Genomic DNA, 121,896 nt, shown 5'->3' with positions numbered 1-121,896 from the left:
ATGTGCACTGAGTCGATACCGAACTCAGCTCACCCAAGTCCAGAGGGAGCGTCTCCTGGGACAGGGTGGGGCACCAGGTTACTACTGGCCTCCTGCCTTTTGGGTTTACTTCCCCGCAGGGGACACCGTGGGCGGCTGTGCGGTCCGGCCACAGCCCCCCGCCCCTCGCGTCCGGCCGCGCCGTGGGTTGCGGTCGCCGTGGGGGTGGCAGCTCCTGTCCGGGAGGCTTGCGCCTGGCGGGGCACCCCGGAGCCGCGGGGAGCCCAGAGGCGAGGCCAAGGCGGGTGGGGCGCGTCCGGGCGGGGAGGGCAAACTCAGGCGGCGCAGGGGGCGCGGAGGGCAGCGGGCGGGCGGGCGGGCGGACTCGCGGCGGAGGAGCGAGCGGGACGAGGGCTGGCTAGCGCCGGGGGCCGCCCGCCCGAGGGGGAGGAGGCTGTGCTGCCCTCGCCGCAGGTTCGCTGTCGAGCACACAGGAGGCAGGGACATGGGTAGGGTGCGGTCTGCGCGGGGCCCGAGCCCGGATCTCTTCCATTTCCCCTCTCACTCGGCCCCGGGCTGCGCCGCAGACGGCAGCAGCTCCCGCTCCGCCCGAGCCGCCTGACCGCCGGGCCGGGGTGCTAACCGCGGGGCCCGCCAACCCGCCGGCCGGGCCAGCCCAGCCCAGCCCGGCGGCCCGCAGCCCCGCCGTCCGCCGCCCCCCGCCGCCGCCGCGTTGCCAAAACAAACGGGCCGGCCTATTTATTGGCGGCGGGCGAGCCGGGCAGCTCAGAGTCGAGGCGCCGAGGGGGACAGCTCGCCGCCACCAGCCAGGGCCCCGGGCCCCCGCCCCGCACCTGAGTCCTGCCGGCCCCGCGCCACGCCGCGCAGCCCATGGCGCCCCCACCTGGAGCCCCCCGGAGCCACCCCGACGCCTGAGCCCCCGCAGGGCCCGGGTCGACTCGCCCACCTATCAGCCCACCAGGCGCCCTCGCCCGCCGCGCTCCCGGGCTCCCGGCCATGTCTCCCGCCCGGCTCCGGCCCCGACTGCGGGTATGCCTGCTCCTGCTGCTGCTGCTGGTGCCGGCGGCGCGGGGCTGCGGGCCGGGCCGGGTGGTGGGCAGCCGGCGGCGGCCGCCGCGCAAGCTCGTGCCACTCGCCTATAAGCAATTCAGCCCCAACGTGCCCGAGAAGACCCTGGGCGCCAGCGGGCGCTATGAAGGCAAGATCGCGCGCAGCTCGGAGCGCTTCAAGGAGCTCACCCCCAATTACAATCCCGACATCATCTTCAAGGACGAGGAGAACACGGGCGCCGACCGCCTCATGACCCAGGTGAGCGCGACCCGCCCTCCCAGCTCCCAGGGCGCCGCCGCCGAAGCACCGCCACCTGCCCGGCCCTACCCGCCCCTCTGGCACCTTTTCTCGACTGGCTGGCACGCCCTCTGGCACCTGCCCCTCTCGCCAAGCCCAACCGCCTCATGCCCAAGATGGGACAGCCAGGGGTCCCGGCGGGAGTGTCGGCCTCCCAGAGCTCTCCGGCGGCTGCGAGAAGAGCCCCCTGCTGCTAAACGCCACGGCCCAACCAGCTGGCCGCGGCCCCGCGGCCCCACGGCCCCGGAGCGCTGGCAGCTCCGGTCAGACACGGCACCCGGAGGCACCTCGACCCGGCTGCCTCCTGTGCCTCTGGGACCCACATGGTCCTTCCAGGCCTAACCCACCGCACGACTGGGTCTCTTTCAATTAGAAGCCATTCGGCACCCCGAGATGAAGAGGTTCTGGGCACAGGGGCCCCCACGGCCTTTCCACGCGCGGTCTTGGTTTGATGCGCTGCCCCCTCCTGGAGCAGCGTCCGGGTGGGGTCTGGGGTTAAGGAACAGCGAGGAAGATGGAGGTGGGAAAGAACTTGCCAGGAGAGCGCACGTGTCTGTGTAGAGAGCCTAGCGGCGCAGCTGCCATTGAAGAGGAGGGGGTAGGGGCGTTCGGGCTCCGGGATCGAACTTGGGGGATCCCTGGGTTTGGTGGCAGTAACGGGTTGGATTGGAGAGGAGGGACCCGGGTGCCGGGTGCCGAAGAGGCAGGGAGCACAGCTAAAGCCAGTCTCTGCGTGCTCGGATCCGCGCTCAGAACCAGCGCTGGGGTTTAGGGGGTGGGGAGTGAGGGGCGGGGGTTTGGTGAGGAGGCGCAAACTTTCTTCCCTGCAACCGGGTCCTCAAGGGAAAAGACCTACGTCCCCTTCCTCAGCGGCGTCCCGGGAATTCCCCCACAGCCAGGCAGCCCACGTCCCGTGCTTTAGGAAAAGCAGCTAGACCACGGCCCTCAGCATGTGCCCTGGCGCCGGGGCTGGACGGCCAGAGTCGGGGCGAAGGTTGGCTGGTGGCCGGGCCGGGCTGGGCGCAGAGGAATGCAGATAAGGATCCGGGCCACGGGCTGGGCAATCATTGACAGCGCGCGCCCCGGCTCTGGACCCGAGGAGGGGGTGGCGGGGGAGAAAGGGGCGGGGAGCAGAGGCGCGCCAGGGAACATAGGTGGGGAGCTAGGATCCCGGAGGCAAGAGCACGCGGAGCTCCTTCCCGAGGCAGTCAGCGTCCCGGCTCGTCTGCTCGCCAGGTGGACGGCCGGGCCTTGGGTCATAATCGCGGTTGGCTCCTGGGAGACCGAGTCCAGGGGTCTGCAGGCCTGGGCTCTGCGGGTGGGGGTAGGCTGGAGTACGGGCTGCCCAAGCCTGGCGGGGCCTCAAACTTCAGAGTGGAAGGACTGTGGAAGGGCCCCCTCTCCTGTCGCCCCCACCCCCAGGCAACTGCCGGGTCCTCTGGGCTGCAGGCACGCGGGGAGTCAACACAGACCAGTGATCTCTACCGTCCTTACCGGGGGCGCGGTTCTACACCCATCCGTGTGAGGCGGAGCGTGGAGCCGGCTCCCTGGAATTAAAGGCTGGGTTCCTCAGGTCTCTTCCCAGATGGGGGCAGCGCAGAAGCTTCTAGGGCTCCGGGCTCAGGGGGCATTTCATATTTATAAACCCCAGGGAGTCTCTCCTAGCGGGAGACGCTCAGCGTCGCCTTCCCTCGGGCCAAGCCTGGCACTAGCCTTTCCACCAACTTCTGGTTCTAGGGCTGTGATATTTAGGACATGGGTGAGGGCAGGTTTTGGACATAAGAGAGTCCCAGAAGGAATGCTTTTTGGCGCCCCAGGGATCCAGGTAGTACCGGGATTCCCTCCAACACCGCCCCCCCCCCCCCCCGCCCCCAGGCTGCCGGGATTCCGCACCTGCTGTGCCTCCAGGGCTGTTGTCCCGGGGCCTCAGCCCTGAGGCTACGGTGACACCTACTGGGCGTCTCCGGCCTTGCACGCCTCGCAGGCCAGCCCCAGGCGGTCGGCCCAGCTCTCATCTCTCCGTCCCTGGTCTCCGGTGCATCGGTGAGACGGAGGGACTGGGCCCTGGAAAGGTATACTCGGGTCCGTGGAGGAATCGGTAAACCGAGGGGGGCAGAAAGTGTACAGAAGGGAAGGGCTACTTCTCAGATGAAGGAGCCCCACGGGTGTGCGGCTTGCCGCGACCTGCAGATTGGAGGCGTCCCAGTGCTGTCCAGGGCCTTGGGGCAGCCAGAAGTCACAGCGGAAGGCAGCGAGTTAGGGCTCTGCGTTCCTACGAGAGAGCTCCGGCGGGCGCTCTGGGAGAGCGGGGCAGAGCCTCCACCTGCGCGCGGACCAGCGCCTCCCCCAACTCGGTGCTTTCCTCTCGCAGCGCTGCAAGGACCGCCTGAACTCCCTGGCCATCTCGGTGATGAACCAGTGGCCCGGCGTGAAGCTGCGGGTGACGGAGGGCTGGGACGAGGACGGCCACCACTCGGAGGAGTCGCTGCACTACGAGGGCCGCGCAGTGGACATCACCACGTCGGACCGCGACCGCAATAAGTACGGACTGCTGGCGCGCTTGGCAGTGGAGGCCGGCTTCGACTGGGTGTATTACGAGTCGAAGGCCCACGTGCATTGCTCCGTCAAGTCCGGTGAGCCGCTGCCTGGGGACTGGGCCCGGGGCCGGGGCCGCAGGGCGTGGGCAGGCAGCGCAGGGCCGGCTGGCGCGGAGAAGGCGAAGAGACCCGCCCGGGGTTGGAGGCGGGAACCCCGGGAAAGAGGACGTCGGCGGCGCTCCCCATTTCTGCTTGTGACCGCCTGCTCCTCCCGTGCCCGGTAGTGTCAATGGCGAGAGCCTAGGGAGACAGGGTCCTGTCCTGGCGCTACTAGGTGCCAACCTTGAGGTCCACAGTACAGAGCCTGCTGCAGGAGGTTCAAGACAGAGCAAGCTGAACAGATGTGGAAGCCAGGCTGTGACAGACACAGCTCCCACCCCGCGTGGTGCAGAAGGGGCGGTCAGGGGCCAGGGAGGGCGAAGAGGTTCCAAACCCACCACCCGGCCTGCAGGCAGGCCCTTTAGGGCACCGTTTCCTCTCCTCCCAGGGGGCGCAGGCGTCCCCAACCTCTCCCTCAGGGGCCCTAAAGCTGGGCATTTTGGGGCAAAGTCAGCCATGAGGGGCAGAATAAACAGAACGGACTCAATAAAGTGGATTTTCCCAGATTTGCCGCCTTGTTGATCGGAATGGGCAGGCATTGTCAGATCTCGTCAGTGCCCCCGTCCCCCACACTGAACCCAGTCACTTGTGCTTCGATGGTTCCCGTGTGGGCTGCTGGCGCAGCCCTCCATGCTGGCACAGGCAGTAGCCGCACTCGCAGACCCTGCACACTGAAACCAGGCCCCGCTTTTTTACTATTCCGGATTCCCCCTGGGCCCACAGTGGGGGCCCCACCCCACCCACCCCCTCAGCACCTTCCTGCCAACAGTATCCACTTCAAGTCACACCCGCCCTTCACCTGCAAACACTGGCCCAGTGCCAGCTCCCAGAGTGGCCACTTCCATTCACTGTCCCTGACCCCCAAACACTGGTCTCCATCCCACCCACTGATGCCACTGTGTCCTCTTCCTGCACAAGGACCCAGCACACAAACTGAAGACAATGATTTTACCCTGGCCACTGAGCCAGGCTTCCCCGGAGCCTGTATTCACCCTGAGGCTGGTCCTCCTCTCACTTCCATACAGACCCCGGGGCCCAGCTCTGGCACAAAACTTGGGGTGTCAGTCTGAGAGGGCACTTTGGGGGAGTATCTGGCTAAGGGGTGAGAAGTAATGGCACATTCAGACCCCAGAGGAGAGGCTGCAGTTTTCTGGGTGTCACTTCACAGCGGACCGCCGCCTGGCTCAGCTGACCTCTGACCTCTCTTACCACGTCACCACACTGTCAGGATTGAGAACAAGTGGGTGGCTCCATCTGGGCTCCCAAATGGCTGTTTTCTTCTCACTCAGTGCAGCCACAATGTGCTCCTCTCATTGGCCAAGGCTTAGACTGGGGAGGAGGGCAGAGATCACACTGTGGGGTGGACTGGGCTCAAGTCTGCAAGAAAAGTGGGAAAAGGGGCCAAGTCATGGTGATGCAAGGGGAGCAAGGGGCGGTCTGCCTGGGCTCAGAAGGGGTGCTGTCCCCGGGAATCCGAGCTTCGCAGCAGTAACACCTTCATGTCCCTTCTTCCCACAGAACACTCAGCGGCAGCCAAGACAGGCGGCTGCTTCCCGGCTGGAGCCCAGGTGCGCCTGGAGAGTGGGGCGCGTGTGGCCTTGTCAGCCGTGAGGCCGGGAGACCGGGTGCTGGCCATGGGGGAGGATGGGAACCCCACCTTCAGCGAAGTGCTCATTTTCCTGGATCGGGAGCCAGATAGGCTGAGGGTCTTCCAGGTCATCGAGACCCAGGACCCTCCAAGACGCCTGGCACTCACACCCGCCCACCTGCTTTTCACCGCCAACAATCACACAGAACCAGCGGCCCACTTCCGGGCCACGTTTGCCAGTCAAGTGCAGCCTGGCCAGTACGTGCTGGTGGCTGGGGCGCCAGGCCTGCAGCCTGCCCGAGTGGCAGCTGTCTCCACACACATTGCCCTTGGGGCCTATGCCCCACTGACGAGGCACGGGACGCTGGTGGTAGAGGATGTGGTGGCCTCCTGCTTCGCAGCTGTGGCTGACCACCACCTGGCTCATTTGGCCTTCTGGCCCCTGAGACTGTTTCACAGCTTGACATGGGGCAGCTGGACCCCGGGGGAGGGTGTGCACTGGTATCCCCAACTTCTCTACCGCCTGGGACGGCTCTTGTTGGAAGAGAGCAGCTTTCACTCGCTGGGCGTGGCCGGGCCAGGCAGCTGAAAAGATCCCTCCACTGTCCTCCAGAAACTGCCCAACTGGATCCAAAGGCCTCCCCACCAGGAGGGCCCTGGCCCTAGAAGGGGCCTGAGCATGGGGTACTGGATCCCACCATCTCCTCCACCACAGAGATAGACCATTGAGACTTGACTGGGTGATGCCAGCGTCCCCCACCCCCTGCCCCGCGATCTTGATGTGGTGACAGAGACGCAAGCTGCGCTGGCAAGGAGAGTGGTCTGTCCTTCTAACCTACAGACCTCCAGGCTGGCATGATGGGTCCCAACCCAATCAGCTCTCACTACGATCTTTCATACCTGCCTCCCCCAATGGGGAGAACCCACTCCATCTATCTTAAGCCCCCCTTCGGTGGGCTTGCACCTCAGTTGATGCTGCTAGACTCCCCAGGAGCCAGCAGGGAGCTGGCCGGACTCAGCGCTACCCGGAAGGCCACAGAGTGGGGCAGCCGTCCTGGCCATTTCCAGACACGTCCTTCCTCGCAGGCCACACTCCTCGGGACACACCCAGAAACTGTCGCTGTCAGTGGGCAGAGTTCTGTGTTCCAGCCAATGTGATCATAACACCTGGGCCCAGGCGAGTGAGCTCCGTGTTCTTGCCACCCCTGCCCAGGCTCAGCCCCCTCCTCTGCTGAACCATGACCCCTACCCTCCTCTGGGCAGTCTCCCCCACCTTATTTATTGGCGCCAAGGGGGAAGCCCACGGGAGAATTTGGGGGATGTTTTGATCTTTTCTTCCTTTTGTAATAAAAATTATTTAAGTTGGTAGAGCCAGAGAGTCCAGGATGCTGAGTTGGTTCAGTACATGGGTGGTCTGGAGCCAGGGGTAGACCTGGCCTGGAGCATGCCCACCTTCCCCTCAGGGCGAACCCTCCATTGCTCCACCCTCTCTGCGGGGCAGGTGTCACCCAAAGCTCTGTAAGGTCCCAACGAAGAGCTGTACTCCATGCCAGGCCAGGCCTTACCATGCTGACCCTGAGGCTGGATCGGAGAGGGAGTGAGGTAACTAGTCCGCGGTCGTTTCATGCATCGGGAACCCCCAGCTGTGCTCTAGTCAAGGTGTTTTCCCTGTTTACTCTGGTCTTTCTTGGGGCCTGGGTTTCTGACTCTTCGCCGCCATAACGGGTCATGGCACGACATGATTCCAGAGAATGCACATGTGCCCTGCAGCCCCTTCTGACTTCTCCCATGACTCGGGGTTCCTTAACCCAGCAGCGCTCAGACTTCAGAATCACCTGGGCAGCTTGTTTAAAAATTATCCTTGGCCTGACTTCCAAGATGGTGCTTTAATAGATCCAGAGCGAGGCCCATGAAATTACTTTTCCAAATAACCCCAACATGGCAGGTGGTCCACAGACCACATTTTGAAAAACATTGCTTAGTCTAGAGAAGGCCCAGTTTATGGCCAAAATGGGATGGCCCCCTACTTCATTTTCTCTTGATCTCTTTGTCCCAAGGCAGGTTTTTCTGTGCTTACTCCAGGTTAGCTGATTCCCAGGCTCAGTGGTTCAGTTGTTAAATTTTCAGGAATTTCATGAGCCAGTTGATAGAGGTTGTGGTGGGACCATTTACACCATGGAAATTGGTATGCGCTGCAGAGCCGAACTCCCCACACTGTGGAGGGCCAGGTGTCAGAGCGCACCGGTGCCCGGGGCTGTCCTCCTACAGAGAGTACTGAGTTGGGGGAGGCGGCTCAGATTCCTACCTTACCCATCCTCCACCCCCGTGGAGGAAAAGTCCAGAGAAAACATCATTCCCTGGGGACTGTGTGTCATGGTGGGTGGGTGGGGGAATAAGCCCCCATGGGCTGTAATGAATAAAAACTCCTATCACTTCATAATGAAGATTCCTCATTGCCAGGCATTGTTCTAAGTGCTTCACATGCCGAACCCACTTCATTTCCATAATGACCCCTGTGATATATACTATAATTATACCGTTTTCCAAAGGAGAATGCAGAAGTACAGGAAGGTTGAGTAACTTGCCCAAGATTGTGCAACAAGTGACAGAAATAGGATTTGAACCTATCCATCCGGCTCCTGGACCCACTGTTTTGTTTGTGTTTTAACTGAGATAACGTTGGTTAGTAACATTATATAACTTTCATAGCATTATAATTCAACGTCTGTATACACTACAGTGTGCTCACCACCAGGTCTAGATTCCACCTGTCACCAGACATCGGACTCCCCATTACCCATCTCTCCCTCCTCCCACCACCGTAAGACCCACTTTTTATACCACAGGTTTTCCCTTGGTGAACTTGGGAGGTCTACGTCGCTCAGCAGGCCTGGCCATCTGCTTTGTTAGAAGATCCAGAATGGACTCATCCCTCTGTGGCAGACTCTCGTGGACCAGGCTCACAAGAACCAGATGTCCATGAATTTATTTATTTTTTAATATATATTTTATTGATTATACCATTACAGTTGTTCTATTCCCCCCTTCATTCCCCTCCACCCGCACACTCCCTCCCCCACCACTCTCCCCCCACTTAGTTTATAACCACGTGTCTCATGTTCTTTAGATTCTTTATTTCCCCCACTATTCTTGCCCTTCCCCCTGTCTATTTTCTGCCTATTGTCTATGCTATTTTCTGTACCTTCTCCCCCCTTCTCCTCCTCCCACTCCCCTGTTGCTAACCCTCCATGTGTTCTTCATTTCTATGGTTCCACTCCTGATCTAGCTGTCCTCTTGGTTTGCTTTTGTTTTAGGTGTGGTTGTTAATAACTGTGAGTTTGCTGTCCTTTCACTGTTAATATTTTTCATCTTCTTTTTCTTATATAAGTCCCTTTAGCATTTCATATAATAAGGGCTTGGTGATGATGAACTCCTTGAACTTGACCTTATCTGAGAAGCACTTTATCTGTCCTTCCATTCTAAATGAAAGCTTTGCTGGATAAAGCAATCTTGGCTGTAGGTCTTTGGATTTCATGACTTGGAATACTTCTTTCCAGCCCCTTCTTGCCTGTAAGGTCTCTTTTGAGAAATCCGCTGACAGTCTGATGGGTACTCCTTTGTAGGTGACTGTCCCCTTATCTCTTGCTGCTTCTAGGATTCTCTCCTTCATTTTAGTCTTGGCTAATGTAATTATGATGTGCCTTGGTGTGTTCCTTCTTGGGTCCAACTTCTTTGGGACTCTCTGAGCTTCCTGGATTTCCTGGAAGTCTATTTCCTTTGCCAGACTGGGGAAGTTCTCCTTTATTATTTGTTCAAATAAGTTTTCCACTCGTGGCTGTTTCTTTCCCCCTTCTGGTACCCTATAATCCGGATGTTGGAACGTTTAAAGATGTCCTGGAGGTTCCTAAGCTTCTCCTCATTTTTTTGAATTCTCATTTCTTCATTCCTTTCTGGTTGGATGTTTTGTTCTTCCTTCTGATCCATTCCATTGATTTGAATCCCAGTTTCCTTTCCATCACTATTGGTTTCCTGTGCATCTCCCTTCATTTCAATTAGTTTAGCCTTGACATGTTCCTCTAATTTGTGACTATAATCAACCAGTTCTGTGAGCATGATGATAAACAGTGTCTTAAACTGTGCATCTGAGAGGCTGGCAATCTTTTGGTCGCTTAGAGTTATGGGCCCTGGGCTTTGAGTTCTTCTTGCACTAACTTTTGGGCTGTTCATGCCTGTTACGTATCAGGATCAGAGCCCTAGGTGTTCACCAGAGCAGGGCAACTCAGTCGCTGGGTTGTGACGCTGTATGTGGGGGCGGGTCAAAGAGGAGCAATGGCGTCCCATCTCCTGCCTCTCGCCGCCGCCACAGGTGCGGCAGCTGCCACCATCATTGGGGTCCACGCGTTTCGTCCCACTGCACTCGAGTGTGCCACCGCCGTCAGCCCTCCACCACTGGGTTCACCGCTGGGGCCTATGTGGTCCATCTCATTGTGCGCAAATGTGCGACCACGGTCAGTCTGCCCCACACCCTGACTGGGTCTGGCCTGACCCAGCTCCGCTGCTGGCTCCGCTGCTGGCTCCGCCCCTGTTACCGTCCCGGTTGAACAGGTTCGTTGTTGTCGGACTTCCATATAATTCTATTTTCGGTTCTTTGGCTGTGTCTTTGTTCTCCAAACCTTTGTTGTAGTCAAACTTTGTGGGAGAAGGCACAGTGTTTCCACCTATGCCTCCATCTTGGTGGAAGTCCATGAATTTATTTACAGTAACAATGTAAAGGTCAAGATACTCTTGTTCACTCATTTGCACATTCTCTCCCCTGTAGGCATTTCTGAATGAGAGAGATTCTTTCCTACAGAGTTGGTTGGCAGGGGGATGATGGTGGTTACCCTTTCTTTTATTCTGCCCTGTAGACACAAAACCATTTGGTGTCTTCAGATCTTTCTGTTCTAGATGGGCCTCCACAGAGCAAAAAAAAAATCCATTCTCTGAGAGAGAAGATTGCAAAGGTTCAGAAAAATCTTCATCTGAATTCAGCCCCTCAAGAGACCAACCTCAGGATGAAGGTGGGATCCTGCAGCTTTTCTTCGAATCCAGGTCTCAGGTCTGAGAGACTGTGTGAACAAGGAGACAAGGGAAACACCCTGAAAAGTCATCCTTCACCTCTGCAGTGATGGCCCTAACCCCTCCCTCCAGAGCCCAGTTTGCCCCACCCTCTGCACAAGGCCAAGGCCCAGAGAATAGTCAACCACAGAGCCTAGGCCCAGGCAGCTGCTGACCCAATGCCTGGCTCTCCCCTCGGGCACGTGCTCAGCCCCCAAGACTGCTGCACTCACAGCCACAATCTCCATTCACTCATTCAGTCACTGTTTACTAAACACCCTGTGTCGGGCTCTGTGCCAGAGTGGGGGAAAGGGGCAGCTCTGCCCTCAGTGAACTGGATGGTAGGGAGCAGCATGGGGGAGATGGGTGTCCACACCATGTGGTGAGTGCTGTGCCTGACACCCGTGTGCCTGAGCGCCTGGGGAGAGTCTGGGGACTAGAAAAACCTCCTGGAGACCAGGACGATGCAGGGAGGGCAAGGAGGTGTTCAAATGGCAGATGTTCAAAGGGAGAATAAGGAGGGGTCCAGGCCAAGGATGCAGTAAATGCAAAGGCTCGGAGACTTGGGTGAGGCTGGGGCCTTGAAGGAACCACCACCAGGGCAGTACCACAAAGCTGTCCAGTGCATGTGGGTTTGGCCAAGCTGAGGTGGGGCAGTGGGCAGGAGTCTGACTACCCAGAGCCTTGTGTTCCATGCACTTGGACTTGATGCATGTAGCCCGAGGGCTTAGTGAATGATTGGAGGGTTCGAGGCGGGGGAAGCTTGCCACTGTATTGTTCCAGAAAGCTCACCTGGCTGCAGTGTGGAGGACAGACCAGAGAAGGCGGCTATGGAAGTGGGGAGTCCTTTTACTGGGTAAAGAAGTTCACCAACATCTGGACTGAAAGCTGCCTGTGGGGGGTCAGGAATAAGGTTGCAGACTGTAGACATTTTGGCAGGAAAATGACCAGGAATTGAGGTGTTTTGAATGAGCAGTGAGGGTGAGGAAAGATCCCAAGTCAACTTCAGGTTTTTAAGCCTGAGACCCAGCTCCCCAATGCCCAGCACCCTTGATCATGGCTATGAGGCCCCTGGAGCAGCCTGGGTGGACTGTCCTCAACACAAGGGCCATGGCACCCTGGACCCTGGCTTGTCTGTGCAGAGGCCTCTCTTCAGGTACCCAGGTTGTCCTCTGCAACCTCCTGTCTCATGTTTGGACAGACCCAACCACCCTGGGTGTGATTCTTCTGAAGCCACCTCGCCTGCACTTTCCCTTCTCCCCTCTCCCAGCCTGAAGGTGCTGCCTGCCTGCAGATGGCTTCTGACAGCGAGTGGCGCTGTGCCGGGAGGGCTGAGCCCAGTGCAACAGTCCTGTAGGCCACCAGGCCTGCTCTAGCACCAGCAGTCCCAGTAAAGAAACCAGAAATAGGTGCCTCTCCACATAAAAACAGCAAAACGCCCCCTGAGGAGGTCCGACTAGAAAAAGCTACCCTTCTGGCCTCTTCTGGAGAGACCCTGGTGCATGGGGCAGGCTGGGGTATGCAGCACCCCTGGATTTCCTGGCAAGGGTTGGGGGTGGCAACTCCCTGAACCCCATGCTCTCTGCCCCCTGGGTGGAACACCCTTCCCGGGGCTCTGCCCCACATCCTACACCCCAGCCTGGTTCTCAAAGCCTATTTGTTTTACCGGGACTAGCTCTGGTCAGCCCAGACCTGATAAGGCTGGGTCAGCTGACAGCAAACCCCACCCCCGTGCCCCAAACCACACCCAGGCTGCCTTGCAAGCACAGGGGATCCCCCTCAGGTGGGCATAGATATGGGGTGCTTCCCACCCAGGTTGGGGTCCAGAAGCCTTAACTTCTGGGCTGACCCTCCCTCAGTGCATTTAAAACCTCCTCTCAGCTGCATGTGGAAGCGGGATAAGGGAATTATCACATTCTAGAGACAAGTGAACCAGGTTTCCGAGAGAAAAAAGGACTTGCCCACATGTATTTATTCCAGTCAGGACCATCGATCGTGCTAGGTCTGCTATTTACAGTACGTTTTAAGATCCTAACAGCCTGATAAATGAGGGTGTTCCTGATTCCTACTTTGCAGAAAGGTGAAGTCCAAAGGCCCAGAGAGGTGAAGTCACTTTCCCATGGTCACACAGTAGCAGAGTCCAGATCAGAACCCAAGTGCCCTGAAGCAGCAGCTGAGGGAGGTGGGAACCGAGGAGTCACCATCCCAGAAGAATGGGAGGAAGTCACTCTGAGCATCAGCCTAAAAGATCTAATGGGGTTGGGGGCAGCCAAGAACCTGTCGGGGAAAGTGGTTTTGGAGGAACGATGCTCTAGATGCTGTGAGAGGATCCCATTTCGCTGGGAGTGGCAACGGTGAAACTACGCCCGTGATTACGACACTCCTCTCCCCAGGAATCTCACCTGAGGCTAAAAAGGGCCGTGCAGCTTCTTCCTGGTTCTACCCTGAGATTGCCATGCCAGAGCGACCGTCGTCCTGGGTTCTCATCCACAGCCCGGCGAGTGCCTACCTGAGAGCCAGCACACACTGTCATGCACGTGAGGGCGCCATCTGGGACATCCAGCCCAGCACAGCCCTCAGATAGCCGCGGCCCTGGCTGACTTCTGAAAGCACCTGAATGAGGCACAGCTGCCTGGCCAAGCCGTTTCTGAATTCCTGACCCACAAATACATAAGCAAAGTAAAATGATTGTTTGGAAACTCGAAGTTTGGAATAACTTCTTATACTGCAGTAAATAGAACAAAGGGCAAAGAGAATGGGAACTGATGAAGGCGCCTTCTGAGGCTTCCCAGGGGCCTTTAATATGCTTTACACAAAAGCTTTTTAAAATGGAGCCTGCATGTGCTTGGAGGTTGTGTGAGGCCTCTTCATCATTTAAAGGGGCAGCGTGAGAAGACACACTGACTTGGGATGAACTTGGGGCAGATAGACATGGGGACAAAGGGAAGGGCTGGATAAGCAAATCTCTTCACACTCAACTGACTGAAAAAAACATGTGTAAGTGCTCTGTTGGCAGGATCTCTGATGACAGCAAACTCTTGGAGGAATGAAGAGCTTTCTAGAAGGAAAGAAGCTTCCATGTCTGCACTAGTGGCCAGCGAGAAATTATGCACAGCCACGTGAAAGAAAATGCTATTAGAAAGCTTTAAAAATCCAATGTTTCATGTTGAAGAAAATAGCTGGACATTCCTGTGGACACTTGCTGGCCACATTTTCCCAGGCTGCCCATGCAAGAAGAAACTTGTAGGGCCTCGACCGAAGTCCACGAAAATGAACTGAAACTCCCCGTTGCCGTAATAAACTCCGGGTGTGTTTACATCTGGCTTCTGCACACACCTCCAAATGCTCAACTTAAGAAAACCAGAGGAAAGTGACCAGGCAGATTACAGGAAATGGGTGTGGCTCTGAGGAGTGGTTGGGAGTGCAGGGGTTGAATGGTTAGCTCAAGGACAGGTTTCTTGGTTTTGAACTCATAATCCTACAGAAGCACAAAAAGGGCGTGATCATTCCAATAAGGAGAAAACAGCATGTTTACAATGGAGAACCTTGGCAGACACACTTTAACCAAGAGATCACAGTCAACATCACCAGTAAAACGTACTGGTGCCCTGGTATGATGTGCTGAGAAGAGCAAATCGCCCCTCTGCTCTGCTTCTCGATAATGCACGCACTGCTCTATTCCGAGAAACAAACCCAGACTGAGGGAGAACTTACAAAGTAATTGACAGTACTCTTCAAAAGAGTCGAGATCATGAAAGACAAGGAAGTCTCAGGAAATACCCCAGGGGGGATCTTCGACTGAATACCGAGACATGAAAAGGACATGAGTGGACAAACCTGTCGAATCTAACTAAATTCTATGCTTTCATTACTATTATTTGCTGTACCAAGGTTAATTTCTTTGTTTTGATCAATCATCTGTGGTCATGTCAGATGTTCACCTTGGGGGAGAAAGCTGGGTGAAGCGTTTCTGAGACTTCCTGCACTATCTTTGTGACCTCTGTGTATCTAAAATTAACTCGAAATTTGAAAAGATCTGAAAGACAGGACCTCACGGACCAGTCGAAGGTGGTCTCCTTTACCATGCATGAAGTTCAAGCCAACTTCCGCACTCAAGGATCCAGCTGTACTGAACTGGGGGCCACATCCTGACTCCTTTACTTGAGAGAGGATCCCGGTCAGAAATGAACTGGGAAAGGACTTGAGGTATCAGACAGAATAGAAAGTCACAGAATAATGGTGCTCTGAATTTATGTAGAGCATATAATAAGCCAGGCACTGTGCCAAGTTTTTGAAATATTTTATCTCACTTAAACCTCACAACTTTTGAGCTGTTAAACTTTTCCCTGTTTACAGAAGGGGAGACTTTTTAATGCAGACAATTTTTAAATTGATTTTTAGAGAGAGAGGAAGGGGCAAAAGAGAAAAATTGATCTGTCGTTCCACCTATTTATGTATTCATTGGTTGTGTCTTGTATGTGCCCGGAGCAGGGATTGAATCTGCAACTTTGTGTATTGGGAAGATGTTCTAACCAACTGAGCTATCTGACCAGGGCTGAAGAGACTGGGTCTTATAAAAGTGAAGGAACAAGGCCCTGGCTGGTGTAGCTCAGTGGATTGAGCGCAGGCCTGCAAACCAAAGCATCGCTGGTTTGATTCCCAGTCCGGGCACATGCTTGGGTTGCAGACCATATCCCCAGTATGGGGTGTGCTAGAGGCAACCATACATTGATGTTTCACTTCCTCTCTTTCTCCTTTCCTTCCCCATCTCTCTAAAATAAATAAATGAAATCTTTTTTTTTTAAGTGAAGGAACAAGATCATACAGCTAAAAGCTGGTGTGGTTGGGATTCAAATCCAGGCTGCTTTACTCCAGAGCTTGTTCTTAATCACTCCTTTGTACTGTTTTCTCAGGGATGCCCCTCATTCAGTTTACACATCAGGGTTTCTGTCTGGGTGGGGAAAGAAGAGATAGAAGGCTGGAGAAGTGGATGGCCTAGGATGGGCTAGTCAGCAGGAGCTGTCCGTGGTGCTGGCAAGAGCCGCTTGGAGCTAGAGGGCCAGCAGGAGACAATTTAGGGAAGACAGCTGGGAGAGCTTACACAGAGGAGCACTGCTCAGAATAGAAGGAACGAGCCCTGAGACGTCGTAATAGGTTCTCCACCAATGTGGAGGAGACAGAGGGGGAAAGACTTCAAGTCTGGGCTTGAAATACATAACCGAGTCTACAGCAGCCAGTGAGGCAGGATTTGTCCTTAGGTCTGGCTTGCAACTAACACTATTCAGTATAGCTATACCGATTATTGGAACCTTGAGATGCCCTGATGCTAGTTGGTAAACAGTCACTGACTGAGTCCTCCACTGCTGTGGCTGCTCTCCCAGCCCCCTCCCTGCACTCCCAGGCTCCCCCATGACCCAACAACTAAAAGGTTAAGGCCTGGTACACCGTGGGCTTCCGGAACCCTGTTCTGATTCTAAGTCCCATTCTCATAGGTCATGACTATACCTTATCAGTTGTTAAGTATTTTGAATATTATCCCTGTCTGTTGCCATTTTACAGATGAGGAAAATGAGGTTCTGGCATGTTTAACAATTTGCTTGAAATTGCTCAGCTACTAAATGCTAGAATCAGGACCTGAACTCAAGTCTTCTGGGATCAAACCTTACATCTCTTCCCTTTTCTCTCCCTACTGTTGGCCTGTGTGCCTGCCTACCTTTTAGTGGGGACTGTGAACAGAGGGAGAAAGTTATCGGGGGGGGGGGGGGGTTGGCACAGTAGAGTCAGAAAACCCTGTAGGGGTCCCAGGCAGAATGCAACCCTTCTCTTTGAATGATCTTGCCATATGGCGGTCTACCTTCAAATCCCTGCTAGTTTTGTGCCATGGCAGCTGTTTCAGGCTGGAGGTGCCATCAATCTCTTAAAGCACCCCCCGTCCTCCCTGCTGCTCCAGGGGAACATGACACTGTAACGCAGAGAGGGCTCCATGCCTGCTCCTTGATCCAGCTCTGCACCACCCAGTGGCTCTCTTGGCTGCAGCCGCCTCTCACTCTCCACATCTCAGGCTGGGTTTGAAAAACTCGTTCCACTAATTTCAGAGATCAGGAGCTTCTGTGGGAGGGTGCCCCTCCTCGTCTCATTCCTATAAATTAGTTACACCTTGGGTGCAGACCTGTTTCCGAACCAGCACTCCAAATGGAGTCAGAGTAGCAGAGGAAGGGAGGTGGGAGCTGGATTGGCTTGCCATCTGGACTACAGGCTACTCTGGTGCCTCCTTCTGTCTTTCTGCACCCTGCAGCAGCAGGGCAGCCTCCTTCTTGGAGAAACAAGAGGAAGATGTAGAGAGGAGGGAAACTTCTCACCTCTCCAGTGTGCAGCAGAGAGGCTGGGAGGCAATAGGAAGGAAGGGTATGTAGGATGAATTGTTTATTTGTAGGGACCTCCCATTTAGTGAGTGACCTTTGTGAGAGTGTGTGTGTCTGACTTTGTTGTCTACAAGACGTCAAGTACTTTGCGCATGCCTGGTTACTTGGTTCCTACACCAGCCTTCCAATAACTATCCCCAGGTAAAAGGTGAGGACAGTGAGGTCCAGAGAGTGACTTGAACCTCAAGTGACTTGTCCAAGGTCACACAGCCAGTAAGAGGCTGAGTCAAGATTAATTTCAGGTCTGTCTGATTTCCCAGCCACAGTCTTCTCTATTCCATGGTGGTGGGAGGTGAGGGTGGGGGGTGGTAAGTGGTGTGGATGTGTGGAGGGAAAGCTTACACAAGATACTTCTGTGTGTGCTGAAGTGTGCTTTATCACTGAGTGTGCTTTATCTTTATTACTGCCCAGTTTCCAACCGCAAGGATTGGAGTCCATCTTCTCCCCATCTTCCTTCCTCCCTTTCTCCTGCATCCTGGTCCTCATCAAGTTCCTGCATCATCACTCGCCCTGTTCATAGCCTTGAGCCAAACAGCACCACTCCCCATTGTCTTTCTTGGGTCTATGAAGAATGTAGTCACTAGGACTCAGCACCCATATTCTCCCATGAGAATTCTCCCCCCCTTCTGAAAAGGGGGACTTCTGAAGCAAACCTGATTTCCTCCCCCTTCCTTGGGCTCAGCCCCTTGCCACACTCCTTTCCACATTCACCTCTTGGGGAAAAGTCCAGTTCAGGCCTCTTTTTGCATCTAAGATGTACCTTTGAAATATCAGAATAATCCTTTCCAGGCCCTGCAGGCACAACCTCCACACTAGAGCATAAGACTGCAGAGCCCCTTGTTGCAATCTTGTTCCCTACACGCCAACTCTATGTGCTGGGAATGCTAATTATTTACTATCCCGTACCCCCCACTGTAGAAGTATGTGACTGTCTGGTTTACTTCGTATCTGGTCCCAGAGATTCCCCTACTTTGCTTTCTCCCTCCCCTTTAATCTACACCTCCTCCTTTTAGTCAAATGTATAACATAAGCTGTAAAACTATGGTTCTCCAGAGCATTTTCTCAGTCCACCGACATTTTGCTTCCTGGAAGTTTGGCTCCGATAAACTCACAAAAATTCTTCACAGGTTGGGACTTTTCTCATGCTGACACTGCTAAGAAGTTCTCACTGTCCCAAGTCCACAGTCCCCCAAGGTTGGGCAGCTCTCTGGAGAGGCACAAGATCGTGTGACTTCTCACATGAACGCTTCCTCCTCCGTGTGATTTTGTCACTGGGATTCCTGAGGCCACCACCAAGCCTTGCCCCCAGAGTCACTGCTCCCTATTTCTTTCTGATCCAGAAATGGAGAAATGGGTCACATAGGTCCAGCCGAATCAGGCTGATCATTTAAAAAGAGCTGAGGGGAAAACAAAGAGGAAATCACTATAGAAACTACACACAGCATAGAAGTCACTATGTCTAAATGTCAGGCCTCAGCTTCTGAGAATAACATTAAAACCAGAGCAGAGCTCACTGAGTTCCACATTCGTTGATCCCAAGAAAACTCCATGCAGTCCCTCCAGTTCGGCCAGCCTCTGGCCCCATGACCTCCAGGGCAACGCAGGCCACTTTGTCATCAAAGTCTCTATTTCACTTTTCACAGGTAAACCCAATCTTTTCCAAAATGAGAATTTATTTTCTGGGTTTTACCCCTAGACTCGCTAAGTTTTCTCTCCTTAACATCCACCCATCACTGTCCACTGTAGTGAAATACTTTTATTCTCTGTAAATGAGCCTTGAGACTTTTGCTTTTACCCACCAAAGGAGTCTTCACCAAATGAGACCCTCCATCCAGATTAATAAGAAAAGGGCTTCCCAACACCCACTGTATGTATAGCAATGCCTTCTTTATGTATTAACCTACAGCTCCCTTCGAAATAGTTCGGTTTGTGCTGACCAGGAAATAAGGACACATTTTCTCCAATAACTAAAGGAAACCATTTGCAAAGCAATGTGCAAATAAGAAATACCAAGGGCTTTAAAGTTTAACTAACAATTGCAATCACAGAATGAAGGTCCGCTTGAGATTCTGGCCCTCTGTCATCAACCGGTGTCGGGAAAGAACAGGAAGGTTTCCCACTCAGGTGACAAGTCCATGGAACAGCCTCCTACGAATTTGGTCAACTAAAGTCACGATTGCGGGGACGTCACAACTAAGGGGCTACACATACCACATGCTGCAACTGGTAGAAGCCCAGTTACTATTAGGAAAAGTGAGAACATTTTTAAAATGTGGGGAGGGATTCAAGTTAGGCAGCTTTACCTCCTTCTTTGAACCATGACCCATTCGGGCTGCCGTCGTTGCCCCGGGATACCAGGAGACGCCGCGTCCTGTGCGTCCCGTATCTATGGAAACGACAATATGGCGGTGGTGTGAGTTTTGAGCGTTGATCCCAGGGACCCAGGCACCCAGGGACCAGGGAGCGGCGCCAGTGGCCAGGGAAGGTATCTGCCCCGGGGGACCACCTCCTCCGGGAAGTAGCCAGGGGTCCCTCCGTGTGCTTCAGAGAATCCCGTGGGGCTGAGACTCGGGTGAGATAAATCAGACTGGGGATCCCGAAGAGAAAGGAGGAACAGCTCTAAGGAAATCTTGTCCCTTCCTTTTACCTATTTCTGCCTCGCTCAACTCTACACGACGACCTGCCATTTTTCCCACTAGTTATGTCAGGCATTTTCAGATTGGAAATTAGAAAATTTGGAAGCTGTAATATATTTTTTAAAGTCCTGGAGATTAGAAATGTGGGTTTAAAAATACCCTCTCCTTGCCCAGTGTGTTCACAGTGATCGCACATGTGTCTTTTTGGAAGAGTAGTGCAGGCTAGTGTGGAGGTTACGGTTGTTAATTGTAGTAAGTTTAGCGATGGCTTTTTCAAATCCCTAATTTCATTTGAGCTTCACATCGACTTTGGAAGATAGCATAGCCCTCACTTTGCAGGTGAGCAGACTGAGGCTCAGGGATTTGGAGAAACTTGCCCACCTTAACTGGATCCGAGCAGATGCTGGAACCCAGTTCCTTTTGCTCCATGACCAGGGCTCGCTCTCCTAAGCCCTAAGCCCTGGCCTGGGCCAGCTTTCTACCCCATCCTCTCTCCTCTCTTGCTTGCACACACAGGGGTGTTTCACATGTGGTCTGGAGACTTTTTCAGAGCCCTGAGTCAGGGCTGTCTCTGAACCCCTGAAGTCACAGGCAGTAAAGATCAGGTCAGAACTATGAAGCTGTCCAGTAGCAGAGAAGTAATGGGACCCTCTTCTCTGTCTCCCCAGCTTGCATTTCTTGGATTCCATTTGAACGTTCACTTCCTAACTAAGGGTAGGGGCCTTGCTTGCCTCTTTCCCAGGCTCGTTCCTCACATCTGTTGCCAGGGCCAGGAAGAGGCACTCCTCTGTGAAAATGAGTCTCCTCCATCAGCCTCTCTTGTTCATGTCCGCCCTCTCTCTCCTCTGGCAGGAACTCCTTCCTGGCTTAGCCAGAGTGCTACCCATAGACTCCTGTTCTGGGCACCCCGTGGCTCATCCAGGCAGCCCCAAGTCCCTTTACCAGGACGACAGCAGGAACTAAGCCATGACTTCTGGGTCATGCCTGAGTGCTAGCACAATGGTTGTCCCCACCATGACTGGTAGCAGTTCGACCACAAGTGCCTACAACCGCAGCAGCACCAGTGCCCGCGTGAGTGCACGTCCAGGGCAAGTGGAACAGGGCACAGCAGGGCCAGGGCCAGGGGAGGAGCAGCAGTGCAGGATGGGGAGGAATATGACAGGGCTTGACTCTCCTGTTTGAACCCCAGCACTGGATTCTGCACAGATGGGCACCAAGCTGGCTGGAGTGGTGGTAGCAGTGAGTGACTGGGGTGGGGGGCTGGTAGAGTGGCCAGGAGTTCTCTTTGCCCTCAGAAGGCTCTTCTTGTCACGACCCCTAGGACTCTGGGTTTGACCAACACACGGATACCAATTACCATTTTGCAGCTCTTAGGGTTCTCTCCATGTGATGGCATGGGGGTGGGGTGGGGGGCAACAGTCCAGGGGTGTGCCTCTGGGGTATGGCTTTGTATATGGTGCAGTGCATGTCTCTCTGTAGATTCTTGCGTCTCCTTAAATGTGATGGTGGTTGCACTTGCCTCCTCATGGAGCAAGGGTCATCTCACCCCTCCTTCTGTGCCATTCCAGGCCCGCTTGCCCTCAGGTTCACTCACTGCCCTTCTCTGCCCTGCCCTGCGCTGCGCTGGCAGGAGATGGAGGGTGGAAGGAGGGGAGAAGCCAGGGTATTTCCCTTCCTCTCTGCTTTTGACAGTGTCTCCAGTAGGAGTTGCTTCTTCCCGTGACTCCATTCCCCACCAGAGAGGCCTCTGGGCTTGGAGAACCCCACCCCCTCCTTTAACGTAGTTGTGGTTGCAGCTTCTGGATGTTGCTAACTTCAGGGTTCCCATATCTTTTGGACCATAAGACGTACCTAAGTTTTAGAGGAAAATAGGGGGGAAATTTTAAAGCAAAGAATGTGGTAAAATATTTAATGTCATAAGTAACATAATATTTCACCAATGTAAATGTAAACAGAACTCAACAGCAGCATTAACAATCATTATTCCTCCCAAATTTGGTGTGCGGGGGTGGGGGGGTGCGTCTTATAGTCTGAAAAATACAGTACTTCACCATCCCCTGGTTGTACATTAAATTCCTTGTTTTAAACATCCAGAGTGGCCTCTATTTTCCTGGTTGGACTTGACCGATGCACCAGCTGGTATTTATAATAAATTACCCATGTCACCTTTTCTCCATGAGCGAAGTGGGGAAGAAAATGCTGTACCTGCCATCCGACACTCTGTAAATATTGATGCTGAGAGCGTAACCTCAGGAGAGGAGGGATTTGCCCGTCTTGCTCACTATTGTAGTCCTGGCACCTCACTCTGTGTCTGGCTCATAATAGGTAGTCAACAAATATTTGTTGAACAGATGAATATATTCTTATGCTATGTAACAATATAAAAGTAATCTTTGGTCAAAGATAAAATAAAATAGCAATGGGTTGAGCCTTCATACCAGTGACCGCGGCAGGAAGAGGCACCTGGTCCGTCCTCCTTCCACCTCACATCCCTGGGGGTTTTCCATTCCCTTCCCTCCTCAAATAGGTAGAAGTTAGGGATCACCGCATGAAAGGGTTTTCCATCACAGACGGGAAGTGTTGGCACATGGCTCCTGTAGCATTATCGGGAGTGTCCCCAAAGTCAGGGCATGGGGTGGGGGTTGACTGAAGGTAAATTGACTCCTTCCCTTGCTCCGCCAGCCACATAAAGGAGGAGAGGGAATGGTGGAGTATTCTTGTGGTCTGGAAAAGTGCCGGGGATAGACCGCTCCAGCTCGGAGGGGCTTCTGCAGGGAAGGGTAGGATGGGGAGGAAGAGGAGAAGGCAGCATCTGAGAGGGGCCGTATCTAAGGGGGCACCAAGACACAGACTAGGCCAGCGAAGACTGCTACGTGTGCCAGACTGAACGGCCAGACGGGGTAGCCCAAGGAAGGCTTTAGGGGTAGAGTCACCAGGAATCTAGTTGAAAAACCATTTCAGTGGCCTCAGAGGAGGCAATATCTGACTCCAGGGCCTGCCCACCCCTCACCTACTCTCACCAGACCATCCCCCAGGGCTGAGGTGTAATGCATTACTCTCGGGGGGTGGAGAGAGCTTTGCCTGTACTCTGGGTCCTAGAATACTACCCCAGTCATGCGTCCTTCTTTCTGTCAACTGAACAGCCAACCAGCTCCATGGACCCTCAGATGTGCTCCTCAAAGAAGCAGGACAGAATAAAGAAGAGGGTCATCTGGGGCATTGAGGTGGCTGAGGAGCTGCTATGGAAAGGCTGGGAGCTGGGGAAGGAGGTCACCAAGAACCTGGCTCTGAAAAATCTATCCTTCAAAATCCAGAAGATGAAGTACAGGTATGAGTATGAGGGCTCAGAGACCCAGCCCTGAGCTCTTAAGCAGACACTGAAAAAGCCTTTAAAAATGTCATAAATTCAGAAGAGTGCATAGAACATGTGCGGTTTGAAGAATTACCAAAAGTGGAACCCATGTGGCCAGATTAAATAATGGAATAACAGTGTCCAAACCTCACTGTCTCCCGTTACATGCCTCTCCCCTATTGAAACACCTTCCTACCCATAAAGGTACCCATTATCCTGCTTTTCATGATAATGATTTCTTTACTTTTCTCAAATGGATTTACCACCTATGTTTATATCCCTAAGTGATAGTTTAATTTTACCTTTTTATGAACTTGATACAAATGGAATGACATGGTATACTTTTTTAAAAAAGATTTTATTTATTTATTTTTACAAAGGGGAAGAGAGGGAGAGAAACATCAATGTGGTTGCCTCTCCAGTGCCCCCTACTGGGAACTTGGGCAGCAAGCCAGGCATGTACCCTGACTGGGGAATCTAAACAGCAACCCTTTGGTTTGCAGGCTGGCACTCAGTCCATTGAGCCACACCAGTCATGGCTAACATGGTATACTTTTTTAACACTTTTGTTTTGCTCAGTTATGTTTGTAAGACTCATCCATGTATAGCTATAATTCATCCTTTCTGGAGCAGCATAATATTCCAATGCATGCTTGTACAGTATTACAATGTATTCATCCATTCTTCTGTTGAGGGACATTTGGATTTCCGGTTTGAGACTGTTATCATCATTCATGTATACAATTCTGGTTGCACAAGTACAGAGTTTCTCTAGGGTAGGTACATAAGAATTGATATGACTTAGGACATGTGCATTTGCTTTTTGTACACAGAACCAAAGTATTTTCCAAAGTACTTGTATCATTTATATTCCCACCAGCCACTTACGAGAGTTCTCATTCCTATACATTTTTATCAACAATTGCTACTGTCAGGAAAACATTTTTTTTGGCTAATAATAATAATTTGTTGCAGTTTTAAACATGCATTTTCCTGATTCCTAATACAGTTGAGTGTCTTTTCATATGTTATTGACTATTCCATTGGTGAAATTCCCAGTTAAGACTGTGCCCATTTTTCTGGTAGATCATTTTTTTTCAAAGAGTAGTTTCATGGGTAATAACCCTTTGTCATTTACATATTGTGAATATCTTCTCCCACCTTGTGACTGGTCCTTTCCTCTCTTTGTCATGTCTTTTGAAGAATAGAAGTTCTTAATTTCAAACAAATCAGATGTATCAATCTTTTTTTTGGTTAATGCTTTGGATGCTTTTTTTGTGTTTTCTTTTTTTTTATTTTTATTTTTTATATTTTATTTATTTATCTTTAGAGGGGAAGGGAAAGAGAGAGGAAGGAAACATCAATGTATGGTTGCATCTTGTGCATTCCCTGCAGGGAACTGGCCTGCAACCCAAGCATGTGCCCTGACTGGGATTCTTAATTTCAAACAAATCAGATGTATCAATCTTTTTTTTTGGTTAATGCTTTGGATGCTTTTTTGTGTTTTCTTTAAGAAACCCTTCTGTGCCCCGTGTGGGTCAGGAAGGTGTTCCCTATAGTCACCCTCTAAGGGCCTTCTGGGTTTTCCTTTTAGAGTTGTAGGGTTGATTCCTCTAATGATTTGAAGTTGGGATCCATTTGTTCAAAGGTTCAAACATTCCCTCACGACCCTCCCCTCCACTGATGCATGTCAAGTGTCCACACATGAAGAATTGGTCCATTTCTGAGCTGTCTGTTTTGTTCCCTTGGTCTGCTTGTCTCTCCCTGGGCCAGTACCATCCTGAGGTGGTTATGTCTTGATATCTGGTAGTGCTGGCCCTGTGGCTTCACTCTCATTCCGGGTGGTCTTGGCTGTTCGTGGGTTTTTAAACTTTCACAGACATTTTCTTCTTTTTTTTAAATCTTATTTATTTATCTTAGGGAGGAAGGGAAGGGGGGAGAGAGAGAGAGAGAAACATCAATGTATGGCTGCCTCTCGTGCGTACCCTGCCAGGAACTGGGAACTGGCCTACAACCCAGGCATGCGCCCCGACTGGGAACCAAACTGCGATCCTGTGGTTCGCAGGCCTGCACTCAATCCACTGAGCCACACCAGCCAGGGCTCACAGACATTTTCAAATCAGCTTATCATAGCTACCCAGACAAAACTTTGTGAGATTCTGATTGGGACTTAATTGGACCCATAGGTCAGTTCGGGGAGAAGTAGCGTTTCATGCAGAGCCTTTCGATCATGAGCGTGGTGTATCTTTACGTTCATTGAGGTCTTCTTTCATGTCTTTCAAAAAAGCGTGACATTTTCTCCATAGACGTCTCACACATCTTTAGCTAGCTTTATTCCTATGTCTTTCATAGTTTTAATGATGTTGTATATGACATCTTTGGAAGTTGTTTCATTTTCTGCTCATTCCCACTACTTCAGAAAGTCATTTTAAAAAATAGGGATGTTTCATGCATAACCTTGTTGTGTCTAGCAACTTTGGTGTCCTCGTGTTCATTCTAATACTTTATTTGTTAATTCTTTTTTTCCATGGTCACATTCATATTTTATATGGAAGTGACACTTCTTTCCTTCCCTTCCAGTCCTTATATGTATTTTGTCTTTGTTGTTCCTCGCTGCACTGTCGGGCAGGGAAGCGTGGAAATGAAGTGGCCAGAGAAGGCGGCGTGTTCATGACCCTAAAGTGAAAGATCCCATGGTTTTATGTCGATTTGGGTGTCTCCACAGTCTTTTTCCCAATCAACTTGATGGGGTTAAGGAAGTTCCCTTCTATTCCTAGGTTGCTGAGGATTTTCCTTGTAATCATATGTGGATTTATTTATTTATTTATAATTTAGATAATTATTTGATTTTTGTCTATTAATTTGTTAATATGGTGGATTACATTGATTTTCTATGTTAAACCAGTTGTGTATTCCTAGAATAAGCCCAGTGTGGTCAGGATTGTGTATTCTATACATTGCTAAGGTCTAATATTTTGTTGCTAACATTTTGTTCATGGGTGATATTTTTCTGTAACTTTTCATTCTTCTTTTGCCTTGGTCAGGTTATGATAGGTTCATAGAATATGTTAGGGAGTGTTTTCTTGTCTTATATTATCAGGAAGATAGGGCTGGAATTATTTTTTTACCAAATGCTGAGTATGACATGCTGTGAAGCCATCCAGCCTAGTATTTTCTTTTAAAAAAAGAAAAGATTTTATTTGTTTTTAGAGAAAGGGAAAAGGAGGGAGAGAAACAAGGAGATGTGAGAGATATAAGGATCAGTTTCCTCTCATGCGCCCCCTACTGGGGACCTGGCCTGCAGTCCAGGCATGTGCCCTGACTGGGAATCGAACTGGCCACCCTTTGGTTCGTAGGCCGGCACTCAATCCACTGAGCCACACCAGCCAGGGCCAGTATTTTCTTTATGGGAAGATTTTGACTACTTATACAACTTCTTTGATGATTTTAGTGAGGGTGGCCAAAAAATTCATTGTATAATTCCTGAGTCAGCTTTGTTAAGTTACGCTTGCCTACAAATGTGAACACATTCTAAACTTTAACAGTTGTTGGTGTAGAGTTGTTGCCAGTATCATCTTATTAATATTCTTATCAACTGCGGTATCTACAGCTGGGACCCCGCCCCCTGGAACTCTATAGCTCTGTCAAGGCCTCTGTTCAGAAAGGCATTCCCAGTACCACTGTTCCTGCCTCTGTTTCCCCTAAGGATTTGGTTAAGTCAGGGCGGCCCTCCCATCCCTGTCCCCATGACCACCATGGGCATCAGAGATACAAGTGCCGCCCCCTTGCTCCTGTCTCTTTTTGGTTGGTTTCCCCCTTTATGGTCTCAAGGACTGGAGCCCGCTCAGCTTACCAGGGTCTTGCCTGTGCTCTCTGTCCCGTCTAGTTTCTGAGCCCTGACCCTGAAGTGCTCGTCTTCTGGTTCTTTCCTGCAGGCCCCCTAAGACCAAGTTCTTCTTCACGGTCATCCCTCAGCCCATCCTCCTGAGCCCAGGCATAACACTCACGCTCCCCATTGTCTTCCGGCCTCTGGAGGAGGTATGGCCACCGTGATGAGCAGAGGGCAGTGAGGGACACATGCACAGTGACCTTGGGACTGACAGAGCAACAAGGAGCCCCGCCCCCACCATGCACACATCCCACCAACTGTAGCCAGACCCAGTTTGGCGAGCCCCAGAGAGGCTCAGGCCCTGCACCCATTAGACAGACGGGGTTTGTAGTTGGATGTTAGCTGTGCCACTCACTGGTCACCAGAAAGCCCCAGGTTCCTTGGCCTCTTCCTGCTCTCAAAACATTCCCCCTACATACCTTGTTCTCCACAGAAGAGAACCCCTGTTTCTGAGACCAAGGCAGTGGTAGAGCACAGATTACCAGCCCCCTCCTTGGAGACTGAGATAGAGGGCCACAGCCAGGCCCTCCCCTCAGTGGTCAAGTTGGGGGAGTGGCCAAGGGCTGGGGCGGGAGGCACGGTCCCTGAGTACCACCCAGGGACCACTGTTCAGGGACAGCCTGTGCCGCTCGCCCACCCCACACTGCAGAAGGAGTACGTGGACCAGCTGTGGTTTGAGAAAGCGGAGGGAATGTTCTCTGTGGACCTGAGGGCTACCCTGCCTCGTCACCATCTGATCTGCCCACCGTCCCTACAGTTGCCCATGTGTGCCGTGGGGGACATGGCCGAGGCCTGGTTCTGCCTGGACAACGTAGGGTGAGGGGAGCGGCTGGGACACAGAGATGGGGAGAGCAAGAACTGTGATGGGGGTGCCTGGGAGAAGAGAGACTGCGAGTCTGGCAGGGAAAGGGGAGGGGGAGTAGAGAGCACTGCCCTGCCCAGGCGCAGCGTCTCCACCTTTCTAAAGCAGCGCAGCAATCACCAGGAGCCTGGTGGCTCTGACTTTCTGCACCCTTCAGGGACCTGCCCACCTTCTTCACCTGGGAGTTCTCCAGCCCGTTCCAGATGCTGCCCACCACAGGGCTGCTGGAGCCAGGGCAGGCTTGCCGGATCAAGGTGACCTTCCAGCCCCTTATGGCTGTCATCTACGAAGTCCAGGCCACATGCTGGTATGGGGAGGGCAGCAAGCAGAAGAGCAGCGTCCAGCTGCAGGCTACAGGTGAGGCTCAGCTCTCACCTGTTCCTGAGCCCATCTGCTGCACCTTCCCTGCTCTTCAAGGCTCAGTGTGCCCCCTACCCCACCTTCTTTCCTGGCCTTACTCCCATGGGACTTCCGCCACCTTCCTGCCTCCCCCGCCAGCCCTGCAGCTTTGCCTTTTCTTTGCCTCCCTTGTTGTCTCAGGCCAGTGTTTCCCTGGGGACACCTACCATCTTCAAGGGGCTGCTCAGCCAGGGCTACAGAGGCCCTGGTGGGTTTTTTCCCCAAGCCCCCTCCCTGCCCTCTCCACCACAGGCAAATGTGCCCAGCTGCTGGTGAGCATAAAGCATAAGCGGCCAGAGGACCAGGATGTCGAGGGCTTCCAGAAAGTGCTGCACTTTGGCACTGTGGCTGTGGGCTGCATCGCGGAGAGGCAGATCAGACTGTACAACCCGTTGGTGGTATGCAGCCTGCCCCTGTGGAGGCTCGGGGACAGGACTCAGGACCGTGACACTGGGTGCTCCTGAACCCCGCCCCTGCATAGCAGGCCCCCCTTTCTCCCCATACCTCTGGCGCCAAACCTCACACAACTCATGTCTGTCACTCAGACACACATGTGTCAACCCGTGTCCCCCTCTCCTCTCAGCAGGGGCAGCAGGGGAGGGGGTCTGGGCTAGGGTATTTCCCGTTCTCCAGACCAGTCCCAAGAGTAGCCCCAGGGCAGTCCAGACCCCAGAATCACAGCAAGGCTTTCTGGTCCCTTTGGTAGGGGGAAGGCTCCCCTCTGGTTGGCCCTACGGCCCCGGTACAGGGCCCGTGGCTCAGCCCCTTCCTTTTCCCCCAGTGTGGGCAGCATCGCCCATGGCCCATGCTGACAAGCGAGGCGCAGGCTGGACTCCAGCTACCCTCAGCCCCTTGGCTGGGCCCCTTGGTAGTGATAGACCGCCCCGCCCTGTGACCTGACTCCTCCTGTCTGCACCTGGCCCCACAGGTGAGTGCCCCCTTCAGGATTGAAGTGGCCCCAGACACGCTGACCAAAGACCAGGCCTTCTCGTGCCCTACGGCCTGTGGCACCGTGCCCCCAGGAGAGAAGAAGTGCGTGTCTGTGTTTTTCCATCCCAAGACCTTGGACGTCAGAACGATGGACTACTTGTCCATTGTGCCCTCTGGCTGTGCCTCCCAAACCATGCTCAAAGTCGTTGGTTTCTGTGGAGGTACTGACAGCCCCAGGCCGCCGCACTCCTCCAGGGTCAGGAATGGCCCTTGCTTACTTAACTCGGGGAAATACTCCCAGCCCTTCAGCCTCGGTGTCTGCTGCCCCCTGGTGGGCTCAGTGAGCACGCCCAGAGATCCTGTGCCTGCCCCCTGGTGACCTGGAGGTCTGCTCAGGCCACTTAATGGGGCACCCATCCTTCCCAGCCCTGCCTTCTGTCTCCAGGAAGCACCCTCTTCCATCAGTGGGGCCCCTTCTGAGATGCCCTTGGGGAGGCTGACACTCCGGCCCTGTCCAGGTGGCAGGACCTGCTCACAGGGACACTGTCTCCCATGCCCAGGTCCTGAAGTGTCCCTGCAGCACTACTGTGTCAATTTCGGCTGGGTCCACCTCGGAGAATGCTCAGAGCAGTCCCTGAGGATTGAGAACAAATCAGACTGCGTGGCCCACTTCCAGTTTGCCATCGACTGCCAGGAGAGCGCCTTCAGCATCAGACCTCCCTTCGGGACCCTGGTGGGCAGGGCCCGCCTGACCCTGCTCTGTGCCTTCCAGCCCACTCACCCCACCATCTACTTCCGGAGGGTGGCCTGTCTCATCCACCACCAGGTGAGCCATGGGGGAGGGGCCAAGGAGGGGCTTCCCGGGGAGTGGAGGGGCCAGACTGAGGCCCAGTGATAAAGACCATGCTTGGTGCTCACCTCTGTGTCCTGGAACTTCTCGGGCTGTCTGCCTGGATCACCTCCTCCAGGGCACCATCCTGGTGTTTGGAGCCACAGCATGGCCAGAGGCACATGAAGTTTACTCTGAGCCAGGTGAGGGTGCCGCTTTGCCCTGCTGCTCCAGGCAAGGGACTTTGCCTCTGTTGCTAGAGAGGGGATGACTGGACCTCACTGTGCACAGCATGTGCAGAGCTGAGGGCCGTGAAGTGAGCACCCTAACCCAGCCCCTGGGCAAGCCCGCCCAGACTTTGCCTTGACCACCTGGTGTCAGGCCAAGGTGGTAAGTGGGGGCTGAACTCTGGCCTCACTTATGTGGACAATTGTCTCAGGACCCACTGTTCGTGGACCTGATCGGGACCTGCCACTCGGACAGCACCAAGCCGGCCATCCTGAGGCCTCAGCACCTTGCTTGGTACCGCACACACCTGGTGCGGGGCCTGACGCTCTACCCACCTGACATCCTGGGCCTCATGCTGAGGGAGAAGAAGCTGGAGCAGGATAAGAATGGGGCTCTCATGATTCCCGCAGAGGTTTGAGGCCCCTCACTGGGCCCCGGGGAGGCTTCCCTCCCCTAGCAGTTCTCCGGCAGCCCCGTGCCCCCAGAGCACAGTGGGGGTGACCTGTGTGGGGGGCTCTTGTGGCTTTTTCTGGAAAGAAACATGCAGATGAGGGACATGCAGGAGGAAGGGCAGCTGGGCCCCCACCCACCCGTCTGTCCCCACCAGGACCTGGAGGACACGCCAGCCCTGCAGTACCCCCTCATCCCCCCCACGACTGAGTACTTCTTCAATGGCACCAGAGACTTGGCCATCTTCCCCCCGCCTGTCAGCATGGAGCCTTTTGAGGTGGATTTTGGTGCCTGCCCCGGACCTGAGGATCCCAGCCCTGTCCCAGTGTGCCTGATGAACCACACCAAGGGCAAGATCACTGTGGTGTGGACGCACAGGCCTGACTGCCCCTTTTGGGTGACCCCAGAAACCTGCGATGTGCCCCCGCTCAAGTCCACAGCCATGCGCCTGCACTTCAAGCCGCCTCACCCAAACTGCCTCTACACGGTAGAGCTCGAAGCCTTCGCCGTCTATAAGGTGTGTACAGGCAGGCCGGCCAGGGAAGGTGGGCTCTCTGTCCCAGGGCCAGAATGGTAGGGTGGAGCAGGAGGGGGTGACGGAAGGGTGCTGTAGGACCTATCTCTCTGTGCCAGGCTCTTCTCCTTTCTTCTTGGCCCAACAGTGACCTTACTGGTTTGTCTTCTCCCCGGCTCAGGGCCTGCCTTGGCCGAGTGGCTTCTTGGCCAGTGTGATTATGTCTCATTCATGTGTGGCCTTGTACCCACTCCAGAGGGAGAACTCAGCTGGGGTCAAGGCCTTGGGGAAAGTTTGGTGTACAAGGAGTAGCTCCTTGGGCTCCTGGCATCTCTCCCTCTCCTTGAAGTGAGCGTTACCCAGGTAACTGGGTGTGTGGGGGGAGGAGCTTCTAGCACAGCTTCCCTTGGCCAGGAACCTGGAAGCACAGGCTAACCCCAGCCCAGCCTGAGCCCCAAACCCACGTCATTCCGTCCTCCTCTCCGGGCGGTCCTGCCCTTTTCCTCCCTTCTCAGCTCTGCCGACCCAGCTGTTCTCACCCAGAGGCCTGGGTGCCAGGAGGAGAGTTGAGCAGTGTGGTCAAGATCAGAGTCCCTTACCTGCCATGTGACCTTGGGCAAGTCCCTTTCTGTCTCTGAGCCCTGGACTTTTCATCTATAAACTTGGGGTCATACCCAAACGTTCAAGAAAGCTTTCCAGAGCTGAGCCTTTGCCTGCCTCTGTTTTAACACCTTGGCAGGGAAACCTGGAGGTCTGTAGGAATGAGGCTGCGGGTGCCTGCGTGGGCTGTGGCTGAGCCCCTCTGGTTGTCCGGTCGCATGCCTAGCCTTGCACAGTCTGATACAGCAGCCGCCAGGCACAGGTGGCCACCGAGCACTGGGGACGCGGCCAGTCCGAGTTGCGATGTGCTTTTTAGGGTAGGAGGCACTCTGGGTTTCGAAGACTTAGCACGAGAAGAATGCGACCTGGCTGGCGTAGCTCAGTGGATTGAGCGCGGGCCTGTGAACCAGACGATCGCGGTTCGATTCCCAGTCAGGGCACATATCTGGGTTGCAGGCTGATTTCTTGCAGGCTAACTACCAGCAGGGGACACACGAAAGGCAACCATACATTGATGTTTCTCTCCCTCTCTCCTTCCCCTCNCTATAAACTTGGGGTCATACCCAAACGTTCAAGAAAGCTTTCCAGAGCTGAGCCTTTGCCTGCCTCTGTTTTAACACCTTGGCAGGGAAACCTGGAGGTCTGTAGGAATGAGGCTGCGGGTGCCTGCGTGGGCTGGGGCTGAGCCCCTCCGGTTGTCGGGTCCCATGCCTAGCCCTACGCAGTCTGATACAGCAGCCGCCAGGCACAGGTGGCCACCGAGCACTGGGGACGCGGCCAGTCCGAGTTGTGATGTGCTTTTTAGGGTAGGAGGCACTCTGGGTTTCGAAGACTTAGCACGAGAAGAATGCAAAAGATCTCGCAGATCACTTACATATCAATTATATGTGGAAATAAGATTTTAGATTTATTGGGCTAACTAAAATATGTGATTGAAATTATTTCATGTGTTTCACTTCATTAGTGTCTCTACTGCAGGGGTGTCAGACTCATGTTCACCAGGGGCCACATCAGCCTCGCGGTTGCCTTCAAAGGGCCGAACGTAATGTTAGGACTGTGTAATGTTAGGACTGCTCCTTAACAGTCAAGCGAGAGCTCTGCATGGCCGCCAGGTAGAAACAAGGTGCTGGGCTGGGTAAAGCATGGTGGAGGGCCGGTTTCAGGCCGCAGGCCTCATGTTTGCCACCCGTGCTCTGTTAGAACCTTTAAAGTTTTGTCTGCGGCTCTCGTCATCTTTCCGTCGGCCCAGCCAGCGCGGCTCGAGGTCCACTCCTGCAGGCTGTGCTGGGGCCGTGTGGGGGTTAGAGACCAGGGACTGTGAGCCCAGCGTGGGGGGCCTGGCATGCAGCAGGGGTGAGGGCTGGCCTGACGTCTTCTCTGCACTGTCTGCCAGGGAGCCGCGCCCCCTGTGCCTGTGCAGGACCCTGGCAGCGCAGGGCCCCACCCAGGGCTCTGGGCTTTTCCCTGGATCTGCCTCACCCCTGTAGGTGCTGCAGAACTTCAGTAGCATCGAGGAGGACTGCACCGTGTGCCCCTCCTGGTGCCTGACGCTCCGGGCTCGGGGCCACAGCTGTTGTGCTGCCTTGGAGCGCCACGTCCCGCAGTACTCCCTGGATGTCCCCACGGTGAGTGTGGCCCCCGCAGCAGTGGGCATCAGGAAAGGAGAACCCGGCTTCCCCAGTGGCCTGCGGATCCCGCTTACTGTCCCTCCCTGGCTGTCTGAACCTCCCCACCGCCAGCCCCTGGGGCTCTGGGCCAGTCGAGGACTCTCTGGGCCGTGGCACAGGAACTGGGGAGAGTCCAGGGCTCGGCCTGCTGCCCCATCTGAAATCGTCCCCCATCCTCTCACCCTCTGGCTTCAAACGCTCCAACTCCTTCATCTGTCTGCCCTGTTCACAGAACACCTGTTAGGGGCAGGACCACCACATCAAGAGCCCCTGTTCTTGGGGACCACCCGGACCTGCATGGGTCGCAGGGGCAGCCCCTCCCAGGGGAGTCATAATCCTGGGCCTTTCCTCCCCGGGCAGCAGGGTGACCCGGCTTGAAAGCACAGATGCTGGAGCAGACGGCCAGGTTCCAGTCTGGTTTCCCCTTCAGTGCTGGGGCCAGTCTTTTCACCCATTCTCACTACCCTCGTATCCCAAGAAACCCACCACTTTCGGAGAATGTGCTTGTGGGTGATCCTGCTCCTCCCAGCAGCTACATTTCCGGAGCCCTCCCTGACTGCATGGGGTTTCCCTCAGCCAGTTCCTTCCCACAGCGTGTGGCCTTTACCACCATCCAACACCTTCTGGGCCCATGTCGCTGCCCCGCTGCCTCATGCAACGCACTTGTTGCCCAGCTGGGTGGGACACCCTGGTCAGCGACCTCAGACCTTGTGTTTTGTAGCCTGCCCAGCTGTTATCCTGGTGCTGGCCACACCCAAGAAGCTTAAGGAGTGTTTGGAAACTGGGATTGCTGGGGTTTTCACTTTCTGAGAGTGGGGTTCCCCTCAGCCGCTTGGGGGAGAATCATCTGGAAGGAGCTGCTTACCCCAGAACTTCTGGACCAGGATCTCTGAAAGCACCTTCTCCAAAAGATGGTTTGAGGGCCCCTGAAAGGGAAGAGCAGCTCCTTAACCCTGAGCAGGGCTCGTGGGGGCCTGGGTTTCCTGGAGCCGGCTCCTGTGAATGCCCACCCCCACCCCCACCCCCGTCTGAGGTCTCTGGAGGGCAGAGCGTTTTTCAGTGCCAAGCTGTGGCCTCCCCTTGCTCCCTGCTCCCAGGGCATTGCCTGAGATGCGTGCAGGCATCTTGGATCTCCTTGGAGACAGCCCCACCTAAGCCCACACAGACTTCCCTGAGTGTGTGGGTCAGGCATGGGAGGGCACTCAGATCTGAGCCTGGGTCCCCCGTCTCTCGCACCCTAGCTCTTCCCTGCAGTGTCTCCCGGTGAGCCCTCCTACCGCAGCCTGCTACTGACCAACAAGGGCTCCTTGCTGCTGACCTTCAACCTGGTCCCCAACAGCAGCTCAGACGTCTCTCTCCTGCCCACCTCGGGCCTCGTGGCCCCTGGGGCCCATCAGATCTTCCTCATCTGCACCTACCCCAAGGGTACCTCCTGGAAGCAGCACACTTTTTACTTGCAGTTCAATTTTTGCCCCCAGTATCTCAAGGTAGGGGCTGGGGCAGAAGGCTGGGGCCTCGGGAGTGGGCCATAGTCTGGGGCGGCCCTTCCTTTGCAAAGCCACACTCTGGGGTTGGCCTCCAGGGCTTGCCTGAAGGAGCGAAGGGGCTGCTAGTCCTCCAGGGAGGGGCGTGGCAGGGAGAGGACCGCCTTGCCGCATCTGCGAACAGCTCTTTCTCATGCTCAGGGCCCTGCCTGGTCACCTCCTGGGGTCTGAGGCAAGAAAAGGGGTTTAGTGGTCCCACAAGAAGGAGGGGGGCAGCACAAGACTCATATCTGCAGGTGGTAGAGAGGGGCTTGCGGCAAGGCCAGGGAAAGGGTCTGGGGTGGCGGACCCATAAATAGCCCATGAAATGGTCCCTACATCTCCTCTCAGTCCCTGAGTTCTTTTCAAGAAGCATCTCTGGGGTCGGTCCTGACCCGCTCTGCCTTTGACAGAAGCACCTCTGCCCAACCTGGCAGAGGGCCTTCTGCTGCCCTCTCCAAGTGGGGAGAGCCGCCCACCCATGGCTTCCTGGACAGTTAGGGGATCCTGGGCAGTGGGGTGAGGTCCCCTTCCTCCTCTGGCCCCAGGAGGTGAGCATGCAGAGCCGGGAGGAGCCACTGCAGCTGAAGATGGACACCTACAAAAGCATCTTCTTCAAGCCCACACGGGTGGGCTGCTCCTCTACCAGCCCCTTCACCTTCCACAACCCCTCGAGGCTGCCCCTGGAGTTTGACTGGCGGGTCTCCCAGCAGTACCAAAAGACGCTGGCCGTCCAGCCCGCCAGGGGGATTATCCAACCTAATGAGAACCTCGTGAGTTCCCCGCCCCACTGCCAAAGGCCAGAGGGAAGGGTACCCGCCATCCTCACCCCCACATCATCTCTTACTCACACACCCGTCAGGGGCCAGACTTTCGATGTGGCACAGTCAGCTCCCACTCTACCTGTAGTTACTCGCCCCCCCAGTCTGTGACCAGGTGTGCTTGTTACCATTTTCACCACTTCCTGTTGTATATAAAAGAATTAGGAGAAAAATCCATTTACTAAGATGTAAAATCAGGAGATGCAGAGCTGGGACTTGGGCCAGGGTTTCTGATGCCACTGCCCAGGGGTGGGTCCACCCTCCATCCGAGGTCCCCTCACTGCGAGGTCACTGGGAGGTGGTTTGGAGCAGCTGGATTTGGGGCCAAACGGTGGCTATCATTAGGAGTGGGAAAAGGGACTCCTGGAGTCCCAGTGGTTGTCTGGCGGGGAGCACAGGCTGGGACCCAAACCAGCAGGCCCCCATCCCGGTCTAGCATCTTATGGATTAGTCAGGAGGCCCAGCGAGCCACAAATGAGCACCAGCATGTGGTAGGGGCGGCAGTCGGCGAGGCAGGAGGCCACACAGACTCTGGAGTCAGCCTTGAGAGGTCATACCCGGCTCCCGCCAAGTGCCCTCTCCAGCTACGTGACCCTGGGCTAGTTACCCCAACTCTCTGAGACTCCAGTTTCTCATCAGAAAACGTGGCCCTAAATAATACCTCTTCCCTGGCAGGGGTAAAGGGTTGTGGGGCTCAGGGAAAAGCATAATATATACAGTGCGTGTGAGGTGCACAGGGTAAACTCTCAGAAAGGGTTGCCACACGGCCCGTACGCTGCAGTGGGGTCTCAGACAGCGGGAGCCTGGGCCAGGGTGGGTGTTCCCATAGACCCCCACCCAGGCGGAATCTCTGTGACCCCAGATGCTGACGTGGACCTTCAGCCCTCTGGAGGAGACCAAGTACCTGTTCCGAGTAGGGGTGTGGGTCTGGGAAGCTGGCCGGCCCCCAAAACCCAAGCCCCCCACCACTACCCACTACATGATCCGGCTGGTGGGCATGGGCATCACTAGCACCCTCTCTGTGAGTGGGAGAATCCTGGTGGGTTGGGATGGGGTGCTGGGAGCCAGAGTAGAGGCCAGGGCACCCCAGGGGACCTGACTCCCAGAGGGCAGGGATGGGAGCCCTCTGGTCCCCAGCCTGCACCCCTGGACCTGCCCTTCCTTGGGGATTCTCTATAAGACCAAGGGTGAGAAAGCCAGGGCCTCGGGCTGCGGGGAGCCCCTCACCCTGCTGGCTGACTCTGGCCCTCAGGTGAAGGAGAAGGAGCTGGACTTCGGGAACGTGGTGGTGAACAGTGAACAGTCCAGGTTGCTGGCGCTCCTGAATGAGGGCAACTGCACCCTCTATTATCGCCTGTTCCTGGAGCAGTGCAGCCCTGAGCGCGCTGGTGACGGAGCCCTTGGTACTGGGCCTGGGCCAGGGCTGTGCCGGGGCTGGGCCTGGGATGCGGGCACCTGTTCAGGCTGGTTAATCAGACCATGGTTTGTGGGTGGTGGAGCAGAGATTAAACCTCGGTGCTTCCATTTGCTAGATGTGTGGCATTGGGCATCACTGAGCCTCAGCTTCCTCCTCGGAAAGTGGGGCTACTGGCGACACCTACCTCATGGGCCAGTAGGTGGAGCAAAGTGTTCAGCTGCTGCCAATGACACAAAGACAGGTCCCCCCTGTCTTGGTCTGGGAGGAGGGACTCTGCTTCCCGTTTTTCTGGCTCAGAGCCTACTGTGGGGCCAGCGCTCTGCTGGCCCTGGGGAAGGTATCTGGAAAGGGGCAGGAGGAGAGGCATGGCCTTGCTGGCCAGCACTGATGGCCGCTCTGCCCTTGGCCCTGCCCGGGCCCTCCCTGAGCAGCTCTTCGGCTGGACCACACAGAGGGAAGCATGCCGCCCCGGTCCCAGGGCACCATCTGCCTGACCGCCTGTCCCAACTGCCGGGCCCAGTACTCCTGGACCATCAGCTACTCTCTCCTCTCCCGCAGAGGTACCTGGGCCATGGGACACGGGACAGTGCCTGGAGGAAGGCAGGAGGGCTGTGTGAGCAGGCCTGGGGTATGGGGATGAGGAAGGTCCAGACGGAGCCAGCAGGATGAGGGCGAATGTGCTAGGCACGCCTTTTGGTGACTGGTGTGTGTGCCTCATACCACCCATCTCTGTCTGCATGGGTGTCTGCCATGTGATGCCCGAGCCATGGAGGACCCAAGGTGAGGAGTTTAGAGCTGTGCTGATATGCTGTAGGCAGTCAGACAAATCCTCGGCTGCCCTGGGCCTGAGCTTCCTCCTCGGGAGAGCGGAGCTGTCCCCAGCCGCCCAGGCAGGGCAGGAGTGGCTCAGAGAGTGGACCCGAGCCAGACTCCCTGGGACTGGATCCTGGCCCCTGCGCTCATTAGCCACGGAATCTTAGCATGTTATTGAACCTCCCTGTGCCTCAGTTTCCACATCTGTAAAATGGGATAATAACAGTGCACAGGCAAGAAAAAGGGAAAAGGTACTAACACAGGTTAGAACACATGGAAGAAACTTGTTATGTCAAGTGAAAGAATCCAGTCCCAGAAAGCCGCACAGTGCGTGACTCCATTTGTGTGGAACATCCCGAGTAGGCAGATCTGAAGAAACAGAAAGTAGATGAGGGGGTACAGGGGTGAAAGAAGGGGAGAGTGGGCATGACAGCCACTTAGTACTGAGTTTCTTTTCGGGGGTTATCACAATATTGTAAAATTAGGAAGCGATAATGGTCACACAGCTCTGAATATCCGAGAAAACACTGCATTGTATTCATTAAAGGGTCAATTTTATGGTGTATAAATTGTGACTCAATAAAGCTGTTAGTAAGAATTAGTTGGCACGTCAAATACAGCAGCGTGTGTGAGACGCTTAGGGCCGTGCCTGGGATGTGAGTGTATCGGATAAGTTCCGCCTGTCGTGGCGCAGGTTCCGAGGCCCCCGACAAGGGTCCTGCACGCCCCGCCCCAGCGGAGCTGCTGGGGCACCCACTCTGCTCACCCGCACCCCCTCCCCCAGACAACAAGGTTGGGGAGAAGCAGGAGCTGTGTCACGTCTTCCTCACGGCCGTGTACCCCACACTCTCCATCCGGGACGCCTGCTCCATGGGCAGTGCTGAGGGCATCGCCCGGAGGCACCTGTGGCGTCTCTTCTCCCTGGATGTGCTCAACGGCTACTTGGAGCGCGACCCCTCCCCCTACGAGCTCACCTACAAGGTGCCCACCCGGCACAGGTGAGCTGAGCCTGAGAGAGGGCCTGGGGATGTTTTTGGAGCATTCTGTCCACACCCTCAGCACCAGGCCCTGTGCAAGAAGTGGCTCCCTCTCGCCCCAAATTCTTGCCCACCCTGGAGGGGCCTGGAGAAGGCAGGGGTTGGCTGGGCATCTAGTGTGCTGGTGCTCAGCCACCCTGCCCGAGTCCCAGCGTCTCTGACTCCCGGCTGTAGGGAGATGAATGCCAGCCCAGCCTTTGCAGGAGGCCCTGCCCTGTTCCCACCCCTGTCTCAGCCCTTTCTCTGCCCCACACAGCACAAGTCAGACCCCCTCCATCTACACCCCTCTGAAGCTCGACTTCAATTTTGGGGCAGCACCGATTGACGCCCCACCCTCTGTGGTGCTCCTGACCTTGAGGAACAGCGGACTGGTGCCCCTGGACTGGTATGGCTGGCTTGGGGGGGCGTGGCTGCGAGCCCGGGAGGCAGGTGCTGGAGGGCCTTCCTTACTGGTGGTGGGCCCACTGACTGGTGTCTGTGAAAGCGGGCACCCCATGGATGGGGTGTGGAGGCCAGGGTGGGACGGGGCCGCCCAGTAGCACGCAGCACCAGCCACTGGCTAAGACGTGTCAGTAAGTTCGGAAGTGGTGGAGTCACCCAGCTGGAGACGGGCACCGTCATCTCAATAGAGACGACGTCGTCTCCTTAATGAAGGAGAAGCAACCACTGAGCATCTGCCACGCGCCAGGCACTGTGCTTTACAAGGCTTTCTCCTTTAAGACTGCCACCCACCTCAGGGAAAACCCTCCTCTGCCGACTCTTTCATGGGGGGGCGGGGGGGGGGACTCAGGACTCAGCAGAGCCAGGTTTAAGCCCAGACTAGGCCGACTGGTGCCCCCAGCTTCACGGGTTAGTTGGCAAGTCCTCGAACCGCTCTTTTCTTGTGGGCACTGTGCTGGGGCACCCCTGACAGGGCCCCAGTCCAGTGGGGACAGGGCCTGCATGGGGGTGAGCAGAGGGTCTCACAGTGGGGTGACCACAGTGGTGTCAGGAGGAAGGTAGGAGGGCCAAGTGAAGCCTCGTGGGGCCGCCAGCAGGCTGCACCTCTCTGTCACCTGGGGCCCAGGCCTGCAGACCTGAGCCCACCAAGCTTGGCCCTTCCCGTGCTTGGCTCCCCTCCCACTGGGGCCCAAACTTGTGCCCAGTCAACATCCTGTTTCCATGCCAGGGCTTTTTCTTGTTTTTCCTCCCTGTCTCTGCCACATGCCTTGATTTCCTAGTAAACTGCCCTTTGATGACTTCCGACTTTCTCTGGCTACTAGGAGGTGAGAGAGAAGTGGCCCGTCCAGGCCAGGCTCGGGGGAGAGAGCCAGGAGTCCAGCCTTTGCATGGCAGTGAGGGGGTGGGATGGAAAATATGCAGGCAGGACACCTGGAATCTCAGAAAGCTTCCTGCCTGGGCAGAGAGTCCTGGGGGCGTGGGCTGCGTCATCAGGGCTGCCCCTTACTCTCTGGTTCAGCCTGCCCCTCCCTGTGGCGGAGGGAGCTGGGGAGGCTGGCTTATTTGCCGGCTGCTGTCTGAGAAGGGCTGGGACTGTGAGTAACTGAGGACTCCGGCCCTGAATGACTGAGCAAGCTTGGCAGGCAGGGCTGCGGGCCTGGTGGAGTAGGCCCAGGGCCCGCTTTGAGCTCCGGATCTGCCATTCACTGGGCTCTTTGAGTGGCTGGGAGCCAGGTCCTACCGGAGCTCCGGGGTGGGGGCAGGAAAAGTGGCGCTGGCCTGTGTCCTGGTGTTGAGCAGGGTGTTTCGGTGGATTGTGTGTGAGTGTGTGTTTGTGTAGGCGCAGGCCAGCTCGCACTCTCTGTGGAGAGGGTCCAGGTGGCTGAAAACCGAGGTGAGAGGAAACCCAAGCTGGGTGCCTGCCGAGCCAGGCCCATCATCCATCAGGAGAGCATTTGAGGTTCAGGGAGGCAGCCTGTGCCTCCTCCAAGGTGCCAAGCACTGGGAACCTTCCTTGGAGGGCCTGACTCGCCTGAGCTTTTTGTGTTGTGTTTCCTTTCCCTTCCTTAGAAGGCTATTTTTGAAAATTCTAGCTGGTCTCTGCTGAACCTATAAAGAACGAATGGAAGGTTTTATTCCTGGCAAGAGCAGCCAGAGACAGGGAGTGTGGACTTAGCCTGGAGGTGGCAGTGGGCAGGAGGATGGAGTGAGGACCCCCGGGGATGAGGAGAGCATGGGGGAGGCACCGCTGCCCACCCTCTTCAAGCCTCCTCTGATGACTCTGCCCTTGGCCCAGTCAGGAGTGGGGCCTGGTATTTAGGGGAGATTCCTTACAGGGGCCCATTAACCTCATTTGACCCCGCATACGCACATTAAGTCATTGGCTAAATCTCTACTGGGGCCTCCTAGGCACAGGGTCCAGGCTGGCCCTCAGAGTAGAAATGCAGCTGCGCCCAGGCCCTGCCCTTGGGCATAGCTGGGCTTTCTGGGCCAACGAGCCTTTGGTGCAGGGTGGGTGTGCCTTGAAAGACGTATGTGCAGCACTGGGGGCCGCTTCACTCCATTTTGGACGTGGGGGCAGGCACATCCGGAAGGCTCCCTGGAGAAAGCTGCAGCTGAGCCAGGCCAGCAGCCCTGGGAGAAGAGGCAGAGAGGCTGTGAAGAACCTGGCATGTCCACGGGGCAGAGGAAGGGCCCAGCGTGACTGGAACGTTGATAAGGAGGGAGGGAGAGACCTAGAATGCGGCTGGGGACACTGGCAGGGGCCAAGGTCGAGGCCCTAGAATCCTCCTTCTGAGAGTTTGGACTTCTTCCCCAGAGCGTTGATGGGATGTAAGCCAGGGTGAAGGGCAAAGGCATGATCTACTTTCAAGACCTGTCACTCTGACCTATGAGGTGGAGCAGCTTGAAGCAGGGGACCACTGCTGCGGTTCCCGGATGGGGGCAGTGTTCACACTACAGGGGTGGCAGGGAAAAGGGGCTCGGGACTGTTTGGAGGGAGGCTGGGCGAGGGCAGTGAGGGAAACAGAAGTGTTGAAACTACCCAGATGACCCCAAAATAGCAAGATCTGCACACACCAACATCCCCCAGATAAAATGGCAAGAGCAGTTTAGTCACCTGCGGCAAGTCAGCTAATAGAAAGGGTGATGGGAGAAAAGGGAGAAACTCCGAGCTCCCCTTCCAAGCCCACCCTGCCGGGGGCAACCAGAGCCACCTCTGTCAGTACGCATACCATGCAGACCCAGGGACAGGTACAGGGTTATTCTGTCTCCCTTTCGTTACTTTTTACAGTGACAGTACAATACTATACGTATCACTTTCTCCTCAGCATTCTATCAGTAACGTTCCCTTTAGGTAAACACAGACCAATACCTAGAGCTCACTCATTCTTCTCAATAGTCGCATAATACCCCATTGTCTGAACAGCCTTAAATTATTAAACTGCTCCTTCATTGGATGACATTAGTTATTCTCGGTGCTTGTTTTTTTTGTTGGCTATACAAAGACGGTTGTGATAAACACCCTGTTCACTCACACACATGTGCACTTGCACACACATATTTAAGCCCTGCAGTCGATTTCCCAAAATAGATTTCCTGGGTCAAAGGGCACATCTTTTATCCCAGATTCCTACCAGAAAGAGTGGTAGCCATCTCTTCACTTCCTACCTATTTTCATGGGTGTGTCTTCTGTCTGTGAACTTAGCAGCGTTGGGTGTAACGCTTTCCCGCATTTCCGATGTGAAAGTATTGAAGATTGACTGAAGGGAGTTTCGGTCTGCCCTTTCCAAATCCTGCTGAGCCTTTTCGGGTGCATTGGCCATGTCCCCTCCCCCTCGGACTGCTCCCTGGCCACTGCCTTTGCGGCTTTGTGGCCATCTCTGTGCCAGGTCTCCGGTTGTGACCTTGGGGCCCCTTCATCACTTGTTTTGTTGGCTATTTTGAGTGCAGTGTCTACTTTCCTACAGCAACAGGCATTTCTGGGGCATTAATCTGTGCCCAGCTTTGTTCAAATTTCAGAGTGCCAGTCTTGCCGGGACCTCTGTTCTCTGGCCTGTGCCCAGGCTGGGCTGGACATGGTCCCTCTCCAGTCCTGGGGGGTGCTGCTGGCATTCCTGGGTGCCTCGGATGGACCCTCCTCAGAGTTTTGTCATAGAATTCCCTCTAGAGTTAATGGCCAGCTGCAAGTGACTCACATCAGTAGGTGACCGCCTTGACCCTGGCACCCCCAGTGGGCACCCCAGCCTTCACTTCCTGTTTAGTCATTATGCAGTGAGAATCCACAACAGCCATGCACAGGACAGCTTGCCAGATGGCCCGATGAAGTGGGGAGACATGGAGGAGGCCTCCACCAGCCCTCCTGGGCCTCAGAGCTCCCACCGCTCTGTTCTGATGAAGAGGCTTCCCTCCTCCTGCTTTGCACCCCTCTCTAGGGCCTTCCTCTTTCCACGTGACCAGCAGATCGATCTGGAGCTGTGGGCGGAGCAAGCAGACTTCGACAACACAGAGCTGCACCAAATGCGGGTGCAGGACAATTGCGTATTCTCCATCAGCCCCAAGGCTGGGAGCCTGCGTCCTGGGCAGGAGCAGGTGGTGGAGTTCAAGTACAGGTGCCTCCCCCACTGCCCACCCTTCACTTCCAGTCCTGAAGACCCTCCTGCCCCCTGGCTCCTGGAGGATCCTGGCCTTGCACTGTATGATCCCAGCATATCCTGAGTAGGTGCCACCCAGCGGGGATCTCACCATCCCATCTGCAGGGGATGTTTAATTCTCCTCTGGCCCCTTCCCAACTCAGGGGTTCCCACACACTCTCGGGACCTGCCTGCTCAAAGCCCCCTGTGCGCTGTGATCATTTGCTCTCCCACTGGTACCAGGGCCCCCGAATTCACCCCGGACTTATCTCCCCACTTCCAGCCACCTGTTCGTGGGCACTGACCGCCTCCCAGTACTCTTCAAAGTGTCCCATGGCCGGGAGATCCTGGTGAGGCCCAGCCCCGCTCCTGTCCCGGGCGACCAAGGGAGGGGCTGAGAGTCACACCCCAAGGGGGTGGGGCCCTGGCTTTCTCTGCTGGGTGCCTCACTTCCTCCCAGAGAAGGACACTGCTTATGAGCCCTCCATTTCCAGCTCCATTTCGTAGGTGTGACAGTGCAGCTGGATCAGAAGTACGTGCATTTCACTTCCACGAGCCACCAGTTCATCCCGGTCTCCATCGGCGACGCACGGCCCCCACAGCAGGTCAGTGGTCCTCGTGGTCCCAGTCACCAGGAGGCCTGTGTGTTGGTTTCTGTGTAACTGCAAAAGTTCTCGACGGGGCGACAAAGGCTTCTCACTCTAAGAGGTGGGGCTGCAGGTTGGACCCTGGGATTGGGCGACCTGGAGAGACCCAAGTCGAGGGGCTTCAGTTTCCTGGTGCTTGGTGCTTAGTCCTCTACTGGGCCTCGTTCCTGTGCAGAAGGGGCTTCCCCTCTGCTAGCATGGGTTTCTCCAAACTTCTTTGATGGTGAACCTCACTGATATATTTTGATAAAAACCCAGTACTTACACACACATGACCAATCACAAATCAGTATGTACACTACTACATGCAAAGTACTCTGATTCTTTCAAAGTTATATTCTGTTTCATTTTTTTTAATGTGGATGTGACTCACTCAACGGTTTCATGACCCGCTCAGTGATCGGTCTCAGCCACGTGTGAGAGTCGCTGCTCCAAGGACATCTTTCTGGAATGTGAAAACTAGAATGTGGCGTCTCGTGAAACCATAGGATTTCCTTTATTGGTTGGAGGAAATGGGGTTCCTTTACTGTGACAATGGGCACTGGAATTTTCCAAGAGAGGGACATGGACATGATGTTTTTACAACTCGGAGATTATTACCCATTAGAAGCCCTTGTGTTTCTGGGCAGGGGCCCAAGCCATTTGGCCTCAAGGCAGAGGAATGGGCCCCAGCCCCAAGCTCTGATCACTTCTCTATACCACCCTCTACCCCACTGGCTTCCCAGAGGCCCCACCTGGGGCCAGGTGTGCCCAAGCCTGCAGAGGTCCAGACACTCAAAAAGGAAGGCATGCGCCCCCAGGAGGACCTTGCAGAGTGACCAAGCCATGAACGCTGACGATGGAGAATGTCCTTACGTCTGGAGCCAGCAGACCTAGCTGTGCCTCCAGCCAAACTCCACAGCAGTGGGCAAGCTTTCTCTTTTGTTTGTGAGAGGATGACAGATGAGGGCCTGGACCTGCAAGCAGGCAGTGGAAAGAGAGAGAATGAACAGATTTGATTTACATTTTGGAGGCATACTCACTGGGTGCTGCTGGGGACTGGATCTGGGAAGTAAGAGAAATGGAGGGATTGAGGATGCACTGGACTCCTGGCTCGAGCTGCTGGGAGTATGTAGGGCCATTTGCTGGAAGGAGGCACATGTGGGGAGGAAGAGGTTTTAGAGCGAAGAGTTCACTTTTGGCCAAATTTGAGATACCTATGGAGACGACCAAGAGGGGTTGCTATCACATCGAAGCCGGTACCGGGGGTGAGGTTCAAAGGGTGATCCAGGCTAGGGAAATCACGTCAGCATATTCAGGAGCGGATGCTGAAAAAGAAGGGGAGCCGGGTCTCAATCTACATAGCTCTTTATTCTCTCTGGCTTCTGTTTCCTCGTCTCTGAAATGACAGATTGGGCCAGAAGATCTTTAGTTTCTTTCAGGACATCCTGTGATCCCCAAACTTGGGAGTTAATCTTGGGGGGCCCCATACCTTCCTCCCACCCCCTTGTCTGCCTTGAAGCAATGCTGCCTCTAACAGCAGATGCAGCGGGCAGGGGGCGGGGGCGGCCGCACAGGTTGTTAGGATCAGAGCCTAGAAAACGAGGATCACAATGGCACTTGCTTGGACATTTCCCTCCCTCCCAGCACTGAGTACACAAGTGTTCATGTCCCTTACACTTTGGCCAGGTTAAGGTGAGAGCAAATAAAATAAGGATTAAAGGTTATCTTAAAATATCACATACTGAAGACAGGGTTGCATACCTACGATGAAGCCATGGGGACACCAGGAACTGGGGGCGCTCTGGGACTGTCAGTGTGACCTTACGGAGGCCAGCCGCCCTCCCATGGTGGACGAGGAGTCGCAGGCTCTCTGTGCAACAGCCCCGAGCTGCTCTGGAGGTGCCCCTCTTCCTGCCCCTGCAGATTTATGAGCTGTATAACGGTGGCTCGGTGCCCGTGACCTATGAGATCCAGACCAACATCCTGTCGCAGGTTCAGGAAAAAAATTTTGATCACCCCATCTTCTGCTGCCTCAACCCCCGAGGGGAGATCCAGCCAGGCACAACGGCTCAGGTCCTGTGGATCTTCTCCCCCATCGAGGCCAGGAGCTACACAGTGAGCGGAAGCAGCCCCGGGCTAATGGGGCAGGGGTCGGAGCTGGCTGCCTCAGCAGGCCTCGCCCTGACCCGTCCCTTCCCCTGCCCCCCTTGCTTCTCAGGTGGATGTGCCCATACACATCCTGGGATGGAACTCGGCCGTAGTCCAATTCCAGGGAGTGGGTTATGACCCGAATGCCATGGGGGACACGGCTCCTTTCTACAAAATCTCCTCGTGGGACAACAGCTCCATACACTCAAGGATGATGGTTCCTGGACAGGTGGGGGGAAGGGAGCTGGGGAGGCCCGAGGGCCCAGGGTGGCCAGTGCAGAGGGATGGGGAGCCTGGACGGGAGATGATGTTGACAGAGGATGGCAGGGGTGAAGCCTGGAACCAGCCCTCCTTCAGATTCAGGAGGCGGCAGCAGCTCCACCAGAGGCTCACCCCGCCACCTAGTGACCACAGGTGTTCACGCCACTGCACCCTCTTCTCTGGGCGTGTGGATGGGGTTGTTAGGAGGGGGAGAGAGAAGCTCTCCCCTTCTAGGGCTCTAAGGTGTTCTCTTCAAGCAGAACAGCCTGCCCCTGGACCAGGTGGATTTATGCTGAAAGATATCTAGGGTCACTGACACTGCCTTGAGTTCACAGACTCCTCACTTTTGGGAAGTCTGACCCATCTGTCTGTCCACCCATCTGTCCATCTGCCCGCAGACCCACATGCCTGTTTACTCATCCATGTATCCATCCGCCCACCCAGTTCTCCAGCCATCCTTCAATGCACAAGTCCAGTCACTGCCCGTGCCTACATCTGCCTGTCCACCCTCCCCGTTGTGGACTCTTACTGCAGGTTGAGCCCTGCAGAGGCCTGGGAACTCCGAGAAGAGACAGAGTCCCAGCCCTGGAGGCACTCAGTCTGGACAGAGAGAAAGTGCCCCTTTCCCGTGGCTCCAGCCTTTCCAGATCTCCCCACAACACAGCTCCTGTCCTGTGCCCAGCGCCCATAGCAACAGCCGGTCACCACTTCATTAGTAACCACCCTTCGGGGACTCACGTGGTGCTGGCTTTAGTTCTCTCATCTCTCAGCAAGTTCTGGTTTCTCAGTCTTTCCAAGTCCATTTTTTATTTATTATTTATTTTTTTCAATTTACTCATTTTTAGAGAGAGGGGAAGGGAAGGAGAAAGAGTGGGAGAGAAACTTCAATGTGTGGTTGCCTCTCATGTGTCCCCTACTGGGGATCTGGCCTGCAACCCAGGCATGTACCCTGACTGGGAATCGAACTGGCGACCCTTTGCTTCACAGGCCTCTGCTCAATCCACTGAGCTACATCAGCCAGGGCCCAAGTCCATTTTTAAAAAAGATTTTATTTTTAGAGAGAGGGGAAGGGATGGAGAGAGGGAGAAAAACATCAATGTGTGGTTGTCTCTCAAACGCCGCTCCACTGGGTACTTGGCGCACAACCCAGACATGTGCCCGGACTGAGAATCGAACTGGCGACCCTTTGGTTAGCAGGCCCACATTCAGTTCACTGAGCCACACCAGCCAGGGCCCAAGTTCATTTTTTTTTTTACTTGTAGGCCTGGCAAAGGAAATTGCACATGACCTTCTGCCCTGAAAAGCTGAGACGTGCCAGATTTTACTCCAAGTTGCTACTTTCCTGAAGAGGGGCACTATTAGGTCCCCTGGAGAGGGAATCACCTTGGTTCCAAGTCCATTTTTAATGGTCAAAATCATAGGGTTCAGAGTGAGACTGTCTGGGTTTATGTCAGCGGCGCCTGTGAGAGACCGTTGGAGGAAATGTGCGCTCCCAAACCTTAGCAGCACGTCTGTGAAACAGGGATGGTAGTAGTACCTGTGTCATAGGGCCACAGGGAGGTTCAGGTGCAGGCAAACTGCCTGCCATGGGACCTGGCCTGTTGAGCGCACTCAGTAGCTAGCAGCGGTTGCTATGGTGGTTATTTCTTCACCTCCTGAAGTTGCTGCTGTGTTGTCTCCACCGACAGAACGTCTCCCTGTCCGAGTCTCATGTCTCCCTGGGAAACATTCCTGTGCAGAGCAAGTGCAGCCGCCTGCTGTTCCTCAACAACACGTCCGAGAAGAAGACAATTGTCTTCGTCTGGCAGCTGAAGCCTCTAGACTTCGGGGAGGTGCGAGCCCCTCGTGTCCACAGAACCCAAACCCCTGGCAGGGCTCCCGACCGACCCTCCCTTGTCCCATCTGGCCCCATCACACCCCACCCCACGTCATACAGCTCCACCCCATTCCGTCCCATCTTGTCCCATCCCACCTCTATGAAGCTCCAGAGACTCCTTCCCTGAATCAACAGGTGTCCGTGAGTCCCATGAAAGGCAAGGTGGCCCCTGGAGAAGGGGTTCCGTTTGTGGTGACTCTGAAGGCCTCGGTGCATGCCAGTTTCTACAGCGTGGACCTGGTATGCAAGGTAGGGCCAGCCCCAGAGAGAAGCTGGGAGTAGGGTAAAGCTCCCAACCCTGGGGGGTGGGGTGGGCTACGAGATCCCCAGACCCCCAGACAGAGCCAGCCCCTGGAAGGGTGGGGTGCCCACAGCACAGGCCCAGAGCAAGGCCTGGCTCTAAGCCCGCCAGACCTTGGTCTTCTCCCTCCTTGTCCTGGGCCACAGGTGTACCATCAGGAACTCCTGAGGAAGTACTATAAAGAACTGCAGGAGTGGAAGGAAGAGAAGGTGCGGCAGGAAGTGGAGTTCACGATCACAGACAGGAAAGTGAAGGTGAGGAGGGCAGAGTGGGCCTTGAACAGCACAGATCTTTCTGATTGGCTGAAACAGAGGTGCTGATCTGAGGGGGTCCTACATGCAAAACCGGCCAGCCTGCCCTAAACGATTAGATTTCTCTCATTAGACTGAGCACAGCATCTCCCCAAGAGACTCTTGGATACAGAAGGCTGGCTGACCATTCTCTGCTTCCTGTAGCTAGTGTTTACCACATGCCTTTGAGGTGCTGGGTGGTGGGGACCAGGGGGGAAAACATAGAGCTCACTTTCTGATGGAGGACAGTGTGACGTGGTGGTTTTGGGGGCAGACTCGGGACAGATTGCCCAGTTTTGATCCCTGACTTTGACAACTTCTAGCTCGATGATCTTAGACAAGTATTTCACCTCTCAGGACCCTCCATTGCCAAATGGGGTTAATATCTCATCTGGGATTGGCCTCAAGATAATTCAGAGGTGGGGCGTACATGAGACCAGATCGACTGCAAGTTGCTGATTGTTGAAGCTGGGTGGCAGATAATGGGAGAGTCTTTGTAGCATTCTCTGCAGTTTTATATACAGCCGAAGTTTCCCAAACCAGGAAGGTTAAAAATAAAAGTTTTTAAAATATTTTGAAGTGTGAGTAAACTACGACCTGCCTGTGGCAGTGTTGGGAGGGGTAAACGAGTTAATCCGAGTCAGGCACTGCAACAGTGCCTGGCTCCCAGGAAGCACTCAGGGAGCGCGCTGTTAGCATTTGTTGGGGGAGACTGGTAACAAACATGAGACAAGGCACGTCTCGGGCCCTCTCCCGACCTCATAGCCTCCCCATGCCTGTATCCCTGCTTCTGGATCACCTGTGCCCACCACACCGAGCTCCCAGGGAGGGGCTGCTCCCCTTCGAAGCTCTGGCCCAACTATGAGTGCAAATCACACCTTGAGGTCATGGAAGAAGGGACTTCTGAACTGTCTTAACAAGGGAAGCTGCTTCTGGAGAGTACAAAACCACAAAGCTTCATGCCCTGGCTGGTGTGGCTCAGTGGGCTGAGTGCCAGCCTGTGAACCTAAGGGTTGTGGGTTCACATGCCTGAGTTACAGGCCAGGTCCCCAGTTGGGGGCATGTAAGAAGCAACTGATTGATGTCTCTCTCACACACTGATGTTTCTCTCTCTCTCTCTCTCTTTCTCCCTCCCTTCTTCTCTGTCTCTAAAAATAAAAATAAGAATAGAAACCACAATGCTACAAGGCACAAGGACAGCTCTTTGGGGGCAGCCTACACATGCATGGTGGCATCTCCTCTTTCCTTCAGTTGGGTAACCAAGTCTCTCTTGTCTGTAGGTAGCACTTCCCAAGGGAAGGTTCTGGAAGAGGGTGTGGCCACGACTTGGTCAAAACCAAGAGGGCAGCAGGTCCTGGCATTGGCTTCAGGCTTTGGTGGGTCAGCAGAAAGTGTAGGAAGGGAGGAGTTCCTCTAGGCCTCTTGTATCCTGAGCAGGGTTCTCTTTGCCTCTACAGAGCAGAGTGTGTTGTACAGCCTGTGAACCTATGAAGAGGTACAAGGTAAGGCCATAAACCCCAGACCCACCTCCTCGGATAACTTGTGAGGGTCCTGGCTCCCTCTCAGAGATACCCCGCAACCCCTAGTCTGGCCTCCTAGAACCGAGGGACGAAAGGGCCAGTGGATGAAGGCGTACCCCTACATTGCCCAAAAGCCCTTGGGGGGGAGGCTAGGGACCCTTCAGTGATGGAAGTGCAGTCCCCAGACCCCTGCCATCGTTCCTCTCCCTTCCCAAAGACGCTGCCCCCTATCAGGAAGCAGCAGGCTCTCAACCAGCCCACCAGCTGGAACCTCAAGATCCCAAAGGAGGGGACCTCGTGGCCGAGCCCCCAGCTGCCCACACCGGGCATGCTCTACTTGGGCCTCACCGCACGCGCCCATGCCATCGACTACTTCCTGGCCAACTTCTTCTCTGACTTCCCCCGCCACTTCCTGCACTGGTGAACACTCAGGGAGGGAGGGGTCTCCTTCCTCTGCTCTCTATCCCCCTCCCCCTCCCCCTCCAGAACAGGGGCTGCCCAGACCCAATCCTTGCTGAGGGCTTGGGACAGGTGCAGTAGCTGGGCGGGGGAGGCTAACAGGGCATAGCTGGGCTCTAGATGCCCCCCTTACTGCTTAAGTCCTTATAAGAGGGGCAAAGAGCCAGAGCCCACTGGGGAACCCCCTTGGCCTCCCCAACCCTCCTACCTTCCTTCCTTCCTTTCCAACTTGGAGCCTTTCCACATGCTGCATCGACTCTGAGGGTCGGACTTAGTTCCCCAAATGCAGTGAGTAGCACCACGTTCGGGTTAAGGCTGCGTCTGCCCCAGACTCATCCGTGTCCTCATGACTGCGAGGCCACCACCACTGCTCATGCCCCCAGCCCCTGCATGGTGGCTTGCCCAGGCCACTCAGTGTCATGGCCCTGCCCCAGGGAGCTGCCGAAGGAGAAGAGCATCAGGGAAGAGCCAAGCGCCTCTGAGGAAGAACCCCCCGACACCTGGGCCCCTGGCTCACAGCAGAAGAAGCAGCTTCTGGTTGACTGTCTCACAACCATCATCAGGTGACTGTCCACAACCTGAACCCCCGCCCCCCATCTTTCCAGCCCACGCAGCCTACTCTGGGTCCACCCACAGCCCCCGAAGTCCTAGCCCTTACTCTCCTGAAAACTAGTATTTCCTCACAAGACCCTGCCGTGGGTGGCCCACCCTCCAGGATGGTGCAGCTCTGATGGAACTCCTGGAGGGAGTGTCGAGGCTGGGTCCTGAGTCCTGCCCTTTCCACAGCCAGCAGTTGAGGTTTAGATCCAGTTCACATTCTCCCCAGGGTTCCTGTCCCTCATCTGTGTAACTCTGACCTCCCACCCCCGGCTCTGTCTCCACCATAAAATGTTCGCCTCTAAGACTCCATGGGGACCAGATACCTTCCTCTAAAGAAGGATGGGAGAAGCCATGGACCAAGGGCTCCCTGCCCCACCTAGCCCCTGTTTGTGGGCAGAGGAGGCAAGAACCACCACTTGAGGAACCCCCAAACCAAAGCCTCACAGGGGGCTGCAAGGACCCTCAGCAAGAGCCTTCTTTTCCTCCCTGCCACCCAGGGGCCTGCTGGAAGACAAGACCTTCCATGAGGCCGTGGGCCGGAGCCTGGTGGAGCAGATTCCTTACTTTTGCCAGTTCTGGAATGAGCAGTCAGCCAGGTTCACGTCCCTGACCAGAAGCCTGCACCTGGCCCCAGACCTGTTTCTGTGCGACAGCTGGGGGGACAGGGAAGACAAGGAGCAGCAGGAGGACAGACGGAGGCTGGGGAGGCAAGAAAGGGAGGAAGAGACAGAGAGGGATGAAGAGGAAGAAGAGGAGGAAGAGGAGGAGGAAGAGGAGGAGGAGACAGTGGAGGAGGAGGAAGAAGAGATGAAAGAGGAGGAGGAGGCAGGCAAGGAGGAACTGGAGGAGAAGGAGGAAGAGGAAGAGATGGAAGAGAGGAAGGAGAAGTTGCCCTGGACAGGGATTGAGCCCACGCCACAGCCTGGGCCCCAGGAGTCCCTAAATTGGCGGTGGCAGCAGCAGCTGAAGGTCATAATGAAGGAGGAGCAAGAGAAGGATGAGAAGGAGGCCATTAGCCGGTGAGCAGCCAGACCCAGGTGAGGGCTTGAAGGGGAGCTGTGTGCAGAAGGGTCCTGCAAGGCAATGGCCCATGGGGCAGCCTCCACTTTGTGCGTCTCTCCCAGCTCAGTGTTCACAGAAATCATGTTAGAAGCGACAGGCCTGCGTGGGAATATTCACAGAATGTCAATCTGAGCTTTATTTTCCCCCAAGACCTGGCTGCTAACATTCAACACCACACCACTTCAGGGAGGGCAGTTAGGGTCTTCAAGTTCTCTTAAGTGGGTTTCTAGAACCAGGAGAGAAAGACCACGTCGTCTTGTACCACCTTTCCCTGGGACTGCTCTGTGGTTGCCTTCTGTCCAGGCTGGGAGGCCCTAGGCCCCACCTGGTCTCTCCTGCACGCTGCTATTGCTGGATGCCTCCCCCGGCCCCCACACACACACCTCGGTTGGGGATCACGATTGCCTGGGTTCAAATTCCAGCACTGTACCAGCTGTGTGACGTCTGGCAACTCGGGGGTCCAGCGTCTGTAAAATTGGAAGAGGATGCCTCCTAGTGTTGGGCGGGTGGGAAGTTAAGTGAGAATCCACGTAGAGCACGCAGCACACAGTTCAGCACGCAGGAGGCCAGCGGAGAGTGGGGCGGTGCCCGGGTGTCGTCGCTGACACTCGCGCCCGGGTCCCCTGCAGACTCCCGGCCTTCGCCAGCCTGCAGGAGGCGCTGCTGGAGAACATGATCCAGAACATCCTGGTGGAGGCGAGCCGCGGGGAGGTGGTGCTCACCTCGCGGCCGCGCGTCATCACTCTGCCGCCGCTCAGCGGTCCCAGGTGAGGGCACCCGGCCCAGCGGCCACGTGGACGGCGCCGGAGGGACATGAGGGGTGGCAGGGGTGGGCAGTCTTGTCCTGAAGCCTCGCCCCACCCCTACTTGGGGCTTTATATCTTCCAGGATTCTGACCCCAGACCTGCTGCCCACGCCTCCCCTTACAGCCACAGCAAGCAGTGGTGCTGCGGCTGGTGGCACCGCCCCCTCTTGACTCTGAGGACGCCAGGGCCCAGCCCCTCTGACTTGCTTCCCCAGGTTCTGCCCGGCCTCCTCTCCACCGTCCCACCAGTAAAGCGTCTAACCCTTTTATATATCATCTGCCTTGATTTTCTTTCCCCGACGCGGGAGCAACTTGTGACGCGTCCTCGCAGGGGGACAGATGGTGGAGGCGGCCCACGAGGACCACAGCGATTGCGCTCCGCCACTCCACACCGCAGCTAGGCGAAGGTTCTCGCGGCTGGCCACTGGGCACTTGACCTGGTCAGGCCAGGGGAGGGCGCTTCGGCTGGCCCTTGGCTGGCCTTGGCCCGAGCGTAGCCTAGGGCTGGTCAGTCTGTGCAGCAGGTGACGGCCGGATAAGTGACCACCCTTTCCACGTCCCCTTCTGCCACTCCTGCTCTGAGGCTTGGCCGCTCCTTTCTTCAGCGGCTGCAGGGCTCCTGGGACTCTGCTAAGAGATTGGAAAGAAAGGGAAAGCGAGGCACGTCGCAGAGGGCCAAGAACTAGACGCTGGAACAAGAGTCAGGTCACCAAAGGACAGCGGGCCACAGTCTCTACAGGGGACTCCGTCTTGACTCTTGAGTCCCCAGACTAGGGGGTGTCCCGCCTTCCCTAAGACACCCCCTCCGGCTCCCCCTAACCTCCGCCAGACAGCCTGAGTCCTCTGCTCTTCGGATCCTCCCATCCTCCCCCCTCCCATCCCGCCAGAGGCAGGTGGGTGGAAAAGTGACATCTGGTGTTGTTCCAGAGGCGCCCAGGTCCGTCGTCCCCCCCTCCGCCCCAACACACCCCCGCCGCCAAGGCCTCGGAAGAGTTCTGGCCCCAGAGCCCCCGGTAGGGGCGGGGAGGGGGTTGGGGGCGCTCCGCCCCCTCTGAGTCAATATTTGCCCCGAGCAAACGGGCGCCGGGACAGGTGTGAGTGTGCGTGTGTGTCTGTGTGCCTAGGGGCGGGGACTGAACCGGCGGTATAAGAGCGCGCTGAGCCGGGCTTTGGCACAAGCTCCGAGGCGTGCGCTGGGGACCGAGCCAAGCAGGGCCGGAACGGGTGGAGGGTGGCCAGGAAGGGAGGGGCCGGCCAGGTGCGCACCTGTGGTGGCCGCCCCGGCCGCCGACGTGTCAGCCGCAGATGCGCGGAGGCGAGGCGGCGGCCGGCGGAGCGCCGTGCGGCCCTGAGCTCGCACAGGACCAGGACCCAGGGATCACCAAGGGCCACAGCCAGGCCCCGGGCCCTCCGCTCCCGCCCCGCGACGAGCCCCTCGCACAAACCGGACCTGAGCGTTTTGTTCGTTCGGCTCGCGTGAGGCAGGGGCGGCTTCTCAGCACCCGCCCGGGGGCCCAGCCCGATCGCCACGCAAGCACCCGCCGCCGCCGCCATAAGGGTCGGAGAGGTGGTGCGCGCTCCCAGGGGAGGTCCGGCTGCCATCCGGCCCCGCCCGCTTTGCGGTGTCCGGCCCTGGCCCGCAACTCCTGGGCTGCCGGCCTCCAACGGGATAATTCGGGCCGCAGAGCAGGCTCCGCCGGGTGGCACAGGGGGCTTTGGCCCGGAACAGGAGCCTTTCCGAGGCAGAAACCCAGTTTCTGGTCCGACTCTGTCCGTTTGCACAACGAGGAGGTTGGTCTGGCCTCCGGTGAGGGCCTCTCCAGTCCCTGTATCCTGGTGTCTGGCCTTCTAGAAGTATATTTGAGCCGGACAGCTGGAGGCCCTCAAAGGGGTGGAAGCAATAGCGGTGAGGTGTGGAAAACCTGGGTGGGGTGGGCAACGAGCACTCCGGGTGGAGAGGCATCCCCTCCCCGGATATCTGTGGAGCTGCCATCCCCCGGCCCCTCTTGGTCTTCCACGTCTGAGACAGACTGACTGGGAAGGACAAACAGGGGACCCCCTGCCTTGCCTGAGGAGTCTCCAGACGCAGCAGCTCCCTGCCTTTCCCAGACTTCGAAATCCCAAGGCCTCTTGTTTCAGAGTGGGCTGGGATCCATGTAGCCCTCAGCTTACCTGGGAGTCCACAGGTCATGAGCTACAAGCCAAACCTGGGACAGACCTTCTGCCTTTTCCAGGGACTTGAAGTGAGGAGGGGACGGAGATGGCTCAGACCCCTACCTCCTGCATGGAGAGCCTAGAACCAAGGGTTCCACGTAAGGCCTGGGGTCAGGCTGAGCCCCTAGCTGAGTCTGCCTGTGACTCCAGGTGTGCTCCATTCCCCCTCCCAGAGTTGACAGTGTTGCCTAGTTGGAGGGGCTGGTTGTAGGTCGGGGGTGGAATTAAGGTTCCTTGGATAGCAGTGAGAAGCACCAGTTCCCCCCTTAGAGTGAAAAAGCATCGTGGGTAGAGACTGTACCCCCACACACCCAGATGTAGGCAGCCCCCAGGGAGATGAGAATAAGGGTCAGGAGTCACTTCCAGCTCCAGTCTGGGTGTTGCTGGAGGTGCTGGCTTGTCCCCTCCACCATCCTCCACCCAGCCCTCTGCCACCCGACCTGACCACCCTCAGGCCCATGGGATCTGCTGAGGCTCTGTAGCAGCGAAAGGAATCGGGTGGGGATGCAGTGGCTCCGACAGACCCGGCCAGGTTTGGGGAGAGGGAGCACCGCAGGCAGAGTCTGTGGGGAGGAGCCCTGGGCAGAGAGCCTGGGTCCCGGCGGGTGTGTGTGCAGTCCCCGTCCTGGCCTCCCTGGCAGGCTTCTGTTCTGGGCCCAGGCCTCTGATCCTTGCCTGGCACTGAATAATGTGCTTGTCAGGGTCCCGGCCCGACTGGGACACTCCCCCTGGGTCTTGGAAGGCTTCCTTCCTCTCCAGTCCCTCAGTCATAGAAGGGGTCAGGATCTCACCCCAACCTCCCTGCTGGGATTGGAGATCCTGGGGCCACACACCAAAGGTGTCCCCCTGGAATGAGCCCCAAGACACACACACACACACACACACACACACACACACACATGCAGAAGTCCTTGGGGGGTTGTTGAGAAAATGAGGCCACCAGTGGTCTGGAGTCTGCCCTTGGGACGGACGGAGCACTACTGCCTCTTGCCCACCAGAGCCTAGTTTCCCTGGACCTCCTCCCCCCCGCCCCACAAAATCCCCAAGACCCATATTTCCTGGCCCTGGCTAGGGATCTGGCCTCCCGTCCAGGTCCCTCCTCCCCTGCCTAGCTAGGGGTGGAGCCTCCAGGCGCCAGGCAGGCCTGCAGGTGCAGGGCTGGGTGGGGGGGTGCTCAGCAGCTGGTGTTCGAGTGGGCTCCCTCCCCCCTCGCCTGTCCAGCTCCCAGCCAGAGCCTGCTTCCTGTCATCCCTGTCAGCACCCTGGGTGGGGGAGGGAGCGGGGAGTGGAGGACGCAGAAAAGGAACTGAGCCTGGCGAATGGTGGGACTGGGAAGCAGCTGACTGGAAGTGGAGCTGGGGAGAAGGGCGAGAGGGACAGAGGATGCAGCCCAGAGGGCTGTGTCAAGGGGGAATGTCAAGGCTCAGGGAGGCAGCAGAACACCTCCCCCTCCCCCACCACACACAGCAAATTCAAGAGCTAGAGAGAGACCTGAGGTAGAGGCAGAGACCTCCCGAGAGAAAGAAGAGAAGAGGGACAGAGACAATGGGACATAACCAAAGATGTGCACTTCAGAAAGAGGGATTGAAAGGTGGGGGGCCAGGGGTTAGGTAACCAGAGACAGAAGAAACAATGTGTGCAGAAGAAGGCGGAAGAGCTGTAGAAACAGCCTCCGCCCCACCCCACATTAATAAGAGGGAATTGCCCCCAACAGGAGAGAAAGAGGTGGTTTCTATGTGGGCTGCAAATGGGACGGCCAGGGCTGGAGGTGGAGTGACTCGCCCATCTTGGGAGACCACTCTCTCCCCATTTAGAAGCAGAAGGCGAAGGAGGGGCAAGGCTCAGGCCGCGAGTGGACACGGGTGTAGTCTGGCTCCACCTCTCCCCCTTTCTCTCTCTCAGCCACAGCTGCCTTGCCTCCGCTATCCACCTGCCGATTCCAGCCCTGCCTTGGAGCTTCTGATTGTGGAGGCTGCCCGGGGTCTATATGAGAGCCGGGGAACTTGAGCATGAAGACATGGGGGGGAGGCTCATACCCAGGTGCTAATCCCCGTCCAGCCAAGGCAGAACCAGAGGCTCACTGACCTTCTTGGAGATTAGTCCCCATGGTGACAGCAGGCAACTCTGCCCCCTCACTCCGGCTAGACCTTGGGGTGGGGGGCTGGGTGGAGAGGGGAGGGAAACTTCTTGAGGCATCACAGGGTCACAGAAGTCAGAGCTGGGAGGCCCCTCCAGGATCAGCAGTTAGCTTTGTTTACCAGCATAAAACCGAGGCCCCAAAAGGCTGGGGTGACCCACCCAAGACCGCATATACAACCAGGAAAAACACAGGGACTAGAAGCCAGACCTGGCCTGTACTCCCAAGCCCTCTTCCCAGGAGAGCAGCGGCCTGAACACGAACAAAGGGTAGAGATACTCGCTCTGACCCTCCCAAACTGAGATCCAGAGCAGAGTGGCTGGAATGGGGTGAGGTGGAAAGGCTCCCTCCCCCATGCTGAGTGCTAGGCTGACTTCCCCAAGCAAGCGTGGGAAGGGGCTGCAGGTTCCCGAGTTCGGCTTGCTGCCCTGACTCCTTCCCCCACCCCAGCCCTGCCCTGCCCTTCGGGGTGGGCAGGACCCTGCAGCAAACCTGGTTATAACCACAACCACAAGAGTAGCAGCTAACATTTATTGGGTGCATACAACAGGCTGTGTTTTACATGCATTAAAATCTTCACACCAGTTTTTAAGACCATTATTACCATGTCACAGGGGGAAAAACAAACAGTGTACAAGCAGTGGGGCTTGGATTGGAACCCACACAGCAACGTGACCCACTCTTCAGTGTCTGTATGATGGTGGGTGGGTGACCGGGACGATCTCCTTTAGGTGACTGTGAAGTGGGGTGCATGTGTGTGGAAGTACATACTCGTGTGTGATTCCAACACCCAGCTGGCACGTAGTAAGTATACCGTATTAAATTTTTGAGAAATAAGTGAACAAATGTCTGCCCATCAATGAGTGTGACTTTGAGGTGTCTATTAAATCCTAGGAGACTGTTCGCATGTGATGCATGTGGGGCCATGTGCCTGTACAGTGTGAACATGTGTATGCGTGTGCCTTCTCCCTGCTGCCCTGTGCCAGCCCTGTGGCTTTGTGTCTGTGGGAGTGGGTGGTGGTGAATGCTGCTGCCCATCTCTCTGGATGGTGGCCAGCTCTCCATCCCTACGGAGGGGCTGTGTTTGTATCAGGACGAGACAATGGGTCTGTGTGGGTGGGGCTCCCCAGATCCACCTCTTTGGGGCCCAGCTGTTGGACCCTGCCTGAGCAGAGCTGGTCTCTCACTCATTATCTCTGTCTCCCAGGAGACCAGACCTCGGAGCCCCAGGGAAAGTGCTCATCTGCCTGTCCCTGGCTCCAGACCTGGGGTGGGGGCAGGGAATAGAGGAGCAGGGCTGCAAAGGAGGGGCTGGTGATGGTACCAGGGTGCAGGAGGGCACTGTTCACAGAATTTGCATCTTCAGTCACCAGATCCCTGGCTGATTTCCCAGTGAAATGAGGGGCAAGGGGTGGGAACAGGCCGACTCGAGAAGACATGGGCCAGCAGGTACTCTCAGCTGCCTGCCCAATAGTACTGAGAAGTAGGGCCTTTACCTGGGGTGGGGACCTGGGCAAGAGCCCAGGAGTGTGTGTGAGGGTTTCTTTGTCGGATCTACATGTCCCCATATGCGATGGGGGTATGAGCCAGGCCTATGGGAAACAACACTGGGTCTGAGGGTTTCTCCGAGGGATCTCCGAGAGATGAGATGGGTGTTTGGGTAGAATTGTCGGAAGGGGAGAGGCCCCAAGGGTTTCTCCGTGGAACCCAATGTCCCTGTAGGAGATGAACTGGATGGAGCAAGGCAGGGCGCTCTGAGGGTGATGAGATCCCTGTGCGATCTCCATCTTGGTGTCTCTTGGAGGGGTAGATCTGGGGACACTGTTTCTGTTTGTTTGTTTGTTTGTCTGTTTACAGAGCTCCCCCTCTCCATGCCCCAAAGCCAAGGCTGTGGGTGTGGAGGAGGTAGCGGTGAGGGTGCTGAGCTTGCAAACAAAGCCACCTGTGCATCTACCCTTCAGGAAGCTCTGAGCACAACTGATCTGGGAAAACAAACAGGGCCAGCTGCTGGGGGGTGGGAGGGACTAGGAGCCTGCCGGGTGGAGGGAGGCCGGAAGACTGGAGCGGACCAGCCTAGTGGAGAAAGGGGCAGAAGCCTGGAGCCCCATTCTGGCACACCAGGCAGGGGCCCCCACAGCCCCTTCCTTGCCCCTTCCTCTCAGTGGTTCATTTTTTCCTTTCTCCTGGGACTTCGAAGTCCAGAGCCAGGGGCGTCAAGGGGGATGGGGAGACCCTGGGAGAAATCTAAAGGTCTTCAGGGCAACTGGCTACTAGCAGCGTGGTGGGTGTGCAGACAGCGAGAATGAAAACCCATTCATTGAAGGACTGGGGCAGCGGCACCTACACCGTTTTCCTGGTAAGGGGGCCGGGGTAGAGGGCGGGGACCGAGAGCAGAATTTAGGTCTAGAAGAGCGCAGAGGCCCTGCTCACACACAGGATCTCCACCAGATCCCAGCTGGACTCTGAATTCTAACCTGGATCCCCACTGGACTACTCCCACCATGTGCCCCAAGTCTTTGAACACACACACACCCCTGCGGAAAACAGTCTTCCAACCAACCAACACCAGGACTGGAAACAACCCTCCCAGATGGAGCCCCAACGTCAGGAGCATGCCCTGGGCGCAGGAGCCGAGACTCTAGGCCCCAGCTCCTGGAAACAGAGCGTCCAGCCTGACAGACTCTACGCAGCCTGGGATCTGACACCCGGCGCCCGCGTCACCGGCCAGCGCAGACGCACAGCCTGACGCAATCGCCGCCTGCGCTCCCCACCCCCTCCCGACCTCGACCCACCACCAGCTGCCTCTTCCAGCGGCCAGGCGGCCTCAGCTTTCCACGCAGAGCGGCCCGCCCGCGCCTCCTGGTGGCCGACTCCAGACTTGTCCGATGGAGATGGGGGAGGAAAGCAGAAGAGAGGGAAGGAAAAATTGGGCTCCTCATCTCCCACCGCTGCCATAGTTCCATCTTGGGAACCCAAAGCCAGGGACCAGGACTCAGAGTCCAGGATTGGCGCTTGCCTCCCTCCATAGTTTGTATTTTCCCTTTATGGTTTGGGGGAAATTATGGCCTATTTATGTCTCTCCAAGCCTCTTCTAGGGTAAGGAGTCAGGGGCTGGGCATGGTTTTGACCCACCCCCAATCAAACCTGGCTGTGGTCATCCTTGCTGTGACTTAACTCCTCCTAACTTGGACTTCACTCCCCGTGGTCTAGGGCAATTTTCCACCAGTGAAAAGAGAGACCTAAGGGCAGACTTTGGCTGCCCAAGACTCCAGGGTGGAAATATTACTAGTGGGCAAATCTTCACACCTGCACTCATTGTAGAATTTCCCTACCCCCATTCCCCCATGGACCTTTGACCCACCCTGTCTGCCCACTCATTCAAGTTTTACAGAGGGCCTACCATGCGGCCAGCACCACACCAAGGCTCGGAGATAACAAAACCGACACGGCCAGCTTGAACGGAACTTCCATATAGCATAAAAGCAAATATTCTGCACACCCACCGACACCCATCAACCAAAGGTGAAAAAGGCCAGTTTACAGAGTGTAAATGCTATAAAAAAAAACACACACACACACAGTGGGCCGCGATGGACACTGAATGTCAGGAACAAGGCCACCCGGCAGGTAACAGAGGAGCCGGCCTCGCCCAGATCTTGTCACTGAGGCACACCGGGCCCTGGGAACAGCACATGCAAAGGCTCTGAGGTGGGAACGAACTTGGCAGTGGGAGAAAGGATAGACCAGCAAGACTGGACTCGAGCAGGGTAGGGGGCAGTTGCACCCGGCCTGTGAGCCCCTTTTGTCACAGGAGGTTGGGTGGCCAGCAGTGGCTGCAGAGTCGAAAGATCTGCGTTCTCATCTAGCTCTGACACTGATCAGCTACGTAAATTTGGGCAAGACCTTCATCTCCTTGAGCCTCAGTTTCCACATCTGTTTACCCAAACCCACCTCACTGAACTGTTGTTGAGCCCGCAAGGACAGCAGTTGGCTCCTGGGAACAAAAAGTGCTCGTTCCCTGGTCGCCACCCCCTCCCCTTTCTGCTGGAATGCCTCCTCCATTAAGGAAAACTCACAATTTCGCCAGACGCGTTTGTGTCTCTTTGCCAGCCGTGTGGTTAGAGGTTGGAAATTCTGCTACGAGTTGTGAGGAAATGCCTTCCCTGGAGCCCCTGTTGGGGCCCCAAGCCTGTCCCCTCCCTTTCTGCTGCCCCCCTCCCCTCTCTTCCCCCGCGACACGTGGCCCGGGGACTGGGGGCAAGGGCCCAGAACCTACAGTCAGAACAGGAACCCAGGCTCTCATCGCAGCTGAGCCGCCCCCCAGCGGGTCCACTACGTTCCTCGGGACCTGTCTGAGCCGCCTCTTCTTCCGCGAAACGCAGGGCAATCACAGCGCCTACCGCGTGGGTCTGGCCCGAGAACTAGCTGAGCTCACCCACATAAAAGCTCCGAGCAGCGGCCCTGGCCTGAACTAGGCGTTCGGTAATCAGCTGCTCGCTCTCAGGTGGGCTTCGGGCGCGGGCCCCCAGTCCCTGAGCTCTGCCTGGTGGCTGGCAGCCTCGTGGTTATGGTTGAAACGTTCTTCCCAGCAACTAGAGAGCCACCCCCTTCGCTACTGTTATCCCAGGCTCTTTGTAACCCGCACCCTCCCTCGGGCGGTTCAACGCGACAGCGCCCTGCACCGCCGCCCCCGCCCCCTCCAGCTCCAGAAAACTCCGGGAACGTAGCGCCTAGTGTGGGAACTCAAGTGCGGGAAGAAAGGGGGTGCGTGGGGCCAGTCCTCCAGGGAAGAAAGGACTGAGGAGTGTGAGGAAGGTGGCTTGCGGGGTGCTAGCGACCTCAGAGTGAAGAGGTGGGGTTTGGACCTGGGAAGAACTGCCCGCCTGGAGTCCCGAAGGCGCGGCTTTAGCGGGGACAGCGGGGTAGAGGCTCTGGGCGAGGGAGGCCGCGTTCTGCCCCGAGGTCGGGTGGCCTTGCCTGGCTTTGGCCCGCAGAAAAGAAAGAGCAGAGTCAGCCTGAGCTGCAGCGGGCGCGGGACGTGCGCCTCAGCACTTTCCATTGTCGTCGCCGAGAGTTGGGGCCAGACGGGCGGCTGCGGGGGTGGGGAAAGGCCCGGCTCCCCCGGGGACACGCGAGAGCTGACCGCAGCCTGCCCGCTGACTCAGCTTTCCCCACCCCAGCGGGCCAGGGTGCGGGGAGGGAGGTGAGGCCCGGTATAAAGCCCGGCACGTCCGCCCCGCGCGCAGCCTCTGCCTTTTCGACAGCAACGCACTCGACTACCCGGAGAACACAAGGTGCCGGGGCAGGGTCTTTCCAGGGCGGGGGAGGGCGAGATGAGGGAGAGCCACTGGCAACCCGGGCCCAGACCAGCCCAGGCCCAGCCCCGCGTCCTTCACCCACAGCCCGGGTTGGGCGGGCCTGGGCCTGGGCCTGGGCCTGGGCGGGGGAAGGTGCTCGCCGAACGCTGAGCACTCGGTCCTGCCCTTCTTGCCTCAGCGGTATGAGCAGCGCCCCTGCGCCGGGACCGGCGCCCGCCTGCCTCACCCTCTGGGACGAGGAGGACTTCCAGGGCCGCCGCTGCCGGCTGCTGAGCGACTGCGCCAACATCTGCGAGCGCGGAGGCCTGCGCCGGGTGCGCTCGGTCAAGGTGGAAAACGGCGCGTAAGGATCGCCTGGACGAGGCTGGGCTGGGTTGGGCGGGTTCTGGGCTCCCCTGGCTCCAGACCTGGGACTTCATCTCTCAGCCCTCCGTTTCCTGGTCTCAGCCCTTCCCGATGGTGGCCCACCAACCCAGGAAACTCTTTGGCCTCCCCCACATCCCTGCCAACGTATCACAAATCGTAAAAAGAGTGTATCCTTGTGTGGCTAAAAGGATCCAGGTGAAAAGCGACCCTTTGTGAGAGGGGACAGGAGAGTTGTGGGACCAGCTGAAACCCCGAAGGGGTTCCCAGTGTAATGTCCTCGCCGAAGTTTTTCCTCTGTATAAGTTAGATGGCTCTCCACTGCGTTTAACAACAACAACAACAAAAGAGCGAGCCAAATCTCTTTCGCTGACCCCACCCACCCTGGTCTCCTAGAACCCCGGGGCCCTCAGGAGAGGGAGAACTGCTGTTATCACAGGTTGCTACCACGGTTTGGCGTGAGGATGGGGCATTCCTACACCTACTTTTGCAGGCATCTAAATTGCAGGCGTAGGATTGGAAATTCTGTCCAACCTGAGCTGGAAGCCTGGACGCTTCAAACCCTGGATAGCGGCCTGTTTAGGGTCTTTAGCCTCTAGAGGGACTGGTTTGCCATGCAGTGGGTGTGTCAGGAAAGGGTCTGGGGTAGGAGGAAAAGATTGGTTTCACAGTATTTTCAATCACAGCGAGCAAGGGAGAGGAGAAGTAGTGCCCCTGCGGCAGATGCCTCCCGGCGTCCCTTATCTCCCCCCAGTTGGGTGGCCTATGAGTACCCTGACTTCCAGGGACAGCAGTTCATTCTGGAGAAGGGCGACTATCCTCGCTGGAGCGCCTGGAGCGGCAGCGGCGGCCACCACAGCGACCAGCTTCTCTCCTTCCGGCCAGTGCTCTGTGCGGTGAGCACAGCGCCCCCTGCCCCCACATCCTCGCCTCTTCCGCCCCCTAGCCCTGCTCCCACCACGGCCGCTGCGAGGGGCCATCCACTCACTGTATGGGGGCCCGGAGTGTGTAAGCGCAACTCCTCGATGGGCGGTGGCGGCATTACTTCCCAAAACCAGAGGGCTCTCCACGAATTTGGATGGTAGGCCTAAGCCGGGCACTGGAGATCAGCACCACGGACAGTGCCGAGACCCTGTCTGTCCAGAGCAGCAAGGGGTTCCTCAATCTGGTTGTGGGCGACAGTGAGACAGCTAAAGAATTTAGGTGCCTCTGTCAACACACAGCCCTGTGAGGTCTGGGTGGCCGCCTTTAGCCTCATACACACGTGAAAATGAGGCTCAGAGGGGCAAAGTGACTTGCCATATGTCTCTAGGGTTAGCATGAAAATGAGACTGGAACTCAGTCCAGGGATCAAGGCTTAGTAGGGCCAGTCTGTGCACGTGCGTGTGTGTGTGCGTGTGTGTGCGTGTTGTGGGGAAGGGGTGGGTAACAAATCAAATACACTAAAGGGAAGGATCTCACTTCCTGCTCATTCTGACTTAGGAACTGTCCTAGTGGGGCCTGGGGCTGGAAGGTGGAGTGGGGAGAGCAGGTACCGACTCAGCCAAGCTTCTCCATTCCAGGAGGCCAAGGAGCCCTTCAGGGGAAGGGACCTAGACTATGGAAGCCCAGGCCCAACCGACACTGGCATCCTGGCCTACCTGTTCTGACCCTGCATCCAACATCCCTTAGCTGTGAGAGGCGGCCCAGGGTTCTAGGCAGGGGATTGGTAGTTAATGAGGTCCTTAGGAAAGTGTCGTGGCTGATAGACCAAAGTCCTCTTAAGACAGGTCACTGTCACGAGATGCTTTCTAGCCCCAACCTGGAAGGGTCTTTGATTTCCCATCCCTCCGATTTCACCACCTCAACTCACAGCCACAGAAGGGACCTCAGAGACTGGGGATCTCTAAGCGTCCCAGCTTCCCAGCTGCTTAGGAAGCTAATGCTGCAAATTCTAGGAGTGTTCGTGGAATTTAAGTGTCTACACAACTTGTGATGGGCATTGGAATGGGCAGTGGGGGCTGAGAATGTGTCCATTAAACACCTCTTTGGAGGGCTTGACCCCTGCATTTCTGTGCCTCAGAACCACAGTGACAGCCGTGTGATACTGTTTGAAGGGGAAAATTTCCAGGGCTGCAAGTTTGAACTCAGTGATGACTATCCATCCCTTCCCTCCATGGGTTGGGCCAGCAAGGATGTGGGCTCCCTCAAAGTCAGCTCTGGAGCGTGAGTCCTGGGACTGGAACAGGGGAGATGAGAAGGACAGAGGGGCTATGGGACCAGGGAGGAGGGTGAGAAAAGGTGGCGGGCGTGCTAAAAGACAGAGAGAGATGTTGGAGACTGGAGGACAGAGGGAAGTGAGGTGGTGAGGTGGTGGGAGACTTGGAGGCAAGGGGAAGGAAGTAAGGTGGTGGAGACAGTCTGGAGGGAGGGGGCAGGTTATAGGAGAACAGGGAAACGGCTTGGGGATATTGGAAGGGATTGAAAACTTAGATGAGGAGGCAATGGAGGACAGGAAGAGGCGAGGAGGTGAGGAAGGTGGTAGGGACATGTGGAGCAGTGAGAGGGGCAGGGGAGATTTATGCAGGAAAAACAAGCAATGGTTCTGAAGCTGGGGGTTGGGAACTGAGAAAGGAGAACTACTAATGGAGGACATCTGTGGGCATGGGGGCAGAGCCTACTCACCAGCCTTTTGCCCTCTCTGGTCTAGGTGGGTGGCCTACCAGTACCCAGGCTACCGGGGCTACCAGTATGTATTAGAGCGGGACCGGCATGGTGGGGAGTTCCGTACCTACAGCGAGTTTGGCACACAGGCCCACACTGGGCAGCTGCAGTCCATTCGACGAGTCCAACAATAACCCCCATGGCCCCCTACCTTCCCTAAGGACCCGCAATAAAACCTCCTGAAGCTGCCTGTCCCTCTCGCCTCTTTTTTGGTGTCTCACTTTGTGATTTTTATCCTCATCTTTCTGAGGTCCTTCTCTGCCAACCTAACCCTCTCTGTTCAGGCTCCAGGACCCTTGGTTATGGAGCACAGACTGGCTCAGGGTGTGTGTGGCTAGACTGTGATGGGGCTGAGAGGAAGCTGCTGGTAAGAACCGTGGGCATCCTGTTAACTACAACTAGTCCTACACTGCTCCTTGGTAAATAAATGCCCATGGGCCTGGGCCAGGGTGCTGCAGCCAAATGCCACCTTTGCCACCCACTGGCTGGGGCGCATGCAGCCCCACAGCAGGGCTCAAAGCTGAATTTCAACCTGCACGCCCCCACCCCAGGACAGGCACTGTCACGCAGGGCAGGACCCCCTTAACTCTGTGCAGGAGCTCTCTCAGGTTCCTCTCTAACAGTCTCCCTTGTCCCCACAGCTCCCTCTTCAGCTAGGGGAGCCTGCGCCCCTTCCCAGCTTCATAGAATCTCTCCCTTATAGAAGAGCAAGAGTGTGAGAGGAGAAATCAGTGGGCAGTTCCACTGTCTACCAGGACCTTCTAAGGGGGAGACTTCCTCTCTCTGAGCAGAACCTCCAGACCCTTTGTCTGGATAATAATGATCTTGATCTCTCACAGGGTTTGAGCTCCAGCATTTACAAAGCATTTTCATACCTGTCCTCTCCATTGTTCCAAACAACTGGCTCTTTACCCTCTTTCTCTCTACTCTTCAGAGAACTGGTGAGCTGGGGAGGCAATGCCTTAGCCACTGAGCACTGTGAGCCTGGGTCCTGGGGCAGGTGGCAGAAGCCCACAGACACAGTGGGACTGAGTGTGGCAGCAGCCCACAGAGCCCCAGTGACCAGTGTATTTTCTTCCCAGCTTCCTCTTTCATCCAGTCAATAATCCCTCAGTCCCACACTGGCAGGGCCTCTGAGGCCCTGGGGACTCTTCTCATCCTGTCCCTCAGGGAGCCTTGGGTTTTGAAGGCCCTAGTGGACCTATCGGTGGGGAGGGGTGGACCAGGTCATTGCCCCAGCCAAGGGGAGACAAGGCAATGCTGGAGAACAGTCAGACATAAACCTGGCAGTGCCCTTGGGCCCAACTGTGCAGACGCAGGCATCTGCTTCCCTTGCAAAGAGCCATGAACCAGAAGTGGGAACACCAGAAGTCAGACCCCATCAAGTAGCACCCCTGAACCTCAGTTTCTTCTCCTGTAAACTGGGGCTACTGATGCTTACCTTGACTGTATCACAGGGGTGTTGTGAAGATTCAATGAGAAACCCCTGAAAATGCTTGTGGTGTTACAGGAAAGTCCTGGGGCAGCCAACTAGGGCCCTCCTTTCCCTGGCTCCCTACCATGGGTCTGGTCCGGAAACCAAGGGACAGAGCTCTGCGTGGGGTCTGGAGTCCACGGTCCCTATCACAGTGGATTGTCCTAGTACATTCCATGCTTCATGCATTTCACCAAGGAAGAAACTGGAGCCCCTCTGAGAGGCAGAAGCCTCAGTGAGGTCAGCCACTTAATTAGTGACTTGAACAAGGGCTTCTGACGCCACATCTGGGCTCAGTGGAGGCTGACCTGAGCTGCAGCTTAGAGCCTCAGCGAAGATCCAGACCTCTGGGGACCCCAAAGGTACCTGGGGGTCCTGCCCGGTCATGGGCTTCTGCCTCCTTGGAGGATGGCAATAGTAACAATAGCTAAATGTACAGTCTTGTCCGAGCAGTCAGCATCTGTTATATAAGCCTTAAAATTCTGTATGGTAGCTACTGTAGTCCCCAGTTTTTGAGTGAAGAGATTAAGGTAGAGAAGTCCTGTGACTCACTTAAAAGTCACAAAGCAGAAAATGGGGGACCCAGAGTTGAACCCAGACAAACTGGCCTCAGAGCCCAGCAGCTTGTCTCCCCAATCCCTGTTCTGGGGGGCAGACAATGGGCAAAGGGAAATCTGGCTGAGCTACCCTCCCCCTGGGAGGGTCTGTGGCTGCTGGAAAGAGTCAGCAAGGCTTCAGGAATTGGCAGTGTGACCCTGAACAGGGCACTACCCGTCCCTGGGTGACAGTGTCCTCAACTGTACGACCAGGGCATGGAGGGACCTAGTATTCGTGGCAACCTTTGTTTTGCCGGAGCAGGGATCTGATTCTGCTCCCCACACTGGCAACTAAGGAGTCGGGGGTGGGGCTGGTAGAGGCCAGGCTGGGCCCAAGTGTTTTCCCCTTCTCATTCCAGACAGGCGGGTGGTTTGCCGAACCCTGTGGGACCTGCAGAACCCCTGCCCGGGCCTTGCACTTGGCTGCACTCAGACAAAGGCCAAAGGGCGTGGAGCAGGGCAATTTCTTACTGGTGCAGCCAAGACCTAATGCCTTGGAGAACTGCTCTCATCTGACACCCCGCCCATTCACACTCCTGCATAAATGCTTCCTGGAGCCCGAGCACCCCTTTGACACCTGAGTCCTCAGTGAGGCGAGGGCTCAGAGCCTGAGATGTTGATCCTTCAGTTCAGAGCTGGGATACCTGGGCAGACCCCTCACTCTGAGAGCCTCTCCTTCCTGCCTCAGCCTTCCGCTGAGCTCCTTGAGTGGCTGAACCTTGGTGCCTCCCTTCTCTCCCAGGTCTGACCTACTCCTTGTTTTCTATCATGGGAAGTGACAGTAAGGCGTGAAGAAGAGGCATTGGGACCTCAGTCCCACCCTCAAGGCCCTCTCCTTTTGTGAAGCTGTGAGTTTGGTCTCCAAGGAGCATCCCAGCCTCTCACCTTTGCCTCCACCAGCTCCCACATGCACATACTGAAGCCCCCTGTCCCTTTAGGACCTTCTGGGGCCTTGAGATTCCTCATTTCCCTCTATTTTCTGCTTCCCATGCTCTGCCATGGTTCCTTTGGACCTTTGCACCCTCTACCATAAAGACAAACACTCCCGCAGTCACAGCAGGAACCCAGGGAATGAGACTTTCCAGCCACTCTCAGTCAGGCACCCCAGGACCGGGGATTATGTAGAAACCCTGCCCACTCCACTCCACAAGCCCTGGAGTCCCAGGCCTCCCCACTTCCTGGGCTCAGACAGTGGGAGAAAAAGACCTCAAGAGCACCAGTGGCCACGGGGAGCCTGGCCCAGAGCTTCGTCTTTAGCTAGCATCCCTCCTTAGCAGGCTCTCCAGAGTCAGGAAGCCCCGCAGGTAGCCAGAGACTCCAAGGCACCTGGGAACCACACCCGTTTTGCTAATACACAATCGGCATCTTTGTCCATTTTTCGGAGTGGATTTCAGCCCCCACTCCCCCTGCGTTGGGGCCCTTGTACAGTACACAACCCTGTTTCAGGCCTCTAGTCCCGTAAGAGCAAGGTGCCCATGGCCACAGGATTGGGGATAACCGGGAGGGCAGTAGTTGTGCGGTGGCTGGCAGCCGGGAAGACAGGGCTGGGAGAGCAGTGGGTGTCGTGGAAGCGGAAGGGGGGTCCTGAGCTTACTGTATGCCACAAATTACTAGGGAGCGGGGATGAGTGAGGAAAGGAGAAGGCAGGTGAGAAAAAGGACGGGGGTGGGTGCGGGGAGAGAGGAGGCAGGAGGGGAGCTGGGAGTAGGAGCGACCAACTCAGAAAAGGCGGGGCAACCCACTCGAAGTTGTAGGGGAGACGCCCCAGCGCTGGCCCGGAGTCCCGGGGACCCTGGAAAGGCTGGAATCGGGTGAAAGCAAGAGGCAGACGGGGAAGGAGAGCAGGTCTCTAGGGAAGAGCCGAGAGTGGGAGAAGAGGAGGAGGGAGAAGGCTCCGGGAGGGGGGTTGCGGAGATAAAGGGAGCCACCGCTGCCTGGCCCGGGAGCGCAGCGACAGGAGAGAGGGAGGGAAGCGGAAATTTAAAAGTGAAGATGCAGATAACGCAGCCTGGAGACGGGAACCCGGTGGGGGAGGGGGAAGGGAGGGGGAGGAGAGTGGAGCGGTGAGGTGGGTGGGAATGGCCGGGAAGAAGGAGCTGTGGCTTTGGGAGTACGAGGTGGGGCCGGGTACTCCGCCCCATCGATGTTTGCCAGGAGTCAGGGAGGCGGAAAAGAACAGCGCTCCTGACCCCTGTCGGAGCGCGAGGCCCAGGCCCATCCCCCGCGCGTCTCCGGGCTGCGGGGCGCGGGGGGCTGCCGGGTGCGCTTGGCTGCTGCGCGGCGTGTTGGAGACTTTATTGCGATGGGGCGATAAGAGGGGCGGGGGCGGGTCCTGGGGGCCGAGGCGACGGCGCTTTAATTAAAACGGAAATTGCGGCCCCTGCCCGCGCGGGGGGCCGGAGGGTTCCAAGCTGCCTGGTGGCTCGGAGCGTCGTTCCAGGACCCCCGTCACACCCGGCCAGCCCCCTCCCGCCAGGCCCTGCTGGACCTGGCGCGGTCTTCATCTCCCAGTACCCACGGTCGCCTCGGGCGGGGATCGGTACCCCGGAGCGCAAAGCCTGACGCGTCCCCCCTTTCTCATCCCCACCCCCACCTCCCACCGCCCAGCCTCTGGTGGCGATGAGACAGAGCGGCACCTCCCAGCCCCTGCTGATCAACATGTACCTGCCAGGTACCAGGGACCAGCCGGGGGCTGGAGGCGCCGGGACCCGGGGCTGGAAGTCTGGTCTGGGGCATGGGATTGCTGGGGTCCAGGGGAAGGGGCGCGGTCCCGAGACTCGGACTGCTGGGAGGATGGAGCAGTCCAGGGCGTTGGAGGACGTTAAAAAGCAGATGGAGAGCTTTGGGGCTTTCGTGTGAGGTCTACAAGCCTCGAAGTGAGCAGATCGGGAGGCTAGCAGGCCGAGGGCGCCAACTCGGGGGCTGAAAGAACCTAGAGGGGAAACAGGGGTCCTCGGTGTGGCGGGGGGCCCAGTGCGCCTGCAGTGTTGGGAGGCCGTGGTCGGCCGGGCGTCGCCCCTGCACCCTCGTGGCTCCTCACCTCGGTGGTCCGAGCGTTCCCGCAGGCCCAGCCTTCCAGGCGCCCTCCTCTCCTCTCCGATGGTCTCCGTGCGCTTCGGCTCAGCGGGCGCAGTCCCGGCTCGGCTTTATAAGGCTCACGCCGGCCCGTTGGGAAAGCGGATTTCCTTTTTCCTGGACGCGTTTCCTGACTTGGGCGTTATGGAGGGGCTCAGTGCGGCGCGCGCCGGGGCCAGGCTCCGGGAGGAGGAGCCGGGCAGCTCGGGGCCCCCAGCCTCACGCCGGGAACCGAGGCACCTGTCTCGGGCCTTGGCCCCGGGGCCCTTTGGGTCAGGCCCACCACCGCCGCCTGCGTCCGCCGACTGTTACCTTCTGCTGCCACAGATCCTGTCGGAGACGGTCTCTTCAAAGAAGGGAAGAGCCCGGGGTGGGGGCCACTGAGCCCAGCGGTACAAAAAGGTGAGCTGGCTGGAGGACTGGGTGGGTGGGGGCAGGACAGTGGATAGGAGCCAGGGCATCCACCCAAGAAGGACAGGCGCTACCACTCCCAGGACAGAGGATGGAATTAGTGTGCTTGCACCGCAAGGCTGTAAAAAGCGGAGGGTCCGGGCATAGTTGTGGGGAGGATTGGGGGCGGGGCATTCAGTTAGCCTTGAGCTTCAGCGCTGGACTTGCAGGCAGGCCAGGACCAAGGGAGAGAGTCCTGGCCTTCACCCACTCTTTCGGGAATAGGGCTGAGGCTCGGAGTCCTTTGCCTGCTAGCAACAGGAGCACAGGCTCTTCCCTCACCCCTCCCACTGACCCCGCACCGCTGGTCAATGGGACTGAAGATGTACTCCCTGACCATGAGCACCACTAGCAAGGATGGGAGGGGGCGGCCAGCACCCACCTGTCTCACAGAACAGCAGCGGCCAGGCTTCCCACACTTCCTCCCCCCACCCAGCCCGCCAAGTTCGCTGGGTCATTGCAGGGATTCCCAGGTTCGAAGCCAGCTCTCTGCAGGTAAATCACTCTCTGCTTTGCCTTGTTGATGGCGGGGACTTACAGGCCTTCCGAGCAAAGCCCTCCCCACAGCCCCCCACCCAGTCAGTCCCCTAAACCTCACGGTTACAGTATGCTTAAAAACGAGGACGGCAACAGCTCTGTTCAAAAGGGAACTCGACTCCCAAGAGGAATGCTTTCCCAAGCCTCGGATGTTGCTCCGCATCTGTACCAGCGGCACGTCTTTACCCAAACCGCCCTTTGTCGCTGGTCCTAACACTCAGCGCTCCCTACCGGGAACCAGGCAGCTGCTCACTGGGCTCCTGAGAGGGGCTGGAGTTGAAATTGTGGGGGGCAGTGTCTGGGTTCTGACGAGTCATTGAAAAAGGAAGAGAGGTTCCCCAGGCTCGATGTGAAGCAATAACCAGACAACATGGAGGAAAAATGCATTTTATTCTAAAAGGGGGGTGGTGGTGATTGTATCGAGATTTTCCTCAGCTTGTCTGATTGAGACTCCAGGACAAGGCAGTGGGCGTTCTGGAGCATCTCACTCTCATCACACAAGTATCTGGGGGAAAGCTCCTTGCCGCTCCCCACAACCCAGACCCGGGAGAGGGCTGGAGCCTGGAGACGGACAAAAGACAAGCTCAGGCAGGGGCCTGACCGCAGAGGCCTCGAGGTCTCAGTCCCTCTCCTCAGAGCTGTGCACCCCCCAGGGAAGCACAACAACTGTGCAGTTCCCGGAATCCCGCCTGTTCCGAAAAAAGAAACCAAACCTATTGGTGCCAGTGCGGCATTCTCAACTGCGGCAAAGGTGGAGAGCCTTCGGAGCTTGCCCCTCCTCTCTCGCACAGGGCGCCACTGTCCCCATGCCTGTGTGATGCGGTGCTGCGTGGAGGCCAGCCATCACCTGTTCCGCACCTCTGGTGGGCCATACAACTGCTTGCCTTTAGGGCCTGGGCCTTGTCCAGTGGCCTGGGTGGTCCTGCTGCATGCCTGCCTCTTCTCTCTGGATCTCTGGATCTCTGGATGCGGCCCAGCTGGGGTTTGGCAGTTTAAACGCGGCCTCAGCTACCGTTGGGGTTGTGCAGGCTCTGGCCTGAGTTAGGGCTCCAGGCCCAAGTGGCCACAGGGGCTGACTTCCTGTCCTTGCTCACCTCAGGGAGCTCAGTGTCTTGCTACGTCGCAGCCTCCATGCAGAGGGGGTAATGCTTCACCCTCTGCTCCCAATTCTCACAAAGCCACGCATCCGTGGAGCTGTGTTCTCCTAAGTGGGAGGCGTGTTTTCATTTCGAAAAAGCGCGGTAATGGCTAGGATAGCTTTGCGGATCAGCCCCTCCCTGGCCAGCCGCTTCAGCTGCTCCCAGCTGCAAGCTGAACATGTCCTTTTCCTTGGGGCCACCGGTTTCCTCGGGCTGGGCCAGTCTCCCATCTCGCCCCTTTCCCTGCCTTCAGCCTCCCCTCCTGTCTGTGGCTGACTACGCCCCCTTCCCCACAGGCAGTGGGCAGATCCAGCTGTGGCAGTTTCTGCTGGAGCTGCTGGCGGACCGCGCCAACGCCGGCTGCATCGCGTGGGAAGGTGGCCACGGCGAGTTCAAGCTCACGGACCCAGACGAGGTGGCGCGGCGCTGGGGCGAGCGCAAGAGCAAGCCCAACATGAACTACGACAAGCTAAGCCGCGCGCTGCGCTACTACTACGACAAGAACATCATGAGCAAGGTGCACGGCAAACGCTACGCCTACCGCTTCGACTTCCAGGGCCTGGCGCAGGCCTGCCAGCCGCCTCCGACCCACGCCCAGGCCGCCGCCGCCGCGGCCGCCGCGGCCGCCGCCGCCCAGGACGGCGCGCTCTACAAGCTGCCGGCCGGCCTCGCCCCGCTGCCCTTCCCCGGCCTCTCCAAACTCAACCTCATGGCCGCCTCCGCCGGCGTCGCACCTGCCGGCTTCTCTTACTGGCCGGGCCCGGGCCCTGCCGCCACCGCCGCCGCCACCGCTGCGCTCTACCCTAGCCCCGGCCTGCAACCCCCGCCCGGGCCCTTCGGCGCGGTAGCCGCCGCCTCGCACTTGGGGGGCCATTACCACTAGACGCGCGGCCGGGTGCGCGCGGCTTCTCCCAGACGCCCAGAGCCTCGCTGAGTCCGGTCCACGTCCCAGGGAGGAGTCCCGGGCGGGTCCCCGACGGTCCTCTAACCTCGGATTTGACTCAATCCTTGGCCGCGCCCAGCCCCGGGGAAGGGACCCGAAGTCCTCGCAGTTTTCCTCTGACGCCGAACTTCCCCGGCTCCCCTCCCAACCTCTAGGGGAGGGCGCCCGTGGCCCCTCACTTCCTCTCGCCTGCGTCTTCTTCTAGACTCCAGCTCACTGCGGGGAGGCTTTGAGGCCTCCCCGGCGCTTCTTCCCCCGACCTGCGCTTGGGCCTGGCTCCTGGAAGCCCCCTCCAATACGACCCCCCTCTTTCGAACTCCAAGTCTTTTCTCACTTTTTCTCTTCCCCACGGGGCTGCCCCGATCCCAGTGGGGTGAACGCCTCTCACAGGCCACCTTCTCCTCCTGGGCACCTGAGCGGGGGCGTGGGAAGGGCCACCGAGGGGGCTCCGGGCCCCCCGCCTCCCGCCCCGCCTCTCTCGCAGACGCCCGGTGTGTTCCCTTTCCCTCCCAGACCCATTAAAGCTCCCGAGTTGCCCGCTGCCTCCTCTCTCAGTTCTTTGCTGCACCAGAACCTTGCTTTTTTTTTCAGGGAGGAAAGAAGTGAGATGCCCAGCTCAGGCCTGACGGAACAGCTGGAGGGAAAGAGGGCAAAGCAGGCGGGGTGCTCGCTGCGGGGGGCGGGCCCAGCCCGGAGGGAGACGCCCACCCTGTTGCAGCCCACCCCCCACCAAACACACACGCGCACCCGGCAGTGGGCTTCAGTCTGTTTCACCCAGCCTCCCACCCGCCCCTTCGCCCCACTGCACCCCAATTCCGTCCCAACACCTATGGGGCGCCCCACCTTTTCCCGTCTCAGCCGTCCTCATCCCAACCTACCGCCCACCTCGCCTCGTCTTCACACAATCTCAACCTTTCCTCGCCACTGCCATTTCAACCTCTTCTAACCCTCGCTGACACTGTCTCTCTCACGCTCACTCACAAACCGCCCCCTGCCCACACAGTTCCATCGTGATCACTGGATCTACCTGCTCTTTTTCAGGAGGGACGCCCCCGCCCTCCCACCGGCCAAGCCTGCCACTCCTAGCCTTGCAGCCCGTGGCACCTTCTCATGGGTGGGGTGCGCCCTCTGCTGGTCAGAGGAGGGGAAGCCCAGGTCAGGTTTTGCAGCTAAGCCCGGGAAGGCTTTGCACCGGGCGTGCTGGAACCTCAGGTGTCTCCCCTAATGGAGGGCCAGAGGACCGCGACGCTTCCAGACTACCTTTGGCCTTCAGAGAGGAAAGAAAAAAGAGAGAACCTCAGCCCTGTATCCCAGGTCCGGCCTTAGGAAGTCCGGGAAGCGGACCAGATGGGTCATTTTTCTGGCTGGACCCATTCCCTCACCACCTAGAGGCCCCTCTCAATGTTGCACCCAAGGGGCCCACGAGTCTTATGCTCTCTCTGCGCCTTTTGCCAACCTCTGGGCAGGGAAACTCCCCTAAACGCGTTCCCATAGATGGAAACAACACCGGGAAGGTACCCAAAGTGACAGCTGGGATCCATCCAGGCAACCCCTTTGCTCCCCCTTCCCCTCAGTCCTGGAGTTTATTTCCCAGGGGTATGTCTCTCCCTGGACCAAAGCCCCCCGCTGGTTGGGGGAGAGTGCCTGGGCTCCCACAGGACAGTGGGGAGATTTTCCTGTGTCCCTGGGAAAGAAGGAGAAATGCAGGTGGAAGGCTGGACAGTCAGTGCCCGAGAGGCCCTGTGTCACTTCCCAGAGAGCGTTGAGGGACTCACCACCCAGTCCTCCTCGGGGAAGAGTCTTGATTTCTTTTCATTTCATTTTCACTTTATTTTCCTGGTTTTCCAAAGAATACATACTCAGCATAGAGAATTTGGGAAATACACACCTAAGGCCTCCATTAAATATTAGTTGGATGAAGAGTGTAGCGAAGCATGAGAAAAAGTCACCGATAGTCCCATTACTCAGAGGCTATTCTTCATAACACTTTGTCATCACCTCTTGCTTTTTCTCTATGCCTTTTAGAATTTAATGGTATCCTGCTCTAGTCACCTAACATCTGGCATCACCATGTTCCATGTCATTGTGCACTATAGACCTCACAGGGTGGGAGGGTGGGCTCATGTATTCCAGGGAGCAGATGAGCCAGGGGAGCAGTCCTTGGTGACTTGGAGGGAGAGGCAAAGGGCCTCTTTGCAGGGGGCTGAAAGCTGGGAGGGAGAAGGAATGCGCTAAGGATACAGAACCATGTTCCAGCAAGGATTCTGCTCAGAGTTATGGGTTGAGTGTAACAAGGTGAACTTTCCCGGCGAGGAGTGTGAGGTCCCGCCCTGAGGTCCCTGAAAAAAGTGACAGGAGGCCAGCATGTGAGGTGTGGTGAGGCTGGGCTTGGTGGAGCCCGTGGGTAGATTTGTGGTGTCTCAGCTGGCACATTGAATGGGAGCCTGTAGGGTGAAAAATCACTGTGATCTGAGGATGTGCCGATGGAGCGATGGTATCTGGGATAAAGGACATCTGTCCTCACTCTAACGACGGTGCCCTGGGCATATTTTACACAATGTCAGATAACACTTCCAGGAGAAGACCAAATAGAGAACACACAGGGTGGAGGAAGCAGGAAGAGGAAGAATTCTGGGGAAGCAACAACAGGAGCTGTAGTCTGGAAAACCAAAGTGGGGCGAGGGGCATGGAGCTGTCCTCAGTTATTCGGGGAGCTGTCCTGTGGCAGAGAACCGGGATGTGTGTGACTAAAAGCAGTGTGACCGGGGCGCGTGGCAGGAAGCTACAGTAAGCCAGATACATCGAATGGATCTAAGGAAGAACCTTCTTCCGGGGAATGCGTCAGATGAGGAAAGCTCTGCCACTGGAGTGCTCAGCAGACCCTTCCTTGGGGAACTGCGAGGGGAGGTGGACTGGGTGACCTCTCCGACCTTGAGATGCTTGCAGGCCTGCAAGTGAGTGAGTAAGGGAGAAACTTCAGGCATCGGTGGGCAGCTGGGAGAGGTACTGGTAGCTTAGGGGGTCTTCTTACCTATGAAATCACTTCCTTAAGTCTCACCCTGCCCCTTGGTTCTTTCCCACACACCGAGCCAGTTTGGGAAGCTAAGAAATAGGACTGGGAACCAGAAGAACCTGAGTTCCAGTCCCAGCTTGGCGGTGAACTCCCTCTGTGACCTTCAGACCGTCACGTCTTTGGTTTTCCATTCACTGTGGTCTCGGGATGACTCTGTCCTGCCCAGGCCCTGAACAGTGCCCTCCGTTCCGCCCAGTGCGCACTGTTACCCCACTCAGCTTCCTGGTGTTCCAGGCCAGTCTTTTACTCCTTGTCCCTGGCCTGGTGTGGATTCCATCATCGTTTCCTTCTCCCAACCCAGGGTCCAGTGCCTCTTGTACTCCCTGACTCTGAGACTCTGCCCTATCTCCTCATTCATGTTCTCAGCAGAAGCCGCCCTCGCCAAAGGCTGTCACCGCGAAATTTACAAAACGCTTTCACACCCATTGTTTTATTAATCCATTGTGTTACTAATCCTCTCCAAGTTGAGGGAGGAGGCAGGGCACGGGTTGCTTTATCCACTCGTAGGATAAGTAAACTAAGGCCCAGTATTTGGAGACCTCCCAGGGCTTGTTCTAAGACCCGTGTCTTCGTGTCTTCGGGTTCCTCCCCAGGCCTCGTGCCAGCGCTCTGAGTGATTTCTCCGTAGTCCTGAGCCACCTTCCAGAACCTTGCTGTCGGGTCAAACCCCTCCACCCCCAGGACTGCACTGACCCGTGTCTCCTCCAGCGATGCGTGCCCCGCGTGACCAAGCTCCACTTGCCTTCCCGTGCAGATGGAATCAAAAGCCCCACTCAGCACACAGTGTGCGGACATCTGTGACAACACTGCTTGAGACCAGCACAGTCACAGAGCAATGATGCCACCTAGGGCACCGAGGCTTACAGAACACATTCACACACGTTAGCTCCTGTGGCCACAGACACCAAAACAGCTGTTGCAGCGTCCTTTTCTGAGGGCCTTCTGCTTCTCTGGCCTTTATCTCTCCTTCACCATGTCCTTAAAAGGCACTTAACTTCCGCTTATTTCCCAACCTGTTTATAACTCATACCGAGCGGAACTGCTGATAATAACAAGCTCTACCACTGACTGAACTCCTGACTCCGAGCCAGGCTCTGCCTATGCAAGTGCTCTCCGTGTGGCAGCTTCTCTGCCTGGTCACGGCTGTGCCTCCGTCTTCAGACGAGAAAACTGAGGCTTGGAGAAGTGACTGGCCCAGCCCGTCACCTCAGAGCCCACGTCCTCATCATCACGCCAGGCCCCTTCCTGTTGGGCCTTCCTGGAGCACTCCTTCCGCATGTAATTCGACCTGTTGCTTGGTTGTTGTAGGTGTGTTTTGTCTAACTGTCCAATCATAGCCGAAATGGTTGATTATGATGGATGAGGTGATGGCTTGTTTTGTATTATTTGGGTCTTATTAAGTGTGAGAAGTATGGTGTTATTGCTAATATTATTTTTATTGAATCCACATAATAATCAGGGGATATAAGCATCACTATTATCCATACTTTGTAGAAGAAAACGAAGCCCTCAAATCATAGGGCCTGCAACTGATAAAGAACAAAGTAGAGACTGTTTCATTGCCCCACTGTCTTTTGCAAGCCTTCAATTTTCTTTTCTTTTATTTTAAAAAAAATTTTAAAGAGAAGGGAAGAGAGGGAAAAAGGGAAAGAAACATCAATGTGTGGTTGCCTCTCATGCACCCCCTATGGGGGACCTGACCCGCAACCCAGGCATGTGCCCTGACTGGGAATCAAACCAGCAACCCTTCGGTTCTCAGGCCCGTGCTCAGTCCACTGAGCCACACCAGCCGGGGCTAGCCTTCACTTTTCTGATTGTGTTCCTACAAGCTTAGAGTAGACCACTGTACTCTGGGGTGAGGCTGGGGGTCTGAATGCACCTTCACTTTGGTGCCAATCCCTACCTAGTTTGGTCAGTGGAATTTCTCCCCGACTCTCCTCTATCCTGAGACGACGGGTCTCACGCCTGGAGAACAGTGGCCTGTGTTCCACTGCCTGCGACTGTTTCTGACAGTTTTCTCTCTCACTAGGTCCTGTTTGCTATTTCCTTTTTTCCCTTCTTTGGAAACAAAGACAACACAACAAGGGCCCTGGGGCTGCACTTCCTGGGTGTGAGTGCTGGCTCTGTCGCTTATGAGCTGTGTGACCTCACGTTACCTATTTGTGCCACAATTACCCCATTTGTAAAATGAAAATAGTAACAGCAGAACCCACCTCATGGGGCTGAAAAAAATTAAATGATTATATAAGGGCCGTGATTTACTATCAGACAAATAACCAACCGAAACCCCAAACAAAGCAAGCACCTGCCTCTTCACCACCAGTTCCGATGAGATGTTCACCGAGTACCCTGGGAAGGAACTTGAGCGGTTACACCTGTGTTTCCTAGCCGATCCAGACCCTGTCCTGAGCCCACCTGGTGAGCTTCACCAAGAGCCAGCCACAACCACCCTGGTGTTGGTCAGCTTCCTATACGAGGGATGCCCTGTGTTTATTTATGGAGTAACAAGAAAATGTACTGAATTCAGAATGATGGAATTTCAGCTAGTTACCAGCTACGTGGGTTTGGGAATGCGTCTACATCATTTGAGGACCTAGCTTTCTCCTATGAAGTGTGGATAATAGTGATGCTTATATTCCACGATTATTATATGGATTAAATAAAAATAAGATCAGCCATGACACTTAACATACTTCTCACACTTAATAATACCCAAATAATAACCTAATATTATTTCTCTCAGCATGGCAGCCGCAGCTAGCTCTCCTCTCCAGTTGCATGCTCCTCATTTCACGCAGTGGGGTTGCCACTGGGAAGTGACTGTCCATCAGAATCTGATTTCCCAGCCCCCTGTGTGTGTGCTAATGAAATACGAATGGAAATGGCCATTTGTGTTGCTCCCAGGCCAAAGCATTTGGGAGCGGATGCACCTTTCCCACACTCCCTTATTCCCCTTCTGCTCCCTGGATTCAGAAGAGGACTGGGTCCCCAGAGGTGGCAGAGCTGCAGCCCGGAAGGAAGGTTCCTAGAGAGTCACGTGGAAGGAAGTCACCCATCAGCACCCACTGGACTAGACATGAAACTTGGAGGCTTTTTTGTTCTAGCCAATAACATTTTGATAACTAACACCTAAATCACACTTGACCTTTACGACAGTCCTCTGAAGCAGACATTACGATTTCCCCCATTTTATAGATGAGGAAACTGAGGCACAGAGGGGTTAAGTCTAAGGCCACACAGCGAGAAGGGCCAGAGCAGAACCTAAGCCCATTTCAGACGCGGTGAGTTCTCTTAACCAGTAAGGATGTGAAAGTGTTTTTGAAGTAATAATAATATGGGCTGATACTTACCAAACACATATGTGTCAGGCCTGATTTAAAGAGCTTTACATCCCTTTCATCCTCTAGAGTTGGTTCTGAGATTCTGAGAAGTCCGGGAGTTAGCAGGATTATCTGCTCCTACCCCAGCCTAACCCAGGACAGGTTCCTGATGCCAACACTCACCAGGGGTTCCAGACAGATAACAGAGCAAGAACTTCATTTCTGAAGTCTTGTGGCCAACTGTGGCCCTTGTACTAACTTCAAATGGCATGGGAAATAGGAGGTCAGATGGACGCGAGTTCAAACCCAGCTTCTGCTTACTCCCTATGGGACTGAGAAGTTACTCTCTCAGAGCCCCGTTGGCCTCATCCATAAAAAGGAGATGCTGCCCTGGCTCAGTGGATTGAGCACCAGCCTACAAACCAAAGGGTCGCCGGTTCAATTCCCAGTCAGAGCACATGCCTGGGTTGCGGGCCAGGTCCCCATTTAGGGATATGTGAGAGGCAACCACACAGTGATGTTTCTCCCCCTCTTTCCCTCACTTCCCCTTTCTTTGAAAATAAATAAATAAAATCTTTAAATAAAAAATAAACAGGAGATACTGATTATACCCACCTTGTGTGGTTTGGTTTGCTGCAAGGGTACAGCATGCGCCTAAAGAATCCAGTGCCAAGAGCTGCTCCATCATTGTCATCCCCCCGCCCCGCCCATCAGCCAGCCCAGAGCAGAGCGGCCTGCCCTGTGAGTGCAAACCATCCCCACCCCAGCGCTCCTTGCATGAGTCGGAGAAGCTCCTTGACTTTCTGTGAGGTCGGGAGAGGAGAAAGCAGCTAAAGGGGGGCTAGAAAGCCAGACCCTGAACGTTGAGCTTCTTTTTCTGAAAGAGGAGCCCAAGTTGCTTAGCAACACAGCAGGAATTTGTCTGGGAGGCTCCAGGCAGCTCTGTCCTTTTTCATCCTGCAGCAGTGAGAAATCTGGGGTGACACTAAATGAGAACATGGATGGGAGAGTGCGGAAGGGTCCCGGGCTCCGATGGTGCCTTCGTCCTCCTTTCCTGTGATCGCCTTCCCAGTGCCCCAACTCTTTCATCGTGGTTTTCAACCCTTGGCACACAGAGGCAGACAGACAAATTCTAGGGTCCGTCATGCATACATATCTGTGTAATGGTCACATCTGTGGCCAAGTCCCTAAGGGCCAGACTCAGGACCACCTTATAACATGTACTGTGCTTTACAGCTGACAAAGCACTTCCATATATACAATTTCCCCTGATACTTACGACAGCCTCTTTAATTCCTATGTGACACAGTGAGGGAATAGAAGGATCCAGCTTTCCCACAAATCTCAACATATTGCCTCTACATGTTGCCGCATGGATCTTAGACCAGGTGTCAGTACACGTGTGTGAGCACACTATTCTGTGTGCTCTCAGTGTGAAGTTCTCTCATGTCTAACATCCCCAGATGCCTGAAGATTCACCTCTTCAGCCCTTCGCTCCCACCAGTCACAAAGTAGGCAAGTTACGATGGCAGGGTTCAGCTGCTCTTCCCTATGGGTCCCAGCCAGCCTAGGGCAGGGGGCCCCTGGAATAGGGAGTCCCAAGAAGGACCTGGCCTGCTGGTCTGAAGGCCTAACTCAGGAATGCTGCTGTGCTAGGCCAGGCTGGCACAAGTAGCTATAAGCCAGCAGCTGAAGCAAGTCCCCTGGCTGGCACTCAGAGAGAGACACGTAGGTCCCACTGGGACCAAGTCCTGGCAGCAAGGAGTAAACACATGTCACCTAGGGCCACAGATAGCTCACGGGAGGCCCAGGCCTTAAGGGCTTCGTGCTGCCTCAGGAGCCAGCAGAGTTGGGCAGAGCAGGCCTGGGCCCCATTCTGGACTCTGTCGTGGTTCCCTAATCCCTCTTTCAGCGTTTATTAATAGCACCAACTGCCATAGCAGTGGTTGTTCCCCCAACGACAGTAATGTTATCATTCCTGTCATAGCTATTTGACAGACACAACACATCTGAGATCCTTGTTTCCATCTGAGAGATGAGAGAATGCAATTCAGAGGGTTGAATAACTGTCTTAGATCAGCAGTGAGTGAATGATAAAATAGGGACTCAAACCTCCGACTCATAGTCTTTTGTTCACCACATCACAGTATCTCTAAATGTCAGGGGGATGAAGAAGTCCCCGGGGCACATTTGCCCACCCTGTCCTCCATCCCCAAATTACACATGCCAGGACCATGTATGTCAACATGGGTCTGTTGGTATTCCACACAATTTGAGTATTTTGATCAAAGTTTTGTAGACATCCAAAAATGGCTTTGTATTTATACAGCAATATACAGAAAACAAGATATTCAGTTTTAAAAGAAAGTAAAAAGCAGTTGGTAAAATGTGAGAAGCATTTTCATAAGTCAGGGTCAAGGCAAGGATGTCCTTTTTGTCCTTTCTAACTTTGTCGTTATAGCTGCCACTGAATATTCTCCTAGAGTAATACAACAAGAAAAAATATATGCTGATTGAGGGTGGGAGGTGGGGAATGGCTGGAGTGGCAGGAGTGGTGGGAGGAAAATGGAAGCAACTGTATTTAAACAACAATAAAAAGCCCTGGCTGGTGTAGCTCAGTGGATTGAGCAAGGGCCTGCAAACTAAGGGATCATGGTTCGATTCCCAGTCAGGGCACATGCCTGGGTTACAGGCCAGTTCCCAGTGGGGGACACACCAGAGGCAACCATACATTGATGTTTCTCTCCCTCTCTCCTTCCCTTCCCCTCTAAAGATAAATGAATAAAATATTTGAAAAAAACAATAAAAAAATAAAAATAAAATAAAGAAAAAATCCTGGCTGTTGTGACTCAGTGGGTTGAGCACCAGCCTGTGAACAAAAAGGTCGCTGGTTCAACTCCCAGTCAGGGCACAGGCCTGTGCTGCAGGCCAGGTCCCCAGTTGTGGCACGTGAGAGGCAACCACACACTGATGTTTCACTCCCTCTCTTTCTCCCTCCCTTCCCTTCTGTCTAAAAAATAAATAGATAAACTCTATAAAAAATTAAAAATAAAGAAAAAATATGTTACATGTACATACTGGAAAGGAAGATATTAAAATGCCCTTTTTGCAAATAATATGACTGCCTACCTAGACGATCCCAGAGAGTCAACTGGAAAACGATTAAGAACTAATGAAGTTAGTATATCCAGTAAGATATAAGATTAATATACAAAACCTTAATGTTCTCCTATAACTCCATAAAAATAAGAAAAAATGGGACTATCAGATTTACGAGAATAGTTAAATGCTCCCAGACAAACCTAATGAAAACCTGAAAAATACATAAATGAATAAGGCTATAAATCTTCCCAAAGGGATATAAGAGAAGACCTGAGTACGTGGAACACTTAGCACGTGCCTGGGTAGAATGAGTCCATGTCAAGTCTGTGCAAATTGATCTGTAAAAGTGACACCATCCCAATATAAGTCTCACAGAAATCTTACGGAAACTTACAGGCGTGGTCCTAACGTTCTTCTGGATCATGTTTAAGAATAGCCAGGATAATTTAGCAAAAAACAATGAGCATATTGTAAAACTACGGTTATTAAATGTGTGGTCTGGCACAGAAGCAGTCAAGTAGACCAGTGATCCATGTACATGTAAAAGTTTCATAAAAAATAAAAATGGCATTTACTGGGGGCAGGAAAACTCTTCACAGGTCGGCACAACTTGCTGTTCATTTGGGGAAGAGAGTTACACCCCTATTTTTTGCCACATACAAAAACAAATTCCAAAAGATTAAACAATGAAATAAAAATACTACAAAAGTACCAGGATATAGTTCAAAAACAAAACAAAACCTAATCTGCAAACCCAGCAAAAAACAAGAGCATTCAAAAACACAAATATCAGCCCTGGCTGGTATAGCTCAGTGGATTGAGCATGGGTCTGTGAAGCAAAGGGTCACCAGTTCAATTCCCTGTCAGGGCACATGCCTGGGTTGCCTGGGTTGCAGGCCAGGTCCCCAGTAGGGGGCACGTGAGAGGCAACCACACATTGATGTTTCCCTCCCTCTCTTTCTCCTTTCCTTACCCTCTCTCCAAAAGTAAATAAGTAAAATATTTTTTAAAAAGAAAAATATCAGATATCTAGGATGAGTTCACTATCACAGTTTTGCCCAAAAGATACAGATTTAGTTGTATATTCATTGGCAACCAAAGATAAACATGGAAACCGTCATCACTTACCCATTTCATATTTACTGAGACCCAACTGCATCGCCGGGCACAGTGCTAGTGCTCACTGTTTAAAGAAAGAATGTGAATAAGTTAATGTGAAGGGAAAATATTTATTATTTGAATTAGGGACAGTGGGTCTTCTATGGCACTTACAAGAAAAGATACAGAAGCGTTTTTTAACTGGTGTTGGATGGATCTTTGTAAGGGTGTGTACATGTGTGTGTCCACATTCTGTGTGTGTGCATGTACCATGCCTGTGCAGTGTGTATGTACATATACATGCTTGCTGGGCTAAATAGGTGTCTAAGTGCCCTTGTCCAGCAAGGACTTTCTTAAGCCTGAGGGATTTAGAAACAACTTGAGGGGGAAGAAGGGAATGAAGAGATTTTGGAGATTGTGAGAGAAAAGTGGGGCAGGGCTGTAGATGTGTGTTTCCCCTGTCAAGACACTGCCCAGGCTTCCTTTTTTCTCATTCCTTCCTCCCTCCCTCCTCCTCCCTCCCTCACTCCCTATGCCCTTCCCTCCTTTCCTTCCTTTCTTTTTTCTTCTTTCCTTCCTGTTTCTTTTTCTTCTTTTAGAAAGATTTATTTTTTAAGATTTTTATTTATTTTTTAAAAGATTTTATTTGAAGCCCTGCTGGTGTAGCTCAGTGGATTGAGCGTGGGCCTGTGAACCAGAGGATCGCGGTTCAATTCCCAGGCAGGGCACATGCCTGGGTTGTGGGCCAGGTCCCAGCAGGGGACCCACAAGAGGCAACCATACATTGATATTTCTCTCCTTCTCTCCTTCCCTTCCCCTCTAAAGATAAATAAATAAAATCTTTAAAAATATATAATTAAAAAAGATTTTATTTATTCATTTGTTTGTTTGTTTGTTTCCAGAGAGAGCAAAAGGGATGGATAAAGAGAAAAAGAGAAACATCAATGTGTGGTTGCCTCTTGTGCGTCCCCAGCTGGGGTCCTGGCCCACAACCCAGGCATGTGACCTGACTGGGAATTGAACCAGAGACCCTTTGGTTCAGAGGTCAGCACTCAATCCACTGAACCACACTAGCCAGGGCAATTTATTTATTTTTAGAGAGGGGGAAGGAAGGGAGAAAGAGAGGGAGAGAAACATCAGTGTGTGGTTGCCTCTCATGCACACCCTACTGGTGATCTGGCCTGCAAGCCAGGCATGTGCCCTGACTGGGAATTGAACCAGTAACCCTTTGATTTGCAGGCTGGCACTCAATCCACTGAGCCACATCAGCCAGGGCTTATTTTTTTTTCTTTTCTTTTCTTTTCTTTTTAGGTAGTCATCATTATGATCACCATAATTATCATTATCATCAACTAGAAAAGTCAGGAAAGTACTAAGAAGGGAGTAAAACTGGTAATTAAAAATCCTGCCACGTAGGGAGTGTGGGGAAACAGAAGAGGGTAAAAGGGGTCGAATATATGGTAACAGAAGCAGATTTGACTTGGGCTGCTGAACACACAGTGCAATATACAGATGATGTAATATAGAGCTGCATACTTGAAACTTATATAATCGTATTAACCAAGGTCACCTTAATAATTTAATTAAATTTTTAAAATTAAAAATTAAATTTCACTACTTAAAGAGAATACATATTTTAAAACATCCTAAAAATTTCTATTGCTGCACACGTGTGCCCAGGTGCATGTACACACATATTATACATATATATTGACTGCCTACTGTGTGCCCAGCACTATGCTAGGTGCAAGGAATCTAGCAGTGAACAAGACAGACATTTCTCAAGTGGGGACAAACGCTAAGAAGAAAATAAATCAGGAGCATGTGATGGTGGCTGGGTAGACTAAGATGAGTTCACCAGGAAGAAATGACTATGAAGTCGAGATCTGAATGACAAGAAGAGGACAGCTATTTAAAGATTCTCTCTCATGTTATGTTGTTTTAAACCCATTATTTTCACTTCATCATGGTCATTTTTCATGTCAATAAATAAAGACTGATGCATAATTTTAATGGTCCATAATATCTCAATGAATCTAATTTAGCACAATGTACTTAATCTCCCCCTACTGATGAATCTAATTTTGTTATCATTATAAACAATGTTATGATAAGTATCCTTGGGTCAGGTCTTTTCACATTTGCCTTCTTAGGGCAAATTTCTGACAACGTGGTAGCTGGGTCGAAGAGAAGGTTGCCGCTCATACGTTGATCCATGGCCAAGCTGCTGTCTAGACAGGCTGAACGAACACGCATGTCTACCAAGAGGGTGGGGAAGCCCACATTTCCCCAAGTTTTTATCGTGGTTTCAATTTTCCACTTTGATAATCTTTGTCAGCGTAAGAGAGTCAATATCCCATTACTGTTCTGATTTGAATTTCTTTGGTCAATAATGAAGTATACTTTTATGTGTTTATCCATTATGTACATTTTCATGTGAATTGCCTCTTCACAAGAAGTTTGAACTACCTATTGAAAATATATTGTGTTGCAAATGCATACTCTCAGCTTGTTGTTTGTCTCTCAGTCTTGTGTGTGGTTGTTCTTTTTCTCTCTCTAATGTTCAAGAGCTTCAGTGGAGTCAGATGAATTAATCTTTTCCTTTAAGGTCTTTCTGTCTCTGGAAAGACGTTCTCCATACAACACAAGCTGCAATAATAATAATACTAAGAAATAACTCCTATTTTCTCCAAGTATTTTACTTAATATTTTACTATATATGACTCTACAGTCATATGTTAATGACTATTTTCTAGTTGTGCAAACAATATACTTGTGTATTTTTTATTTGAAAAATTAAACTCCTCATAGTGCCCCAATGCCAAGGTGAATTGTGTCCTTGAACCATTGCCTGGCCTCTGCCCATAGGCTGCAGGCATTGAAGTGAGTTACACAGGGAAAAAACAATAATAATTAAACTTCACAGATAAGGTGAAAGTCCCTCAGACATTAATCCCAGTTTATTCCCAGAAGTCACTTGTTACAAGTGATAGGTATCTTTCTAAAGCTTCTATTAAGCATACACACAGAAAAATTATAGTCTAACTTGATTTGTTTTGCTTTTGCAGAAATGATGTTGTCCTGTATCCACTGTCACACAACTATGAATAATGCAGCGTGCTTTGGAGATCCTTCATGGCAGTACATGCAGTCTAACCCACTCTTTAACTCAGTACTGACTACAGCATTCAGTAATTTGGGTGTATCAGCATTTCTTTAACCCCTAACCTACCAGTGGATATTTAGGTTGATACCAATTTCTCTCTCTCTAAACAATAATACAATTTAAAAAATATTTGTCATGTCTCCTGTGCACATGTTGGGATTCCTGAGTAAAAATGTATGTGCATTTTAAAAATTTTAATAGCTATGTTGAAATTATCCCCTCTTCTAAGGCTTTTATAGCTCTTTATTTAATTTTTAAAATCAATTTGAAATCTAACTTGGGGTAAAGGGTGAGGAAGGATTGACCTTTTTCTTAATAGTTGTGGCAAAACCATTAACTAACAAATCCATCTTTTCCCAATAGATTTGAAGTGGCACCTTTATCGTATATTAAATTCCCATGATTGCTGAAGATTAGCTTTGGGTTATCTATTTTGTTTTATGGATATTTCTATTCCTGTACCAGTGCCATATATTTTAGCTACTTAGCTCTATAGCTCATTTTAATATCTGATAGGACAAGCCCTCCATCATTACACTTCCTTCTTAGGCTTTTCTTGATATTCCATGTTTTTTCTCCCTGGGGAAAGATAGAAATTATTGTTTAAAAGGAATAAAATGGTAAAAGGTTATTTGGAAATACCTTTTTTCAGCCCTGGCTGGTGTGGCTCAGTGGGTTTAGTGCTGGTCTACAAACCAAAGGATCACTGGTTCAGTTCCCAGTCAGGACACATGCCTGAGTTGCAGGCCAGGTCCCCAGTAGAGGGTGCACAGGAGGCAACCACACATTCATGTTGCTCTTTCTCCTTTCCTTTCTCTTTAAAAATAAATAAATAAGCCCTGGCTGGCGTAGCTCAGTGGATTGAGCGCGGGCCTGCAAGCCAGACAATCACGGTTCGATTCCCAGTCAGGGCACATGCCTGGGTTGCAAACTGGTTCCTTGCAGGCTAACTACCAGCAGGGGATGCACAAAAGGCAACCATACATTGATGTTTCTCTCCCTCTCTCCTGCCCCTCTAAAAATAAATAAATAAATAAAATCTTTTAAAAATAAATAAATAAATAAAATACTACCAAAAAAAGAAAGGGATACCTCTTTTCCTATTTATATTGTTTATCACCTGACCTTCCTTCTGACCCAGAGAAACTAATTTTATGATCTATGGGCTTTAAGCTAAATGCTAATCACAGGAGAGAATGACCAAGGGATATAAAGAAATGAGGAGGTGGAGTCTTAAGAGAGGGAAGGAACAACGTGGGCAATGTCTCCAAGTAGAAAGAGAATTTGAGAGCAGGTCATTGCTGAAGAAATAGTGGGGAAAATCCAGGGAGGGGGGAAGATCTTGAAAGCCCAAACTGGAGTGGGGGCATTTTAATTCAGAAATTAAGAGGTTAAACCTGAATCCCAAGAAAGTAGAGGGGGCCTGGAGTAAAAAATCAGCCAGCTGGTCTGCAGGTCCAACAGACAGACTGCCCCTGAAAACCCCATCCCTGGATTAAACTTACATCGAAGGAACTTGAATCCTGAGACTGTGCCATATGGTCTATCTATTTTATACCCAATCTCGTGTCACGTGAACTAAAATAATTTTTCTACCACTCATTTACATATCTAGCCTGTGTAGGTATAGATGACCTTCTTGTAGGGTGTCTGGCAAGTTGCTGAGAGGCAAGGTTATGGTCTTAATAAAGGTCTTTAAAGTGTTAACCCCTGAGGCCACTCTCTGTAAATATCGTTTATGATATATAAAGGGGTCAGGCCCCCATACCTAATCAAAACAGCCCCTGTCGTAAAAATCTGCCAGAGATGCCCATCTGAATGCCTGTGGCACAGTCCGGTAAAGGCCACAGGATGTACCCTTGGATACTGTCAGATGCTCTGGTTGCTGGGCATCCAGCTTGGCAGGCAAAGCAGTTACCATGACAATCCCCCCACCCTCAAACTCTGCAATTTTTTGTTTCTCCCTACCCATGAAGCACCAAGGTATTCCCGGGACAGGCAACCATAGCTCTCAGGACAGGACGTCCTCTGGTCCAGGAAGAGGGGTAAGGAAAAGGGGAGTGGAGATGTGTTTATGTTACATTTGAACAAATCTTCATCAGTAGAAATGTATACGTACATACTTACGGGTTAAAATATGTGCTTTTTTTGTTGTATATCAATGCATGTATCACGCAAATGGTCGGATGCCTGTTTGCCCTACACTGGGAGAATCACTCCCCGACCTCCCCCGCCGAAGTGCTGAGTCATGGCTCCGGCTCTCCATCTCCCTTCTGTCCTCAATCCACGGCTCACCCCTGCTGGGCTCTCTCTAGAGCTCTGGGTCCTCGTCATCACCTCCTTCCTGAGCCTGGACTAACGTTGCCGAGGTTTACTCCTGGGAGGTGACCAGGAGGCCCTGCGCTCTGTTTCTAAGAAGCTTCCCTGCTCCTCACTTTGCCTTCGCAGAAATCACTTCTGAGCCCTTCTCCTTACAGCCTCCTCCTCTCCCGCAAAGCGCGAGTCTGATCGAGTTTGACCCGGGTGGCTAGTTCTTCCCCGCAGGCGCGCCCTTCGCCCCTAATCGGATCACGGCGGAGTCTCCCGCCTGGGGGCGCGGCAAGAAAGTGAGCTCTGACTCCGCACCCAGTCTTTTCTCATTCTGGGTGTGCGAGTGCCAGAACTCCGGCTCCTGCAGGGGCGCGCGTGTGTGCCGCACAGGGACGGCGTGCTCCGTCTGCGGGGCTCCGGGCAGGACCTACAGCCCCCCACCCCCGAGGGCAGGATGTTCGGGGGTGTCAGTAGGCTCTCTCGTCTCTTTCCCTCCCACTTTAGGCTCTGCTAACGCAGGTAACACCGATCAAGCTGTCTCGTTAACTAGTCCCCAACAAGGCAGACCAGGATTGTTTTTCCAGCTGGAGACTGTAGAGCGGAGGGGCGGCGCAGCGGTGTGCTCAGTCTGGTTACTATGGCGACAGCCGCGGGGTGACCCCGGTGCTCCGCCCCCGCTCAGTCCAAACCGAGAGAGATGACGGCACCGCGCCGACTGCGCCAAATCCCAGCCAATGGGCGGCCGCCCCCGCCTCCCTCCCACCGGTCCCCCCTCCTCCTCCGGGGAACCAATTCACAAATCTGGACGGGGGTTCCGGCTGCAACCCGGGGCGGGGACCAGGGGCAGAGTGCAGGTCTGTCTCCTAGGAGGGCAAGCGGAAGCCGGCGTTCCGGGGTCTCGGGCCAGACCCTGTAACTCGCCCCCAGAGTAGATCACACCCCGCTTCCAAATTATGCGGGGCACCCAGACGAGGCCTAGTCCGCGGCTTGTCTTGAATTTACCGACCCCCCACGCCCCTGCGTGCCGGTCAGCACCACGGACAGCGAGCGCCGGCCTCGCCCGGTGGTGCGGGACTCGGGGTGTCTCGTGGAGGCCAGGGCTGGAGACTCAGCGCCCTGCCCGAGACAAGCTTCCGTGGGCTCCGGGAAGCAACTCAGTGCTCCGCTGAGCCACGTGTCTAAGGAGGCAGGGAGGCCAAACAGGGGCCTCGGGCTAAATAGGTTGTTTCTCTTCTTTCTACCCCAGAAAACGACTCCCGCCTGCCAGGCGGCCTGGACCCTGGCCTCCCTAGTACCACTGGGCCGGGCGAGTCTCTCGCAGGCGCGGCCCTCCCGAGGCAGCAGCCCGGCAGCCGAGCTGCTGGGTAGGGGGTGGACTGCACGGTGCAGTCGGCCCCGCCTGAACGCCCCGCACGCAGACTCGGGTCTGCCCGGACTCTCTTGCCGGGATGAGTGGCGGGGAGAGACGGAGGACGTAGAGAAAAGCGGCCATAATAACTAGCCAGTTCTGCCTCGATGGGCCACTCTGTAAAAGGGGGACGACTTCCTCGTCATTTAATCCAAAAGCGACTGGTTGTTAACGGAGCTGGGTCAGACGAGATGGAGGGGGGCGCGGGGTCGGTGGTGACCCGGACCGACAGAGCGATGGTTCCGGGGGGGCCTCGACCTCCCCCTCGGCCCCTGCGGCCTCTTGCCTCCCCTGTGACAGCTCCATCCCGCTCCCGCCCTCCTGGGGCCCAAAGAAAAGCCGGCGCAAAACCATCTGCAGGCGCTTCCAGCGCTTTATAATTATCTCCCGGACAGACGGACAGACAGACAGTGCGGCCCGCGAGTCGGCCCGCATCATTGGCACCTCGGGTGCGGCACCGGGCCCAACCCAGCCCCTGGTGCCCCCCCAGGAGGAGTCCGGTCCGGCCTCGGGATCAGCACCTCAGACAGCTCCCGGCCCAACCCTCCCGCCCCCCGCCCTCCGGAAATCACCGACTAAATCGAATAAATTAAAAGGGGAGGAAACCGAAAACACCTAAGGATAAGAAAGAGGGCGCCCCTCCCCCTAAATCAGGAGAGTGTCTGTCTCTCCTCCTCTGTTCGCTGAGGCGCCGCCGCCGCCGCCGGGGTGGACTCCTAGGTTGAGTTTGCTCCCAAAGGTCAGCCTCCCGAAGTCGGCCCCACCTCCCGGCATGCAACACGTTGGAAAGGTGGAGGGGCGGTGGGGGTGGGGCAAAGGGCCATCCCGCGGTTGCTGAGGCCGAGCAGCTGCAGTTCCCCACTGCACCTCAGTCGTTCCCAATTCAGAACTAACATTTCTTTCGGCCTGGGTAGGAGAGCATGGGGGATCAGTCGGGGGAGAGAATGCAAGCTGACATAGGCGGGGTGGGGGAGGCAGACGGGGGGAAAAGGTGGTGGCACAGGCTAGGAGGAAAGAAAAGGAGAACGAGCAGGAGAGATGGGGACACAGGTACAGAAAGAGAAGCGGGGCAAAGAAAGATGGGCAGGGGGTTAAACGGAGACGGAAATACACACCCAAGGAAAGGCAAGTGGAAAGGTAGATAGGTGGGAAGAGAAGATACAGGGAGGAAGTGAGGAAATGGACAAGACCGAGGAAGACGGACTTACAGACACACCCAGAAGGGAAGGAGTAGACCTGGGCACAGCTGGAGAGGTGGGGGCATAGACAGAAAGGTTGAGGTAGGGGGTCCCTTCCCGCGCTCACCCCCCACTCCCACCCCACGCCCCGTAAATCCAGACGCCTCGGCCTCTGGCTTCCAGGCCTCCAGCTTCCCCTGCGGGGCAGGGGCGGCTCCTCCTCCGGCCGGGGTGCGGAGCAGCAGTAACAGCGGCGGCAGCTCGATGGTCCCGGGAGCTCCGAGTGTGTGTCAGGGGCTGGGGCGGGGGCAGGCTTGGCTTTTGGGTGTCCCTAGCGGTCCAGGTTCATAGTCCAATGCTTGGCTCCGGTCGCGCAGCTGTCCCTGGCAGCCGAGGAGGCGGCGGGGGCCGCGGGCGCGCCCGCACTGGGTGGACCCCCCGCGCCAGCGGCGGCCTCACCCTCATTCTTGAGGTCTTGAAAGACCTGAGTGAAGAAGTGGGGGTCGGCGTTGAGTCGCAACATCTGCGGGCTGAGCCGCTGGATGAGGCGCAGGCAGCGTTGCCAGAAGCGCTCCTTGTCAGGCTCCACGAGGAAGGGCTTGAGAGGGTAGGAGATCTCGTTGCCCATGTAGGAGTAGGCGAGGTAGAGGCAGGTGAGGAAGGCGGCCTGCAGCTCGGCGGCCGACGCCAGCTCATCCCCGCGCAGCGACTCGCGGCACAGCAGGTACACGAACACCAGGTTGGCGGGTGTGATGAAGGCCTGGTCTTGCCAGCCCTGCAGCAGCAGCGAGCGGTCCACTCCTCGGAACCAGCCCACCAGCTCGCCCGGGCTCAGCTCCTTGAGGCGGTAGCAGCGTCGGCACACGAAGTCGCCCAGGCAGCGCAGCAGCTCGCCGGTGGACGCCTGCACGATGACCCGCCGGGGCGAGCCGCCAGGCACCGGCGGCGCCGCCTGCGGGGCTGGGGGCGGCGGCGGCGGCTTTCCCCCTCCCGAGCCCGGCGGCGGGGCGGCCGCGCTGCCCCCGGACGGCGGCTCGCAGGTGGCGGCGGCCGCGGGCACTGTGGGTACGGGCACGGCCAGTGGCTTGGTGGTGCCGCCGCCGTCGGGGGGATCCCGGCCCTTGCGGAGAAGGTTCTCGCGGTTGCGTTGCTGGACCAGGGGGTCGGGGCCAGTGGACGCTGGCTTGGGCGTCACCTTCTTGCTGCCTTTTTTCTTCTTGGCAGACGCTGCTACCAGGCGCTTCCAGGTGAGCGCGGAGATGAGCACGGATGGCCGTTTGAGCCGGCTCTCGCCTTTGCCGCCCTTGCCTACTGGCGGCGCCCCGTAGCCCCCCAGCGCCTCGTCCCCCGCGGGCGGCGCCTTCTTCTTCTCCTCGGGCAGCCCGCCGGGCCTCCGGCCCTTGGCCGAAGAGGCGGGGGAAAGAGACAGCACCGTGCCCATCCTGCAGAGAGGGGCCGGCGCCCGGGCCCCGGCGGGAACCGCGGGCGGCGCCGCTGCCGCCGCCGCTGCTGCTGCAGCCCCCGGGGACCCGGCAGTGGGGGGCCTAGCCCCGGCCCGGGCGCGGGAACGGGCGGGGGAAGCTGGCTGCTCGGCTGCTCCGCGGCTGCTGCTCCGAGTCTGAGCTGCGCCAGCTGCAGCGTCAGCCCCACCCCTTGGGCCTCTTCTCTAGCCGCGCCGCGCCCCGCCCCGTGGAGCCAATCCTCGCCCGAGCTGCCCTCCTAACCGGCAGCTCATCTGACCAATAGAAACTCGTATGCCAAGCTCAAGTCCCGCCCACCTCACCCTCAGTCGTCGGTCCTTTCCCTACACCAGAAAGGGAGAAGGAGGAGAAAGTGGCTGTGGTTCTAGGACCCGCGTAGGGTCTGAGCTGGGAAGGAGGGGTGGCTGCTTCCACTTCCCCATGCAGGTCCTAGGGCCTTGGGTCAGCTTATTTTGATGCACTGGATCGAGGTAGAAGAGAAGCCATGGGAGCAGCCTCTCTCCCCTTTTGGTTATGTGTTGGGGGGCCGCAAAGGCAGTGAGTGCCCTCGTCAGGGCTCCTTGGCTTCAGCTGGGTCGCACTGCACTGGCTCCTTCAATTGGGCCGTCTGACCTGTTCCCTCTTACCTCTTCTCCCCTCCTTTCCCGCCCCACGAGGCCGCCACGAGGGCTGCGGCAGGCGCATTTTCGCTCTGCCTGTGATGGGGTGGTGGCAGGGCCGGGGTCTTCCTGCAGATCACAATCTACCTCCTTGGGGACCCTTGCTCAGGGGACCGCAAGACGCTCATATATGTCCCCGAGGCTGCGTTTTCTGGCCTGGTTCTCTACAGTTGAGTTCTGTGGGGAGTTCTGGCCTGGGGTTCTGGTCCCTGGGTGGCACCTCTTGCGCTCTTCATCCCAACCAACACACCCTGATCCCACACTTGGGTGGGTGATGGTTGATCCCTTGGGAAATGCTGGAAATTGGATGGGTTGGTCTCCCCAGGCTCAGGCAGCACACAGGGCCTCCTGAGCGGAGGGAGGCCCAGAAGGCTTGGTATAACTCCAGCCTTGCCCCAGGTCCAGGTTGAGCTGGGTTTTCACTGTTAAATGCTTCTTGCCGTAATGTCCCAGCTGTCCCCACTCCCAGCTGCACACTATTAGCCTGAGTGCTACACATTTCTCTACGTTTGTCTGTCTGTCTGTTCTCTCCTCAATGCCCACACAGTCTTTGTCCTGTATTTGAGACTCCCCAGGGCTTATCTACAGGTTCTGAGCCCAGCTGGTTCTGGGATCTATCTGCCTTGTGGACCAGTGTCCACCCTTCTCCAGGTCCACTATCTGGCTCCCATCACAGGAGTCCTCAGCCTCTTAACTGGGCCTAGAAGGGGGATATGATGGCAAGAGAAGTCCCTGCCTGTGGATTCAGCAAAATCTTCAGAATTATCCCTGGAGTCCCTCCATGCTCCTCACAGACCACCAACACAGCTCCAAGAATCCACTGCTGTCTTGGTTGGCATGTGTGCACAGGAGCACATGGTTTCTTCTGAATAGGCTGTTCCAGAGTCCCCTTAGGTACAGCTCCTGCCACCAGCTTTGCTCAGCTGCCCCACAGTCCCTGCTTAATCACAGCCGCCTGGAGGCCTGTGGTCTGCTTCTCTTGATTCCTTTTTTTTTTTTTTTGCTGGTGTACACATGTAAACTTGAGCCCCTCCCTGACTTGGCACCCACGTGCATTGTCTCAGCAGGGTTTCTCATGCTCCCTTAGATCTGATCTTTATTCCCTCAGAGCCCAAGCTGACCTGCTCAGCCTCCCCACTCTCCCTGTTTTCAGCTCCTAGAATTGGTCCCACTCTTTGCTACAAGGCCTTCTGAGTCAGCCTTTGTCTGACACTCAAGAAACAGTCAGTTCCTGGGTAGTTAAGGACAGGCCCCACAGAGACTGCGTTGCACCGGCAAAAACACCAGGCACGTGGATCTGAATGGCACGTGGGTCCTCCCAGCTCTGCTCTCTGGAGTCCTTCATTGACATGAGGCCTATTGCTGGGGTCGTTTAGGGCAAGATCTTCTATGCAGCACCCGCAGATGTCACCACCACGATACCTGCCCCCTCCAGGCCCAGCTTGACCTCCTGTTGTCCTCTGGGTCAGATTCAAGAATTTCCTCCTCTGCCCTGGCTGAATGTAGCCCAGTGGATTGAGTGCGGGCTGAGAACCAAAGGGTTGCCAGTTTGGTTCTCAGTCAGGGCACATGCCTGGGTTTGGGGCCAGGTCCCCTGTGGGGGCAACATGGGAGGCAACCGAAGAATGATGTTTCTTCCCCCTTCTTTCTCCCTCCCTTCCCCTCTCTCTAAATAAGTAAATAAAATCTTTAAAAAAAAAAGAATTTCCTCTTCTGCCTCAGGCTCCCGGGAATGGGTACCTTAAAAGGTCACCTTCCCTTTCTCATTCTTCACCTTTCTCTGCCTCAGACCCACTCTGGCTCACCCACTCCCCACACTCCTAGTGTGGTTATCCCTCTTGAATCTCTAACTCCTATCCCTGCACCCAACCCCCTCCCCGCCCCCCCAAAACCTCACTACCTTGCCTTCTGTCCAGCTCTTGAAATCTCACCTCCTCCAAGGAGCACTTTTGGACTGGTTGGAAGGGACCTAATACCTAATGCTCCTGACATCAGTCTTTCTAAGCTCTTCTCCCAGCAGCAGCTGCTGCAAACAGCTTGGTTAAGGGCTGGGCTCTGAGTCCCCAGTCCGAGATATGCAGGATGGATATGGGTGGAATTTTAAAAGAAAAGCAGACAGAATAATCAAAACAAATCCATAAAGAGTGATAGCATTTCTGTCATTTAAAAAAGCTGGAGAGCCCTGACAGTGTGGCTCAGTGGGTTGGGCATTCTCCCGCAAACCAGAAGGTCTCGGGTTCAATTCTGGTCACGGCTCATGCCTGGGTTTCCAGCCAGGCCCCCAGCTGGGGGCAAGTGAGAGGCAACCTGATCAATGTTCTTCCTGTACATCGATGTTTCTCTCCCTCTCCCTCTCAAAATAAATAAAATCTTTAAAAAATAAATAAATAAAACCCCCTTTTTAAAAAGCTGGGGACGTTAAGGGAAAAGAGAGGGAGGTTTTGTCTCAATAAGGTAGAGGCCAAGAGGGGTAGCATAGTGAAACCAGAAAGACCTGATGAAAAAGTGAGCTTTGCAGAAGGAGAGTGACATCCTCATCACATTGCAAGTGCACTTTGCTGGATGTACATGCTCCTCTGGACGGTGCTGGCTGTGTTAGACTCCCTAAATGAGAGTCTGAAGCCAGGCTCCCTAAATGAGAGGCCCCTGAAGCCAGGCTCCTTGTCTGTCTCCGTCACTCTGGAGAACAATGCCCTGTCCAGATAAGCAGTTATTTCTGAAGGCTCTTTAAGGTCAGAACCGTAGGCCTAAACCAAGAACTGGAGGGCCTACACCAAGGTTGTAGCCTATGCAGAAACATGGCCTTATTGGTGAGTCACAATTCCACCTTTGGGATGAGCCCTTCACTGACCCCTGGGAAGCCAAGCCCCACCGTTAAGGAAGTCTCTCCAGGCAATGCTGCTCAGACTCCCATGCCCCTTGGCTGTTTTCATCCCCCTTTCCAAGAGTCTGTAGTCTTCGAGGAAGGAGTTCTAGCCGAGGGCTTATAACCTGTATGGCTTGGGGAAGTTATTTCAGCTCTCTGGGCCTCTTTTTTAATATTAAAATGTAGGGACTTTATATATTTTACTTTTATTATCAGATAAAAAATGAATACTAAAGGAATAAGATAACCTCTTGGGGACTGAACTTAAAAATGATTCCTAAAGTCTCTCCCAGTTTCACGATTCTGGTTCTAAATAACTCTGTCCTGTGAATCTGTTTCACTCTCTAGCTCCAGCCCTGTCTGGTTCTCCTTCATCTGCTTCAGCCTGTTGCTCTCAGTCCCCATGTCACAGCATCCACGTGAGGCCTACACTTCTTCAGTTTAGCCAAGGAGACAAAGGGGAGGGGTGCTCTGGCTCTCAGCAATGCTTTAAAGGGGCCACTAAAAGATGGTGAGACAAAGGACAGGATGCCAAGTTAGTTGAGGTCCAGGGTTTCCGCAGTAAATGTCAAGGCCAGAGATCCCAGGACCCAACGTCATTACACCTCCATATCTCCAAGGGATCCCCACAAAGAGGCTATGACAATGCAGGGTTTTTTTTTCTTAAAGATTTTATTCATTTATCTTTAGAGGGGAAAAGAAGGAGAGAGGGAGAGAAATATCAATGTATGGTTGTCTCTCATGTGGCCCCCGCTGGGAACTGGCCTGCCACCCAGGCATGTGTCCTGACTGGGAATCAAACTGCGGTTGTTTGGTTCATAGGCCTGCACTCAATCCACTGAGCTACACCAGCCAGAGCAATGCAAGTTCTTAAAACACCAAGAGTGGAGACTCAGCCTGGGCATCTGAATGCCTGGACCTCACTTCCCCCTCCAATTTAATACCCCCATCCAGGGTCTCAGCTCCTTTGGTGTGCAAACAGAGAGCCTGTGCACCAGCCCAGCTCTCCCTGCTCTCCTGAGGACTTTCCCCTAGGGGAGCTGGGGTAAGGAGGGGCAAGTCCCTGGGGAGGCAATGAAGGGAGCACAACCCCTCCCTGAAAATAGTGGGGAGTAGGGGAGGGGGGTGAGCAGAGAGAAGAGATGAACCTGATCAAGGATGTGCTGCTAGCACCCAGGAGGGAGACCCCCCACCTTCTCAACATCTTTCCATTCCAACAGGTCCCTTGCTAGAAGGACTTACTTGAGGGAGCCCAAATATGGGGGGGGGGGCGGTTTAGAGCAGAGTAGAGTTGATGAGCACATATGATGGAGAGGTGCTCTGGGGCAGGGAGAGAAGGGACCAAAGCTGAGATGCTAGAGGGCCCAGGATTAAGAGTCAGGGGAGGACAAAGGGGGAGCTGGGGCTCCATTTCTGTGCCATAAGCTCTGCTTCCTTCCTTAATAAAGTCTTGCCCCCCCCATCAGGTCATCAGTGCCAGCCTTCCCCCCTCCTCATCCCTGGATCTTCTATTCCCATCCCCCTAGCTCCTGCTTTCATCTCCCTGTTGCCCCCCACCCCACCCAAATAGTTTTTTCCTGCCCAATCCTTCCAGTACTCTCCAGCAGCTTCATTTCAGTTCACCTCCTCCTGTTTCCACAAGCCCTTTTGTCTCCTCCCTTTCACCCCCACCCCAAGCAGCACCCCCTGCCCCACCCTGCCCCACCCCCAGCTCCTCCCTGCCCCTGCCTGCACCCAGCCTGGCACTCCAGGTGTAGGAGCAGATCAGGAAGGGCCGGGGGTGGTGGCTGTTGCTTTTCAGGGATATTCTTAGCCTGTCTGGGGGCTGGAGCTGGAATCAGCGTTTCCATCTCAACCAGGCAGTTGGCTGCAGTGAAGCTGCTGCTGTGACTGGGTCTTCATCTAGTTCTCTGTCCCTTTCCCTGTCCCTGTCCTCCCCTGACTCAATTGTGTTCTGAAAGCAGAGACCTTCCACGAGTCCTGCCTTCTCATCCCTGTGCCCAGGGATAAGGGGTACCCTCTGCCCTGGCCTAGCCCCAGTGAGTTCTGAAAACACTGCTCTTGGAGACTCTTGGGGAAAAAGAAGGGACTTTGAGAACTCTAGCTCGGATGTTGCCTGGATCCACACACAGCCCTCACCTCTGTGACCCCAGGCTCACTTTCATCCGGCCCCCAAGAAACCCTACTGGGTACCTGGTCCCTAGACTCTGGCCATAACCATGAGGGCAGTTCTCATCTTGACTTACTGCAATCACTCAGGGCCCCTGGAGTCCCAGCAGCTATCTCCTGAGAGAGACTGGGCCCTGGGGTCCAGTCCTCCTTTGGAACTGAACGAGAAATTCACTGGCCCAGATTCCTTGTTAACAGAGGGAGAAGCTAGAAAGAGCTCTAACTCCTTCACACACCGCGTAGAAAACATTTGTCTTTTTAAAAGAGACAGTGTGGGCTTCCCATGTGGATTCTGGAGCCACACAGGTCTGGGTTCAAATCCAGCCCCTCTACTTATAAGCTGGGAGACTTGAGGCAGGTCTCTTAATTCTCCTGAGGTCTAATAAACGTAGACCAGCATAGGGGTGTTGTAAGATCCTATTTAATCTCACAATGCTTATATATTTCATGTGCATGGTGCTTACGTTAAAAAAAGTGAGTTATTACAAGTTATATTGTCATCACTATTTTGACAGGGCAGGAAAGGTTTGCATAACCTGTATGTACCATTAGCTCTTTTTTTTTAAACTAGAACATTCTTCATTAATGGGCCAGGGTACAATTAAAATTTCTTTTTGGTTGGCTTTTGAGACCTGATTGTATAGTTGTCCTTTCTTCTTGGCTATTGTGCTGGCAGCTGCTGCCACTCAGATTTTTCCTGGCGGGGGGGGGGGGGGGGGGGGGGGGGGGGGGGGGGGCGGGGGGGGGGGGCGGTGTTTGATTTGATCCCTGAGGCCACCAGGCCCTGGCAGCATGTCAGGCACTGGTCCCCTTCTCGGGTCCACCACAGGCCTCATTACTTTTGTGAACCCCTGTGTGCCTGCTGTGTGCCAGGCACCATGCCAGTCTGACCGTGCTTTTCGGGGCCGGCTCCGGCTCCTGTCACACACCTGCCACCTCTCCGAAGCTCCAGAGACTCCACCGAGGGTTAGTTCTGCTTTTGAAGGGCTTTGAGAAATTGTTCTGCAGAATTTTAAAGTCAATTTTAGCAAATACTATTTCAGAAACTGTAGCCTACAAAGCACTGGGTAGATGCTGGGAACACGAAAAGATGTGAAGTGGAGCTCCCGCCTTCAAAGAATGTACAGCAGAGATAACAGAGATATGAAAAATAATAATAAATGGTAGTAGGTGCATCGGCATCCTAGAATTAGTTATCGAGGGTGGGACTGGCGGTCCTGCGTTCTCGCTGGCGAGTAACCACTGGCAGGGAGTTTTGTTTTTTCATCCTCACCCAAGGATGTTTTCCCCCATTGCTTTTAGAGAAAGAGGAAGGGAGACAGAGAGAAACATCGACTTGAGAGAAACTGACCAGTTGTCTCACGTGCACCGCAACTGGGGGTCAAACCCGCAACCTTTCCATTCATGGGACAACGCTCCAACCAAAGAGCTAGGGCTAGTTAAAATTAAATTTTTTAAATAAGATTTTATTTATTTATTTATTTGTGTTGACGGGGGTAGGGAGAAAGAGAGGGAGAGAAACATTGATGTGTGCGCAATACATCCATCAGTTGCCTCTTGCACAACCCCAACCCGGACCTGGCTCGCAACCTAGGCATATGTCCTGGCTGGGAATCGAAGGGGCAACCTCTCAGTTTACCAGGCTGGTGCTTGGTCCACTGAGCCGCACCAGCCAAGGCTAAAACGCAATGCTAACCGAGGTCCAGTTCCTCTACCTGCTTTATGTCCTCTCCAGTCCACGGCCCTCCCTGCCTGATTCCATGCTGGGATGATGAAAATCACCTTTCCCAAGGCAGAGCCAGGCCTCAGCAGCTCCCTGCTCACAGTAACGGACTCCTGCCCTCTGAGCATGAGGATTAACGAAGAATTGCCTTTACAAAGAACCCTGATGGGCCCGCTTACTGCCCTGACACCTTAGTTGGGTAGGAACCACTTCTGTCCATCTGGTATTTGTCCCAGATTAGGGGCAGGTGGGGGATGGGCTTTGAAACAGGTTCATTAATTTATACATTCCTCTTCCTAATCTCAAAATGTAAAGACAATTCTTTGTTTTGAACTCCTTTGAGTTAAAAAGGCAATTCTACTTTTATAAGCTAGAGCCCCGCACATACTCACTTTTGATTCTGAGTAGGGAGCAGAGAATAAGGTTGTCCACTACATTAATTAGTAGTTCCTAAACTCCTCTGCCCAGCAGAACCACCTGGGTTCTGCTAAGCAGAACTTAGCAAAAACAACGTTTTCTTGGCTCTATCTCAGACCCGTGGAATTATACTTTCTTCAGGTGGGTTCCAGGTGGCATCACTATCGGAAAATGCTAAGAGGGAGAAAACATATCTGGGAGATGGCTAGACCCCACCTGTTCCTTCCATCCCGCACCACTGTTGCTGCTGCGGCAAAGCGGCCGGCCTCCCTGTGGCGAGAACAACCTCATTTGCCTTTGGGAAACCACATCTTCCACACTCCAAATCCATGTGATCCCCACCCCTCCCGATACCCCAAGAGTGGGTTAGACACAGGCCTGACCGGCTACCATCCTGGTCACAATGGATCAGGGCTGGGCTGGTGACCCAAACCAGTCCAATGACACTCAATTCTTGGAGTTTTGCTAGAATTACCAGGGAAAAGATGTTTTCCTTCCTCTGAGGTTAAGCTGGTAGGATGAAAGCCTTGAGCTCCTGGTGACCCTCTCACCCCGACATGGCCAGAGCTCATCTGAACCAATACACAGGAAAACGGAGACAACGATGGAAGGAGTTCCCTGATGCAATTTTAGCCCCTGGATCCAGCTGGGCCTGATGAAGATCCAGGAACCAATAAACACTCCTCCTCCACACTTTTTTTCCTAATCATAAGATAATTTGAGTTGCAACTCTATTATCTTCAAGCAAAAAAAATTCTAATAGAATTTTATGCCTAGAAATTTTCCTTCTAAAAATGTGTCCACAACTTTAGAGAAGTGCATGTTTGGTCTTAGAAACTGAGAAGGGTGGGCTCTCACATCCGATTGTCAGTGAAGGACTAATTCCGGAAGAGGCACTGCTGACCAGCAAGCCGGGTTCTGACCCCAAGGACTATTTCCTGTTGAATTCCTCAAACCACAGCTGGTGATAGGAGCTCTTTTACTGGCCCCATGACCCTTCCTCCAAGGGAAAACCTTGGGATAGGAAAGCCATTTCCCCACAGCCCCGTGCAATTGTCAAGTCTTTCTGGGCTGCTGCCAGGTTGCATTCCTTAGGTATCAGCTTGCTGCTCAAATAAGAAATTTGATGCTTCACCCTCCATTATGCTTCTGGAATCAAGTTTGCCCCAAACAAGTGGAAGAGGCAGCTGTGGCCACCCAGAACCATTTGTTGTTATCAGGGCCATTAGCACGGTGTCTCTGGGGGCAGGAGTGGAGGTGGGTTTGAGCTCTAAGCTGCCCCAGCCTTCGCATCCAGGCTGCAGAGCTCTAACCTGGCCTGCCTTTGGGGAGCTCTCAGGGGAGTGGCTGGAGCTGCAGTCAAACCGAACTTTTCAGTTACAACATGGTTCACACCTGTCTTTTCTTTTTCTTCTTCTTCTTCTTTTTTAACTCCAAGACTGTTTACTTCCATACAGTTTGTGAATGATATTCTGCAATGGAACAGCATTTTCCTATCTCATTCTGTCACCTAGGTATAGAATTTTGATGATGATTCTATGGGTACTTGGACATCTATTCATAACTCATCTTTCCATTCATTCATTCACTCCACAAATTTGAGTGTATAGCAAACTTTTTCTTTCTTTTCTTTTTCTTTTCGGTTAAATTAAATTTGATGTCTAGCCCAATTCTTCTGGGGCAGAAGGAAATTCAATCTTAGTTTTTACTGGGACTCCATCTGCCTTCCAAGATGACATGACAGTTCCAAAAAACAGGTGTTTAGCACTGTCTTTTGGGGGAACTCATTGTCCAAGTCTGAAGGGCTCCTCAAAGTTTGGCATCTCTACAATTTCCAGGCTGTGGCTGAGGATCAAGAATTTTTTAAACTGTTATGCAATATGGGACACATGTTAAAAGGTATAAAAAATAAAACAATGTATTTGCCACCTAGCTAAAATAATACTGCCTTACACATTTTAATTCTCTAATCTTCGACTCCCCAATTATCTCCTCTTCCTATCACCAGCCCCCCAACAGAATAACCAATAACCTAAATGGTGTTTATCCTTTCCATATATTGTTTTATTCTTTTGCTACATATGTAGATTATGTTTAAGTAAATCTGTTTATTGTACTGCTATTGTAACAATTACCATAAATTTACACATTTACAGGATTAAACAATATCCATTTATAAACTCACTTCTGTAGGTCAGAGGTCCAGACAGGCTTGGCCTGGTTCCCTGCTTAGAATTTCACAAGGCCTATACTCAATTATAATAAAATTTTTTCCAAAAAAATTTTTTTTTTCATAAGGCCAAAATCAAGGGTAGGGCTTTTATGTGGAAGCTCTGGGGAAGGGTCTGCTTCCAGGTTCACTTAGGTTGTCAGCAGTTCCTTGTGGCTGCAGGACTGAAGTTCTCCTTTCCTTGCAGATTGTCAATCAGGGTTTGCTTTTGGCTCCTGGAGGTCACACCCATCAGTAATTGTGTGAATTACAGATTGTGTGAGAATCCTTCTTACACTAGGAATGTCTCTTATTTCTACTTCTGTGACCAGCTAAAGAAAACTTCCTGCTTTTAAAGATTTTACTTGCTTTTTTTTCGAGAAAGGAGAAGGGGGGGGGAAGAGAAGGAGAGAAACATCAATGTGCACGGGATACATTGAGTGGTTGCCTCTCGTACTGTCAACCTTTCGGTTCACAGGCCAACACTCAATCCACTGAGCCATACCAGCCAGGGCAAAACTTCTTGCTTTTTAAAAGATTTTATTTATTTATCTTTAGAGGGGAAGGGAAGGAGAGAGGGAGAGAAATATCAATATGTGGTTGCCTCTCGTGCATCCCCTCCTGGGATCTGGCCTGCAACCCAGGCATGTGCCCTGACTGGGAATCGAACCAGTGACCTTTTGGTTTGCAGGCTGGCACTCAATCCACTAAGCCGCACCAGCCAGGGCTTGAGCAAATGATTTATAGATGAAAATGTCTAAATGGACATTAAGCTTTTAAAAAGGTGCTAAACTTCATTAGCTACCACAAAAATGTACATTAGAATAACAGTGTGGCGTTGGCCAGGGGTTCAGTTAGGTGGAGTGTTACCCCCATACACCAGAAGGCTATGGGGTCCCAAGTCAGGACACATGCTAGGATGGGGCGAGAAACTACAGTGAGATTCCGCCACAAACCATTAAAATAGCTAGAATTAAAAAGACAGAAGTAGCAAGCGTCGGTAAGATTATAAGTGACAAGAACTCACACACTGCTGGTGAGAGTGTAAACTGATATGAGCACGATGGAAAATACTTCTGTAGTATCTACTAGTGCCTAACACATGTGTATTCTGTGACCCAGCTCGTCATCTCTAGGTTTATATCCAACAGAAATACACACATACTCACCGTAAGACATATGTTAGGGTCCGCAGAGCAGGGATATTTGAAACAGCCCCATACTGGAAGTCACCCCAATGCCCATTATATTAGTTACCTGTCACTGCATAAAAAAATGATTCTGAAACGTAGTGGCTTGAAATGACAAACACTTATCCCACAGCCTCTCAGATCAGGAGTTTGGGAGTAGCCTGGCTCCATGGTTTGGTTCAGGGTCTCTCAAGAGGTTACAATGAAGGTCACAGAGAGGAATGCAGTATTTGGAGACGTGACTGGGGCTAGAAGACCCACACCCAAGCTCACGAGAGTGGGCGTCAGAGGAGGAGGCCTCTGGTCCTTCCAGAGGTTTGGTCTGGGGTTTGAGTTCCTCGGTGTGGACCTCCTTTTTGTATTAATTCTGTTTCCTTGGCTTGGTGGTTTTTTTTCCTTCGAGATTTCTATTTACCGTGTGTTGAGTCTTACTTGCCTATCTTTAATATTTATAATTTTCTCTTTGAATCATTTTCATCTTTTAAAATTTCAGTTTAATTTTAATGTACTTTTTCTTTTCACTTCCTGTTTCTTTAAAGGCATTATCTACTGTATTAATCCACTCTAGTGTTTTTCCAATTTAGCCTTCCCCTCTGAAATTACTTTTTCTTTCATTTCTAATTCTTTTCTGAATTACCTCATTTCAGAGTTTCTCTAACTTTGATTTATGTTGTTCTTTTATGTCTTGTATTATTTTTAGCGTCTTTTATCTTCTTTCCAAAGAGTTATGGTTACAGGTTTTATTTGCTTTGTGGGCATGTCTCTCTGACATGCTTTTCTTTGCCTGTAGGTATTATTGTGGTTTTGCTTTTTATTTTCTTAGAACTCTGTAATTGGTTTGGCCTCAATACTTTTCTTTGCTTATTTATACATGAAATTAATTTTCCTGAACTTTTAGAAGAAAGTGTAGGCCAGGGTAGGGCTTCTAACTTCAGAGAGACCCATTTTCTGTTATTTTCGTGTAGTAATAAAAAAGACGGCAGCATGCTTTCTAAGATTTCTTGGCTCTGCTCACCTTTCCACTTTTATCTGTGGCCTGTCTTTATCTTTGTTGTCTCTGTCCTGCTCAATTTTGCTTCTCTTCCTAACATTTGCTTCTCCATGAGAGGTCCTGTCCCTGCAGGGAGCCCTAATGGCCAGTCTGCTAGAGCACTTCATTTATTTCAGACCTTGCCACAGGCTGCTTGCTCTCACCCACCACTGAATTAGGCAAAACCGCTCCCAACTTCTATTGCTTTCTCAAACTGACCCATGGACACCTACTGGTTATTATGGTGCTCTCCTACTTTCAGTTCCAGCAGAAACTCACTATTTGCTGCTTTCTTCTGCACAGATGCCAACTCCATGCAGGTAGTGTTGCCTTGTCCACCTGTATTTTGGGGTTTCTGGAAATACCTTGCCACCTAATTTTGTTGTAAATATTATCCATGGGCTTTTAGTGTTGTTTTTTTAATTGAGAAATAATCGGCTAACATAACTAACATTATATTAGTTTCAGGTATACAAAGTCTGTCCAGAAAAAGTCCAGCCATTGTTAATATAAGTGGTTTGCGTGACATCGTGTTACTTTGCAGCCAAGGAGAGTGGCCTGGAATGCGCATGTGTGAACAGTGACAATCTCGCTGTACTAGTCAGTGGGGGGGTGGGGGGCAGTGGACGCCATTGAGTGAGCATGTGTACTATGTGGCTATCCATTGAAAATGAATGAGTAGAGCAACAAATCTACATCAATTTTTGTGTTAAGCTTGAACATTCCTCCTTGGAAACTATTCAGATGATTCAGAAGGCCACAGCTCTGGGCAACTGCTGATTGGCAGCTTCATCACAACAGTGTGCCCACTACTGCATCATGTCTCATCTAGAGTTTCTGGGCAAAACATGAAATCGCCCAGGTGACTTAGACCCCCCCTACAGCCCAGATTTGGTGCCCTGCAACTCCTGGCTTTTCCCAAAATTAATACCACCTTTGAAAAGGGAAGAGATTTCAGACTGTCATTGATATTCAAGAGAGTATGATGGGGCAGCTGATGGCAATTGGGAGAACTGTGTGAGGTCCCAAGGTGCCTACTTTGAAGGGCACTGTCTCATTATCCTATGTACAATGTTTTTTGTATCTTCTATCTTCTCCCATAAATGTCCCTATTTTTCAAATTACATGGCTGGATATCTTCTGGACAGGCCTCGTATACCTTCTTGTGGATGGTGGCTGAGTATGTGCACTTTGTTGTATGTACATTGTAAATCAATAGAAAGTTTACTCCTATATTGGTTAAACTTCTCCAGAGAAACAAAGGATGTCCGTGTGTGTGTGTGTGTGTGTGTGTGTGTGTAGAGAAAGACAGAGAGAGAGAGAGATCTATCTTAAAGAATCGGCTTATGAGATTATGAAGCCTAGCAAGTTCAAAATCTCCAGGGAAGATGAGCAGGCTGGAGACCCAGGGAAGAGCTGATATTCCAGTCCGAATCTGAAGGCTGCCTTATAATTTGCCATATTCCTCATAAAAAGAATCTTAATTTGAATTTACAGATGAGATGCTAAGTAACTTGCCCAAGGTCACGGCTACAGAGTAGTGCATCTTGGAGTAGAACTTAGCTCTCCCTGAGGCCAGAGTCCATGTTCTTTCAACTATACCAGGTGAAAGGGGTTCTAGTGGGCCAGGCCACACCTGGATAGCTCCTCTGGAGGTACAAGGCATCCTCCTCCTCTTTGGGGGGCTGTGATGGCTTCTGACTGTTCTCACCGCTTTTACCTTCCATACCCTGTAGCCAGAGTGATCACCTCAACATGCAAATCTGACTCCATCGCCTGGAACATTTCGATGGTGCGTTTAGTCCGTTCAGCCCGCTACAACAAAAATACCGTCTCACAGTTCTGGATGGTAGGAAGACAAAGATCAAGGTGCTGGCACATTTGGTGTCTAGGGAGAGCCCACTTCCCAGTTTATTGATGACCATCTTCTCACTGTGTCCTCACAGGGCAGAGGGGTGAGAAAGCTCTTGGCAGTCTCTTTTATAAGAGCACTAATTCCATTCACACGGGCTCTACCCTTAGGACACACCTTCCAAAGGCCCCACCTCCTAACACCACTGGGTGGGATTTCAACATATGAATTGGGGGGAAACAGACACATTCAGTCCATAGTAGTCACTAAGAATATAGGTATAAATTCTACGATAAGGACAAAAACCAGCAGTTTAAACAAGGTAGAAGTTTATTCATGTGTCACTTATAGTGTAGTTTAATGATCCAGGACTGCTATGGCTGCTCCGTGGTGCTGGGGATCCAGTTTCCCTCTAACTTGTTGCTTTGCCATCTCAACACATGGCTTCCATCTCATGGGCTGGGGCATCTCCTCCAGCCCCCACTGTCAATATCTGCATTCTAGCCAGTGAGAAGAAAATAGGAGAAAAATAGAATAGGCGGAAAAGCTTGCCCTTCTGCTTACTACCCATTGGTCAAAACTTGGTCACATGGGCAGACCTATACGCAAAAGAGCCTGGGATATGGTCTTTAATTGGGTAGCCAGGTACCAGTAATAACTGCCTGAGCCCAAAACTCTGGGGTTTGAATACTACGAATGGAGGAGAAGTGGATATCAAGTGACAACTATACACTTTTCACCACAAATGCCTTCCATTGCTCTCACAAAAATACTTTACCTGCCCCTTGCAGGCTCCAGCCTCACCTTTCAGCACCACCCCCTCACTCTCTGCCCTCTAATCACATTCTCCTTCTTCCAGTTCCTTGAGGGTGCCCTGCTCCCCGACACCCCACCCCAGGGCCTTTGCAGGAACTATTCTTCTTGCCCGGAATGCTCTTCCCCCCACAACCACCCAGTTAACTCCCACTCATTCTTCAGATGTCAGCTCAAATGTCATCTCCTCAGGCAGACCTTCCCGGTTCCGTTCTAAAATAGGTATTTCCCTTAAGTACTCTTTTCCACCATGAACCCTTCCTCTGTAATACTTAACTGGGTTATAATTGTACACTTATTTGATAATTATTCAACTAATTGCCATCTGCTCCTCTAGACTGTAAGTCAATAAAGGCAAGGTCATTTCAGTTCTGCTCACTGTTGTATTCCTAGCATGTCACAGAGTACAGGGAACAAATATATGTTGTTTTGCTTAAAAGATTTTATTTATCTTCAGAGGGGAAAGAAAGGAGAGAGGGAGAGAAATATCAATGTATGGTTGCCTTTCGTGCGTCCCCTGCCGGGAACTGGCCTGCAACCCAAGCATGTGCCCTGACTGGGAATCAAACTGCGATCCTTTGGTTCGCAGACCCGCGCTCAGTCCACTGAGCTACACCAGCCAAGGTTAAATATGTCCTTTTTTTAACGAATGGACAAGTCAAGTAAGTCCTTAAAATTGTCTGGATGATACTGACAGGACAATTTTAGTTGTGTGGACAAGTTGTCAGACTACATGGCTTGATCTAGCGTTCTCAGCTTTGTAGTCACTAGAGCAAGTTTGGATTATCTGGGTCCTTCTGCAGGCAGAGGGCAGGTTGTTTGAATTCAACATTATAAGGTTTGATTCTATCATCTGGTGCATCGCCCTCTTGCCCCCCAACTGCAAATATTCTGCCAGTCAAAACTTTTAGCTTTGATGGGGTTGTATTAATAAGAAGCCAGGCCCTGGCTGGTGTGGCTCAGTGGATTGAGTGCCGGTCTGCAAATTGAAAGGTTGCAGGTTTAATTCCCAATCAAGGCACATACCTGGGTTGTGGGCCAGGACCTGGCTGAGGGCTTGTGAGAGGCAACTGATTGGTGTATCTCTTGCACTTCAATGTTTCTCCACCTCTCTTCCTCCCTGCCTTCCCCTCTCTCTAAAGATAAATAAATAAAATCTTACAAAAAAAAAAGCCAGGCAGGTTGAATCCTGCCAGGTTGCATCTCTGCAGAGAAACTCCCATGGCTCTATCATGTGGGTGGCCAGCTGCTCTGAGGCCCACAGCTCAGACTGTCCAGAAAGGGGATGCACTAGGGAGTGCCCAGTAGTTAAAATGGGGTAAACTGGAGACTTTCTGCAAGTCAAAGATTTAACTCCCCCATTCCGCATATTCCAGATCCAAACACAGGGACTTCCACAGACTTATGTATCCGGATGCTTTTGGCTATTACAAAAGACTCACTTCTCAGCTAACTTGAACAATAAGGAGTTTCTTATCACACATCACAAGGAGTCCTGAAGCAAGGCAGCCCAGGGATCTTTTTTTTTAAAGATTTTATTTACTTACTTTTAGATAGAGGGGAAGGGGGGCAGAAAGAGAAGGAGAGAAACATTGATGTGTGGTTGTCTCTTGCACACCCCCACTGGGGGCCTGGCCCATAACCCAGGCATGTGCCCTGACTGGGAATAGAACCAGCGACCATTTGGTTCACAGGCTGGTGCTCAATCCACTGAGCCACACCAGCCAGACAGCCCAGGGTTCTTTAATTCAGCCATTGGAGTACTCCATAAAGGACTCAAATTCCTTCCATCCTCATTTTACACAAATGGTGCAGCCCCTTGCTTTTTTAATTTGACAATACACCATTCTGAACAGGACATAAAGAGGTACCTTATTCTTTATTTTCTTTTTAGACTGAATAGTATCACATTTTAAAGAGATTCCACAATTTACTTAACCAGCCCCCTCTGAATGAACGTTTAATTTATTTCCAGTCTTCTGCTATTACAATGATGTGATAGATATGTGTGCGTAACTTATTTCACGTGAGTAAGGGCATCGTGTCGGGCAAATCCCTCCAGGTGAAACTCCTGGGTCACACAACATGCAGCACTTATACTTTTGACAGACACGGCCAGTTTGCCTTCCTTACAGGTTGTATCCGTTTACACTCCTTCCCCAGACGGGTGCAGCAGTACTTTACGTCTTCGTGACACTTAAAAGTGGAAAAACCACAGAAAGTGTCTGAGAAACCATAGGTGGACTGCATATCGACGTAGTCATTGTAACTGGTAGCTACACGAGCCTCAACTCCCCTTTCCAATCGATCACCGTCGTGTGGGCATCCCACCCACCACCCTCTGAGGGTGCCAGGCTGCCGTGAGCAGTCCCATTTCAGAACTTAAGACAGTATTTGTAACTTGGTCATTCCACCCACAAATGACGAGATGTCTTTTCTACCACCCGTTCACCTCCTAGTCCTCTCTCAGAACCACTTGAATTGTCTTCTCCTTCATCAAACACTATCTGACACCCTGAAGTGGAATTACTCATCCCTCTCTGCTCTACAGAATTTTGTCCACACCTTCATCATAACTCAAATCCCTGTGAAATAATTATCTGCTTACCCACCTCTCTCGCACACTGTGTGCTCAAGGAGAGAAACCTCATCTTCCTCATCTTTGGGCCGGTGCGTCCGCATGTGGCACCTGGTGCAGAAAAGGTTCACGGGAAAGCCCTGCTGAAATGAAACTAGGCAAGGGCACAGTTTCACAGGACCCAGTGGCAAATCTAACACTGCTTTCCTTTCTCCTTTTCTGTTGGTACTGATCAGAGCTTCAAAACTGCAGACACTCCTGAATATTTCTTTATTTCTTTGTTATGTTTCTGGACTTTCCCTTCTCCTGGAATCTGTTCTGTTCTCTGCTATACTCTCAAAGCCTGGAACAGTGCCTGGGAGACAATACATTTTGAATGAATGGGTATCTCTGATCAGAAGAAACATCTACAGTGCAGCTGGGTTTTGGGGTTTTTTTTGCCTGCTGGCTGTAAAGATGAGTAAGATCATTAACCAACTTGACCTAATTGACACTTGCAGAACACTCCTCTCAACCACACCGACATACACATTCTGCCAGTTGAATGTGCAGGACTATAGCTTGGGAGAGCCTTCCATGTAGGACACAGACCTGAAAATCATTAGCTATAAGCCCTGACCGGTGTGGCTTAGTTGGTTGGGCATTGTCTCACAAAGCAAAAGGCTGCTGGTCAGGGCACATGTTTGGGTTGCCGGTTTAACTCTGGTCAGGGCACAAATGAGAAGTGTTTGTGTCAGGGCACAAACCAATCAGTGTTTCTCTCACATCAATGTTTCTTTCCCTTTCTCTCTCCTTTCCTTTCCCTCTCTCTAAAAATAAATGAGTAAAAATCTTTTTAAAATATCAGCAAAATACTTATATATCTGATAAGGAACTTCTATCTAGAATATATTAAGAACTCCTAAACCTTACATTAAAAGGCAAAGAACCCAATTAAAAATGAACAGAGGATTTGAATAGACCCTTATCCAAATAAGACATACCAATGGCTAATAAGCACGTGGAAGTATGCTCATTTGCATTAGGGAAATGCAAATCAAAACCAAAGTGAGGTGCCACATGACACCCAAAACGATGGTTGTAATAATATTTTTAAATAGAAAATAAAAGTATTTGTGAGTATACTGATTTGCTAAAGCTGCCCTAACCAAGTGCCATAAACCAGGTGGCTTAAACAACAGAAATCTATTGTCTCACAGTTTTGGAGGTTTTACAGATAGACTGAGGCGTATTTTTTACATTTTAAGAGTTTATTTGAGCAAACATTGATTTGAATTGGGCAGCATCCAAACCAGCAGATAGAGAGGCCCTCCCAGGAGCTACATAACACCTTTATAGGTGCAAGTGAGAAAGTTACACTAGGCAAAATGCGGGTTGGTTGCCACAGTTCACGTTCCCTCAGGGGCGGCAGGGGCCTATTGGATAGGCCACCTAGCTGGTGCTGATCAGGTGGTTCCTGACTGATTGGTTTGAGATTCCATTTCTGGGAGAGCCCACACTAATTAAATCTCAGTTTGGTGACTTGGGGCTTAGCACAAGTGACTCCATTTTGAAACTGTTGTCTTGTTTTTAAGAGGCCAGAAGTCTGAGATCAAAGTGTCAGTAAGGCCATGCTCCCTCCAAAGGTGCTGGGAAGAATCTGTTCCAAGCCTCTCCTCCAGCTTGTGGCAGCGTAGCTCCAGTCTTCACGTGGCCTTCTCCCTGAGTGCGAGTCTCTGTGTCTAGATTTCCTCTTTTTATAAAGAACGCCAGTCATATTGGATTGAGGGGCCAACCTACTCCAATACGACCTCCTCTTAACTACTTACATCTGCAACGACCTGATTTCCAAGTCAGTTTACATTAGGAGAGACTTGGGGCTCTGACTTCAGCATGAGTTTGGGAGGGACACAGTCCAGCCCGTAACAGCGAGATGTGAGAAACTGGAACCTTCAAACAGTGTTGGGGGGGAATGTAAACCGGTGCAGCCACTTTGAAAAAACAATCAAGTCATTTGTCAAAAGGTTAAACATAGTTCCCACATGATCTAGCAATTCCACTCCTAGTTATATACTCAAGAAAATAAAAACGTTTATACAAAAAACTATATACATATTCATAGGAGCATTATTCATAATTGTCAAAAGGTAGAAACAACCCAAATGTCCTTCAGTTGATGAATGGACACAAAATGTGATATATTATACCATGGAATATTATTATTTGGCAATAAAAAGAAACAAAGTACCTAAACTTACACAATGTTATATGTCAATTAAGTCTCAATTAAAAAAAGATAAAAGGAAATACAGTACATGCCTCAGCAAGACAGCATGGATGATCCTTGAAAATGTTATGCTAAGTGAAAGAAGTCAGTCACCAAAGACCACATAACGTACGGTTCCATTTATATGAAACAGCCAGAATTTGCAAATGTAGAGACAGAAAGTAGACAGGCTGCCTAGGGCTGGGGAGATTAGCAGGGAGGAGGAGGAGCGACTACTAATGAGCATAGAATTTCTTTCTGGGTTGATGTAAATGTTCTAAAATTGCTGTGATGGTTGCACAACTCTGCATATAGTGAACTGCAATGTACACTTAATGTGTAAATTTCATGGTACATGAATTGTACCTCAATAAAGCTGTCATTTTAAAAAAATAAATAAATAAGGCCCTGGCTGGTGTGGCTCAGTGGATTGAGTGTTGACCGGCAACCCAAAGGGTTGCCGGTTCAATTCCCAACCAGGGCACATGCCTGGGTTGTGGGCCAGGTCCCCAGTTGGGGGAGTGCAAGAGGCAACCGACTAATGTACCTCTCGCACATTGATGTTTTTCTCCCTTTCTTCCCCATTCTCTAAAAATAAATACATAAAATCTTTAAACAATTTTTTTAAATAAGTAAACTCTACCCTGGCTGGTGTGGCTCAGTGGACTGAGTGCCCAACTGTGAACCAAGGGTTCACTGGTTTGATTCCCAGTCAGGGCACATGCCTGGGTTGTGGGCCAGGTCCCCAGTATATGAGGGGTATGCAGGAGGCAACCACACATTGATGTTTCTCTCCCTCTCTCCTTCTCTTCCTCTCTCTGTAAAAATAAATAAAGAATATCTTAAAAATAAATAAATAAATAAACTCCTTACTATGGGGAAAAAAAGGGAAAGGGAAAGGACATTCCAGCAAAACACAATCCCCAGAAGGGCAGCAATTTTTGCTGGCTGTTTGCTGTCGTATCTCTAGCACCAATACGATGTCAGGAATATAGTAGATATCGGTAAAATAGTGTGTGTGTGTGCATGTGTGCATAAATAAAATATACAAGGGGGGCCCAAAAAATTGGTATTTATTTATTAGAATTTTTGTATTTTTTTTAAAGATTTTACTTATTTACCTTTAGAGAGAGAGGAAGGGAGGGAGAGAGGGAGAGAAACTTCAATGTGTAGTTGCCTCTTGCACACCCTCAACTGGGGACCTGGCCTGCAACCCAGGCATGTGCCCTGACTGGGACCTGTACCAGCGACTCTTTGGTTTGTAGGCCAGTGCTCAAGCCACTGAGCCACGCCGGCCAGGTCTGTATTTACTTTTACATGTTTAAACTTCAGTCAGCTTCAAAGTACTCTCCATGTGATAAAATACAACTATCGAGACTTTTTTCCCACTGCTCAAAACAGTTTTTGAACTCATAGATTTTGATGCCTTTTAGTGTTTCTGCCATTTTTTTGTTTCACCTCTTCCACACAGCCAAAATGTTTCCCTTTGAGGACTTTTTTCATCAGGGAAACAAAAAGATAAAGTCCTTCACCCTATTAGGTGAATAGGCAGGATGGAGCAGGCGGGGGTGGGGGGTGGTCACTTTGTTTTTGGTCAAAAACTGGTGAACACTCACTGCAGTGTGGGCAGGTGCCCTTGTAATGGGCAAATCATGAAATGGGCAAGGTTGTTGAAAGTTTTCAAACAAATTCACTGAAGCCGAATGCAGCCTCTCGCAACAACACCAGCTGGTACACTGCTACAGAGGCATTCCTAGAACACTCACACTCACTCAAACATTTTAATAAATAAATACCAGTTTTTGGGGCCCCCCGTGTATATTTTATTTATGCACACACACAGTAGCAGGGGAAGCCTGTACTACAAGGGACACACCCTCCAGAAGATAATTCTGTTTTCTGGGGGGTCCGCCATCATACGCACACACTAGTGCCAATCTATAAACATAAATACATTGGTATAAATAAAACAGTATATATATTTCATATATATTTATATGCAATGGGTGGAGAAAAGAACATGTACAAAAGCCCTGTGTTGAGGAAGAGAGCACAGCTCACTGGCAAAATGACCAGTGTGTGCCTGGATGACCTGGAGAGGACTGGGCCCGAGACCAGACAGGTCAGATTTGGATCTTAAACCTAAAAGCGATGGGGAGCTAGAGAAGGATTTCAAAGGGAGATGGACAGGATTTACATTCAAAAAGAAAATCTGTAGCCCTGATCTGTGTGGCTCCCTTGGTTGAGCAGTCCTCCCACAAAGTGAAAGGTCAAGGTCAGGACACATGCCTGGGTTGCCCAGTTCCCTGTAGGAGAGGCAACTGATCAATGTTTTTCTCCCTCTCTTTCTCCCTCCCTTCCCCTCTCTCTAAAAATGAATAAATAAAATCTTTTTAAAAAATAAATAAAAAGAATACCTGTAGCAGGGGAGAGTCAAATAAGGTAAGGACTAAAAAGTTGGATTAACAACGAAGTTTAGTGACCTTACACATAATCAGTCTAGGTGGAGAAATGGGGGTGGCTAATTTTGGGAATTGGAAAGGAAGCAGAGCTGGAAGAATTAAACTACATTTGGTAAGGCCTCTCCATATTCTCAAGTCTCCAGGGAAACCAACCAAAAATATACTTGGCTCAAAAAATAACAAAAGACATGTTCGCATGCATATTCACACACAGCTGGTTCGCCAGTCGATTCTGTCTCTCTCCAAGGGCTCCACGCTTACCTGGCACAGAGGGAGGAGCCCTCGCTGCCTTCTTCAGCCGCGGATCTCTCCCACCAGATGCTGTCCCTCTTTCATCAGTAGAAGGGGTTGTGGGAAGACACAGAGAAGGCTGCCATCCTCTGAGATTTGAGGGCAGTTCAGAAACACAATCTGTTCCCTTTCAGCTTTACTGGGCTCTCACCTGGACCACCTACCACCCAGACCCCAAAGGCAGACCAGTAAACACAGTCATGCCCTCTTCTTGGAAGACTGAAGGTGAAAGGTTTTGGAACAGGGCAATTGCTCCTAGGGATGACCAGATACCCGAAGTGAGAACAAAAAGGACTAGGTTCTACTTCTAGTTCTGCCAGCCACAGTGGCAACACCCTGGGCAATTAACGTAACCCCTCTAGGCTTCCCTCCCCTCATCTCAAAAATTAGGAGAATAAGCACATGTCCTGCCCTGATCAGAGTGGTTAGAAGGAGAGGACAGCCATGTAAGGAGATCTAGATTATATTATTTCACAAAACCCCTTTAAGAAAAATATAAAATTACAAACACAAAATTAGGTACAAATGAGCCCCAACTGGTGTGGCTCTGTGGCCTGAGTGCTGGCCTGTGAACAGAAAGCTCACCAGTTTGCTCCCCTGTCGGGGCACAGGCCTGGGTTTGGGGCCAGGTCTCCAGATGAGGGCATGTGGGAGGCAACCAAATGATGTTTCTCCCACACACTGATGTTTCTTTCTCTTTCTCCTTCCCTTCCCCGCTCTCTGAAAATAAATAAAAGCTTTTTAAAAATTAGATATAAATGTGAATGTATATTTATGAGAAGTCACCTCAAACTACAAACTTTTAAGTTAATAAAATACCAAGTAAATCACAAATTTTAAAAAAATATTTGTTAGATTAACTGCTTGTACTATTTTTTTCCTACTTTTGCCTGCATATTCTTTAATGACCTCCTCCAAGACAACAATTTTGTATTTTTTCTATGGAGAGAACAGGAGGATGAATCAGTCTTTCCTCTCTTGGGGTCGATTAAAATTTGCTCTTTATTATTGCTAGTTTAGAAAAGATTCTCACAGCTTCCTAATTCATTACTTTAGGCAGGTTGTCGAATTTGGGCAAATCTCTAGCAAGCTTCTTTTGTGAGCCACAAGGTTTCAAGGAATTTCCCATGTCCTGTGCAGTGATTAATACTTTGTATCTCCTCACTCCACTGGTGCTGGACATCCCAAAAGACTTCTGGCATTTTCAGGTCACCCTGCTTGTAATTCAGAGGAGCATTCACAGACGCCACTCCTTCATAGGGAAGGCTGGTGATAACTTAGGTATGTACCCAAAATCCAGCTAGGTAGGTAGGTAGATCACACTTAAATTATGAGTTTTCCCTATTCCGAAATGCCTGAAAATACCCACAACCACTTTAATGCCCCCAGATAGGAACATCTCAGTCGAAAGACAGTGGTCTTAACAGAAATTAAAATATCTTAGTTTGGTAAATTCTTTTTTAAAAATTTTTTATTTGTTTGCTTATTTTAGAGAGAAGGAAAGGGAGTGAGAAAAGAAGAGAAATATCAATGTGTGGTTACCTCTCACATACCCCGCACTGGGGACCTGCCCCGCAAACCAGGCATGTGCCCCGACCGGGAACCAAACCGGCAACCCTTCGGTTTGCAGATTGGCACTCAATCCATTGAGCCAAACCATCCAGGGCTGGCAAATTCTATAAAAACGTGATCGTAGGGCCTCTTTTATGCCATAGAGGAAGCGTCGGCAAGACAAGGCCCAGAAGATGAAGATTTTCAGGCTTCGGAGCAAATCCTCGCCGCGGCCACAAGGGCTCATTAAAAGGCTCAACCAAAGGAGGGGACTATAACTCTTCTTTGGAGGAAAGCGCAGCGGACCTGCCCGTGCTCTGTGGAAGCCAATCTGGCTCACAGCGCGTGGCCTACCCGTGGTAGCTGCACCGTGAGTGAAGTTGTGGCCGCTGCCAATCAAACCTCACGCAGAAGTCTCCGCTGAGCCAGCTTTTTCCTCCTGCGGCCCTGGCCCTACTCCTAGTAGGTACACCAACTTCCAACCCAACCTTTCTCCTCCGCAGGCCTGCCGCTGGGGTTTCAAAAGGTGCGCCCTCCTTCGCGCCCGCCCCTCACTTCCGGTCTGGAAGCCCATTGGTCTTGCCAGGTCTCGCGACAACTCGTCTTCTCGCTTGACCGAGCTGACCCGGGAAAACGGCACCCGTGGGTATGCTGGCGCTGGTGCCTGTTGCTCCCGGTTGTGATGGGATCCGGAGCTCTTGGCCGGCCCACTTCCTAGCAGCGCGAAGGGAGCTCATTTAAGTGCACAGGGCCCAATGGTTCAGATCAGAAGCCAAAGGCCAGGGAACTGCTTTCAACCCTTGTGCATGCCTGACCACGGCCCTGGCGGAGTTCTGCTCTGTGTGGGTGATAAGGACTCAGATGCTAACGACCGCCTGTTCTAGGCGCCCACGGGGAGCCAGACACAGACCTTTAATCCCCACAATAACCCTGAGAGAAAGGTGTGGTTTTTAACCCTCATTATACAGATGGAGAAACAGGATCAAAAGCAAAGGAGTCTAACCGGGCCACAGAAAGGATGGGACCAGAATTCAAACCCAGACAGCCTGGACTCCAGCTCCAAGGCCTCACTGCTGTGGAGGAGCAATTTGTTAACACATCCTGCCAACCCCTAGATTCCCGGAGGACAATGTAATTCAGTGAAAGGTGTCCCAGCTCAGGTTCACACAAGCTCAGGTTCAAATGAAAATCCAGACACTTTCTAAGTTGTGTGACCTTGAGCAACTTCCTTTACCTTTCTGAGACTCTTTGGCCCTAAGACTTCATGGGATCGTTGTTGAACATTGGATGTGTGTTCTGTGCCTATTCCAAAATAAACACCCCATAAATGGAAACTAATCTTTTTATTCCCTTACATGTTGTGCAGTGTCCACTGTGTAGGAGGTGCTGTTATAAACCATAAATGAATTGAGTAAATGAATGAAGGGAGAGATGAAAATAAGTCTGGCCTGACACTGGGTGGTCCTTGCCTCCAACCCTCTAATCTTTTACCCCCTTCCCTGATGTGGTGACACCTCAAAGGGCTTGAAGTGGGAATTGACTAATCATCCTCATTTCTCAAATTGGTGTGTGTGTGTGTGTGTGTGTGTGTGTGTGAACTTGTTATTGAAGCAATGTGCAGAAAAGTGCACACATCTTAAATGTACTTAAGTTTTTATAAAATGAACACACTGGGGTAACCAGTGCCCAGATGAAGAAGCAAAACATTTCAAGCCCCCAGAATCCCCCTTATGTTTCCTTCTAGTCACTGCTTCCCTTGCAGGGGTAACCACTAGTCTGTATGAATTCATACTGTTCTGACAGTATGAATTGGGTTTGCCTATTTTTGCATAGGATGCAACTGGGATCATACAGCATGTGCTCTTCCGTAACCGCCTGGATTTCTCTGTCTCCTCACTTCAGTGTGAGTCCAAAAGAAATCGGTGGGGTTGCCTCCCACGGGGTCAGAACTGTCTGCCAAATGCCCCCCATCTCACCTCCTGGCTGGCCTCTCTTCCTGGTCACAGGTTCATGGGCCCCCAGCATGCCTCTCTTTCTCTGGGGTAGGAAAGCATCTTCTATTCTTATTCTCAGCTTTTTCATAAGGGTTTCCATGGTACGGATACGTGCCCCCAGTTACCCGGTAAGCATTGGCTGTGTGTTTGGTGCCTACTCCAAAATAAGCACCCAATAGATGTAAGCTACTGCTAATCCTTTTATCCTCTTACATGTTGTACAGAATACAATGTGTAGGAGGTGCTATTATAAACCACAAGTAAATGAGTGAATGAGTGGAGAGAGAAATGAAATAAGGTCCTGGCAGAGGAAGGGATGGGGATGCTGAGCCACAAGATGGCCATGCCCAGCCTCACACCTTTCCTCCCTTTGTTCTGTTCTGTGTACCCCTTCCCCTTCCATGAAAAACTCTTCCTCACTCTGCCAGGTGAGCTCTCGGAGCCTCCACTGTTCCTCCCTGCAGTTTGGCTTCCACCAACTGTGGGCATGGTTTTTGTCCTCTTCCAAAGGACACCTGAGGCCATGCAAGTTTAAAGGATCTGACATTCTGCCTCGAGGGGGCAGTGTTGCCCAACGCCAGGAGCCAACCCAGTCCTTGGCCCAGTCAAGGAGCCCCATTACACAGACATTACCATTAAACCCATGCTACCTGTGAGGAGGGAAAGGCTCAGACGTGTAAGGACTTTGTCCAAAACCATATAGTTCACACGAGATAAGAATTAGACCTTGGAGTACCATTTAAGGTCTAGAAGATTGGGTATCTCCTAAAGACCACCGACTCAATGGGACTAAAATGGACCAGGTGCACAGATATTTTACATACACTCCGCAAGACAGCTCCAGGAGATGGGGGTTTCATTTCCATATGGCAGGTACAGAAAGTGATGTTCAGAGAAATTACGTTGTCCAAAGACACGGGAATAATGAGAGACTAAACAAGGATTCAACCCCTTCCATTCCACAGCCTGAGCCCCAAGCCTGCCTCTTTCCTCTGCCCTGTGCCACACTAAGCAGAGGGATTTTGACAAGAGGAGATATGAGTGGGTATGTGGGTAGGGTAGGACAGTGGGGGTACATTCCAGAGAGGGCAAAACCTGCACCACAAAGGGGCTGTTTCGGTAT

General features: G+C 53.4%; 5 protein-coding genes and 1 non-coding gene across 6 annotated transcripts; 4 read left to right on the top strand and 2 right to left on the bottom strand.

Annotated features, from left to right (window-relative positions):
• Positions 1 to 634: 634 nt before the first annotated feature.
• IHH (Indian hedgehog signaling molecule) lies at positions 635 to 7,005 on the top strand. Its single transcript, XM_037029307.1, has 3 exons — positions 635 to 1,308; positions 3,719 to 3,980; positions 5,562 to 7,005. Exons 1-3 carry the CDS (start codon positions 997 to 999, stop codon positions 6,218 to 6,220), a joined length of 1,233 nt encoding a protein of 410 aa, XP_036885202.1. The 5' UTR covers positions 635 to 996; the 3' UTR covers positions 6,221 to 7,005.
• Positions 7,006 to 19,551: 12,546 nt separating this feature from the next.
• On the top strand, positions 19,552 to 54,542 carry CFAP65 (cilia and flagella associated protein 65). The gene is made up of 33 exons (XM_037029294.1): positions 19,552 to 19,635; positions 20,639 to 20,857; positions 22,930 to 23,114; positions 27,074 to 27,176; positions 27,677 to 27,843; positions 28,047 to 28,246; positions 28,541 to 28,686; positions 29,217 to 29,439; positions 29,779 to 30,044; positions 30,487 to 30,687; positions 30,883 to 31,242; positions 33,327 to 33,464; positions 34,748 to 34,993; positions 35,578 to 35,802; positions 36,713 to 36,871; positions 37,103 to 37,253; positions 37,699 to 37,827; positions 38,865 to 39,078; positions 39,374 to 39,502; positions 43,491 to 43,667; positions 43,972 to 44,038; positions 44,183 to 44,293; positions 46,241 to 46,432; positions 46,536 to 46,694; positions 48,415 to 48,558; positions 48,738 to 48,851; positions 49,050 to 49,157; positions 50,651 to 50,695; positions 50,931 to 51,133; positions 51,607 to 51,735; positions 52,270 to 52,791; positions 53,464 to 53,601; positions 53,723 to 54,542. The coding sequence occupies exons 2-33, from the start codon at positions 20,753 to 20,755 to the stop codon at positions 53,808 to 53,810; spliced, it is 5,544 nt and encodes a 1,847-aa protein (XP_036885189.1). The 5' UTR covers positions 19,552 to 19,635; positions 20,639 to 20,752; the 3' UTR covers positions 53,811 to 54,542.
• On the bottom strand, positions 47,978 to 48,116 carry LOC118975461 (small nucleolar RNA SNORA67). Its single transcript, XR_005064063.1, has one exon. It is a non-coding gene; the product is annotated as a small nucleolar RNA SNORA67 (small nucleolar RNA).
• Positions 54,543 to 63,201: 8,659 nt separating the features above from the next.
• CRYBA2 (crystallin beta A2) lies at positions 63,202 to 66,568 on the top strand. Its single transcript, XM_037029315.1, has 5 exons — positions 63,202 to 63,284; positions 63,487 to 63,651; positions 64,426 to 64,567; positions 65,734 to 65,876; positions 66,361 to 66,568. Exons 2-5 carry the CDS (start codon positions 63,491 to 63,493, stop codon positions 66,506 to 66,508), a joined length of 594 nt encoding a protein of 197 aa, XP_036885210.1. The 5' UTR covers positions 63,202 to 63,284; positions 63,487 to 63,490; the 3' UTR covers positions 66,509 to 66,568.
• A 4,480-nt stretch (positions 66,569 to 71,048) lies between these two features.
• Positions 71,049 to 74,528, top strand: FEV (FEV transcription factor, ETS family member). The gene is made up of 3 exons (XM_037029320.1): positions 71,049 to 71,115; positions 71,847 to 71,921; positions 73,942 to 74,528. The coding sequence occupies exons 1-3, from the start codon at positions 71,064 to 71,066 to the stop codon at positions 74,526 to 74,528; spliced, it is 714 nt and encodes a 237-aa protein (XP_036885215.1). The 5' UTR covers positions 71,049 to 71,063.
• A 17,894-nt stretch (positions 74,529 to 92,422) lies between these two features.
• Positions 92,423 to 94,851, bottom strand: CDK5R2 (cyclin dependent kinase 5 regulatory subunit 2). Its single transcript, XM_037029316.1, has one exon. The coding sequence runs from the start codon at positions 94,682 to 94,684 to the stop codon at positions 93,575 to 93,577; it is 1,110 nt and encodes a 369-aa protein (XP_036885211.1). The 5' UTR covers positions 94,685 to 94,851; the 3' UTR covers positions 92,423 to 93,574.
• Positions 94,852 to 121,896: the final 27,045 nt, after the last annotated feature.

Source organism: Sturnira hondurensis, unplaced genomic scaffold (assembly GCF_014824575.4).
Source record: "Sturnira hondurensis isolate 20B ecotype Veracruz unplaced genomic scaffold, ASM1482457v3 Scaffold0020237, whole genome shotgun sequence".
Classification (NCBI taxonomy): domain Eukaryota; kingdom Metazoa; phylum Chordata; class Mammalia; order Chiroptera; family Phyllostomidae; genus Sturnira; species Sturnira hondurensis.
The sequence above is the reverse complement of the archived record's forward strand: the minus strand, read 5'-3'. Positions and strand labels throughout refer to the sequence as shown.

Excerpts from the sequence above, each read along its gene's own strand:
- CRYBA2 (XM_037029315.1), top strand. The coding sequence starts at position 63,491 with ATGAGCAGCGCCCCTGCGCCGGGACCGGCGCCCGCCTGCCTCACCCTC. Across the intron at positions 64,568-65,733 it reads TCCGGCCAGTGCTCTGTGCG|AACCACAGTGACAGCCGTGT; the intron begins GTGAGCACAGCG and ends TCTGTGCCTCAG. Across the intron at positions 65,877-66,360 it reads CTCAAAGTCAGCTCTGGAGC|GTGGGTGGCCTACCAGTACC; the intron begins GTGAGTCCTGGG and ends TCTCTGGTCTAG.
- CDK5R2 (XM_037029316.1), bottom strand. The coding sequence starts at position 94,684 with ATGGGCACGGTGCTGTCTCTTTCCCCCGCCTCTTCGGCCAAGGGCCGG.
- IHH (XM_037029307.1), top strand. The coding sequence starts at position 997 with ATGTCTCCCGCCCGGCTCCGGCCCCGACTGCGGGTATGCCTGCTCCTG. Across the intron at positions 1,309-3,718 it reads CCGACCGCCTCATGACCCAG|CGCTGCAAGGACCGCCTGAA; the intron begins GTGAGCGCGACC and ends TTCCTCTCGCAG. Across the intron at positions 3,981-5,561 it reads GCATTGCTCCGTCAAGTCCG|AACACTCAGCGGCAGCCAAG; the intron begins GTGAGCCGCTGC and ends TTCTTCCCACAG.
- FEV (XM_037029320.1), top strand. The coding sequence starts at position 71,064 with ATGAGACAGAGCGGCACCTCCCAGCCCCTGCTGATCAACATGTACCTG. Across the intron at positions 71,116-71,846 it reads GATCAACATGTACCTGCCAG|ATCCTGTCGGAGACGGTCTC; the intron begins GTACCAGGGACC and ends CTGCTGCCACAG. Across the intron at positions 71,922-73,941 it reads GAGCCCAGCGGTACAAAAAG|GCAGTGGGCAGATCCAGCTG; the intron begins GTGAGCTGGCTG and ends CCTTCCCCACAG.
- CFAP65 (XM_037029294.1), top strand. The coding sequence starts at position 20,753 with ATGACTTCTGGGTCATGCCTGAGTGCTAGCACAATGGTTGTCCCCACC. Across the intron at positions 49,158-50,650 it reads TCACAGACAGGAAAGTGAAG|AGCAGAGTGTGTTGTACAGC; the intron begins GTGAGGAGGGCA and ends TTGCCTCTACAG. Across the intron at positions 50,696-50,930 it reads AACCTATGAAGAGGTACAAG|ACGCTGCCCCCTATCAGGAA; the intron begins GTAAGGCCATAA and ends CCCTTCCCAAAG.